Source organism: Gobio gobio, assembly GCF_949357685.1.
Source record: "Gobio gobio genome assembly, chromosome: 2".
Taxonomy (NCBI): Eukaryota; Metazoa; Chordata; class Actinopteri; order Cypriniformes; family Gobionidae; genus Gobio; species Gobio gobio.
Genome location: NC_137098.1, coordinates 61,475,101 through 61,619,279, shown reverse-complemented (window position 1 = coordinate 61,619,279; position 144,179 = coordinate 61,475,101). Strand labels below are relative to the sequence as shown.

Genomic DNA, 144,179 nt, shown 5'->3' with positions numbered 1-144,179 from the left:
CTGAACCTATCCCAAAACCTAACCTTAACCCATGTAGTTACCTTACATTACCCAGTACATATACGTGCACGTACTGTAAAATAAAGTGCAACCGTGTTTTTTTAACATTTGTATCATTAGATATTCAGGTAAAATGAAACCCAAAATTCATAATCTGGGATTTTTCACTGGCGTGGAATGAATCCTGGGGTAGGCTAGGCTGTGAAGGATCCACTCTTTCTATGGCCCAGGGAAAGAAGACGCATTTGTAGGCCACATTCGAAGGAGCCTTCAGCAACGCCCTCGGCCTTCGAAGGATGCCGCCTCTGAATTGGGACGCAACTAAAATGTGTGTTGTTCACAAAAGTGGGTTGCGGCTGATGAAACACTTTTATTTTGAAATATGTGTGTGAAAGCTTTTGACGTAGCACACTCTTCAATTGACGATCAACCATTGATCTAGATTAACCACTGATCTAGATTAACCATTGAACTAGATTAACCATTGATCTGATCTAGATTAACCAGTGATCTAGATTAACCATTGATCTGATCTAGATTAACCAGTGATCTAGATTAACCAGTGATCTAGATTAACCATTGAACTAGATTAACCACTGATCTAGATTAACCATTGAACTAGATTAACCATTGATCTGATCTAAATTAACCACTGATCTAGATTAACCATTGAACTAGATTAACCATTGATCTGATCTAGATTAACCACTGATCTAGATTAACCATTGAACTAGATTAACCATTGAACTAGATTAACCACTGATCTAGATTAACCACTGATCTAGATTAACCATTGAACTTGATTAACCACTGATCTAGATTAACCACTGATCTAGATTAACCATTGAACTAGATTAACCATTGATCTGATCTAGATGAACCAGTGATCTAGATTAACCAGTGATCTAGATTAACCATTGAACTAGATTAACCACTGATCTAGATTAACCATTGAACTAGATTAACCATTGATCTGATCTAGATTAACCACTGATCTAGATTAACCACTGATCTAGATTAACCATTGAACTAGATTAACCATTGATCTGATCTAGATCAACCACTGATCTAGATTAACCACTGATCTAGATTAACCATTGAACTAGATTAACCATTGATCTGATCTAGATTAGCCACTGATCTAGATTAACCACTGATCTAGATTAACCATTGATCTGATCTAGATTACCACTGATCTAGATTAACCATTGAACTAGATTAACCATTGATCTGATCTAGATTAACCACTGATCTAGATTAACCACTGATCTAGATTAACCATTGATCTGATCTAGATTACCACTGATCTAGATTAACAATTGAACTAGATTAACCATTGATCTGATCTAGATTAACTACTGATCTAGATTAACCATTGAACTAGATTAACCATTGATCTGATCTAGATAAACCACAGATCTAGATTAACCATTGATCTGATCTAGATTAACCACTGATCTAGATTAACCACTGATCTAGATTAACCATTGAACTAGATTAACCATTGATCTGATCTAGATTAACTACTGATCTAGATTAACAATTGAACTATATTAACCATTGATCTGATCTAGATTAACCACAGATCTAGATTAACCACTGATCTTGATTAACCACTAACCATTGAACTAGATTAACCATTGAACTAGATCAACCACTGATCTAGATTAACAACTAACCATTGATCTAGATTAACCGCTGATCTAGATTACCCACTAACCACTGAACTTGATTAACTACTGATCTAGATTACCCACTAACCAATGAACTTGATTAACTACTGATCTAGATTAACCACTAACCACTGATCTAGATTATTTGATGTGTTGATTATTTGAGGTGATACAAAACAAATATGACTTCTTTTTTTTCTCAGATTTCAAAAAGAATGTAAACAACTGCCAGTTCAATCGTCACTTTCTGCATCAGTTTGCAGTTTTTGTGCCATCATGCATGTCTGTCTAGGCGAGACGAATCACGTGAAATCAACCCTCAACATCAGCAGCACTCGTCTGACGCATTCTTTCCTTCTTCCCTTTTTTATTTCAACATTAAACACTGACAGGCTTTCATTATTTCTCACAACATCATAATTTCTCTCTCACTTTTTTCATAATTTCTCTCACTAGTAGGAGTGATGGTGTCAGTTGGTGATACCATAGAACTTTTGAGTGTCTTTTGAACTCAATATATTTCTCTTATGTTTAATGCCACTTCATTCACTCTTCCTGTCTGTGGAAAATGTAGCACTGTGTTTATGTTTGTGTAATGATAACCAACTACCCACTTCCTGCTGCCAATTCCTTCACTGTTCACACACTCTTTCAAGTGCTACCAACAAACATTCAGCGGATGCAAAAATGTGATAATATTTGAGAAACGGACTCAGTTGATTCAGAGTGGCAAAGCACATGACCTTCAAATGTTTAGGGTAAGTAAAAAATTAGACAATGCTTTTGCATTCTCTCGCAAATGTTTTGCGACGTCGCCCGCAAAGAGCTCAAAGAAGATTTTGCGAGGGAACACAAAGTTTCCCGGGGGAACGCAAAAGTTTTGAGAACAAACATAACATTTCTCGGGGGACTGCAAAGGTTTTGAGAATGAATGCAGTTTCTCTGAGGAATGCAAAGATTTTGAGAACGAACATAAAATTTCTCACAGGGCCACAAACGTTTTGAGAATGAACATAGTTTCTCGGGGGAACGCAAAGGTTTTGAGACGAACACAAAGTTTCTATGGGAACGCAAAAGTTTTGAGAACGAACATAACATTTCTTGGGGAATGCAAAGATTTTGAGAATGAATGCAGTTTCTCGGAGGAATGCAAAGAATTTGAGAACAAATGATGTTTCATTAACAAAGTTCGGGAGGAGCATGTTCAAATGATCTATCCAATCATGATGTCATTCAAACCAGCTGTCAGCAATCAGTAATCAACATGTCTACCCAATCAGCACAAGTGGAGGATCATATAAATACCCAGTCAACTCAACAAAGTTCCTTGACAGGTTTTCAGCATCCCTCCACCACCCCGTCTTCCTCACACTCACCTGGTTACTTCCTAAACCAGGCATACGGGGGGAGTACTCTGGGTTCGGGCCAAATACCGAGCTCGGAGCCCTCTCCTCGGACAGCACGCCAAATACGCATACCATTTATTCTATCTGACTTATTTGTAAGTGTGAACTCGTGAAATGCAAAGTTTCTTGGGAGAACACAAAGATTTTGAGAATGAATGTAAAATTTATCGGGGGAACGCAAAGGTTTTGAGAACGAATGTAAAATTTATCGGGGGAACACAAAGGTTTTGAGAACGAATGTAAAATTTATCGGTGTAACACAGGTTTTGAGAAGTTTCTCTGAGAAGCGCAAAGGTTTTAAGACTAACGCTAAGTTTCTTGGGGGAACAAAGATTTTTGAGAACGAACGCAAAGATTCTCGGGGGAACAAAGATTTTGAGAACGAACGCAAAGTTTCTTGGGGGAACAAATATTTTTAAGACTAACGCAAAGTTTCTTGGGGGAACAAAGATTTTGAGAACGAACGCAAAGTTTCTTGGGGGAACAAAGATTTTTGAGAACGAACGCAAAGTTTCTCGGGGGAACAAAGATTTTGAGAACGAACGCAAATTTTCTTGGGGGAACAAAGATTTTTTAAAACGAACGCAAAGTTTCTCGGGGGAACACAAAGATTTTGAGAACGAACGCAAAGTTTCCTGGGGGAACAAAGATTTTTTAAAACGAACGCAAAGTTTCTCGGGGGAACACAAAGATTTTGAGAACGAACGCAAAGTTTCTCGGGGGAACACAAAGATTTTGAGAACGAACACAAAGTTTCTCTGAGAAGTGCTAAGGGTTTGAGACGAACACAAAGTTTCTCTGTGAACGCAAAAGTTTTGAGAACGAACACAAAGTTTCTTGGGGGAACAAAGATTTTGAGAACGAACGCAAAGTTTCTTGGGGGAACAAAGATTTTTTAAAACGAACGCAAAGTTTCTCGGGGGAACACAAAGATTTTGAGAACGAACGCAGAGTCTCTTGGGGGAACAAAGATTTTGAGAACGAACGCAAAGTTTCTCTGAGAAGCGCTAAGGTTTTGAGACGAATCACAAAGTTTCTCTGTGAACGCAAAAGTTTTGAGAACGAACGCAAAGTTTCTTGGGGGAACACAAAGGTTTTGAGAACGAATGCAAAGTTTCTCTGAGAAGCGCTAAGGTTTTGAGACGAACACAAAGTTTCTCTGTGAACGCAAAAGTTTTGAGAACGAACGCAAAGTTTCTTGGGGGAACAAAGATTTTGAGAACGAACGTGAAGTTTCTTGGGGGAACAAAGATTTTTTAAAACGAACGCAAAGTTTCTCGGGGGAACACAAAGATTTTGAGAACGAATGCAAAGTTTCTTGGGGGAACAAAGATTTTGAGAACGAACGCAAAGTTTCTCTGAGAAGTGCTAAGGTTTTGAGACGAACACAAAGTTTCTCTGTGAACGCAAAAGTTTTGAGAACGAACGCAAAGTTTCTCTGAGAAGCGCTAAGGTTTTGAGACGAACACAAAGTTTCTCTGTGAACGCAAAAGTTTTGAGAACGAACGCAAAGTTTCTTGGGGGAACAAAGATTTTTGAGAACGAACGCAAAGTTTCTTGGGGGAACGCAAAGATTTTGAGAACGAACGCAAAGTTTCTTGGGGGAACAAAGGTTTTGAGAACGAACGCAAAGTTTCTTGGGGGAACACAAAGATTTTGAGAATGAATTTAAAATTTATCTGGGGAACACAAAGATTTTGAGAATGAATGTAAAATTTATCTGGGGAACACAAATATTTTGAGAACGAATTCAAAATTTCTCGGGGGAACAAAGGTTTTGAGAATGAACACAGTTTCTCGGGGGAACGCAAAGGTTTTGAGAACGAACGCAAAGTTTCTCTGAGAAGCGCTAAGGTTTTGAGACAAACACAAAGTTTCTCTGTGAACGCAAAAGTTTTGAGAACGAACGCAAAGTTTCTTGGGGGAACAAAGATTTTGAGAACGAACGTAAAGTTTCTCGGGGGAACACAAAGATTTTTAGAACGAACGCAGAGTTTCTTGGGGGAACAAAGATTTTTTAAAACGAACGCAAAGTTTCTCGGGGAAACACAAAGATTTTTAGAACGAACGCAGAGTTTCTTGGGGGAACAAAGATTTTGAGACGAACACAAAGTTTCTCTGTGAACGCAAAAGTTTTGAGAACGAACGCAAAGTTTCTCTGAGAAGCGCTAAGGTTTTGAGATGAACACAAAGTTTCTCTGTGAACGCAAAAGTTTTGAGAACGAACGCAAAGTTTCTTGGGGGAACACAACGGTTTTGAGAACGAACGCAAAGTTTCTTGGGGGAACAAAGATTTTTGAGAACGAACGCAAAGTTTCTTGGGGGAACACAAAGATTTTGAGAACGAACGCAAAGTTTCTTGGGAGAACAAAGATTTTGAGAACGAATGTAAAATTTCTCAGGGGAACACAAAGGTTTTGAGAATGAATGTAAAATTTATCGGGGGAACACAAAAGTTTTGAGAACGAACGTGAAGTTTCTTGGGGGAACAAAGATTTTTGAGAACGAACGCAAATTTTCTCGGGGGAACACAAAGATTTTGAGAACGAATGCAAAGTTTCTTGGGGGAACAAAGATTTTGAGAACGAACGCAAAGTTTCTCTGAGAAGCGCTAAGGTTTTGAGACGAACACAAAGTTTCTCTGTGAACGCAAAAGTTTTGAGAACGAACGCAAAGTTTCTTGGGGGAACAAAGATTTTTGAGAACGAACGCAAAGTTTCTTGGGGGAACACAAAGATTTTGAGAACGAACGCAAAGTTTCTTGGGAGAACAAAGATTTTGAGAACGAATGTAAAATTTCTCGGGGGAACACAAAAGTTTTGAGAACGAACGCAAAGTTTCTTGGGAGAACAAAGATTTTGAGAACGAATGTAAAATTTCTCGGGGGAACACAAAAGTTTTGAGAACGAACGCAAAGTTTCTTGGGGGAACACAAAGATTTTGAGAATGAATGTAAAATTTATCTGGGGAACACAAATATTTTGAGAACGAATGCAAAATTTCTCGGGGGAACACAAATATTTTGAGAACGAATGCAAAATTTCTCGGGGGAACAAAGGTTTTGAGAATGAACACAGTTTCTCGGGGGAACGCAAAGGTTTTGAGACGAACACAAAGTTTCTCTGTGAACGCAAACGTTTTGAGAACGAACGCAAAGTTTCTTGGGGGAACACAAAGATTTTGAGAACGAACGCAAATTTTCTTGGGGGAACACAAAGATTTTGAGAACGAACGCAAAGTTTCTCGGGGGAACACAAAGGTTTTGAGAACGAACGCAAAGTTTCTCGGGGGAACGCAACATTTTTTCGAGTTAATGCAAAATTTAGCAGGAAAACAAAATATTTGCAAGAGAACGCAAAAGCATTGACTTATTATATTATTTTTCCTCCCATCTCATATTTTTTCCCCCACTCCAATGTCCCTTTAGGGGCTCCTTAGAAAACAGTATCTTAATATTTTAGTGGAAACCATGATACATTTTTTCAGGATTCTTTTATGAATAGAAAGTCCAAAACAACAGCGTTTATGATCAATTTAAAGGATTAGTTCACTTTTAAATAAACTTTTGCTGATATTTTACTCACCCCCATGTCTTTCTTTCTCAAGTCAAGAAGAAATTAAGGTTTTGGATGAAAAGATTCCAGGGGTTTCCTCCATATAATGGACTTCAATTAGCTCCAAACGGTTCAAGGTCCAAATGACAGTTTCAGTGCAGCTTCAAAGGGCTTTAAACGATACCAAACGATGAATAAGGGTCTTATCTAGCGAAACGATCAGTTTCTGTGAGAAACCGAGCAGTATTTATGCTATTATTTGACCTCTTTTCAGACAAGCGTGATAATCTCTGAGCTCAGCCATAACTTCCGTCAAGTGAGGTCAAATACGATCGTGGTCATAGATATATCGATCGTAGATCCTTCATTCTACTGATCAGTGCAGGCGCTAATGAGGCATCTATGTATACATCTATGACCACAATCGTATTTGACTTCACTTAGCGGAAGTTATGGCTGAGCTCAGAGATGATCACGTTCGTCTGATAAGAGGTAAAATAATAGCATAAATACTGCTCGGTTTCTCGCAGAAACTGATCGTTTCGCTTGATAAGACCCTTATTCATCATCTGGTATCGTTTACAGCCCTTTGAAGCTGCACTGAAACTGTCATTTGGACCTTGAACCGTTTGGAGCCCATTGAAGTCCATTATATGGAGAAAAATCCTGGAATGTTTTCATCCAAAACCTTAATTTCTTTTCGACTGCAGAAAGAAAGACATGGACATCTTGGATGACATGGGGGTGAGTAAATTATCAGCAAAGGTTTATTTAAAAGTGAACTAATCCTTTAATGCATCGCATCCTTGCTGATTATTTTCTTTAAAAAAAAAAAAAATCTTACTGACCCCAAACTTTTGAACTGTAGTGTCAAATGGTCAAATGGTTTTGAAATGGTGGATAAATGATTCTGGGTGAACTATTTCTTTTAACTCTCATATCTCAAATGATGATGACTTGAAGAACAAAAGCACCTCCCAAATACATCCACACACACACACACACACCAACTCACAGATGCAGGCTGCGGCCAGCAGACGATTGGCCACGTAGGGCGCTATACACGTTGGGAAGACGGGCTGCACCATGTAGTTGGAGAAAGTGATGGCAATCACGGCCTGACTGGTGGGCTCGATGATCAGAAGGGAAGTCCATAGACGGATGAAAGCCAAAAAGCCTCCAAAGGCCTCCAGGATGTAGGCGTAGCTGGCGCCCGACTTGGTGATGGTGGTTCCGAGCTCGGCATAGCAGAGCGCACCGAACACCGAGAAGATCCCACCAACTGTCCACACTACCAGGGATAACCCGTAGGAGCCGCTATACATCAGCACGCCTTTGGGTGAGACGAAGATCCCGGAGCCGATCATGTTTCCCACGATGAGACACACGCCATTGAGCAAAGATATTTCTTTTTTCAGTTTCATGCACTCCTGCGAGCCGCTTGCCTTCAGGTCTCCGTTCGAGACCTCTGTGGACGGCTCTTCTGTGGGTGCAGGACTGTAAGACGCCATTGTTTTAAAGCGCTGGTAGATATACAAATAAGACTGTCTAAATCAGTTCTACAGTCAGTTTAAGGAAGATCTCAGAAATTCCCAGCTAGTTCTTGAGATCTCGAGGTGACATCTGGGGAAGATAGAAGGAGAGTGTTCAGTATTTAAACAAACACTCACACACACACACACACACACACACATGCATGCACATATAATAATCTCCAAAGAAACAGGGCAATCATAAAGAGCTCACATACACACTCTTGCTTCTCAAACGTACATAAGGCTATTACTGATCCATTAGACGTCATGGCAAATGGCTTTTTTAAAGGTGTGTAAACACAGACCCGGAGAAAGAGGTCTACATGTAAGAAAAACATCGGCTTGCTCATATTCCTTACTGCGTGAGACAGGATTGTGTGTCTTGGTGAACAGCTTACTCAATCACCATCCCTGACGTGGACATTGATCCACCTGATCGCTAGTCAACCAAGACCAAGTGGAGGGATTTTTAATACGTCAAGTCCAATTCAACTTTCTCTCTCTCACTTTTAGTATGGGGACTTCTTGGTGTGTCAGCAAGCATGCTGATCTGTCACATGCTCCTCAAGGTTCAATGGACTCAAAAGAGCCACGCTCAAAAGCACAAGATGTGAAGCGTCTTCACATGAGGATGTGAAAAATGCACATACAGGGACATGTCTAGTTAATTGACAGCTTGTATATTTGAAGCTCAAAGTTGAGAGCCATTGATGCTGACTATGGCAAACTATGCACTGACGAGGCATGATTTTTGTCATAGGTTATCTTCTCTAATAATACTTAATTACATCCTGAAATCTGAAAGGCGGTAAATGGGAATTTCACACATTAGAGCTGCAGAATTCTGGGTTCCATGACTGTTTAAATTCTAAATAAAGAAAAAAAGATACTTTGATATTTTGATTTTTAAATCGTTGCACGACCTCTCAGACCTTCGAATCGTTCCCACCTTTCACACACTAGCTCAGCAGCCATATAGATCTGATTAATTGCCTTGTGTAATGGTTGGGGAGGTCTTATCACAAAAGAAGAATGTTACATTCAGGAAAGACAAAAGAGATACAGAGAGAGAGAGTATGATTAAAGAGCTGAGCTGAGTGGGTGGACATTGGCAATTACTGCACGTGATAATTAAAAAGCCACACCAATGCGAGATCATTGTACCGAAGAGCAAGGTTCAGGACGTACTGATAAGCACTCTGATAAAAAAAACAACTATAAAACAAAAGCACTCAAGGTTACAGCCTAAGCCACCATAGCCTTGCATGCAAAGGAGAATGTTAAAGGGATAGTTCACCCAAAAAATGAATATTTTGGGTTACACTTTATTTTAGGGTGTGTAATTATATATTTAAGTACTGAGTAATATTAATTAACAACATCTACTTACTATAGGTTAGGGTTTGGTTGAGGGTTAGTTGCATGTAATCATGCATCATTTACTGTTATTACTATAGTATATGTAACAAGAACACTGCTAAATAAAGTGTTACCAAATTTTGTCCTCACAAAACACAAAAGAAGATATTTTGAACACAAAAGAAGATATTTTGAAGAAAATGGGAACCAGACAGTTGACGGCACTTCCATAGTATTTTTTTCCTACTATAGAAATCAATGGGTGCCCTGCCTGGTTACTAACATCCTTTAAATTATCTTCTTTTATTTTCAGCATAAGAAAAAATACCAATTCAGGTTTGTAACAACATGAGGGCAAGTAATGACAGAATTGTAATTTTAGGGTGAACTGTCCCTTTAAGTGATTAGAAGCTAACTGTATAGAACCTGCTTGCAATGTTTTATAGTTAACAGAAAAAAATTGTAAGAGACAGGGTTTATACTGATAATGCGTTCATGTAAGTTGAAATCTAGCTCATATAAAACAATATGCATCTTTATAATGGGGTCTAAGTTCATCAAAGCGTGATGAAATAATTCTGATGGCAATGAGTAAGAGCCGAGTTGAATGGATTCGCATTACCTTTTCCTCCAGGTGCTGAAATGGCATCAGGATGCAGCTTGTACTGGTGCTTTATCTGCCGTTCATTTTCGTAGACACGATCTAAGTCAAAGTGCAGTTCATGTTATTTGGCCCTGTGAGATGTCTGTCATATGGTCTCTGTCACGGCTCGCGCTTCCGTTCAGCTCGTGCGTTCGAGACGTTTGGAGCAGACTGATGAACTTCTGCTCTCGGTTACTCACTGACACACAAACACAGCGCGAGTAAGGGGAGGAGAAAAGGGACGGAACACAGCGCTCTAAACCACTGGACCATTATAATCAATGTCTGGGGGACATTTGATAAATACCGTCTAAAACAGGCCTCGAAATGAAACATATGTTGTAGTCGAGACATTAAGGTAAGCTATTTGTTGTCGTTAACTAAAACTAGTTGGTTTTTATTTTGGTAATTGAAATTGAAAGTTATAAAAAAAATTCAATGTAATACATAATTCTTAAAAAAATATTTAACAAAATGTGCACATTGTCTATATATATATATATATATATATATATATTTTTTTTTTTTTTTTGCAATATTGTATTTGTGTTACTTGTGAAAAAAAAATCTAAAAGAGAAGAAATATTTTATAATAAAAAAGTCTCAACCCCGTCATGCCGACCATTCTCCGCCCATGATAATTTAGACTCCACCCATATGTGGCATCATTTACCAGAATGAGCAAATGACATCATTCAGGTCTCTTTAATAGTGGTGCTGAAGATGGTAAGTGGTTTCATGGTTTTATTCATATTTTTTAGGCGTATTATTATAGTCAGGGAGGGTAACTCAACCCCATCACATAAAATTAAGATGGAAAATTATTATTTTTTTTATTTTAATCCGTAAGTATATACAATGTACTTATTTCATTGATAACCATACTCTCCTACACTACACGAGAAGCAGTGGCCAATTTGAGCAAAAAAACTCAACCTTAACATTATGACCACCTTCCTAATATTGTGTTGGTCCCCCTTTTGCTGCCAAACCAGCCCTGACCCGTCGAGGCATGGACTCCACTAGACCTTGGAAACCTTGGGTGTGCTGTTGGTGTGCTGTGGTATCTGGCACCAAGATGTTAGCAGCAGATCCTTTAACTCCTGTAAGTTGCGAGGTGGGGCCTCCATGAATCGGACTTGTTTGTTCAGCACATCCCACAGATGCTCGATTGGATTGAGATCTAGGGAATTTGGAGGACAAGTCAACACCTCAAACTTCTTCCTCAAATCATTCCTTAACCATTTTTGCTTTGTGGCAGGGCGCATTATCTGCTGAAAGAGCCACAGACACCAGGGAATACCGTTTCCATGAAAGGGTGTACATGGTCTGCAACAATGCTTAGGTAGGTGGTACGTGTCAAAGTAACATCCACATGGATGCAGGACCCAAGGTTTCCCAGCAGAACATTGCCCAAAGCATCACTGCCTCCACCGGCTTGCCCACTAACAGGTGATGAAGAGATGATCAGTGTTATTCACTTCACCTGTCAGTGATCATAATGTTATGCCTGATCAGTGTATATATATTTCAGTAAATATATACTTACCAAAATTATAACAACTCATCTTGTTATAAATAGAATATTTGATGTAATGTGTCCACTTAAACGTTGACACGCGTCCAATGTCAGAAATGGCATCCACATCAACAGCAGAAAGTTGTTGAGAGATGATAGACAATATGAGAGAGAGAAAAAAAATTAAAATATAAAATTGAAGGCAATGTCTCCCTTCTAACCTGTCACAGTCTTCAACCCCATAGCACTATTCCCAACCTTGTCACATTAATGTTTTTTTAATATAAAAAAATATGGGGGGGCAATTTACAAATTATAGTGAACTTAATACAGGGACAGGAGTAAAGTGACACACTGGTGGTTGCGACTGCTGGGATTGAACAAGCAACCCTCTGCGTATCAGTTCAGCTTTAACCCACTAAACCACCATTTTAAGGACTAACACAATATAATTATGGTTTTAGTTAAACATCTATTTTTTTACATAAATAAAGAGACCACTGATACACAATTGGTCTATTTTAAACTTCAATCCCATGAAAATGTGAAAATTATCATAAATGTTAGTTTTTAAATTGTTATGAGGGACACATGAGGAGTAGGTAAATGTTTGTTTTATAGCAAGTTTTGTGTAAATCCTTTTCAAACCAATTCCATTTTGTCCGTTACAGGGTTGAGAATAATAGGTGTTTAAATCTGAGAAAATTTAAAATCAGACACACCGGCAGCTGCCCACTGAAGCTAAGCAGGCTTGAGCCTGGGGGTCAGTACCTGGAAACCAGACCTGTTGGGCAAACTAGGCTGTTAGAAGAGGTGTTAGTGAGGCCAGCAGGGGGTGCTCACCCTGTGGTCTGTGTGGGTCCTAACAACCCAGTAAAGTGATGGGGACACTATACTGTAACAAGCACCGTCCTTCGGATGAGACATTAAACCGAGGTCCTGATTCTCTGTGGTCATTAAAAATCCCAGGATGTCCTTCAATAAAAGAATAGGGTTCGGCATCCGGCTTCATCACTGTCTCCTCTCGACCAATAAACAGGTGTGTGGTCGGCGTTCAGGCACAATATGGCTGCCGTCGCATCATCCAGGTGGATCATGCTGCACATTGGTGGTGGTTGAGATAATAATACTATAATAGTAGCCAATACAAAAAACAACACATAGCATATTTACAGAAACTGACTTAAAAATAAAAAATAAACACCCTGAGAAATATTCAATGGAGTAAAACGAGTCACAACTACACAGAAAAAGGAGGTCAAAATTGTACCTTTAGAGGTACAACAGCTTGTCACTGGGCTTGTACCTCGTTTTTTTTACTCCTAAAAGGTGCATATTAGTACAAATATACGTACCTTAAGGTATACTACTATGAACCTTAGTGCGGTAAAAGAAAAAAAAAGGTACAAATATGTCCTTTTAAGGGTACTGCCCCAGTGACAAGCTGTTGTACCACTAAAGGTACAATTTTGACACCCTTTTTCTCTGTGATAGCATGGTGTCACCTACAAGAATGAATTAATTAATTAATTAATTAATTAATTAATTAATTAATTAATTAATTAATTAATTAATTAATTAATTAATGAAAAAACATAAAATGATCTATAGCCTTTGCTTTGGAGAAGTTCTGAAATGAAGATAATAATCCATTGCAAACGTTTTAGGATTGGTTTTAATTTTAAGCATGTTGCCTTCTGAATGCTCTATTTCCTCATATATCATACAGCCTACCTAACATAAACTATTACAGTATGTAACTCAAAATGAGAGCGGTTGTTTGGATTATTCACGCCGCACACCTGTGCATGTGTCGCCATCGTTTGGTCAATGTAGGATGTTACACCACATCTGCTTTTCTTGATTTGCAAATGAAACACTTTACCATTGTTGCTGTAGCCTACTCCCACTACTTCAGTACTTTTATAACACATTGAAATGATCTCTGTTATGATTGCGACCATATTTTTAATTACATTTTAGCTAGTATTTAGCTATTTTTGGAACTTGTTTACAACAAGATATTGTCTAAATTGCACAATTTTTTTTATTAGTATGTAAATCAACATATTAAAAGTTTATATATATATATATATATATATATATATACATATATATATATATATATATATATATATATATATATATATATATATATATATATATATATATATATATATATATATATATATATATATATATATATATATAAACAGCATTTACAAATATGGGAATAACTGGTTCATGAACCACCTGCACTGTTGAGTCTAAATGAAAAGATGCTTTACTTTTCATCCATTGATTCAATAAATTAGAAATCTTTTAAATATATTTGACAGTTGCTCATTGAAGAACTATCACTTCTGCTGCTTTTTTGCTATATATTATTGCATATTTGGCATTTTCTCTGGAAGATTTCCTTATTTTTGATTGAGACATGTCTTTATCCCTCCCTGAATGCATGTGGACAAACTTCTACCACATGCCTTGTTTCTGGCTCATTGTTCGTCTCCCTCTCAACCTCAAAATTTCTTTCCTTGGTTACAGGTTGTCATGGTTTCGAGGGCCTGGCAGAGGCAGGATTAGGAGCCATTTTAGGGACAGCTGGCCGGGTCGGTCTCCACCTCCCCTTCATCCCGCGCAGAGACGCTCACGGGGGGATGAGGGGGGACATTGTGCGAGGATTAGAGCTTCCTGTGTGTCAGCCGCATTACACAGGGAGGGGGGGGGGGTAGAAAGAGAGTGAAAGAGGCAAAGAATGAAAGAGAAAATGAAAGAGCGAGCATATGAAAGAGAGCATGACACAGAGAGCGAGAGGGTGTTTGAGGGGAGGGAGTGAAGTCTGTACAGCTGCACACTCAATCACATTACACAAGTATATGTGTGTGTGAACAAACACACACACACACACACACAACATACACACATACAGCCATCAACATGCACACCACCAAACTGGGGGACTAAACATTAAAGGAAGCAGACTTTTCAAAAAAGGGGGGTGAATGAAGACAATTGCTCCGGAACAGAGAACCTTATGGAGCGAAAACAAAAAGATGCCTCATACATTTAAGATTTACACATTTCAATTAATGGTAAAATTCTATTCAATTCGATTGAATAATACTTACACATTTTAATTGAACTATCCTTAATCAATTATTCGATTAAAATGTGTAAGGATTATTCAATTTGATGGAATTTTATTATTTATTGAAATGCATAAATCTTTTTTTAAAGGCTTAAAAATTGTGTATATGCTGTAAACAACTTTACAAGTGGTAGTTTTGTGTTCAATGCAATTCTAATAACAATAATAACAATATTTTTTTTGGGGGGGGGGGGGGGGATTGTTAAGTAAAAACAATCTGGAAACATTCATTCTGACTTTATTCTCTCTTTGACAAGTTAGGACCACATTACATCCAAGAAATTTACACAACAAAGCTGGATAGAGTTCAACAGGGCCAATAAAGTCTCAACATTCAAGATAACAGAAAGTAATGCATTCATCTTTAGCAAATTCGAGCCACTTATGCTCATCATTGTGAAAACTGATCTGATTTGCTGTTTTTCATAATAAAAAATAAAAAAACTAAATCAAGAAGGATGAAGCACAGGCATCGATTGGGCAGAAAGTAAATCTGACTCTCAGCATTTCAATTCCATCCATTGTTATTATAAACCTCCCTTGTCAAGAAGAGTTTCAGCAGATATAGTGCAGCTATAGAGAAACACCTACAGAGTACAGCAGCATGAAAGAAGATACAAATTAAACAAAACAAAAAAAGGATATTTACATTCAGCTGCACATCAGATGATCAGTTTTGGTATGATCTCACATCCCCTCTCATCTCACACATAAGGTCCGTCCCTTTTTTCCCCTCAAGTTTGCTCTTTTTTATGTAGTAAAGTATTTTTATGTATATCCTGGAATTTCAAATTGATTTCTGAAATTGCACTTAGACACATAATTAATTTGCTTGTCATTTGTTATACACAAATACTGCTTTCAAGATCCAATTTCAGTGCATCCTGATATTTGAAGTCGAAAGTCCTTATCAATATGATTTAATTGTGTTCATGAAAAGGCACTACTATTACATATGGACTGATTCACTAGCATTCTACAATATCAAACAATTAAAAACTACTCCTAAACACAAAATTGAAAAAAAAAAGTTGTCATAGAAATCAGTAAACAAGAATAGTGCTAATACCTAACTAATCACATTCTTTTAAGCGGTGTCTTCAGTTCTGTCGTCTCTGTCAGTAGTAGACACTGGATGCTCAGTCTGTTTATCTTTACTCTCCTCTGACAAGTTTTTAGCATCATCTCCTCTCAGTTTCCGATGGGTCGGCTCCTCTGCGTGCTCCACAACTTTTCCCTCAGAGGACTGTGAGGATGCAGTACTGGCCAATTGATTTGTACTCCCGCTGTGGATTTTCATATGCCCCTGTTGAAACACAATAATTAGAAGTCTTGTTTCTCACATAAACAATATCAGTTCATGGATAAAATGTCACCTTTTAAAAATGCACATGAATCTCTGTACCTTCAATCCACTGCGGCTAGCATACTCTTTTCCACACTCCGTGCAGCTGTAAGGTTTCTCAGGACGCTGCGGTTGCGGAAGAGCCACGGGAGTCTCTGATGGTGTAATTTCAGTCTTTTCTCTATCTTTCCTTTGATCCTCTTCTGCAGACTCCTCCATTTTGGGTTCTTGTGCATCCTCAGCTTTCAGCTTCTGCTCTACAGCGCTGTCGGGAATTGTAGGGTGCAAAGAAGGTTTCTCTGTTGCTGGGCGAGAGTCACCATCATTTGGCTCAAGAACATGGTCTATTCCATTCACATGAAGTGCTGTCTGCTCGCTGCTTTGGTCGGATTTTGACTCGGTGGACAACCCTGGGCTGAAGGGTGGAGTTAGGGCAGGAGACAGATCGAGAGCTTCAGAGCTTAAACTAGGTTTTGGTCCATTGATCACCATGTTATGTGAAGCTCCAATGTGCCTTTTTTTATCAAACAAGGTGTCTTGGGAGTTAGTCCTGGTACAGAGGGATAAAGGTGTGTCTTCATCCTCTTCTGCAGAGCCATTGACAACTTGAGACTTGTCAGGTGGGCTGTTTTCTCTGGAGGGGTCCTGTTTCTCCAGGGTGAGGGTTGGACTAGTCTCAGGTGTGTTGTCATAGGGATCTTGATTTGACTCCATGATCTGGTCTGCATCACCTGCTGTAGCATCTCTTAAGCTTGCACTAGACTCCAGTAAGCTGGCAGAGGAAGACATGCTCATATTGAGAGGAAGAGACTGAAGGGTTGTGGGTAAGGAAACTCCATCCATTTGACCAGAGTGGTCCTCTGACTGAAGTTCTCCGTTACCTTCTGGAGGTAACTGGCCCCCCAGATGCATGCGAATGTGATGCTGCAGTACCACGGCATTGGTAAACTTGCGCTGACAGAGTGGGCATGAGTTCTGGCCCCGTGCATTGGCAGGACGTGCTCTGTGAGTGGCTAGATGAGCCCTAAGGCTTCCTTTTGTGGAGAAGGAGCGGCCACAGAGTTTGCAGGGGAATGGACGTTCGCCCAAGTGAGTGGCCTGGTGGAGACGTAACGCCCTTGGGCAGCTGAGGACACGGAGGCACACTCCACACTGATTAGGGACCAAAGAGGAGGCAGTAGACCCTTGGAGCTCTTGGCCAGTCAGCTCACTGCTGGGATTTGGGTTCAGCCCTAAGGCCGCCATCATCTCCCTCCTGTAAGCCGAGATAGCATTCGTGTTGGAGGTTGTGGATATGTCATTAGCCTGAGTATTGCAGTTCACCTGGCCTTCATTTGTGCTTTTTGGGAAAGGCTGCTTCTCTAACTTCTGTGCCAGTCTCTGTAGCTTGGAGGTGTCAGAGGTGGCAGAGGATGGGGATGGAGAGGAGGAAGGAGAAGAGGAATTTTGAGGTTTGGGGTAAGAGGAGAAAGGGAAGGTAAGTGGGAGGTGAGGGGAGGGAAGGTGAGGGCGAAGAAGGGCAAGACTAGGATGGTGGGCAGAGGGACCTGATGGGAAGAGGATCTTCGGAAGATGTGCCAGCTGAGAATATGGAGAACCAGGATGTAAGGTGGGGTGTGGTGGTGTATTCTCATCAAACCTCTGCTGCTTCGCACCTTTGAATTGACCGTTCATGGCAGAGGAGGTGATGGATGAAGACGACTGCACACTCGTGGAAACGGAGGCTGCGGCTGCAGCCGAGGCACGGTTAAGCTGTAGCAAAGAGTGGGCGGTTGAAAGCAGGGCTAGATCAACACTGGGTGGCAATGGTAGGGAGGAGGGAGATGGATGAGATGACCCAGATAGGAAACCCAGGGTTAAACTGTCTGGCACACCTACACTACCCTTAACCCCAAAAGGCTCCTCGTCCTCAGCTCGACGTTTTCTGCGCCTCTGTGATGGCCCTGAACTAGATCCTGATTGGCTTTGCTCGGACAGAGCAGGTGGCAGGAGCGAAAGTGACAGCTCGGGATTTTGCTCACGGTGACGAAGGAAGTGGGCTTTGAGGTTGCCGCGGGTAGTGAAGCGACTGAGGCAGACTGGACACTGGTACGGGCGCTCACCGGTGTGGGATCTCAGATGGATCTGTAGGGAGGAGTCACTGCTTAGAACTTTTCCGCAGAAACGGCAGACGTGCTGTTGGCGACCCGAAGAGGAGCTTGAAGATCCATTTGACGTACTAACAGTGGAACTGAGAGAAAGCTGGTCCTGGGAGAGGCTGACCGTGGGCAAGGGAGGAGTTGGGAAATTCACATTGCCATGGCTGATTGAGGTGTTGGGAGACTTTTCATTGAGGTAACGAGGTGGAAGTCCAAGCGTTAGAGAGAGGGGGTGCATAGAGGCTGAAGATGTGACTAAGGATGAGGAAGATGTTGAAGATGAAGATGTGGAATAAGGAGCTCTGGTTCCATTGGTGTGAGATAGGTTGGGCTTGGATGCAGGAGCTTGGGGAATTAAAGAGGCACCAGAGACAGTATTAGGTGGGGAGTTAGAGCCTGCATCTCTCTGTCGACCCTCCACAGATCCCTGAGGTGCATCTTGGGCACTGACCATACCACCTAGACGCAGCACCTGCCTGCAGATCTCTTCTGTAATCTGCATTTGGTGAATCTGTCTTTGCTGCAGGACCCTAAGCTCCTCCAATAGTACAGCGAGGGTCGGGGGCACCTGGAGTTGCTCTGAAGGTGACGAAGGAGTTTGGTGGATGGGACTAGGGCTTCCTTGATGTGGTGGGGCACCCAGCGATGATGAAGAGGATAAAGAGGAGGAAGAGGAGGTAGTGGTGGTTGCAGAAATACCCATTGGTGGGGACGTCACAGTAGACAGGGGCTGATGAGATGACATATGAATGGATTTCTGCTGGCCAGGAGGAGGCGAGTGGGTCTGGGAGGACAGAGAAGGGTGCGGGAAGTCCGGAGACAGAGATGAATGTGCATTAGGCAGTGATGTGGTATATGAGGAAATGTGATTTGGCCAGTGGGGAGGAGATGAGCTCTCGTTGGGGAGCGAGGGAGCGTGAAGGCCACCAGGAGACGGTCTTGGGGCCAAAGGAGGCTGACAGTCCTGAAGGGATGTAGGAGAGGAGGAGGATGACGACGAGGTAGCTTCAGAGGCAAGAGAGGTGGATGGAGATTTTACTGGAAGCTGGTCTTCTGGAAAATAGAGAAAATTAAGAATAAGTTTTATCCTCAGACAATTGCCATTATTTAAAAACATATAGCATTTTGCATTATTTTATCATTTAGTTTGTATATTAATTGTTGACAATTGAGTTATATAACAGGAGAATGCCTTCATTTTATAGGACAACTCCTTTGGTCAACAGTTTTTCTTTCACAAAATGCTGAATACCACTCCGCGTTCTTGATGATCTTTCACCCTTAAATCGCAACCTTCATATACCGCACTCACATCTTCTGTCCTCACTATTGCCACAACTCACTAACCACCTTGCAGCTATTGCAACGCTTTTTAAAGGACAATAGGTATCACCACAACAACCCACAACCCCTCTTAACCCAACCCTCTGTCCATCAACTACATCTTTCATCTCTCTATTCACCCTTCCCCCTGACCCTACACAGGGTCAGAGGTTATGGCATAGAAAAGGTTTTGCCCACTGTCCATGCGCTCTGATTGGCTAGATGACCTAACCTCATGAGCTCTAAGGTCAAATTCTTTGAGAATCTTGAGCGGAGAAAAAGACCTAGAAGAAGGGGGTTGGGAAAATAGTGGGTTGACTGACAGACAAACTATTTTCACTCCCTGTGACATGCCGATACCAAACGACTGTACACGGACCTGTGGAATCAAATCTGAATCTGAACTGCCCAGAAACGCTCAACCCTGAGAAATCCCCTCACAACATACTACCTGTTCTTGTCAAAAGCTATAGAAATCAAATCACAAAGGTGCTGTATCTTTCAGATTCCTTAGCTAACTTTTTTTTCCCCTTCCATGCATGCACGCAACAGTGCATTCTTTCTCCTCTCTGTATTCTAACAGTGGAACCCCCAACTGAGCAGAGGTACAAAGTGAATAGAGGCAAGGGAGTGGGAAGGGGGGGAACACGGTGGAAGCAGAAAAGAGGAGCACATGGAAACATGAGAGAGAGAATAAGGGAGAAGAGGACAGAATAGAGTGAGAAGAGATTAATCTTTACCCAAACACCCCCTTCGTCCCCTCCCCCTTGCCTGCACCTTATTCACACTGAATAGGAGACTCCTCTAAATGCATAAAAGACCCCCAGCAATCAAACTGACTATGCTGCAAGTCTCTTGGTGGATTGACATTACTGAAAAGCTAACGCAGTTATGGCCCCCTGAGTGATTTGTGTCAACATAATGACCGGCCATACGGCCGAACACCTTTAGTCCAACCCCCTGGCTATGTCTGTAAAAGAGCCTTCTTTCAATTCAACACATCTAGCAGACATTTTTAGCGGGAAATGTCAGTAAACTACTTATTTTTTGAAAAGTTCAGTCATGGTGGAAATGTGAGCTGTGTGCTCTTAAACAATGAGCTCACTGAGTAGAGGACCAAACACACAGTGCATTTTAACCTGTAACTCTTCAGGTGATAATAGTGCCCATTTTAAGCAATAAAGAAAAACTTAGCCTACATGTAAAATATTATTTGGGTAACAGGTGTTCCATGCAAACTTGTTCAGCAAAAAAAATAGTTTTTAAACATTAAAGCATAACTATCAATTAGTCCAGGGTAACAAATAATTAACAAAGGAATGGTTTCCTCACCTTGCAGCATCAAGCGCGTGCCCCCGGGGTCTGCGTTAACAAGCTGTTGGGGCCGTTTCTGTTTCCGGCGTGACATGATTCACGAGCAGACGGTGAGAGTTACGTTACGGGCATCAAACAACTTTGCAAGTTATGGGAAAACCGCTTGTGAATAAATAAATAACGAACTCCCTCGTTCGCCAATAATCCACCTCGCGGGGCGCGTTAAGACAGCATCGACATCTGTTAAAAATAGTAAGTTAAAAAAATAAAAATAAAAACTTAAAATTCGCGTCGTCCGCTGTTGCTGTGTGAACGGGCGAGTGCGTGTGTGGCTGTTTTTCCTCAACAAGTCCTCTCTTTCTCAAACTTGTCCACTCTGCGGACCCCCCTCCCCTCCTCTCCAAAGACACACACACACACACACACACACACACACACACACACACACACACACACACACACACACACACACACACACACACACACACACACACACACACACAAAAATACAATCTCTCCTTGTTCTGACATTTGCATTTCAATGGTGCGGAACACCGTCTCTTTTTCTTTCTTTCTCCCTCGTTTGCGTTTCTCTTAATGCTAATAGCGGCTCTCTCTAGTAATTTAGACAACTGAGTTTTATCAATATGCGTCAACACGAAATTTCCTGACGGCTTATATCTACATATTAGGCTACACTTGTAATTTATGCACCAAAAAACAAACAAAAACAAGTTCATACCCTTCAAGATTCTGACATCTGTCTGTTTTAAACAACTTAATGACTGCAGCTCGTTTATAGCGCGCGCCCACAGAATGAGACCCCTTTTGTATTGGTAGGTCCACTAAGATTTATGGGATATTTAAATGACATTTGACATTTTTCTGATTTATAAGAAAGTAAAAAAAAAAACTTATCAGGTTAGCCTACCTAGAAAGGACATATAAAATAGCTTATTGAGAAAGTAATGCTACTGTTGGTTAAATGTAAAAAATGTCAGATGAGAAAGTTATGTTAAAAAAGTATTTTTTATATATTTTAATTTATAATAATAATGACTTGAGGGAGATGATGAGGAAGGTGATGGGATGAGATACTTATAGGCTTACAGACTATAACTGCACGCGCTGCTGCGGTAAAGACCCCCTGCGGCTCGCTCACTTTGTCGGTGCGTCCGAATATTCGGAGCTCTATTTAAAATGCATTGAATGGGAAGGGAATTTCCAACAATGGCGACCTGGACACAGTTGAGTGGGCATCTCTTTCTCTCTCCTCACCCCCAGGATCCATTGCCGCTCCGCACAATGCCCCCCTTTCACCCCCGCCTCTGTTCCCATACACCACGTGGAGGAGGGATGAAGTGAAAAGCCATTTTTAATTAGATGTATCAAAAACAAGCGCCCGACCTGCACCGTATCTCATATAAGGCCAGGCTGTCCACTATAAAGCAGGTTCTCTTTTCTGTGAGCGCATTTTGGCCTATAGGCTAGCCCACTTGATTTTTTTTAAATGATCACTATAATATTATACGTCTACTGTAGTTTTACATGTATACTGTACACTTGTCTGAATTGTGCAGGGAAAATGTGCTTGGTTGGGTGGACAAAATTGACAAGACTGATTTGGAACGATCTAGAATTTTTTGTTTTTAATAAAAAAATCAATGATTTGCTTTACAGTGCAACTAAAAATGTCACTCCTCATTTAATCATTAAGGTTATTTAAATCAGCCAAAACACTGATTGACATAAATATTTATCCAATCCTGTTCAGAGGAGGCACAACGTTGTCACACACAAACCAACACATTTTTCAAACACCAAAAAAATGTGTTTGCTCATGGAGTTTGGTAATTGGGTAATATATTTATGATAGGAGAACAGTAAGGCCTGTAGTTAGGGAGAACATATTAGGCTAAGGAAAATATAAATATATTTTCAGAATGATAGGCCTATTTTGTTTTTTCAAACCTGTGGGGTAAAACTTCCGCTCCATCACAATTACTGTAGGCTAGTTACCATTTTCTGAACATCCTTTGTTTTTCCATCATATGTAATTGAATAGGTAGTAAAATATTTGGACTTTAGGCTATTAAAATTTCAAGTTAGCAATAGCTATCTAGTTAGCAAGTTAGCATCAGCTAACAATATTTTTCAAATTGGTTGATTTTCAGCATGGTTCATGAATACATATTCATATGTATCTGCTGTTGTTTTAGCTTGTCTTTTTAATTTTAAGCTAAAACTGCATGGACACTGATTTTGGTGTAAATGTAAAAAGCAAACTGCTTTGTCAGAGTGGGGGCATTTTACCCCACCTGTGGTACAAATTACACACAGGTGGGGTAAAATGTACCCCCAGTGTACATTCTGTATGTACATTGCATATTGTATTTAAAAAACATAGTCCCTTATCATGAAACATGTTTCCTGTTTCTTTTAGAGCAAACCACCGCATTTTTTTGGTAAGTGCAACACACTTGACCAATGAACATCAATTCTTCTGCTTCCTCTGATTTACGTACACATTATTTATGACTGTTTTAGATCTGTTTGTCCAGAGGGGGGGGAATGCATATCCTTCTGGGACCTATAGATATTACGGTGGATTTCTCTGACACCATACATGTAACAGTTTTAGTCCGGATGTCCTGTAAAGAGCACATGCAGGGCTTTTCAGAGATACCAAATTTTTGGAGGTTTCACCAGGACAGCTTAAAAATAGCTGACATTAATTTATTGATCAAATTTAGCAATCTATGGAAATATGATCATATTTATAATATTTTGTAATTATCATTTAAATCTGACTAATTTTCAAATTGTTTGTCATAAATCAACATCATGGCATTGATTTCATACATGTCCACTATAGAGGACACCAGGGGCCTGTTTCAGAAAGGAGGTTCAACCAACTCTGAGTTTAAACCTGAACTCTGAGCTGACTTACTCTGAGATGGGAAACTCTGAGTTTTGGGTTTCAGAACAGCTGAATTGAGGTAGTTCAATCAACTCTGAGTAGACTGACTCTGAGTTAAGCTCATGCACTCCAACTATGAAAAGCCACGATCAATGGAGCTCCGAAATTACGATTCACCATGGCAACAGCACCCAACAAAAAGACGTTTGCAGCCGGGTCAATACACAAGTTTAATTCTTAATTATGTTAATTAAGTTTAATTTTCATGGTATCCAAAAGGCAAACAAAGAATGTGGCAGCAGCAAAAAAACAACAACAAAAAACCATAATTCAATCAGGAAAAGCTTTAAGCATAAAATGTTCATGGGTGTAGGTTTAATGATTTTACAAACATTTGACATATTAAATAAATATCATTCAGTGTCCAATGTGCAGCAGCTTTTCCCACATAGACCCTTTTCACAGACTGTGATGACGTGTTTTAATGGTCATCAATGTCGTAAATCCTGCAACGTTTTTTTTATTATTTTTTTTATGTATGTACATTTATAACACTAATACTTTTGTATTATATTACTTGTGCATCAAATTACAAAAATCAAGTTTCCGCTGCTGTGAGAGTGTTTCTAATACAGCGTCTATGGGAGTGATGGTGAAAATTAACATCTTTCTCTTTTCACTGCAGTTATCAATCTCACTTTAATTTTTCCATCTTTTTGAAAGTTGTGAAATCACTATTGTGGAGTTTTTCTTTTGCTATTTGAGCAAATGGAGACACAAAAAATATATATTTAATGTATTCTCTCATTCAACGCTATAAGAGTTAACCCAACTAAAACGACTTCAGCTTCGGAAACCCAGAAATGTGAAAAGGGTCTATGCTCTTTTCACATAATGAAATGTTCTCTAATCCCACCTGTTACATTTATTAATCAGGGGAATGACATTAACATTTGACTTCTACTCAGGCCAGCCAAACTCCAGCACCACTGAAAGATGAAGAGGAGATGGAGGAAGAATATTAACATCCAACAGGAAAAAGAATAAAGTATTTGTAGGAAATAAAGATGACTATAAAAAATGTAAATAAATGTATTTAACAGCTGTGGTGGTGGTTATGCCATATATCTCGTACTACCATCTGGCAGCATCCTTCCATTCCATACAATAATCCGTTTTCAGAAAGTGTGATGATGGGTATATGAGTGTTATAAATGCGTCCAACCACTGGAAATCCTAAAGGAAATTCTAATTATTAGGTTACTTCTAGAGGATTATCAAGTGAACGTCAAGATCCTGTATAAAAGGACATGCCATTTTTGTTAGTTTGACAGTGTCCTCATGATGAAATATGAGCAATGAATGTTCCTGCAAAGAATGCTTTTCTTACTTTGTATTTTTGTCAAGTAGCAGAAAATTTTATTTGTTTTAAGTAAACTTTGCTTACTTTAGATTTAGATTAAATTTATACTTTTTTTATATTTATACTTGAAATACGACCAAAATACTCCGTAATAAAAGCATTTGTGGCGTTTGAATGAATGAATAAAGTATTTAAACACTGCTGGTGCTTTAAAAAGGGGGAGGAGAACGAAAGAAACTCTGGGTTTACCAAAAAAAACCTGCTCCAGACCAGGTTAGGTTCACAGAGTAAGTTACCCTGGTAACTGACTCTGAGTATAAGTTACCTCTCTTTCAGAAACGGGCTTGGCTTACCCTGCTTTCTCGGGTTTGAAATATCTCCCATTCTGAAACAGAAAACCCAGAGTTTCCCTTATTTCAGGGTTAACATACTCAGAGTTTTCACTTAACCTCCTTTCTGAAACGGGCCCCAGGACTTAAATCATGTTTATCAGGCATTTTTGGGAGACAAGTGAATAGGGAAAAAATATATATTCCTATGAAATATTATATATTATTATTAAAATATTGCCAATTACACTTCTGTTTTCATTACATTTTGCCTGAAGAACTCATTAATATGCTAATTAGATACAGTGTATTGAATGAGAATAGCATGGCCATTTTACCCCCCATATATATTACATAAAGGAAAATGGTATATCATAGTGTTGTTGTCCTTGAGACCAGTCTTATGACCATTTTTGAAGGTCTTGGTCTTGTCATAACCACATTTGTACTCTGTCTTGTCTCAGTCTCAGACTTCGAGGACATCCCATTAAAACAGTATGGTAGCATAATTCGCCACCAGTATCATATTCATGTGATTTGAGGCTTTATTAACATCCATACCTACCCCTACCCTAAACCTACTCTTAAAACTATGTAAATATTTTAAAAATAAATATTAAATATTGAGCCCTGGTAGGACAATCTTAGGTGGGATGAAATGTCAGGACACCTGTGCATTGTCTGATTTATTTATTAACATCATTAATGTGAAAACTCACTGCTTCAGATGCAATCAGTAACTTATTTCTAAATTGATTTATTTATCGTCCCGGTTCAGTAATTAATGAGGGTTTGTGTTAAAAATGTCACCAAAATGAATACAAATGCTCGCAAAATTCAAGATATTGTTGCAAAAAAGTACTTGTATGAGATCTGGATTTTTATATTATAACGTGATATAATTAAGCAATATCACAAGAGCAAGAGACCTGTTTTCACAAATTTGAGCATAACTGCAAACAAGATATTGCTTTTAAACATTCAACACATTATTTATGCATTTGTAATTTACCAGATCAGACGCATCTTCTGTACCACCTACAGTGCAAAGATGAATTTTGTTGTTAATGATTTTATTTGATTGGCTTTATAGTTCTTATTTATAGCTCTATAGTGTCTTATTCTAATTATATTTATTGATTAAAAATAAGTAAATTCTCAGGTGGTAATGTGGATCGTTATGAATTTAAGGAGTGGTGGTCTGGTCTTGGTCTTGTCTTAATCTCACACACGTTAGTCTTGGTCCCGGATTAGGTCTTGACTATATCAATTCATTCAGATTTCTTTCATAACATAGCTGTGAATCATCTTCAAACAAAAGTTTTTTAAAAAATCCTGAAACCTAAAAATTGATTGGTGAATTAAAAACAAACCATGCCTATAAATGTCGTTTCATGTCTTATATACATCCTATACACTCTAAAAAAAAATGCTGGGTTAAAAACAACCCAAGTTGGGTTGAAAACGTTTAAACCCACAGCGATTGGGTTGTTTTAACCCAGTGGTTGGGTTAATTTTTGCCCAACATGCTGGGCAGTTTTATTTAACCCTACTTGTTTAAAAATTACTATATGGCTGGCTTAAAATGAACCAAAAAATAGGTTGAAAAAAAAAAAGGTAATTACTAGAGGCAACAATAATAATCAAAAGTGAACTTTTATTAATAAGCAATTTAATAAAGGTTTATTGTTTAATTATTAATCATTAAACTTATTAGTTAATTTATTAAACATATTAATAGATGTACATTTCCAACATACTTTGGGTTCATTTTAAGCAAGCAATACAGTCCTTTTTAAACAATAGTTGAGTTAAATAAAACTACCTAGTAGGTTGGTCAAACGTTTAACCCAACCACTGGGTTAAAACAACCCAATTGCTGGGTGTGTCCATTTTCAATCCAACTTGTTTTTAACAACTTATTTTTTTTACAGTCTATGGTTTTTAACCCAGATTTTGTGTGCATAGTGCATAGCATAAAATATTTTAAATACAAAAAATATTTTCCCATTTGTTTCTTATTGTTCTCTAAATAATGGAATGACATGAAAAAAAAATACTACATTCATTAAATAAATAAATAATTGGGGAAATATTTGCGTTTGCTGAGTCAGCAGCCAATCAGACGAGGCCAAACACGCCCGCCCCGCGCGACGATCTACCTGAGACTGACTGTAAACAATGAACACAGTAGCAAAACCTCGGTAACTATCATGAGCTACATATTTGTGAAGAGCGAAATACATTTCATAACAGCATTAGTTTGATTTAACGTTTTAGTTTCCGAATAGAGATGTGACAGGGGAATACTTTTCCCGCTCTTTGCCATTATCTAGTAATAGGTGTAATTGTTCGTTAGCTTAACCATCTCAAACATATACGTTACAACCGTTAGGCTAAGTTACATTTAACCGCTGCTGTCTGTTTTCTTCCACAAGAGCCGCCATGTCTTCATCTAAATACACCTTGCTGTGTAATATTCAAAAATGCCGGGCGAAGCTGAGCGGGTTCGCGTGGGTCACGGCCTGCTCTCATGTGTTCTGCGATCAACACGGGTCGGAAGTGTTCAGCCGCACACCGTCCGTCTGCCCCACATGCTCCACCATGCTTTCAGGCAAACTGGACGTGCTGCGGACAGAGCTGGAGCCATCAGAGCCATACAAGGCCATGGTTTTGGTCGGACAACAGCCTGAAACGATTTTGGAAATCAGCCATAATGCACTAGTCTTCTGGACCTACCAGGTTTGACGTCTGCGTGGTTGCAGTCCCACATACAGACTAACAGAGAAGAGGCTGGGGTTGCCGAAACACCCATCCTGCTCACTAGTGTTTGTGGTTGTTTTCAGGTAAACCAGGAGAGGTTGCTAATGGAGTACAACATGTCCAGGGCTGGGGGACAAGTGCTCCAGATGGAGAAGTTTATGACCCAGCAGAACCAGAGCAGAGAGCTGGAGCTAAATGCATTAAGAGGGGAGATCGTATCACTGAAAAAGGTCTCAAACATGAGCATCCCATCAAACCAATGCTGACACTCGCACACTGTTTATTTAGTACAGTACCAGTGAAAAGAACAATAGAAATGTTATCAAAACTATGAAATGATGAGAAGAAATTGCAGCCAAAAATGTTAACCATTATATATATATTTTTTTAAAGTGCAACTCGGTTTCATTAAATGAATGCATTAAATTGGTGAAAAGTGACAGTAAAGAGTTTAACATTGTTAAATTATTATATTTTAAATGAATGCTGTTCTTCAGATTTTTTTAATGAACAAAAAATGTCTGTTTCCACAAAAATATTAAGCAAATATAAATCATTGTTGATAATAAAATAACGTTTCTTAAGCAGCAAATCATCATATCTGAATGATTTCTGAAGGATCATGTGACACTGAAGACTGGAGGAATGATGCTGAAAATGCAGCTTTGCATCACATAAATTATATTTTAAAAAAGAAAAATGTTTTAATAGCTTCTTACAATATCACTTTATCAATATCACAATTTCCCAAAAAATTGCTTTGTGATTTTAGGCATTGAAGCAAGTACCTTTAGCTACGGTGGCCCAGAGCTGGCAAATTCAGAAAACATTTTCAACAGCGTCGATAAAACACATGCAGCAAATACTCGCAACGCAACCAAATACAGAAACATGCTGCAAAATCTCACACACTCGGTTTCAAAACCAGTACTGATTACCAGGGCCCCAAGGGGAGAGAGGGCTCTTGAAAAGTCTGGAATATATTTGAACATATAACATAGAGGCCCAGGTCTATGCATAGGGCCCAGGATCTTGTGCGATGCCCCTGTACACACACACACACACACACACACACACACACACACATATGATCAGGGTGTTAAAATAAACAAAAACCCTCACCTTTCAGGTCATCAACAACACCAGTGACGAGTAGACATTGAACAATAAGCGGTCCCAGCCAGGTTCGTCACTTGTTATGGCCTCCTCGAAACATTTCCATGCTATTTGCAGTGCGTTTCTGTATTTGGTTGCGTTGTGAACATTTGCATCCTGTGCGTTGTCGAACTGATTGAACTTGTTTTTTCTATTTGCATGCGTTTTCCTGCAGCTTTGAGCTCTCTCAGCCACCGTATTTAGCTCAAAGGGTAAAGGTTTAGGATCACAAGCAACATTCAGTGTCCAAAGTTACTGTATGACTGGTGTAGTGTTGTCACGATACTGGAATTTCCAACTTCGATACAATACCTAAAAAAGTATCGATTTTCGATACCACGGGGGAAAGAACGCTTATATACTGTCAAATAGATATTTTTAATATAATTTAGTTTTTTGTCCGTCTATTGAAAGTCTAGGCAATTAAAAATTTCTTCAGAAGAGATCACGTTATATGATAAAGCTTTTAAGCTTTTTCTCATGTATAATCGTTGATCAATTACCCTTACAATTATCTCACAAATATTTGCTAACTAATTGTGTAATTGCAATAGCTTACATACAGCACAAGGAAGCTTGATTTCAAATTGAATTTAAAAAGACGAGTAAACAGTAATAAAATAAGAACAAATAAACAAATTACAAACAATAGCACAAATAAATTAGACTGTAGGTCTAACAGTATTCAGGTAAGAAACTGAATTTAAAAACAAAAAGTAATCAAATTTAAAATAACATTGGATAATCTTCATTATAAAAAAATGAAATACAGATGAATCCATTAGAGTTACACAAGTTAATCAGTCAAGAGCAGCAAGTGATCATTTGTCTTCTTGAAGTTTGAATAATAAATAACTGCTTTCCCTTTAAGACCTGACGCACGCATGGATCCCAAACACTCCTGTTACACATTCTTCTGAAGTGGTTATGACTGTGTTTACGTTAATACTCACCAAGATGGGCATTGACCATTAATAAGCTGGAAAAAGGGGCTCATTTTTTTTTGTCAGAGGCGGCTTTATTACGGGATGTGTGTGTGCGCTTCAGATGCGAGCGCGAAATCTGCGGGAATGAGTATTAACGTCGAATCTAGCGCGAAATTCAGACCAGTCACACCAACACTAAGACGCTGTCCGTGTTCAGAGGGTTAACCGGACTGAATGAGAGGAGAGCGCGGCTGGTATCAATACTGTTGAAAATGAGTATCGTATCGTTTCAGATATTTCAGTATCGATACATATCGGAATATCTATATTTTTGACAACACTAGACTGGTACTGTATACAACGATGAGCCAAAACATGTCATGATGACCACCTGCCTAATTTGCTGTTGGTCTTTCGCGTGCTGCCAAAGCATTGACTCTACACGACCCCTTAGGTGTGCTGTGGTATCTGACACCAAGACGTTAGCAGCAGATCCTTCAAGAGCTGTAGGTTGCGAGGTGGAGCCGCCGTGGATTGAACTTGTTGGTCCAGCACATCCCACAGATGCTCGATTGGATTGAGATTTGGGGAATTTGGAGGCCGAGCAACACCATTAACTCTCCATGCTCCTCAAACTATTCCTGAACGAAATTTCAGATGCCATATTTATTTTTCTAGCTCAACTGTCTCAGAATTCAACGCACAGGGATATCGAAGGCAGCGAAGGTTACATCTATGCTGCCTTCATAAATCGATCAGATGAAGGTGTCTCTGGAGACAGGAAGTGAACATTGGATTCGAACGTGCTTTGATACCTTCCTACCTTAAAATGTGTCCTCCGAATTCAGTTTTCGGACGCAGATTTATTACAAGAACTGATTGTTTGCTTACCATCTAAATCTACTCAGACCTTAATTTGTGGCCTTGTTAAGACATGATCAACAATATCTGGTTCACCTGTGATGTTTTGGCTGTTTAGTGTATGGCCCTGTCCCAAATGGCACCCTAAACCCTTACGGTCTTCCTCTGAGTCCGGACTTTCATGACGTAATGCTGCTTTGACTGTTGGGATGAAGTCCGCTGCGTAACCCGCACCAGTGTGGGCTCAGCAGAAGTGCACATCAAGGGTGCATATCAACCTCAAAGGGGGCGCTCGCGGGCACCCCTCAGAGATCTTAAATGACAAATGGGACACCCTGCGGTCTCGTGGACTTAACGGACATGCGCACGCGGCAGCCATTGTAAGTTCACAAGACCGAAAGTGCACATGAAGTGTGCCATTTGGGACAGGGCTTATGTAGAACAGTGGTTTTCAAACCTGTCCTGGAGGCACCCCAACCCTGCACATTTTGTATGTCTCACTTATCAGACACACCAAATTTAGTTCTGGCAGTCTCTACTAATGAGATGATGAGTTGAAACAGGTGTGATAGATGAGGGAGACACACAAAATGTGCAGGTTTGCAAACCACTGCTGTAGAAGCATGAGAGGAATAGGTTGTGTTTACATCAATGTCATCTCCAACTTTTACACTCTCCAGGTGCTGGAGGAATACAAGCAGAAGTACAGTGAGGTTTTGGAGCGGCTGAATGAACGGAACAGGCAATATCAGAAGCTGCAGGGACTTCTCGACTCGCTCCGCATGCACACTCTGGGAATAGCAGAGAATGATCCCACGCCCAACACTTTCACTACAGGTTAGAGGGGGAGAAGTGACAGATAGCAACAAGTATATTAGCAATTGTCAACTTAAAAAAAAAAAAAAAAGTCTATTGCATTCACATCATGTAAAGAGTTCTTTATCGCACTGAGAGTTAAATTGTTCACATGTGATCAACTGGTGTAAAGCACCGTATACAAAACGTGTTTGCAATTGTTGTCATCAGGGTTGGTCAAACAACGCTCTCCTAGCAGTCCTTCATTCCTGGGACCACCAGGTGACAGGTTTTTCTCATTTGGACCAGACAATGGTAATACGTTCTTCCAGTTCAGCACACCCACCCGAGACAGAACCCACTCTTTCATCAAGAAAAACTGAGTTTGACATTTTTTTCCCCCATTTATGAATTCTGATTCCAGTTCTGACTGCCAAGTATGGCCGTTTCTGTTTAGTTTTTCATGTTCTTTCAAATATATTATTTATTGATAAAGCTGTTGCTCAGAGTTTGGAGAAGGTGTAAATACTCCAAACATGTTTCCACTAATGTAAATGACTTTAGCATCCAAGAATAACTCGATTAAAATATATGTGAAAACCCGCTATGTAAATTAGCTTTATTATCTGAAGGCTCTGCCACACTGATCAGAGTAAGACATAAGAACACTTCTGGGATTTTTCTTTTATTTTCACAACCCAAATATGAAACAGACCACGTCACAATCTTAACAATGATACCCATCAACAAACAAGAGGAAAATTAAAAAGGGAAATGATTTGAAAAATATGTACAAAGGGTTTTCCTGTCCTCGCAAACAGGAACAGAACAAAATATATACAAAAGGAAAAACACTACCCTCATTGCTCTCAAATGTCCTCACTGTACGTCCTTTCTCTGGGTTTTCATTCACTCTGTGGTTTGTAAGTAACAAAGGCTGCACTTTGGCTTTTCGTCACCTGTTTTTTCCCATTGACTATGAGGAGCAAGGGAGAGTCCACACGTATACTTCGGAAGTCATATGACTGTATAGGGAGAAGCAAACAAGAAACATATTACAAAGACATCAGTATTTATTACACCTATCATAATGCACAACCTAAGCACTTTACATTTACTATTATTGGGTTATCATCACATCTGAGGCCACCGATAATGGCTGCAAACTTGTATAACCCTCTGGTGTGCTTTTACGTTCTGGCATTTTAGAGTGTTTTACTTCATCAGAATGTTATGAAACTCTCATTGTGGTTACGATTTGAAAAGAAATGGTCCAAAAAAAAAGTCACACTTGTACTCATCATCAGAGTCAAAAATGACTGCACTGGAAATGAATGGGGAACTAATTTCATCTAGTGGAAACATTTGGTACTGCACCCAAACAAAATCTTCATAGATATCACACAACTTGTTTAGATGTATGACTTTTTTTTGCTGTTTTAGAGTAAAACAGGTTTTGGAAAGTATATATTTAATATAAAAAATTAAAAATGGTATTTTTGTGTATTTAACAGGAAACAAATGGATTATAACTACTGCATAAATATAATTTAGTACCATAAAATACCCTAAAAATATGAAATAATAAACATTATTGAACTAAAATATATAGTTCATACATTTAATTGAAAAAATGCCATTTTTGACCACCAGAGGGTTACATTAGCTAAATTTGATTTTTGATATTTTTTTATATTTGATATATATATATAAAAATACACTACCGTTCAAAAGTTTGGGGTTAGGACTTTTTTTTTTTTTTAAAGAAATTAATACTTTTATTTAGCAAGTACACATTAAATTGAGAAAAAAGTGACATTTAAGACATGTATAATGTGACCAAAGATTTCTATTTCAAATAAACTAACTTTGGAGTGATGTCCATCAGCACAGAATTGTGACGAATGTTGATCTAGAGTTTAGGTAGAACTCTCACTAATTCTGATATGACTGTAAAGACTCAGAGGTCACATTGCAAAACATCCGACCTGTGTCCGATTTAAGACCACATGGAAGTGGCCCAAATCAGAATCGAAAAGATCAGATTTCATGTGGTTTGTGCTGTTCACGTCTATTTGGGCCACTCTTGCCTGCAGAAGTCCCAAGAGCGATAACTATATAAGCATCCAAACCAACGCATATCGCTCTGTTTATTTCAAGTAGTGATCTGTCGTTCATTTTGAACGAATCTTTTAATATGACTCAAGAACAACGGGTTGTCTCTGAGAGCGATTCGTTCATTTTGTGTTGACTGTGCATGCGCAACATCCCATATGTTCTGTACAGGAAACAGAATTGATTAGTTCATCTCTCGAGTCTTCGTTCGTGTTGTTCGTTCAAGTCCCCATAGGCTGAATGCAGAAACAGAAAGGATTAGTTCATCTCTCGAGTCTTCGGTTCTTTTGTCACGTGACGTGACAGCCGTGTTGGATACAGAAATTGGTTAATTCACAACCTTCCTTCGTGTGTAGTTTTCTGTATGTTTGATTAGTTCAGTTTTTTAGCTTGTATAATAATTGATTTTCCTATGAAGCCTGGACACATTGGGTTGGTCAGAACGGATAGGCATAACAAATGTTTATTGCACATATCTTATGATGATTTTATAACAATAAATATATTACAACATGCAGTCAATAATACGACTGTAATGTTGTATGTGTTGCGAGACACAGAACCGGGAAGCGGTCACGTGACAAAGGAGCGAGACTCGGACCCGAAGACTCGAGAGATGAACTAATCTTTCCAGGGAACAGACGTGATTAAATGTGAAGTGACAAAAGAAAGAACGATTTGGATCGGGAGGTGAGGTGAACTAACAGACTGCATACATAGATATACTGCATACATTCTTTCTCAAAGTCATGGCTGCATTAGCTTATAGTTTATTTTTTATTCCAAAAGTATTAAATGTGTTGAAAAATGTAACATTGTAATTCGATTTTAAATGAACGAAATGACTCAAAAAAAGATTTGTTCATTTTGCTGAACGAGATTCAAAGATCCGAGTCAGTAAAATGATCCAAACTTCCCACTACTAATTCTAAGCGCAAGTTTTGTAGTCTGCCACTTTAAATACTCAAGCTCTTTAAAGCATGGTGGATTCTGATTGGCTGTCAATGTTTTAAACAATCATCAGCGGGGAAAAAACATTCTAAAAGTGATTTCAACGATAAGGAGAATGATATTGTTGGATAGTTATGGTGTGAACTCTGCTATTCTTTTCTATTTAGGACTATCTTTATCTCTTTAATTATCATCCTTGGTGTGAACAGGCCAATAGAATGATTTGTGAAGGATCATGTGACGGTGAAGACTGGAGTAATGACGCTGAAAATAATCAAATTATAAAGGAATTTAATTTTTTTTCACAGTATGATCGTTTTAATGATCATAAATTAATGCAGGCATGGCAATGTTTAACATTTTACAGACCTCAAACTTTGATCGGTAGTGTAAGTGGAAATAAAACTTTAAAGTTTGGTACACAAACCTTATCTTTATGTGTTACGCTGTGCCGTTTGACCTGTGGTTCAGGAATGACTACAGTATCTCCTATTAAAACACCCCAGCTGTCGGCTGTATTGTACACCATGACTAGGCAACAGGTCTCATCACTGTCCACCATGCCAAATGTGCTGCAAGACAACAACAGAAAACCATTTAAAAGTTAAACAATGTTGCTAAAAGCAAACATTTAAAGGTGCAGTAAACGATTTCTGAGAAGCGCTGTTTAAAGTGGATCGGACTGAGCAGCGCAACACACTTGTCAGCAGTAGGGGGCGTGTCCACTCATGATGGGGGAGGAAAGAGCGAGCCAATCAGCAGTAGGGGGTGTGTCCACTCATGATGGGGGAGGAGAGAGCGAGCCAATCAGCAGTAGGGGGCGTGTTCCCTCATGATGGGGGAGGAGAGAGCGAGCCAATCAGCAGTAGGGGGCGTGTCCACTCATGATGGGGGAGGAGAGAGTGAGCCAATCAGCAGTAGGGGGTGTGTCCACTCATGATGGGCGGAGGAGAGAGCGAGCCAATCAGCAGTAGGGGGCGTGTTCCCTCATGATGGGGGAGGAGAGAGCGAGCCAATCAGCAGTAGGGGGCGTGTCCACTCATGATGGGGGAGGAGAGAGTGAGCCAATCAGCAGTAGGGGGCGTGTCCACTCATGATGGGGGAGGAGAGAGCGAGCCAATCAGCAGTAGGGGGCGTGTCCACTCATGATGGGGGAGGAGAGAGCGAGCCAATCAGCAGTAGGGGGCGTGTCCACTCATGATGGGGGAGGAGAGAGCGAGCCAATCAGCAGTAGGGGGCGTGTCCACTCATGATGGGGGAGGAGAGAGCGAGCCAATCAGCAGTAGGGGGCGTGTCCACTCATGATGGGGGAGGAGAGAGTGAGTCAATCAGCAGTAGGGGGTGTGTCCACTCATGATGGGGGAGGAGAGAGCGAGCCAATCAGCAGTAGGGGGCGTGTCCACTCATGATGGGGGAGGAGAGAGTGAGCCAATCAGCAGTAGGGGGCGTGTCCACTCATGATGGGGGAGAAGAGAGCGAGTCAATCAGCAGTAGGGGGTGTGTCCACTCATGATGGGGGAGGAGAGTGAGCCAATCAGCAGTAGGGGGCGTGTCCACTCATGATGGGGGAGAAGAGAGCGAGTCAATCAGCAGTAGGGGGTGTGTCCACTCATGATGGGGGAGGAGAGAGTGAGCCAATCAGCAGTAGGGGGTGTGTCCACTCATGATGGGGGAGGAGAGAGCGAGCCAATCAGCAGTAGGGGGTGTGTCCACTCATGATGGGGGAGGAGAGAGCGAGCCAATCAGCAGTAGGGGGCGTGTCCACTCATGATGGGGGAGGAGAGAGCGAGTCAATCAGCAGTAGGGGGTGTGTCCACTCATGATGGGGGAGGAGAGAGTGAGCCAATCAGCAGTAGGGGGTGTGTCCACTCATGATGGGGGAGGAGAGAGCGAGCCAATCAGCAGTAGGGGGTGTGTCCACTCATGATGGGGGAGGAGAGCGAGCCAATCAGCAGTAGGGGGCGTGTCCACTCATGATGGGGGAGGAGAGAGCCAATCAGCAGTAGGGGGCGTGTCCACTCATGATGGGGGAGGAGAGTGAGCCAATCAGCAGTAGGGGGCGTGTCCACTCATGATGGAGGAGGACAGAGAGTGAGCCAATCAGCAGTAGGGGGCGTGTCCACTCATGATGGGGGAGGAGAGTGAGCCAATCAGCAGTAGGGGGCGTGTCCACTCATGATGGAGGAGGACAGAGAGTGAGCAAGTGGGAGATTTGAAGAAAGACTAGAAAGAGAGATGGCTGAGAGACATTACAAAAGAGAAAAGCTCAGAGGAATATCACTGGGAAAAGAAGAGCTATGATCAGGCAAGAGCTTTAGGACCCGCGTTAATATTAGAAAAGCTTTCCAGTTCTGGAGAGACTGAAGCGGGAAGGGCTTTTTTGAAAAAACAAAACAAAAGAGTAACAGGACAGATCTGAGTGTCATTTTGTCTGGAGCTGCTGGCAACTAAGAACCAACTCTTGCTTGTATTTAGTGTAGTGTATGTTCAAGGTTTGTTTTTCTTGTCATTCATTCGTCATCTTTATTATTTTGCTTCAGCTATGATAAAGAGACATCCACTCCTGCATTTCGGGGGCGGAGCAATGAAGGAAGGAGTGTGTTTGGGTTGATTTCAAATATCAACAGTGTTTCTCAGAAATTGCTTACTGCACCTTTAACTCTCATCGATGTATTGCATACATATTGAGAAAAGTATATTAAATATTCAGCAGAGGCATTTAAACTCACAAGGCCATACGGCCCTCTGAGGCCAGGCTGAAGACAACTTTTCCCAGTGCTGCCACCCCACCGTTGTGGCCGTGAGTGAGGGCGGATAAGCTGCGGGGTTCGAGGCTTCCCACACGGCCTGAGGGAGACCGGAACTGAGGGGAAGAGCACGGGCCCAAGGCCGAGGTACTGAGGGACGAGAGCATGTTACGAAGACGCCGCGCTTTTACTTTTCCCTGAAACACAGAGAGAGTGTGGCATTATAGTGATGCCTTGTGGAAGTCCGTTTGACTGTACTCCACTGCCATCTGCTGGAAACAACCCAAAATAACAACCTTTTTGATTAGTTATGGCATCATTTTTTTTTTCTTTTTTACAGTTGGAAAGATTTGATGCTCAAAGTAAAGATACAGTGTCAATTTAATGAACTTTTGTAAACCCAGCAATTTAATTCACAAAGCATCCAAACTGCAACTCATGTAAATAATATGATTTACACACTAAATTCAACAGTTACTCCAGTACAACACACAGATTTTGAAGCGCTCATGACAGACATCACTACCTGTACCTGAACGCTATTGGCTGCCACCTGCCGTTTTTCACTTGACATTTGCATCAAGTTGAGCCTTTCTGAACTTTCCGAAGTTCTTGGACGCTCTCAACACTTTCTCTGATCCGTCATCAATAGCTCAGCTCCCATAGGAATGAATTGAAAATACCCGCTCTACGTCAGTGTAAATGAACCATAAATGCTGCAATGTCGCAGCCAGTTTCTCTCACCTTATTCTCTAATAACATTGTAATCTGGTCTAGGTACTTCAGCAGCTGTTTTTCCCTCTCCTGAGTTTCGTCCCAGCCAGGGTCCAGAGCTGCAGCACGGCTGTATCCATCCAGAGCCGAACTGTACATCTCCTCATACTGGAACAACTGGTGACAGAAAGGATATGTTGGTTTCTTAGGCTTGACTGGTACCTAAAATCAGGGTTTTGTCTGGTACCCATCCGTCAAGAGGTTGAATGAGAAAGCGGTTACCGTAGCTCTGTTGAAGTGGAGGTCAGGATTCATAGAGGATGCTTTGTCGATTTTCTCCTGTAAATATGGACGGATAAAATCAAAAAGGCAAGATGATGTCAACCACCATATTAATGATTAGGTGATACATGAGAGATACTCACAGCCTGTGCATAGGCACCGAGGGCCTGTTGAGAGAGCTGTGGGTTCTGTCCACTGGTGAAAAACATGGAGATGTATGCGTTCCCTAAAATATCTGTTGGGTCAAAGCAAAACAATAAAAGATTAACATTTTTCTCATTATACCAACATTATTATCAGTCAATGCACAGACAATACAACATTAGCCTACATCCCAAAATGGCAAGAGAAATGAATTATGAAATGTTTATTCGTGGTGGGTGCCAATAAAAGCAAGTATGGGGCGGCACGCCATTTTGCAGCCAGGCCCTTTTCCTATTCCTTTATTTTATTCTGATTTTTTAAGTGCTGGAATCTCAATTAAGATAGCAGAATATCCTGTGAAATCATTTTTTTTTTTCAGGAGAGCCACACTGATAGATCAAAATCAATAGGAGAGCCACTTTTACCGCAAAGTCTTTTAAAGTTACATCTTATCAGTCTGTCATCCCTGAACATACAATATGCAAAGCAATAAATACAAAAGGTAGATAGATAGTGGGTAGGCATAATATATTTTTAATGTAAACTTTCTTTTAGTGCTGTTTTAAAATAGATTATTCACACATTTTTCTGTTTAAAACACATTTTTTATATATTTCATAATGTAATAATTTCACAGTAAATCACCAAATTAGACAGTATATTTAAAATATTTGTTCAATGGCATCTTTGAATCTATGAATGAAGGCCAGTATCACTGATACTAATACTGAAATAGACCCTCCCCCATTTTAAACATTAATTATAGCCATTCAACATTACAGTGTAATCGAAGGCTTTTTAACATTTATTAGGCTGCAAACTTCATTAGTAGTTAGTGCTGCTGTGACTTAAGGATCTGCCGCAGCCGAACATAACGCGGATCTGGCGTCCTGTCACACGCGTCCCATTTCCTCACAACTCTAAGTTCATTTAAGACGTTATTTAGCTCATTTAAAACTGTTCTTCTGAGGATACTCGACAAAACGAACATTTAGGCATAATTCTGTGTGTTATAGTTTGTTCAAGACGAAAGAGAACTGGATTCTGGCGCGCTGTCAAATTGTGATGAATACAAATTGTGTTATAGATATGCATTTCATGAGAACGTGTTGATCTATAATTCGCCGTTAAAAGCTGGAAAAACTGACAACTCCGTAGTGAGTCATGGGCGTAAGGGCAGAGCAAGTTTAAATATCCCTTCTAGTCTGTATTTCCATCTTGTAAAGCCACTGTTTTGGGGTATTTTTTAATATAAATTATTTGTAATACAGCAGACTATTTGAGTTTTTAATGGGTTATGTTATAGCCCTGCTTGTTTCTGTGAAATATATGTATTGACTGCATGATAATTTCTCGTATTATGTACTGCCATGCGAGCTGCAGATTAAGCTGGTGCAATGAGTAACACTGCTCTACATGATCAGAGTAATTCACTCACACCACGAAGTCCCATCAGTGACGTCGAGTTGCACAGCCTGCTTGGCCAGCTCCACACTCTCCACAATGCGCTTGCTCTGCTCCTGTGCGCCCCCTTCTGGTGGCAGCTGTCGCAGCACCATAGACAGGCTTCTCAGAGACACTTTGTTCTTACTCTAAATGAAGAAACACAGGGTTAATCTGTGCGCTTCATGAGCAGCACCATATCAAAAGAGGCAGATATCATAAAAGACATTGGGGCTCATTCACTAATAATTGCATGGATTACTTCATATTTATACGCACAGGTGACCTTGACGCGGAAAATTAACCCTAATTCACAACACGTGCGTTCTTAAAGGTCCCGTTTTTCCTGATTTTTTGAAGCTTTGATTGTGTTTACAGTGTGCAATATAACATGTCTTTATGTTTCGCGTGTAAAAAAACTGTATTTTTCACACAATGTACTTATCTGTATACCGCTGTTTTCACTGTCCTAAAAAACGGCTCAAAGATTTCCTTATGCTATGAAGTCCCTCCTTCAGAAATACGTAACGAGTTCTGATTGTGCCAGCGGTTCCCGTGTTGTGATTCGACAGCAGCTTAGCGCACGTTGCCCGGGAAGGTCACGCCTCTTACCATAACGGGGAGATGAACGCGCTCAAAGTACAGCGTCCCTGAAGGCCAAACAAAGGTGATTTGACTCCGGGATGAAAATAACAGCGTCTCGACGACATGGCGACAAACGCAACCGAACGCAACACTTCCTCTTCTCCACGTGGGAGAGCAACAAGACCACGCCCCCTTTTTTGCGTATTCTTGTGGGCGGAGGTTAGTCGACAAACTGTTCTACTGACGTCATTAAAGCAGGAAATACCAGGATGTAGTCCAAACCGGCCGTTCGCTGTAGGCTTTGAAAGGGAACTTCTGTTAAATAAAATATTTCGCTTGGCATTGAACTTTGAGCTTTATAATTTTACAGGTATTATTTATGCTCTAACAGCAACATTACACACTAACTAAAGTTTGAAAAATGGGATCACGAAGAACAGGACCTTTAACATTGCGATGGTCTTTTCTTCCCTATTGTGATGTAAATCCTAGTGAAATGGCTTCTCGAACAAGACCAACAAAAACGTAGGAAGGGACTTGATTGTGTATATCGGGATTTGATTGGACAGTTGTGGTTTGCTATTGGTCGATCTCATGTGAGTGAAAGGTGGTCCCGCCCTCACGCCACGTAAACATCATCAGAAAAGAGATGTCGATGCAAGAGGGAGGGGAAGGTATTTTGATTAAAGATTACAAGAGCATGTGAATTAAATAAAATACAGTAATAAATTGGAGTATTCTAAATGAGCAACCGCATACCCAAGGTTAGTCATTTGCATAAAATACGCCTAAACCATCTCCATATTAAAGGCTTTTGGAATATTTTTTACACCCTTTCGTCTCTCTCAGCAAAGTAAGCAAACAAAAAAATGATGCTCTCTAAAGATGCCTGAGAGCAATGCCAAGTGTGCCATCCTCAAAACCAGTTTAAACACAATAAACACCTTTTGTACTCACATTAGCCAGCTGTATATATGCAGACCAGTGCTGTTATATCCACTTTTGCACCGCAGAAGTAAACTATTTTATGTGAATGTGCAAGGCTTACGTTTCATTAGCCGTTATAGGTAAATAGCTAGAAGTATAACAATATGCGATAAATGGTAAAGCTATTTGCGCAACAAAACTGTGTGTTTATGATTACAATAATAGGTTGACAGGGTATTTAAGTACAGCGTAATGAACAACATACATACTTTAGGGTTAGGTTAGGATGTAATAATTTACTGTTATTACTATGGTAAGTACATGTAACAAGGACACTAAAATAAAGTGTTACCCAATAATATGATAACAAATACCAGCTTGCACAGCTTAAAAAAACTGGAAGCAGATGACACTGAAACCTTGCACAGTCAAGTTACAAATGGCAGCACCAGCTTGCAGCTCAAGCTATAATGCAGCTTTTCTTCCTTTTTCACTATGTATATATATATATAAATATATATATATATATATATATATATATTTAAAAAGTAATTTATGTATAAAATTTTATCTAACACAATTTTAAGGCCATCCTGAGTATGTGATATATGCATACATGTGGCTTCAGTTGTTCCTTCATTTTAGTAAAGAAGTTTTTAGTGAGTGATTTCTTTAGTGAAAATGTGTTGACATAATTCTAAAGTTTAAATAAAATCTTATTTAAATAAACTTCACAAGTTTATAGAGTGTTTATAATAAACTTGCATAAGTGAGCATAAAAATCTAGTCAAGTATCTTCCTCTTACCTTACCTCACACTAATATTAAAATTGGTTATATTTATTAACTTAATACATTTTTTTTGTTCGCCGGATACCATCCGTATTGAAATTAGATGAAAGTATGCGAAGATTGGTGTGCAAACGGTAGCTCGGTAGGTCAATAAAACACACGAGGAGAAGCGTTAGGATAATACATCAGCAATCACAGACATTTGCATCCGGAAAAACAGTAGGTCAATTTCCCTGTGGTTGTGTGAGAAAAACACAGACGGGATTAAAATCACAAAGTACGCCTGCGAAACACAAATTTCTCGAACGTCCTCCGGGGAAACTAATCCTGTCCGAACAGGGCTTTACTGAAAGAGACCCATTGTTTTTCGCTATAGTAAGACTCACCTGCTGCAGTGCACCTGTGAAGCAGGTCTTGGCCGCCGTCAGGTCTCTTTTTTTCCAGTACTGCTCTCCCAGTGTGTTCCAACCCTCAACCAAACCCGGCTCCAGTTTAACAGCCCGGGACAGACACTCCTCTGCAGCCTGACTGAATCCCGAAGAGACATTCAGACACCGACCCCGCAGCAGCAGGAACTGAGCGCTGTGTTTGTACACGTCTGTTGAAAGAGAGGGCAGGGCATAATAATGATAAATATATAATAAAAATAAAAAAATACATTTTTGCTTACCCCAGTGACAATACGAGTTAATAATGAAGGATTTTGCAATATTTTTTAGCAACATTTTTTGTTGCTAAACTGTCAGAATATATTCAATTAACCCCTAACCCTTCATTACAAGAAGAAATTGTAGGAAAAAGAAAAAAAATGGGATGGTAATTGTTTCTCATGTGGACGTCTGTAAGAATGGCATGACCCCTCAGTGATAAAACCAGAATCCAGTTCTCTTTCGCTCTTGAACAAACTATAACATACTGAATTATGACAAAATGTTCGTTATGTCAAGTATATCTCAGAAGAACAGTTTTAAATGAGCTTAATAACATCTTAAGTAATAAATGCATTCAGATGGTGATTTATTCACAGTGGAGGAGCGAGTTCTGTGATCCTACAAACCCGGGAATGTGCAGCACACGTGGTCAGTCACATGATTGTCTGCTGTAAATAAAATCATGTCATATGCTTGGAATAAAAAGAATAAATTCATATTTCATTTAGTAATAGGAAGATAGACACGCTATATTTGAAAGTATTTTCCGTCTTGGAAACTCATCTCAAAACGATGGATGCCATTTTTAAATATGGAAATTTGTGGAAATAAGTTAAAGGCACAATATGTAAGATTTCTAGATTAAAATACCACCAAAAACCACTTGAACAATGTTAAATATTTTGTTGACTTGAGTACTTGCATTATCCCAAAGGTTTCCAAGAATGTTTAAATCAGGACACGAACTGTGCCCATGTGTCCCCTATCAGTGACATCATACCCACGTTACCCTTGATTTCCGGTTTTATTTTGTAACAACCCTGGAAACACCAAAGACTCTTTAATATATTATGTGTTTTATTAGACCGGTGATCAACTGTTTGGATACATTCATCGACAGAAAACGAATCATTGTTATATCACTCAACACAGTTGTTTAAATGTTGTTTTCTTGATTTACAGCGAGTACCATGTTTTATCATGCCTAATATCGATCTAACTCACTGCAGTGTGAACAAGTGTCTCATGGCAGCTGAGCGAACGCACAGAGATTATAACATAACTTTCAACACACTCAAATGTATCTAATATGATAAACAGTAGGGCTGCACGATTTGGGGAAAATATCTAATTGCGATTATTCTGGTTAAAATTGCGATTATTATTATTTTTACAAATGAAAAGTGTGTGTATATAACATTTTGTGTTTATATATTAATATGGCTAATAATAATTATGATTTATTATTGCTTAATAAAAATAAGAAATATTACTATTACAATAACATTTTAATTTTTTAAATTTTTAAATAGCATTTAAGAATAAATATAACAGTATAATAATAATTATATTTTACTAAAAAACTTATTTTACAAAAAAATTATGGCTTACCTGTTAATATGCAGACTATGACTAAAAATAATTTGAAAGGTCTAAGGATTTATTGTGAAAAAATATATTATAAAAATCTATGCTTTATATCTGTGATATCAATTTCTTAAAGTCTATGTCTTTAATATGAAATATGAGCCTCTAATGCATCCACTGTGGGGATTAAAACTCCTGTACATTGAAGAAAAACGTATGGATTGTCAAACTTTTGGGTAGAAAATAAGAAGAAATACTTCTAAATAAATGTATAATTCATACTGGAAGCCAGAGGGCGCCCTCGAGCAGAATCTCCACATTTGCTTCAGAGGAAGTAATGGTTCCTTTTCAGGAAATCCCTTCCCTATGGAAAATCCCTAATGTGAAGCTCCTGCTGTAGGCTGAATAAAACGAAGATAGAAACGCTTTACGCTTTTTTAAAACATGAAGATAATACTTCTGCCACAAGATATGGTTAAACTTAAACTTTATTTATTAAAAAAAAAAAAAAAGACAGATTGTTTCGCTAGATAAGACCCTTATTGATCGTCTGGTACCGTTTGATGTGGTTTAAAGCCCTTTTGAAGCTGTACTGAAGCTCTCATTTGGACCTTGAACCGTTTGGGGTCTATTGATTTCTATTATATGGAGAAATATCCTGAAATGTTTTCATCAAAAATCTTAATTTCTTTTTGACTGAAGACAGAAAGACATGGATATCTTGGATGACAAGGGGGTGAGTAAATTATAAGCAAAAGTTTATTTGAAAGTGAAGTAATCCTTTAATGTATGGTGCTTGGCAGGGGTCAAAACAGGAGATTTAAACAGTGAATTTTTAATTGATCTCTTCTTGTTAACTCAGAGATGTGGATTCGGACAGCAATTCAATTACTGCACGGCCTTGGTGTTTGGCCAAGGTTATTCAGCCAGGGATTTTTACACGAGTGGTGGGAGAAAAACACTGACATTCTGGATTCCAGCGGCAATAAAATCACTGACTAGCCTCTGTAAATGTTGAAGATACCTTACAACCACATGAGAAACAATTACCGTCTGAATAGGACTAAAGACGTGATGCCCACCTTCCTTTTCCTCCAGCCTCTCAAGTGTCTTTGCCATCTCTTGAGCAACATCATTCTGTTTCCTACCAGCATCTTCAACACTGTGCGTCTCAAAGTAACGGTCCCTAAAGGAGTACAGATCATCCACCAGCTCCTGTGAGAAAGAGAAACGTGCTATTATTAAACAACTGCACATTCCTCAAGAACACATTTCATGCATTAAAGGAAAAGTTCAGCCCAAAATAAATTCTGTCATCGTTTAGTGTCCCTGTGAAAGACTAAAGCAGATCTCTGTGACAGAATGACAGCCCCGGTCACCACAGTTTTTGCATTGCATCCGTTTTCAATTAAATGAAAGCTATTGTCAGAAAATCTCCTTTTGCATTCACAGAAAAAAGATTGTAATTATTTGCTACTTCCCATTATAAAAATTAATACTGAACATACAGCTTCTATCAACATACATTAACTGCAGTTATGAGACACTCGTTTGTATGTTTGCCATACAGTATTTTTCATTTAAAAATCTTAATAAAAGAGAAATGTTATAAATACAATGACAAAACGATTAGGAAAATGAGCTTAAAATGAGCTCAAATGAATTTATTGAGGTTTTACAGTATTACAATAAGTGTCTCCTTGCAGAGAGAGGTGGTGAATGATGGGTAAAACAAGCATTACACGGCATGATGGATAACACGTCCGTCTACAGTCTACACTACAGAGTTTAATCGTAAAGACGCAGATGCTGCTCGTTCTCTGTTGTTTTAATGCAGTGTATCAGTTGTTATAGTGACAGGCGGTTCAGCAGCAGCCATGTGTACATTATACATAATCATCTAAACGCGGTGATGCCCATTTATTTGAGCTCACGAAATGAGAAAAGGAGATGAAATTGTCCATTCAAACCTTTAACACTTGCAAATCATCTTTGTCTGATGTTTTCTCCCCATCATTGTCAACCTCGGCCATCTTTACTTAGCATGTAAAGCAGGGCGCGAGCAAGAGTGATAAACACAGACGGGCGAGTACGGGCGCCCCCTACGGGTCAGGAGACGGCATATTATTCAGAGTTTGACCAAAAAGAAAGTGTAATAATCTATATTTACAAATATTTTATCAATTTCGAGCATTATTTATACACTAAAGTATTTTAGGTTTGTATTAAATACTTTATAAATAAGATTAATACATTATTTACAAACAAACGAACACAAAAAAATAAATAAATGTACATATTTTTACATAACTACAGATGAACAAATAAATACTTTTTTTGTGGAATGACTGGTGAAGCTCCAATCCAAGCACCGCGAATGTAATGGGAAGTAAAAGTGCGCATGCGCATGTGATAACAGGCAGTCATGAGACTCTCTGGAAACACAGGTTATGATGTTCCGATGATCCTGTAGTGGCGTTGATCATGTTTTTGTCTTTCTTTCTCGGTTTACTGCTCATGACAGTCTCTGAAAACGATGCGGTTGAGAAGATTCAGGCTTTCGTCGTTCCTCACAGTCACATGGATGTTGGCTGGGTGTACACCGTCCAGGTAAAACGCAGGTTTTGGATGAATGCTCTGCTCTCTCTGTGTATAAGTGGAGCGATATCCGTGTTATCAAACTCTTCTGTGGCAGGAGAGCATGCACGCGTATGCCAGCAGTGTGTACAGCGGTGTAGTGGAAGAGCTGGCGAGGGTCAAAAGCCGAAAATTCATCGCAGTTGAGCAGGAGTTTTTCAGACTCTGGTGGGGGAATGTGGCATCAGATTGGCACAAGAAACAGGTAAGGACTAATAAAAATAATAATAATAATAATTGTATTACATAATGTAGGTAAATCAGTTTACCTTAAAGGATCTGTATGTAAGAAATGTATTTTAATTAATCATAAAATGGCCCTGATATGTCACTAGACATTAAGAAATCATGTTAATTTCAAATACTTATATCACTGACAACAGTTGTCCGGCCAGGATATTGTCATTTAAAAAGTGAAGTTGCAGCCCTCAACTGATGTTGATGTTGACATGTTGTGTTTTGGCCTGAAGCGCCACCCTCCACCTGTCTACCAATCACAAACTCAGTAGTGTTTCGGCATCCGGGTTGCCAGCTCTGCTCTAGTTACCACAGTTGCAGCTACAAACTTTTTGGATAAAAAATGTCTAAGGAGGGGGAGAGGGGATACACCGCTCTACAGTAATTTGAAAGTGATTGCAGTACCAGTTTTGGCCACATTCCTACATACAGTTCCTTTAAAACTCAAGGCAGAAGTTTTGAAACTGGGGTCCAGGGACCCTCAGGGGGCACAAGGGAGCAATCCATAGTTTTCAGTCACGTGACTGTCGCGGACAGTGTTGGGGAAAGTTACTTTGAAAAGTAATGCATTACAATATTGCGTTACTCCCTTAAAAAGTAACTAATTGAGTTACTAAGTTACTTTTTAAGAAAAGTAATGCGTTACGTTATTTTTGCATTACTTTTTCTCACCTGGGCTGGCCTTGTTTGTGTTTTTATTTGTTTTTTATAACAATAAAGTTTTATTTTGTGCAACGGTAAAGACCTCTTCATACCAAAATTGAAATAATAAGCCTCAGGCTGAGGTAAAAATGCTATTTCACACATGAACAGTAGATGGCGCAGATAACGGTAGAATAGGATTCAGGAGAAAAGTTTTACCAAATAAAAAACAAAAATCTAGTAATTTTCATCATCAAAGGTCAGCAGCAAGACATTGGTAAATTAAATATAAAGGTAGATTATGCATAGTTGTTTTATTTAACATTTAATTATTGGAGGTTTGCATATTTTGCTTTTGACTGATGAGTACAGAATCTTTATTGTGCAAGTGAGATAAATAAATGCTCACATTTAGTCTAGAACTACAATAACCATCATGTTCACACACAACGCCTCTGCACTATAGGGTGAGCTGCACCAATAAGGATTAAATTAAGCAAAGTTTAAAGGATTTGTTGATATGGGTTTTATTTTAAATTGAGTCGTTACATCACTTCATTTTAAACACAGATAAATTACGCAATAAAACGTTATAGAGCTGATCAAGCAGCAGACGGAGGTGAACTGAAGACAGGCTAAAGAATCCTTAGTGCAACCCACCCTTAAAGTGCTGTAATGAACTAAAACAGTGATATTAAAAGATCAAATTCAGTTTACACCTTTTTAATGATGCATACTATATACAGGCGAGTAGATGAGGCAAGAAAATGAACGCAACGTGTTTTCTTTATAATGGGTTTCGATGGGGAAAACACCTAACGAGAAACCTCATGTTGCACTAATATTCTGTGTTCGTCTGCTTTCCTGTACAAAGTATGCAGCATCATTAAGGTGTATATTGAATTTGGTATTTTAATATCACTGTCTTACCGCGTTAATACTGACTACAGACCAGGTAAAAATGACTAGCGGGCAATGGAGGAGAGCCTTGTTTTGCCCTCCAGGTGGGCATTTCTATATGTGTGAGACGACACGTGAAAACTATGGATAGGGGCTCCGTGGAAAAGTTTAGAGACAAAAAATATATAAATAGCAAAAATAAAATTACACTAAATAAACAAATTGATTAAAATAAAAAATAAAATAAAAACATTTATCAATAATTCAGGGGCCGTTTACACAACACAATTTTCAACTAAAAATGGACAACGTTTTAATGTGTTTTGTTTGTTTATTTACATGACAACAGCATTTTGGGGGCCTGAAAATGCAAACCTTTGAAAACAGATTTCGCTCAGAGAAGCTGTCAGTGACAGCTGTCAATCATGACGTCACACTCCCGTTATAATAGCATCAAATAACTTACTAAAACCAAATTTATTTATTTAAAAAAAACGAACACTTGAACTTAGAACAGCGTGATAAAAACTGCCTAAAATGACAGAGACCATCTTTGGAAAATATGCATTTGAAGTGTAATTTGATTGTTTAGTTTGTCTATGTCCCATTACATTACATGGAGAGGGCGGGGTTTATGACCTATACTGCATCCAGTCAAGCCAAAGTGTCGGCTTCACTTTTCAGGACTCATGTGGCACACTTGGTGTGAACGGGGATCTTTTGACAACGTTGTCGCCTGTGCATGAAAAACAGACTTTTCCATTGTTAGTACATTGTCATGTAAATGCACCCTAAATATTTTTCATATAACATTTCATATATTTATAATAATATAAATGAGTGCTGGGCAAATTAACACGTGTAGCGGGGAAAATTTAATCATCGCAAAGAATTAAACATTGTGCATGAAATGTTAGTGATTTTTTATTGATTTTGAATACAGTCATACAGAATCTAGATACTAGGTGAGAGGTCAAACAGAGAGCAGGGTATTTTGAGACATTCACAATTTTGGGAAAAACATGTTTTGTGCAAGGTAAGGAAGACACGGAGAGGGGGATTTGATCGGGGAGGGGATCCCATCTTAGGCATCAGAGTGAAAATGAACAGCACACTTGGGATTTGTGCGAGGGCTCCTGAATTGAACCAGATGCAGAAGCTTACAGGAGGAGCTGTAAATTTGTTTTGAGAACATGGAGAAAATGAACATGGAGCTGAAGATGTTTTGACTTGGTCAGACACACTCTTCTGGCATTCTGTTTGTCTGTTGACTGCGGCTCTTTCTTATAAGAAATAAACCTTTATAAAGACAATTGGGAAAGATTTGTCTCTTATTCAGAATCGACTGGTTTAATTGAATATTGTCGTAACACGCGTTAACGTGGGCGATTCATTTTTTCAGTCGATTTTATATACATTTTTGCCCAGCGTTACATGATATGATCACCCTCTTATTCATGTAAAAGCTTTTAAACCATTTAAGCGCGACAAGACAGAAGAGAACGCGCTGTATCTCAGTGTCCGTCTGTGTGTGTGCGTCTCAATCCACTCCCTAGTTGCACCAGTCTCATGCTCACATCGAGTTCTCTTTCGCTCTTGAACAAACAATAACAACAACACAGAGAATGTTGCCAAAATGCCAGTTTTGTCGAGTATCCTCATAATAGGAGTCTTAAATGAGTTATATAATGTCTTAAATGAACGTGACAGATCCGCGTCATGTTCGGCAGCGGCCGATCTTAAAGAGACAGCAGCACTGATGATGTCTGGCATTAATGTTCATCAAAGAACAGGTTACAGAGAAAAGAGGATTAAACTTATTTATGCAGTTAAGAAAGGTGTTTGATAACTTGCATTTCTGTATATGTCTAACAGGGAAGGCCATGGGTAAATATAACATTTATTATAATAGATTTATGTAAAGATTGTTTTAAGCTTAATTAAATTAAAAGTAGTTTTTTTAAAGCCTAATAAATGTTGAAATTGGCAGCTTTCAGTAATACTGTAATGTAACGTCATAAATGTTTCATAGAGACATTAGTATCAGTGATACTGGCCTTCATTCATAAAAAGATGCCATTACAACACATATTTAAAATATGCTGTCTTTAAATTGTAGCTACATTAATTTGGAGAGTAACTGAAATTATTACAATATCAAAATATAAAAAAACTCCAAAAATATTAAAAACTTGCGATTAATTACAGAAAACAAGGCGATTAATTAGTTACTTTTTTAAAAATTGATTCCCAGCACTAATATAAATACATTTTTCACTTTATACATGAACTTAACACAACCTTTTATCATAATACAAAATAATCCCTCAATTTTTTTTCCCTCTATTTCCTCCCTCTTCTAGCTCATGCCGCTCTAAGCAATGTCCAAAACTTAATATTTCAGGCTCTTTTTGTGATTTTCCGCCTCTTCATGACGGACCACTTCCTGTATTCCTCAGTTGTATGTCACTTTGGATAAAAGTGTTGTTTTCACATGTCAGGTGAGACAGCTGCTGCACGAAGGTCGTCTGGAGTTTATAATCGGTGGTCAGGTGATGCATGATGAAGCAGTGACTGATGTAGATGATGCCATTCTTCAACTCACAGGTGTGTGAACCCAACACGTTCTTTATGAACTGAAATGAAACTGCAGAGCATGTGATTTTGCCATGTACAGATGGTCTTACCATAGTACTGAATGATTACCATATTTATGTAACATGGTATTTACACAGTACCCAAAAATGAAAATTATGTCATTAATTACTCACCCTCATGTCGTTCGACACCCGTAAGACCTCCGTTCATCTTCGGAACACAAATGAAGATATTTTTGTTGAAAGCTGATGGCTGAGAAAGGCTTCAGATAGGCCTCCATTGGCATTCAGTACATTTACACTCACAAGACCCATAAAAGGCACTAAAAATGTCGTTTCAAAGTCCATCTCACTACAGTGGTTCTACAGTAATTTTACGATGCGACGACTAGTTTTTGTACGCAAAAAAAATCAAAATAACACCTTTATCCAACTTGTTCTTGTCTTCTTGTCTTGTTCTTGAGAATATGACGCAGATCCTGCGTTCGGACACATGACCCAGAGGCGATTTTGTTTACATGCAGAGGAAGACGCGCGTGTCTAAGCTGTTGAATTCTACATTGATCGTGCTTTAGGTCTCGGCGTAGTTCTCAAAATCGGGCTAAAGTGCGCATTTCATGGATTCCCGAACCCCGGCGCTACGTCATATTCTTGCGCATGCGTCGTGGAGGCACACACGGAAGACAAGAAGAGGTTGAATAAAGTCGTTATTTTGATTTTTTTTTCGCACAAAAACTATTGTCGTCGCTTCGTAAAATTATTGTAGAGCCACTGTGGTGAGATGGACTTTGTAACAACGTTTTAAGTGCCGTTTATGGGTCTTGTGAGTGTAAATGTACTGAATGCCAATGGAGGCCTTTCTCAGCCATCAGCTTTCAACAAAAATATCTTAATTTGTGTTCCGAAGATGAACGGAGGTCTTACGGGTGTCGAACGACATAATTTTCATTTTTGGGTGAACTAACCCTTTAAATACTGTTAGTGTTGGTAACCGTCTTGCATATAGTTATAGCTCTTCTTACCACCCGCCTCTGTCTGGCTTGTAGAGGGTCATGGCTTCTTGTATGAGACGTTTGGTGTCCGGCCACGTTTTGCATGGCATGTTGATCCGTTTGGTGCATCGGCCACCACCCCCATCCTCTTTGCCCTCGCGGGGTTTGACGCTCACCTCATCTCTCGTATCGACTACGACCTTAAAGATGACATGCAGAAAAACAAGGTTGTACTTTTGTATCAATGGTTTGTACTGTATTTATAGTGGAAAAAGTGTTTATACACAGATGAGCCAACACATTATGACCACCTGCCTAATATTCTGTTGGTCCTCTGCGTGCGGCTAAAACAGCGCCGACCCGCTGAGGCATTGGCTCTACACGACCCCTTAAGGTGTCCTGTGATATCTGACACCAAGACATCAGTAGCAGATCCTTCCAGAGCTGTAGATTGCGAGGTGGAGCCGCCGTGGATAGAACTTATTGGTCAAGTACATCCCGCAGATGCTCGACTGGATTGAGATCTAGAGAGTTTGGAGGCCAAGCAACAACTTGAACTCTTTATCATGTTCCTCAAACCGTTCCTGAACATTGTGTGCAGTGTGGCAGGCGCATTATCCTTCTGAAAGAGGCCACCAGGGAACATCATTGTCATGAAGGGATGTGCCTGGTCTGCAACATTGTTTAGGTAGGTGGCACGTGTCAAATTTACCCAGGGTTTCCCAGCAGAACATTGCCCAGAGCATCGCACCGCCTCCACCGGCTTCCCACTGTGCATCCTGGTGCCATCACAAGCCTTGCCGTTTCAAAGATACTCTGACCCAGTCGCCTTGCCATAACAATTTGTCAAAGTCACTCAGATCGTTATTACTGCCCATTTCTCGAGCATCCGGCATGTTGATTACGAGAACTAATTGTTACCATCTATTCTACCCAGAACTTAATATGTGGCCTTGTTAGGAGATGATCCATGATATTCGCTTCACCTGTGACTGGTCATAATGTTTTGGCTCATCAGTGTTCATGAATGCAGCTCTGCATATTTAGTTTTCAGACTGCCGCTTAAATTAAGATACATTGATACATGTGATAGTACTGCAACTCTATTTGTAGAAATTGCAGTTTGTGTGGAGAGGTTCTCCCTCCTTAAAGGAAAAACAAGAGATATTCACCCACACCATGGACCAGTTCAGCTACTGCACACCCTCATACCTCCCCTTCTCTAACAGGTGACGTCCAAAAGTCTTTATTTTGTAACACCTTTATTGTGATTTCTGTGTTGTTGTTTTTTGCCATTCGGGGTGAGTTACATTTTTTTTTTTTTTATAATTTAGGATGAATTAAATAGATCAAAAGTGACCATAAAAACATCTATAATATTACAAATATATATATATTTCAAATAAATACTGTTCTTTTAAACTTACTCTTCATTAAATAATCATGAAAAGAAAGAAAATATTAAGCTACACTACTGTTTTCAACATTAATAATAATAAATGTTTCTTGAGCATCAAATCAGCATATCAGAATGATTTCTGAAGGATCATGTGACACTGAAGACTGGAGGAATGATGCTGAAAATACAGCTTTGCATCACAGGAATAAATTACATATTAAAATATATTCAAATAGAAAACATTTATTTTAAATTGTAATAATATTTCACAATATTGCTGTTTTTTACTTCAATTTTGATCAAATAAATGCAGCCTTGATGAGCATAAGAGAGACTTCTTTCAAAAACATAAAAAAAAATCTTACCAACCCAAAACTTTTGCATGATAGTATATAAAATGTTTTAAACTTGTGTTAACAAAAAGCATTCCAAAAACCGAGTGTAGCGTGTATATAGCATGCCTTGTTGGCAAGTGCTATTATTAAAAAAACACATATGTTTTTCAATGTCTTCAGTGGTGTTGTCAGTGGAGCGTAAGGCTCGTGAAACAAGCTTTTGACGCGATCGACCCGGGTTCGAATCCGCCTTTTGCCGAGCTCGCTCTTCCCCCTATTCCCATCACATATCACATTGGAAAGGCATTTACTTTCAATAAAAATTAAGAAAATGTTCTAAAAGCGGAATAAAGTGCCTAACGAAATGTTTAATAATAATAAAAGCATTTATTGGGTAGGGTTATGGGTAGGTGTAGGGAGGGCTTCTATTGTCCCATTATGGCGGCATCCATTTAATAATTTTAATAAATATAATCATTTACACTCTGTTATTATTGCATCCTGTTAATGTACAACAACACTGAGGTGCAAATAGTATGTATCTGCTATATGTGTAGATAGTAATTAGATGCTATTTATACTTTATTTTGACAAAGAACTGCTTCTTTTACATGGTGTAAATAGAATATAGGCCTATCACTATTTTCACTTAGAAAATAGCATCTACAGCTATTTACAATTAGTGTTAATATCATCTATCGCTAAGAAAATATGCTATTTTCACGTAGTGTAAATAGAATCAAATTGTAATTTATGCTTGGTGTAAATAACATCTATCACTATTTGCACTTAGGCCATGTGTCCACCAAAAATTTTTTAGCCGGCTGAAAACACCTCGCTGTGGGTGCTTGAGAGCGTTTTGGTATTAAGAATTTCCTCTGGCTCTTGTTTTAAATGATACAAAATTACAAAATTAAATTTTGTTCCGTTATTATACTGCTTGTTTTCATCTGTTGACGTTGTACAAGCAGAATGTGGCGGTTGGTCGGTGTTGTATTTGTCCCGCCGCTCCTCCACTCTGATTGGACGGCTGGGTGAAAAGTGACAGCGATGAGCGCTGCGTTTTACTGAAAGATGAACATTCTTCAACTCTCGGCGACCATTAAAAAATGCTGAAATATGAAATACTCGCTCAGCGCCTCGTTACGCTCATGGCGTTCCAAAAATGCGGCGCTCCCATTGAAAACAATTGAATACGCCAGCCAGCCGCGTGGAAAAAAACTTTGGTGGACACATGGCCTTAGTGTAAATAACAATCATCACTAAGAAAATATGCTATTTTCACTTTTCTAGTTGCTATTTACATTTGCTGTAAATAGCCGCTGCCTAAAAAAATGTTTGAGGATGCTTTAAAAATTGATGGTGGTTGATTCCAGGTCTGGGTTTTACTGGAATGGTGTTGCCTTGTTTCCGGACCCTCCTAAAGATGGCATATACCCTAACATGAGTCTGCCAGTGACCAAGGAAACCGTGGAGCTTTATGCACAGACCATGGTGGACAACATCAGAATGAGGGCCCAGTGGTTCAGAACCAGCCATGTTCTCTGGCCTTGGGTCGGTTTAGCTTCATCATCCGACTAACTTACGCATTGTTTCTTTTATATATTCAATCCATTTAAAAGGATTTATTGTATTTACAGGGTTGCGACAAGCAGTTCTACAATGCATCAGTGCAATTCATGAACATGGATGTTTTAATGAGCTACATTAACGCGCACAGTGACAAGTATGGAGTTGCAGTTCAGTACGCCACGCTAAAGGACTATTTCCAGGTGGTGCACCAAACAAATCTGTCCTGGGATGTGAGGGAAAACCAAGACTTCCTCCCTTACTCAACAGGTTTTCTCAACAGCTACTATAATTGTGATTACTGCATTTCTGAATGACAAAATGGTCCTGAATGGTCTTTTATCCTGGTTTCCTAGAACCGTTTCAGGCCTGGACTGGGTTCTACGCTTCCAGAAATGTTTTGAAAGGAGTAGCCAGACGAGCGAGTTCCCTCCTGTATGCAGCAGAGTCTCTCTTCACTAGATACCGCATCAGCTACCCAGAAGGCCCAGTTCAGAGAGAGTGGGCTCTAGATAAACTCAAGGCCCTGCGATGGGCTGTCTCTGAGGTGCCTGGTTTTAAACTTATCTTGTTGTGCCACAATCTTTTCCTTGTGGGCAACTTTAGGTAGAATGGCATCCCACAAATGACTTTTAATAAGTTGCAGTGACTTTTTAATAATAAATGTATTTCATTAAATGTCCGTTAAAGGTAAGAGATTTCTGAGAAACACAGTTGATATTTGAAATCAGCCCAAACAAACACACCCCTCCCTTATTGCTCCGCCCCCAACATGCACAAACACGCAATGCAAACATGGATGTAAACCCGATTAATTAAAAATCAGTTACATCAAAATTTTTAAGTTAAGAAATAGAAATCCCTGCCCAGTTTCAGTTAAATTTAAGTTTGTCTAAATTAAAAGAAACAAGTTAATAAAACTCAAAACAATGCAGCAGTTCAGGTTACTTAAAATGTGGCAGTTTTGTGAACTCAACCGAAAAAGAAAGTTGTGTACTCAAAAGTTAATTTGATTGAGCTAATTTGTTTAATTTAAGTTTACCCTACTCAAACCAATTAATTATTTTAAGCATTAGGGTTTACAGTGTGGCTGAAGTCAAGCAAAATAATGTTTTGCTAAAAATAAAATGAAGATGACGAACAAACGACAAGGATGAGCAAAGTCAAGTCAACTTTATTTATATAGCGCTTTTTACAATGTAGATTGTTTCAAAGCAGCTTCACAGTGTTAAACAGGAAAATAATGCAACATAATTTTATTCAGCCGTACAGCCGCTTCGGAGAAAATGGTGATGTCATCAGTTCATTTCAATTATCATACAGTGACAATGTGGGCTTTAGATCAGTAATTAGATCAGTAATTTAGTTTATATGGTTAATTTAGTTTAATAATTAGATTTATTTGGATATTTAGTTGAAAAATGTAGTGTCCCCAACTGAGCACGCCAAGTCAGAGGCAACAGTGGCAAGGAACCCAAAATCCCATCAGGTGACCTAATGGAGAAAAATAAACCTTGGGAGAAACCAGGCTCAGTCGGGGTGCCAGTTCTCCTCTGGCCAATTAACAGCGTATGATTATTATTCTGGCAACTTTACAGGTCAGAGGTCATAATAGAATGGAATATTTGAAAGATCGGAGGCAACACGCCGGAGACGGGTTATTGAGGATGATGTGTCGATTAAATAATTATTAAATAGGAATAATCGAAATATCGGAGTCATCACGCCGGAGACGGGTTTATTGAGGATGCCGTGTCGATGAGGCAATTTCATGGGGAGTCTAATTGACACGGTCTCTGCAGACACTTCAGGGCCATGCGTTGGTCTTCTCTGGGTGCAGGTCCACCATCTGAACTGGTTACGGCCTGGATCCGGCTGACTGCAGTAAACCTCGGGATAAAACAGAGAGACTATCATTAGTGTAGATGCCATTCTTCTGATAACGAGTACATCAGGTGTTATGGGAAGTGTTCCCGGTTCCAGCTGACCTAGTTAATGCAGCCTAACAATCATTTAATTGAGAAAATGTTTTATGTGTATGCAAACAATGAACACAAAAACATATACATGCGAGAGTTGGTTGGCTTGAGCCACTTTCAACAGCGCTTCTCAGAAATCGCTTGCTGCACCTTTAGGATCCTCTTTTGGTGTTAAAATCTACTGTCAGGATTTACTACAGACACACAGTGAAAATTTAGCACTGAAAAGGCGAGGACAGGGTTATTTTTGCGGCTGACCTTATTGAATATACATTTGTTGGAGTTTCCCTTTCAGACACAGTATTTATGGAAGGAGAGTATTTAATTTAACTCACGCGAGGTGATTTACTAAGGTTTGCGCTCGTCAATTTACTGGTGTTTGCGCCATTATTTATGTCTTAAATGGTTAGTTCACCCAAAAATGAAAATTAGCCCATAATTTTCCTCACCCTCAAGTCATCCTAGGTGTATATGACATTCTTCTTTCAGACGGATACAATCGGAGTTATATTAAAAGATCCTGTCTAATCCAAGCTTTTTAATGGCAGTGAATTGTTGCCTCATTTTTAAAGTCCATAAAAGTGCATCTATCCATCATAAAACTGCTCCACATGGCTCTGGGGGGTTAATAAAAGCCTTCTGAAGTGAAGTGGTGTGTTTGTGTAAGGAAAATATCCATATTTAAAACTTTATAGACTAAAATAACTAACTTCCAGCGGACTGCCAAACGCATCGATATACGGCGAAAGTAAATTGACCCTTGACCCATGCATATTGACGAACGCAGAAGTGCAGAGGATAGAGCAAAACAAAACAACAGTCATGAATTAGAGTCCAAAACGAGATTTTTTTTAAAGAGAAATGGCGGAGGGGCTTGAGTTTGTTGTCCAGCACTATCCGCAAGAGGCTTGTGATGCTTCTATACATCGCCTCAGGGCAGGGGTTACTCTTTCGCCGTAAGTCGAATTGTGCATGGATTTCCACCAGAAGTTAGTTATTTTAGTCTATAAAGTTTTAAATATGGATATTTTTCTCACACATATGCACCACTTTGCTTCAGAAGGACTTTATTAACCCCCGGAGCCATGTGGAGCAGTTTTATGACGGACATATGCACTTTTATGGACATCATAAACAAGGCAACAATTCACTGCCATTATAAAGCCTGGACGAGCCAGGAGCCAGGACTTTTATAACTCCGATTTTATTCGTCTGAAAGAAGAATGTCATAAACACCTAGGATGACTTGAGGGTGAGAAAACCATGGGCTAATTTTCATTTTTGGTAGATTGTCTTGGTCATTATGGAAAGGATCCGGCTGCGTCTGTTCTTTAATTTGTGCATTGTCAGTAGATCACACGCAGAACTTTCCACTCCTATCAGCGCCTTTTTGGATTTGCGCTCTCTCGTTAATTTGCCCTGTTTAGTAAATCTGGCCCATAATGTCTACCTAGTACTAAAATCCTTTCTCTCATGAATTAAGAGCAAATCAAAAATTATACCTCTAAGATATTAAAGGGGCTATATGCAACTTTTTCCCCAAAATAAACGTAACAATAGCCTTTTTATTTTACCATTTATGACTCAAACATCTCCTGATGAGCATACTGACACCTTGTCCGCTCACAGTGGGTGCACCTATAGGCCTGTATCCTATTTTTCCTATTTTCTGGCGGGTAGGTTTTTCCCGCGCTGTCTGCGGATGTGACGTCACGACCGCTGCGAGAGCGAGCAGAAAATAAGAGCAGTTCTATTTTTTTGGCCACAGGTGTCAGTCGCGAGTTTAAATTTCAGAAAAACGCATATAGCCCCTTTAATAATGGTTTGCGTATGACAAAACATGATTGACTAGCCATTATTTGATCCGATATGCCAGGTTCAGCATCATGATGGGATCACAGGGACTGAATCCCCCAAAGTGGCCGATATGTACATGGAGCATCTCATGCAAGGCATGATGGGAGCTGAGGAACTCTTGGCAGCCATTTTCTTGCTTCCACAGACCATCAAACCTTCCAATGACATCCGTCACCCGCCCCAAACCAGACCCACCACAGTGAAGACGGGTATATTTCTTTATTTAGATTCTTTGAATCTTTCTTCTCAGCACATGGATCTATATTCTCTGTCCAAATGCATATTTATATTTGCCTGTTGATATGTGAAATGCATTGGATTTATTTTTTATTTTAAAAATGTAAAAAAATATTTTTCATTAAATATATTAATAAATGTAAATTAAATATACATTTTAAAATATACGTTGATTAAATATAATATAACCACAAGATATGATTAAACGCTATAAAGATGACTATACTAGCAATAATATAGTTATATTTCTCTTCCCCTGTTTATACAGTAAGCACATAGTGCTGTCTGTCTCTTTAAATGCTCTTTAAAGCAGGATGGATTCTGATAATGTCTACTATTATAGCCGTGGTGTGGACTTCCTTATTCGTGTAGAATTAGAACGATTATTAATTAACACTTTATAGTTATCGTCCTTGGTGTGAATAATCTTAATACTGAATAATCTTGTCCTAATATTCTTCTTCACTGATAGACAATATGTGACTGTAGTTTTTAGCCTCTTTTCTATTTTTTGATACCTGTTCACAATCAATTAATAAGACATTTTTTGCATTTTTAATTATATTATCATGGTCTATTTGCCAACACTAGTATCAATATTAATAGTCATCAGTATTAAAATGTGAAGAGTTTGGTTGATCATGGGTTACACTAATAGAGTTTTTGTTGTGGTTTCAGACTCAGGAAAGGTTCTTGAACAGCATATCATCGTGTACAACCCCCTAGCCTGGAACATTTCAACATATATTAATATTTCTGTGCCATATGCAATGGCAGTTGTGCTTGACGATGATGGAAAGGCAGTACCTGCTCAGGTACCAACACACAATTAATTTGTAGACATTTTTGCATATTACATTGTCAATATGTATACACTGATATTTTAGTTCAGTATTTTCAGAGTTTTTCTTGTTAATATTCAGATTTCATATTCTTTCTCTACATCCCAATCATTGCTTCTCTCATGACATGTGTCGTGGAAATAATTCTATTCGAAGAATGAGGAGGAAGGAACACAAATTCAAACCTTTGAAAAGTCAAAGTATCAAACATGATTTTATTTCTTGCAAGAAATAGGCAGTTCACATACAGAGAATGTCTGTCATGAGAAGGGCAAAGTTTGCTCTCCGGGGTTACATTATATACCCTTCATACATCCTGAGTAGGTTGCATCCAATCTTGTTTGCCTTAAAAGGAAACATCTTTATTCAAAACCCCTGTTCAGCATAAATTCTAACTAGACAGTACAATACCCATGTCTGCAGAAGTTCCTGTTCTTAAGCTACGTTATTTTCACGTATCCTGTCTATTCCTAGTCTAATTGCAGCCGCGCACATATTTGTCACACTTAAAGTACGACATGTCATCTTGACCTCTTGCACTACCCAGCTTCCTTGCAACTGAGCACTCTATCACTCAGAACAATATGTTCCCGCCAGCTAGTTCCCATTTATCACCCAGAACAATGAGCTCCTGCACTTAACATATGCATTTCTAAAAGCTTGGTTACATTTCTTTAATAATGATTAGTACAAATACATGTTCAATGTTAATAGTTCAATGTTAACAAGTGATACACATCTAGGAATAAAAGGTTAAGGTTCACATATAAGTAAGAACACCTCTAAGTAAAATGAACACTTCTAAGAGTTAAAACCACATCTAAATGAAATAAAAACACATCTAATAGTAAAACACATCTAAATGAAAAATTTCCTTCACACATGTTGTTTCAACCGATAACAAACTCAGTAATTCCCTGCAGATCCAGCAGTCGATGGAGTCTTCCACTGACTACGATCTGTTCTTCATTGTTGAGCTGGGTGGACTGCAGTACAGAAAGTACACTGTGCAGTTCCCACAATCCCACTGTGGCGCTGCGTGTGGGTCGACTCATGTGGCCAGAGTAGTGAAATTTAAGAAGAAGAATGTGAGCCACTGGAAGAGGACAGGAAGGAAGTTGTTACCAGTGCTGAATGAGTGCTACAAACTGATGTTTGACCAAGAGACAAACCTTCTGCACAGCATCACAGACCGGCAAGTTCTTCTTAAGTGTGTTTCATGTGTCCAAATCGTCACAGTTTTGTTCAGTGGAACATTTAAAATTTTGCCTGTCTATTACAGGTGCAAAAAGATAAGAGTTAGAGTACGGCAGGACTTCTGGGAGTATGAGGCCAACGGGGACATCAACTCTGGGCCGATCTCAGACAACTACATCTTTACTGCCAACGGGTCTGCTATTCCTGCATACAAATCTGTGGCCATGGAGATTGTGCCGGGGAAGATCGTTTCAGAGATACGTCAGTATTTCTACAGGTGAAAGAAAAGATGTTCTTTGATATTCTTAATCTATTATACCCATCTGTTTTTAAGGATCTGGGGCCGTATTCACAAAACATTTTATCTTAGCACTAAGAGTTCTCCTAAACAGTAAAAGTTCTTAGTTAAGAGTTTCCTCTTAAAACATATTCACAAAGCTGCTGAGAGAGACCAACTTTTACTAAGGAATAGATTAGAAGTCTTAAGCTAAGAGTAAGGGCGGGGTTGACCTCGTTGCTCTGGATGATGCTTACTAACTATGACCACAGTGATTGGCTGATAGGTGAGGAGTCTCTGTCAGTGATAGAAATATTGTTGAACTTATCATGTTGCCATAATCGAATAATGATTATAAAATAAAAATGTTGCCATATTCAAATAAAGATAGCCTAAGTGTCACTAATTAAACAAGCATATTTTCAGCTAATTCTCAGCCTCTCGAGAGAGAGATTGTAGAATTCAAGCGACAAATTATGTTTTATAAACACGTTTGGGAGGAGCATGATCTAATCAGCTCTAGAGGAGACACATATATATACAGTATAGACAGCCGACTCACCTAGTTACCTTGATAGTTTTCTGCATCCCTTCGCCACCTGGACTCCAGCCGGGGATTCAGGGGAGTAGGCTACTCTGGGTTTGGGCTAAATTCCCAGCCCGGAGCTCCCGATTTTCTCGGACAACGCGGCAAATACACATATTTTACTCTTATCCGATCATTTGTAAGTGTGAACTCGTGAAACAACTGCCATAGGTAATCAGACATTATTTTCTCTTTTTTTTTTCTTTATTAAATAAATAATATTTATTATCTTTGCCTTTTTGTTATGATAGGACAGTGAGTAGACAAGAAGTGAAGTGGAAGAGAGAAAGGGGAGAAAGGTCTGCAACAGTCATTAGGATTGTTTAGTTTTGGTCTTAGTGACTTAGAAGTCCTCTTGACTACTCCTAACGTTTCACAGATTTAGGAGCTAGTTTTAGCGCTAAAATGCTTTGTGGAATACTCTTAGAGCAAAAATTTAGGAGTCCTAAAATTAGGACTATTTTTAAGAGTTTCTCCTAAATCAGCATGTTAGGAGCTACTTTTAGCCTTAAAATGTTTTGTGAATACAGCCCCTGGTTCTCCCTAAAAGAATTAGCAATTTACCTTTATTTAAAGTAGTGTTGTGACATTAAAATTCTAGTAAGTTATTTTCATGTTATGGCTGAAAACCAATATTAAAATTCAATACTATTTGATCTAAATAAATGAAAATATCTTGTTTTAAATGCTACAAAGTGAATTTAGGCATCATAACATTGTAATGTACAGTATGAAAAATTTATATTTATTTTGCTAAATAAATTATGTTTTAAAGATTAAATTTAAAGGCGCACTGTATACATTTTAGCGGTGAGGTTGTGAATTGCAACCGCTCACCCCTCCCTTTCGAAGCACATAGAGAAGCTATGGGGACCGACACAGAGCAAAGGCCCTGTCCAAAATGGCACACTTCATATCCACTTTCGGTCTTGTGTACTTACAACGGCTGCTGAGTGCCCATGTCTGTTACGAGGCCGCAGGGTGTCCCATTTGTCATTTTAGGTCTCAGAAGGGGGCTCGCGAGCGCACCCTTTGTGGTCGATATGCGCCCTCGATGCAAATTTTTTTGCAGAGCCCGCACTGAAGATACAGTCAAAGCGGCGTTACCGCAAGGGTTTAGGGTGCCATTTGTGACAGGGCCAAAGATGTTGCCATCTGAGACAGCAGGGAGTAGCTAGCGCTCTGTAGAGCAATTTGTCCCATTAGGGCTACTGTAGAAACATGGTGGCGACCTGCGGCGTATGAAGATAGAAATGGCTCATTCTAAGGTAATAAAAACATAACGGTTCATTATGTAAGGTCTTTATACACCACTGAAAACATAGTTCTGTGTATTATATTGCATTTCTGTCAATAGATCCTCATAAATATTACACACTGCACCTTTAAATGAGTGTTAGATGATGACAATCTAAGGTAATCTAAATGTAAAAATATGAAAAATATTCATTCACAATTAAAAATCCAAAATCAACAGATACCAATAAATAGAAAAATCTCTAATACCCATAACCAAAATATTACAAGTCAAAGAACTTTCATAAATGAATACCTTAAAGTCAGCATGAAATTATTATTTTTTTTCGAAATACATGTTGATCTTATTGTGAGTGAATCATCCACGCATGTTTTTTTTTCATGTTTCATGTTCATAATTTTGAATCAATTTCATAACTCAAAATGACAGGATATTTTCTGGTGAAGTGATGTACTGCAGACTTTACCAATCATTCCTTTTCAATAATCCATTACATTTGGATGTATGCACGTCACAATACAAATCAAAAGATGTGGCGTTACTTCCGTTTCATTGCAACTTTAAAGGGGTCATAAAATCAAGTAAAGTCACCTTTTTTTAAGTAGCACTTTTTACAATACAGCTAGTTTCAAAGCAGCTTTAAAGTGATAACAGGAAAATAACAAAGTTTGCAAAAAAATAACAAAGCAACAAAGTTTGTTTTGGATGTACAGCCGCTCTAGAAGAAATTAGTGTCATTGTCCAGCTTAAGTAGAGTAAAGACAATTGAACTTTCATGTTAAAAAAATGCCTCCTCCACCTAGTTAGGGTACAACAGCTTAGGACCCAAGACCAGTTGTGAAGAATGAAGACCAAGAGTCAGGAGTGCAATTAATCATAGAAAAATTTACTGAAGAATAGTTTGCAGTTTCATCAGCAGAAGCCAGCCAGGCCGTGCTCCCCCTCTACTTGTTTTTCGTACATACAATTTGTCAACAGTTATACACTTTTCAAGGTCTAGCTACGTCATTACTGCAGGTTGAATGATTCTGATTGGCTGAGAGAAAATAGACAGTCATAGTACATTTCCACACATTGTCCAGTTAATCAGATGCACGTCTCCATAGATCACTTGTTGATGTTTTCACCCTGGAATTAGGCACATAGTGACCTTCCAGGTCTGGAGCAGGCGCCAGCTTGCCCAGAAAACAAGTCCACCCATCTCTTAGGATGCCCTTAAACACAGAATACTGCGCACATACACAGATACACAGTCTCTTCAAGGTTGGAGTTGGTTGAGCTCCAGTTCTGACCAGAAAGTTTCCCAAAACATACTGATAACGTGCTTTCTCTCAGTAAGAGGTACAGACAATATTCACCATCATTCGTTAGTGTTTCAGTAACAGGAAATAATATAAAATGAATAAAATATCATATAAAATGAAAGACTAATCCATATTTCATATCTGGAAGCTGGGCTAAGTGAGCAAGCACTGTTACTGCACTCCTGGCATGGGCCAGACCCTCAGTCACTCCTCAGAGACCAAATACAAACTTTATAAAACATATGAAGAAACAAACAATCAGTGGTTCTATTGATTAAGTAATATCATAACTGTAAATAATCATTACAAATCATTATAATAATATAGGAGGATAAATATTGATTAAGGCTTTAATTATAAATGTAATTAGGATATGAGATGAGATTCAAGTTTATTGTCATTACACATGTACATGTACAAGTACAATGCAACGCAATGAGTTTGGAGCAAGCCTCCGAGCCACAGCTATTTAAAGCGCCGTCACACGCTCTCCAAAGTGTATATATGTGTGTGTGTGTGTGTGTGTGTGTGTGTGTATTGAATGTGGCAGTTGATTTCACATAGATGCAAACTCCTCATTTGTTTGGGGGAGGGGGGTGTCCGTTCAGGCTGATCTTTTAGTTTCTTCTCGTTTTGTGAAGTGACATTACAAGGTAATAAAAAAAATTAAAAAAATTTAAATAAATGTGTCAAAGAAAAACAGGCAAGGCTGACACATGCAGCAAAACAAAGGAAGTGGGCCCTCGAAATTCTGGTGGCTTAATGTCAGAATAAATAGGGTTTAACTTTAAAACTTTAAACTTTAAATAGGGTTTAAGGAGGTGGTGTAAAAAGTATCCCATATTGATGCATTTGTAGCCAGTGGGATCTTCAGATTTGAGTGTTACATTTTTATCTGGTTGTTGTCGTCGTCTTGTTTTGTTTGTGTATTCAGCTCCCACATCTATTGAATCCTTTTTTTGTGTTTTATAAAGGGTTGTTTTGCCCTACATCAAACACAAAAACGTTTTTACCTCTGTGACGGCAAAATTCAAATTCAATCTATTAATTCTGAATAAGAGACAAAACTTCTCCAAATTGCCTTTATAAAGATTTTATTCCCTTGCAAGGAAAGAGTCACAGTCAACAGACATACAGAATGTCAGCCGAGCGTGTCTGAATTAGAGACACAACACGGTCCTGCTTATATCCACATTTCCCAAACAATTTACGACTCCTCCCGTAATCCTTCATCTATGGCCGTGGCAAGAACCACTTAGCTCGAATCCCATCAATTCTCTATATCTAAACCATCTTCACCTTTACGGGTTAACTTCCAAGATTCATGTCTTTAGCTCTCACGAACACACATGTTTATGACATGGGTACCATATATGTTCATCTCCAAAAAGTTGCCTGTAACCTTTCCCCTAGTTAATGTTACCTTTTACCCAGATACACTGTTTCTGTATGGATGTATGCATTTTAATGAACATTTAATGTAAAATTGAATCTCATGGTCATGATTTAAATTTTCCCACAACACCTCTTACCTATTAGAATTAGTTTTCAGACAGATGCAAAGATACTTAATAGTGTCTAGAAATGAGCATGAAAAGTAAATATATAAAAAAAAAGAAAGAAAAAAAGTGTCCTGACCTCGGAGAATATCTTCTCTATCCACGCAATGTTCTCACCTTTTTTACCCCCCACCCGTTTGCATCCCTGATTTCACAATCCACCCCTTCAGCCTCACTTGTCCAATCTATCTTGTCACATGACTTCAACCCCTTCCCTAATGTCAGGGCTCTCAGAGGTGGTTCAAGAATTGCATAATTGGGAATAAATGTTCGACAGTAAGAGCAAATTCCCAAAAATGACAACATTTGTTTCTTTGTGATTTGGTTTTGGTATGTCTTTTATAGCCTACACCCTTTTTTCAGACAGACTTACTGCTGGGTGTTATTACATGACCCAGGAAAGTAATTGCTGTTTGACAAACTGCAGTTTAGACAAGCTGACCTGGTTGCCCTCCTGCGCAGTTCCAGCTGTCCAGGTCAAAACAGGACTCCTGCAATAGCAAAGGCCCTGTTGTCTGAAATAGTCCCAAGATGGGAAGTTCCACGAAAAAGTCAGTTCTGACACATTTTGTCAATGAAGCAATACAACAAGTGGGTCAGTTTTCCAATTTCCTGCCTGCATTCAGACATAAATGCCCCTAGTTTCTCACTATACTTCACCTCAGCACTTATCTCAGCACTTATAGCAAAGGCCCTGTTGTCTGAAATAGTCCCAAGATGGGAAGTTCCACGAAAAAGTCAGTTCTGACACATTTTGTCAATGAAGCAATAAAACAAGTGGGTCAGTTTTCCAATTTCCTGCCTGCATCCAGACATAAATGCCCCTAGTTTCTCACTATACTTCACCTCAGCACTTATCTCACGCCAGTCTGTTGTTTCAACACAGTTTTTCACAAACAACCCGGATTCGCTCCACGCTTCTGGCCTTGGAATCTGATACGTGAGGTACAGATTCTCCTGCTACCAGACAAAAAGGAAGTTGTTTTTCTGTCAGGCAGACTGATATTGGACACCCATTTCCTGTCCAAAACATTTGATCAAATCTCAAAGTCTCCTCTTTTTCTCCCCTAAACCAGACATCTTCATATTGTTGATCCCCTACGACATGTGACGTGCAATGTAAATTGTCAGGCAACATAATATCTGTGTCAAACAACTTTTTTTTTTTTTATTCCCAGCTCTTACATCATTTGAGACCAACCGTTATTTGTTATGCTCCGTTATATGCTCAGTTTGCAGACAGCACATCTGTTCTTAATCTCTTACAGTAATGCCAGAGGAGTCTGCAACTTGTGTCAAATTTAATTTGCACATTAAATCTCAACCCAGAAGGGGTTAATGAATGTTAATGAATAATAATAAATCCATGTCTCAGCATTCACTTTCTAAGGGCATTCACATTTCTGTAGTTTGATGCCCTGATACAGACATAGAATCATGTGTGATATTTGTCAATGACGGTGGACATGGCAAGTCACATGGTTGTATAGCGGACCTGGTGGCCCCAGAATCAACTAAAAAGTAAACCATTTTTACCTCCATGGGGTACCTAGGCATGGTTAAAAATCCCTTACTACCGTACATTGTCACACATTTATCAAAAAACATCATTGTTCAATTCAGAAACACAGAAAGGAAAGGGGTGCTAGCTTTTTCTTCATTGCGGAGAGCAGTGTGTAAATCAGTGTGTGTGTGTGTGTGCGGTTAAAAAATGTCACTTTCCTGTGCTGTAGCTGTTGGTGTTCACCCAGGACCCCTTCTCTCTGCTCTCCATCCTCCTCTCTTCAGTCGGCTCTTTGTTTTTTTGTGCAGTCCACGGCCCAATGTCCATCTTTCTTGCACTTTTTACACTTAGTACACTCTCGGGCTCTATGATCCTCAGCTCCACACACCCAACAGCCTCGCTTGTCTGAATGTCCTCCAGCTGGATTCCAGTATCCGTTGCCTCGTCCCCTTCCTTTTCCATCTCCTGTCTGCTGATGTGGGGGTGCAGACGAACCACCAGGCCTTGATAGTGTTTGCACTAAGGCCAGCCGAAATGCTTTTTCACTCTTGGTCTTTGCCTTTTCCTTCTCCATCCATAGCTGATTCTCCGCACGCAAAGCATGCATCAAGAGGGTGCTCATCCGCCCCATCGTCCATTCAATATAGTTGTGTTTTACTGCTTGCTCAATTTCGGGTCTCAGTCCATTCAGAAAATAGATCTGCAGATAATATTCCCATGTGCTTACTTGTTCTCCTCTGCTCGCGGGCTCTTGCAAACCGCTGTACTTGTTGAATATTTCATAGAGTCGATTGTAGTATTTCTGAACAGACTCTTCACTCTCCTGCCAGCAGTGGCTAATCCTGGATGTGTCCACACGTGGCGGGAATGCTGTTCTTATGGCTGCAGACAGGTTGATGACAGCCGCTCGATACAGCATGTTAGAGGCATGTTCCCAATCATTATGTACTCTCCGATAGTCCTTTGTTGGCAGCTGTCCACTTACTTTGTGCCAGTTTGTGGCCCCCAATTTCACTCCTAAGAGCCTCCTTAGTTCGTTCACAGTCGGGCTGAATTCCTGACAGAATATGAACAGTTCAGTAGAAAATTGATTACCCGCGTCATCAATGTTCGGAAAATGGGCCATCGCTTCTTTCATGTCATCCACAGTCCATGGTCTATGGACCATTGTTGGCTCATCCATCGAAACTTCTATCCTTATGCTCTTGTTTTCTTGCTTAATTTGCGATCTTGTCTTTATTTTCCCTGGGGGAATCCAGTGTGCCCCCTCGAGCTCTGCTGTGGGGGTCGGAGGAACAACACCAGAGTCTCCTTCTTCCTCTCGTTCAGGGGTTCGGGAAGCTTGTTGTTGGTCTTGGTCCCGTCGCCTTGCGTCTGCCCGAGGCGCAATTGATCTTCTCGGTGGAGAGCAGTCGAGATCAGGGTCCACTTTCAGGGCTGGCAGCTTGGGATAGTGAAGGTAGGGCGGTGGTGCATTTGAAGAGACAGAAATATCAGGTGGGTTAGTCGGTTTGTACGGTGCAGTTGCTCTTTCCTCACTTTTCTCATTTTTCTTTCCCTTCCCTTCCCTACAGGCCAATTTTTTCTTCACTGCCCTTCTCTCTCTCTTATATGCCTCCTCCAGCCAACAGTTCACTGTTGGGTCACACTTCCCACACACATGTTTTACATAACATCCTTTCTGTTTATTGCCCCCTTCGTCAACTGACTCTTTTACCACTTTCAGTCTTGTGACACTCAGTGTTCCCTCTTTTGGAAAATCATGGTATTTGACTAATTTCTCTATATCGTGCATGCATTTTTGGCCATATGATTTTCTCATTTGACAAAATACTGGTGTATCATACTTGGCAAGCTTGCTCTGGGACTTCCCCATACTGGCTGTCTCTTTCTCTGTGGATTTCTTTGGCGTGCCTAATTAATCTGTCGGACGTCTTCCACAGATCCAATCTTTTACTTAAAACCGGACAGGCAGATTAATCCCCCACACAGTCTCGATTTCTCTTTTTCAGAAACTTCTTAACCAATGCTATATTTGCCCACGTGATCTCAATTTCTATTTCAGAAACTTAATCAAAATGCATTTACCACACAGCCAGGCCAACCACCATGGTTTATCCCTTCTTTTTTTCACACAATTACCATTAAAATTCTTCCCCAATTATAAATTTGTCTCTTACCAGGGAAATGCCACCTTGAGTTTGTTTGCTGATTCCAGTGGTGTTCCCCCCGGGCCCCGGCGGGCGGTCCCTCAATCTATTCGGGTTAGGGCTGCGACTCTAGGTCCGCTCTCAGGTCACCGTCCGCTCTCGGGTCCGAAAGGCACATCCAAGGAATCGCACTTCTTGACACCAAATTGTTGTGGCAAATTAAACTCTATTACTGAATAAGAGACAAACTTCTCAAATCGTCTTTTATAAATGATTTATTTTCTTGCAAGAAAAGAGTCGACAGTCATACAGTCATTCAGAGAGTGGCTGCAGAGTGTGTCCTGCCCCTGAAAGATTTTCTCTCTTTTTATGCCTTTTGCTGGCCTCAAGGTTAAAGCTCCGCCCTTCTGGTATTTTCCACACATGGTAACCTCCTGGGTCATGGATTGACGGCCAGTTGTCCATTGTCTCCCAGTTGTCTCCTGATTCTCATGTTGTGGCAAAATCAACTTAATGACATCACTGAATAAGAGACAAACCTTCACCAATTGTCTTTATAAAGATTTATTTTCTTGCAAGAAAAGAGTCCCACAGTCATACAGGATGCCAGCAGAGTGTGCACTAACTAGACACAATCCCACCCCAGTCCCACCAGCTCTTGTTTTTCCCCTGCTGATTTATGTTTGAGTTCACACAGAAGTCAACATCTGTTTCAGCCATGCAAAACACCTTTCTAAGCTCAACAGACACAGTGTCTGTGGAAACCCAGGGGGGTAACAGAGGGACATCTAAATCGAGAGCTTTCCCGAACCAAAGGTGTCGGATAATTTAAATTAGTTCTAATTTAAATTAGAAGACAGAAAGGGGACCATTTGCGTATTGTTTCAGAGTAAAACTACTGAGGGGTTGTTTAATCATTGGCGGGTATAAGAGTTTGTGTGTTCTTTTGTTTTAGCAGTTCACACTCAAGGCAGCCTCGGATGGCTGTAATTTAATAAAGCCGTAATTTACAGACAAAGCATTAGGGAATAATTTACTTATGGCAGGGGTTGGGGACCTTTTTTGAACAAAGAGTAATTTTTTAAATTTTGGTTAATGCATTTTTCCAAAAGAGCCACAGTTAAAAATAATATAATATTATTAATAAAATATCACCAGTAGTAATTATTAGGTCCATAGACAACTAAAAACAAACATATACAGCAAACAATAAAAAGTTGCAATATGGAATTAATTGTGCAGGGCTTCAGGTTGAGTTACCAACTTATGAGCATAAATCGTGTGTGTGTGTGTGTGTGTGTGTGTGTGTGTGTGTGTGTGTGTGTGTGTGTGTGTGTGTGTGTGTGTGTGTGTGTGTGTGTGTGTGTGTGTGTGTGTGTGTGTGTGTGTGTGTGTGTGTGTGTGTGTGTGTGTGTGTGTGTGTGTGTGTGTGTGTGTGTGTGTGTGTGTGTGTGTGTGTGTGTGTGTGTGTGTGTGTGTGTGTGTGTGTGTGTAAGTAACTATTTGCGTTTCCACCGCGGTCTAAAGTACCGGGAAGATTAGGCAAATTAGTCCGGTGACGTGGGAATGCGCGCGACTGCTCCTCCCAGTCACCGATAATCACTTTTGAACGATACTGTCTGCAACAATAACACGTGGAGGACATTCAAGCAGCGCTGCTTTTGCTGATTATGTATACACATTACCAACACTGCTTATTTAAACGTGCACTTTCACCTGGTTTGACCATTTTAATGCAAAATGGGATGATGGGCAATCCAAAATCTGAATGTGCTCAATTCCAAAACAAGATTTTCTATAAAAGGATAATGAGGTTTCAGTCATTCATGACAGATGTGTGAAAAGTTAATTGAATGAAAACAATAGACTGAATTAAGCGGTTGAAAGATTAGGTACTAGACTGCAAGTATTTATTTTTTATTACAATAACATCTCTTAGCATTCACAAAAAAATCACATGACTAGTATTACAATATGCTTCATTAAATGCATAAATTTAGAGATTTCTTCCTCAAATTTGAAGTGAAGCAGGACCACACTTATGGCTTCACTTAAGTTGTGGTTATAAGTTATTATACTACATTCACATAGTTATACATTTAAAAATATAATATTTGGGTTTTCTAGATATGTTTATGTGCATATTCAGAAAGGCTTGCGAGCAGCAGCCCTTTTATTTGCTTCCAACACTATATGAATACAATTAGAAAGTGGTTATATAGTTAGAATGTGGAAATTAAAAAGACAGCGACATTTTACACATTTGACTTCATTTTAGACAGATTAGTTCTTACAAAATTAAAATAAAAGTGTGCAAAGACAAATAAATTACTAGAACAATAAAATGAAAATATAAAATGTGAAAGCAACAATATAAAAAAAAGTGTATTTTTCAGTAACCTGTCCAAGAGCTGTGCCAACACGTACAATATATAAAGTACAAGTGTGGTAGTGCAAATGCTTCATTCAAGCGGCTGGTCATTGTGGCTACTTCTTGAACGACTGGACAAACTGTCCAAGAACAGACAGAAACCCGGTCTGAAAGTCCCTCTGCTGCCGTCAGCTTTCTTCAGCTTCCGACTGCAGTAATGCCAACTCTTGCCTCCTCATCTCTCCTCAGCCTGCAGCTGCATATATTGGTCTCGCTGTTCTTGTCCATGCTGCAGGACGGCCCGGTTAGCATCCTCCATGTCCCTCAGTGCATCAAGAAAAGTCACAGTCCCTTTTCCTTTTCTCAAAGTAGAAAAATTGCACAGAAACACATGGAAATTAATACACAAGGCAACCATGAAACAATAGATACCATCAATTAACTATTTAGTGTTTTCACTACAAATAATGAACAATTGTTTGCCCAGCTTGAACAATGCCCAGTGTGCAATTTTTATCATGGGCAATATAAGTTTACAATTAAAAACAACAAAACTACTCAAAATCATTTAGGATTACACATCAGTTTTTAAATATATACACATTTTTGTCAGCTTTATACCTCGGCATGTGTGTGTTTCGGCAGGAGACACGGGGCTAACGTACTGGTGACCGCGGGGGGAAACACGCTGGTCTCCGTTGCCTGCAATTCATTGGGGCCACTCGTTACGTCTGGAAAAGCACGTTGAAAAAAGTTACTGCAACGTGTTTAAACACTGCAACGAGTTTAATAGATGATACCAAGATGAGATATTTACCTTCAACCCACTCGGATTCCTGGATGGTTTCCAACAACGCACTAGCCGAGTCTTTCGTTACCGCTGCACCAGAAAAGGACGGTCTGTGTCCCAACAACGCGTCCAGGCGGTCATACCACTTGTTGATACGCCGGTCGGAACCGCTCCGGTTGTTATCCTTTAATTTCTTGTAATCTTGTCTTAATTTCTTTAACTTCTCTCTGCACTGTTTTCCAGTGTGACTGGAACCGAGTCAATATCTTCAGGTAACGTTATACCTTTTCATTGCGGGTCGCCGTTTCCGGTTCCCGCTGGGTGTCCACCTCCTCATATATGCTCAATAAAGCCTGAACCTCGTCGTCGGTCCATCGGTTGAATTTTTTGTTGAACTCCATTGTTGCAAAGAAAATATTTACTGAACGCAGAACCCACGAAACCCACCTCGCAAAAGACTTGTAAAAATGGCGGTGGAAAAAAAAAATGCTGCGAGAGCTCAAACAATCAGCATGTTCAGCGCCCAAGTCCCACCCCCGAAAGTTCGCGAACTTTTGAAAAGTACCACCTCGCAAGCAGGACCGAAATATTTACCCGGAACTTCATTTAGACCCTGGTTCCTGCGGTCGAAACACACCGAGTTCCCCCCCAAAGTTCCTGGTTCCGGGGGAAAGTTCCTGCGGTGGAAACGCGGCTCCAATGACCATACCCCCCCCCCTCTCTTTTTTCTCCCACTCCCTGTTTTTCCACACTTGTTCAATACTTCTACTTTATTTTCATGCTCATATAAATGCTTTGGCAATACAATGTATAATTTGTCATGCCAGTAAAGCTTTTTCGAATTGAATTGAATTGAGAGGGAGAGGGAGAGAGAACGCACGCATTGCTTACATCTACTGTGTTAACGTGAATACTCGACTTGGCATTTTGATATATTTCTGTTTATTTAGCCGTTTAGGCGCGCAACTGAAGACAAAGGCTACTATGCTTGTCCGTGTTGCACTTGGATCTTGTGCACTGACATCCTGTCGGTAGAATTCAGTTCTCTTTCACGACTTATCGCGCTTTTAATATTTCTTTTCAATATAAAACACATCCCGCTCTTTTCTTTTTCATTCATTCATATTTCATTATTAATAACTTCAAACAGTATCATCAACTGAAATCTGTGCGGATTATCATAAATACGACACATTTATAGGACATAAAGTGTCTCTGCGTCAAAAGCGTAAGTTCCAGCGGGTGAAATGTCTCTTTGCACAGCAAAGCACCCGTTTTCGCCATTACCTTAAAGGGTTAGTTCACCCAAAAATGAAAACAATGTAATGTATTCCTCACCCTAATGCCGTTCCACACCCGTAAGACCTCCGTTCATCTTCAGAACACAAATGAAGATATTTTTGTTGAAATCCGAAGGCTCAGTGAGGCCTGCATAGCCAGCAATGACATTTCCTCTCTCAAGATCCATTAAAGGTCCCATTTTTCCTGTTTTTTTTTAAGCTTTGATTGTGTTTACAGTGTGCAATATAACATGTGTTCATGTTTCGTGTGTAAAAAAAACACCATATTTTTCCCACAATGTACTTATCTTTATACCGCTGTTTTCACTGTCCTAAAAACGGCTTGCGGATTTCCCTGTTATATGAAGTCCCTTGTTGGGGAAAAATTTAAATCACAGAATAAGATTTATGTTTGAGTTCACACAGAAATCAGCATCTGTTTCAACCTTTGACACAGTGTCTGTGGAAACCCAGGGGGATAGCAGCGGGACATCTAGATTGAGAGCCTTCCTGAACCAAAGGTGTCGCATAATTTAAATTAGTTCTAAGACAAAGAGGGACCATTTGTGTATTGTGTTTCTTGCCTTTACCTTGTGTGGAAATGGAAAACTACTGAGAAGGGGTGTTTAGACATTGGGGGTATAAGAAGTTTGTGGTTTCTTTGTGTCTCCAGTTCACACTCAAGGCAGCCTCGAATGGCTGCACTGACCGTGGCTCTTTCTTGCAAGAAAAATAAATCTTTATAAAGACATTTGGATTAAGGTTTGTCTCTTATTATTGATGTCAATTAATTAATTTTTGCCATAACCTCCTTCAGAAATACGTAACGAGTTCTGATTGTGCCAGCGGTTCCCGTGTTGTGATTCGACAGCAGCTTAGCGCACGTTGCCCGGGAAGGTCACGCCTCTCACCATAACGGGGAGATGAACGCGCTCAAACTACAGCCCCTGAAGGCCAAACAAAGGTGATTTGACTCCGGGATGAAAATAACAGCGTCTCGACGACATGGCGACAAACGCAACCGAACGCAACACTTCCTCTTCTCCACGTGGGAGAGCAACAAGACCACGCCCCCTTTTTTTGCGTACTCTTGTGGGCGGAGGTTAGTCGACAAACTGTTCTACTGACGTCATTAAAGCAGGGAGTACAGAGATGTAGTCCAAACCGGCCGTTCACTGTAGGCTTTGAAAGGGAACTTCTGTTAAATAAAATATCTCGCTTGGCATTGAACTTTGAGCTTTATAATTTTACAGGTATTATTTATGCTCTAACAGCAACATTACACACTAACTAAAGTTTGAAAAATGGGATCACGAAGAACAGGACCTTTAATGTACTAAAAACATATTTAAATCAGTCCATGTGAGTACAGTGGTTCAATATTAATATTATAAAGCAGGGGTTTTCAAATTGGGTGAATGTGAGCCTCCCCTTAGAGTAGGTAAGGACAGCCGAGCCCCCCCTTCCCCAAAATCCTGTCCGCCTGCTCTAACCCACACACGCCTCGGCAGTAAATGCCATCTTCTGTGTGTTCCTGGCAATGATGAGTTTCAATAACAACTAATAAAATGTAAATATTTTTTCATATTGTATTTTATTTCCTTTTTTTTTTTTTAAGAAGTGCATTCATAAATCTTTGCAACAGCAAATAACTTCCAACTTTATGCAGGCCTATTTGAGGCTACTTTTAAAAATCACAGAACATCAGTAGGCCTAACCATAAGTCAACAAAACATGCTGAATGTTACAAGTGTGAAACTTGTGTCTGGGTCTTAAAGGGATAGTTCACTTTAAAGGGGCTATATGCAACTTTTTCCCCAAAATAAACGTAACAATAGCCTTTTTATTTTACCATTTATGACTCAAACATCTCCTGATGAGCATACTGACACCTTGTCCGCTCACAGTGGGTGCACCTATAAGCCTGTATCCTATTTTTCCTATTTTCTGGCGGGTCGTTTTTTCCCGCACTGTCTGCGGATGTGACGTCACCACCGCTGCGAGAGCGAGCAGAAAATAAGAGCAGTTCTGTTTTTTGGCCACAGGTGTCAGTCGCGAGTTTAAATTTCAGAAAAACGCATATAGCCCCTTTAAAATGAAAATTCTGTCATCATATAGGCCTACTCACCCTCAATTTGTTTCAAGCCTGTATGAATTTCTTTCTTCTGCTAAACACAAAGCAAGATATTTTGAAGAATGTCAGTAACCAAACAGTTAACTGGTCCCATTGACTTCCATAGTAAGAAAAAATATATATACTATGGAGGTCAATGGGACCAGTTAACTGTTTGGTTACTGACATTCTTCAAAATATCTTGCTTTGTGTTTAGCAGAAGAAAGAAATTCATACAGGCTTGAAACAAATTGAGGGTGAGTATATGATGACAGAATTTTCATTTTAAAGTGAACTATCTCTTTAAGCGCACATTTTAATGCACATCGTCTCGAACAAAATCAGCACAATGGACAGCTCTCTGATCAATGAACGACAATGCTTTTTGTTCACAGAGCGCATAACACATAACAGTCAACTGCATTGAAGGCATGTTATCAGATCAAAAAGATTTGCATTACAATTTTTTTTCAGCCACATACAAGATTTGTATGTAGCTAAAATTATTTAAACAATAAACAAAATGCACAATTCACGTAATTTGCACGTGTCATTCACGTCATTTGCACGTGTCATTCACGTCATTTGAATTTGAATTTTGAACTTTGAATAACCGCCCATATCAGTGGGAACAATGAGGACGCGCTTTTGACGCGCAGAGGTGTTCGATGCGGGGCTGCACTGCAGAGAGAAATAAACGCAAGTCGTCCTTCACCTGCAGCCTTGATCTGTATTTATTTTTAATCATGGTCAGTGCGGAAAACCCACACTCACACAAGTAAGTGGAGGTGAAGGGGATTAGGACTTGCATAGCCTTAGTGGAGATCTGAGTCTCGCTCTCCACAGACAACCAGAAACGCGTGATCGGCATTTCTGCCAGTCTCTGCTTCAAGTCCACATTCGAGCTGAGATCGACCAGTTTTTGTTAAAGCTTAATAAAAATTTAAAATAAAAAAGTTCGATTTCGTGCATTGATTTGTATTAGGCCTACACTAGTCTTTTCTGTCTGTGTCAGCTGCAAAAATTAAGTTGAAGATCGCCATCTCCGTATTGAACACGCCTACAGAGAGAAATGCACATCATGGCCATTCGGATTACATTGATGGATTACATAACGTTAGCTAGCCTATTTCTTTTCGTTTTGAATAGTTTCGTTTAAAGAAATGTAAAGCTTTCTTAAATATTTTTCATGTCTATGAGGCATAAACTGAGTTTCGATTAATTTATAATAAAAAATAGAGATATGAGATATGAATTTATGATGCGCTCAAGTTCACGCGTGCAATGCAATTGATCGCGGCTATATTTGCTTCTTATTTATTAAATCCAGGCAATTTGTTGAATAAACATTTATTAAAATTAAGATACAATTTATACAAAACGAAATTCACTTTAAACTAAAGAAAGTCTTTCTACAAAACGAAACTTAATGAAGTGGTCAATCATGTCTGACCCACTCCATGTCCCCGATGCATCCTATCTTACTCATGGTGTTCACTTTTCATAATCAACATATAGATGGAAAAAAATAACATATAATATTTTAACATATGAAACTAAATGCGTTTATTTAATGGCTACAACACATAGGCTATTAGGCACATTCAAGTTAATTCTCCAATTAATTTTAAAATGATTGAAAAAAATAAACATAGCCTACCCCTTAAAAAAATAATTGTATTGCAGTTTTTTCTAAGTACAACAAACACTCTTTCTGCGTAAAGTGTTTGTGTTGAAAACAGGTGCCATTCATAAAATCCTTCAGTTTTCGAGTAGGCCTGTGCCTTGAGCACCTGTGCACACGTTGAGCCAGAAGGAGCCATTGCTTAATCTGTCAGCATTACTACTTGTCACTAATCAGTCAACTCGTTTGTACCACGACGCGAGTATCCCGCGTAGCTTTTACCCAGTATACCGCGACGCGAGTATATGGTTTATTTTTTCTTCACGTCGCGCCTCCCCTGTGGCTCTTGGGCGCCCCCCAGGGGAGGCGCGCCTCACCTATTGAAAACCGCTGTTATAAAGCGATGAGAATATTTTTGATGCGCCAAAAAAACTAAATAATGACTTGTATAGTGATGGCCGATTTCAAAACACTGCTTCATGAAGCTTCGGAGCGTATCGAATCAGTGATTCGGAGCGCCAAAGTCACGTGATTTCAGCAGTTTGACACCCGATCCGAATCATGATTCAACTCACTGATTCATAACGCTCCGAAGCTTCATGAAGCAGTGTTTTGAAATCACTTTATAAGTAGTTTTTTTTTTTTTTTTTGGGCGCACCAAAAATATTCTTGTCGCTTTATAATATTAATATTGAACCACTGTACTCACATGAACTGATTTAAATATGTTTTTAGTACATTAATGGATCTTGAGAGTGTAAATTACATTGCTGCCTATGCAGGCCTCACTGAGCCTTCGGATTTCAACAAAATGTCTTAATTTGTGTTCTGAAGATGAACGGAGGTCTTACGGGTGTGGAACGAGGCATGAGGGTGAGGAATAAATTACATTGTTTTCATTTTTGGGTGAACTAACCCTTTAAAGATGCTGCTTGAATCCCAGTGCAGGAGCTGTAGGTTACACATACAGAAACGTAAGTGGTTAGTTGATTACAGTCGCGACTCGTGACACTCGCAAACAGCACTGAACACGCACTTTGGCCGATACAACATAAATATTATTATTATAAACCTTTCATTAACTTCGGTAGGCTGTACAACAAGGAAATATAATTGCCTGCTTTTTTTTCTACAGAGAGCCGATCTCTGTTGATGTGTTGAATTTTTTTTATTGATAATTTGTTGTTAAAGGGTGAGAGACCTGGCGAGGTTGCCAGGTGTGGCTCGCAAGCCATAGGTTCCCGACCACTGACTTATGGTTTTTTGATGCAGCTGCTGTCAGATTACAGTCGACTGCTTCATCTTTCAACAAAGGTTTCTCTGCGAACTCTCCATTACACTGTGCCTCGTTTACCAAACAAAATGCTCCGAACAAACATATAATCCTCAGACGTGATCCGGGATGCCATTAAAACACCATCCATTTGCTTCCCACGCTGGGATCCTTCTGAAGTCTGTACAGAGACGCAAAGGAGCTGTTTACTCAAAATGAACATTCTTTCACTCTTCCATTTGTCCTGTTGTCGACAGACTCAAGGTGTGGAGTGCGTCAGAAACTGAACACATCTGTATACTGTATCCAGTGTAGACGGCGTCAGTGATTATAATGGGTTCTACTTGCTTTTGACGGGACAGTCCCATTCAGTGTAGGCAAATGTCAGCTGTGAAGCAACTGAACACCAGTGGGCACGGCCTATGATGAGATGATGTTAAACTATTTGTCGATGTCATATGCAAATTAATTTGCCAGTGTGACGTCACAGATTCCCTTTTTTTGTGCTTCATTAAATAAATACTGTTTATTATGAAGAGGAAGTTTTTAAGCTATGAAACCTGCAGGATGTTTTAATGGTACAAAGACCTCTAGTAGTAGTTCTCCGAGTTAAAGTGTGGCTGTTCTCTCTGCAGGAAGGAGGAAGACAAGAACCACACGTACTCCGTGGTCACCAGAGTGCCGGTAGGGTTTCCGGGTCGGCTGGCGTGCTTCAGACTGGAGCAGAGCTATAAAGTGGGACCGCTTGAGGTGAACCGAGAGACTGTGTTCAAGACCCGCACCAGTATGCAGAATAACAGGACACTGTTTACTGACAACAACGGCTATCAGATGATGAAAAGGACATTCAAGAGCTTCATCAACAACACCGTCTCCCGTGTAAGGATGCTTATCAGATGGGAAGAGATGCACTTTTGATGCACATCTTTTTTTTTTACACGTGTATATCTGTTTATGTGCACAGAATTACTACCCAATGGTACGAGCGGCCTACATAGAAGATGATTCCAGCCGACTTGTGTTCCTCGGGGAAAGAGCTCATGGAGTGGCCAGTCTGAGTCAGGGTCAACTAGAAGTGAGGACTTCACACATACTTGGCATTGTTGTGTCAGTCTCTTAGGCCTTTCCCAGCCATTTACCATTTGTATTCTGTGCGTTCTATGTCTGTGTGTCAGGTGATGCTTCATAGACGGCTTTGGAACAACCAGGAGTGGAATCTGGGTTATAACCTGACTCTTAATGACTCCTCTGTGGTGCGGCCCATTCTTTGGATGATGCTGGGCTCCCCTGCTGCAATATCATCCATTTACCAAAAGGAGGCGCTAGAGCTGCAGCACAGACCAGTGGTTATGCCTATTGACCAACCGCGTGAGTGTGCAGACATGCAGGCATTTCCATCACAGCCCCTGTAGCTAAGGCTACTTCAGTCTGAATGTAAAGTTCATTAAATTCAGTATCACCCCTTTAATGAGAATTTTCCCTTAAAGTTCAAGTTATAATTTTTGCATGATTGTAAACACAACGAGGCTGTGAGAGCGGACTAGTGAGTAGATGAGTTTACCTGTTCGGCTGATGACGTTTAATGTCCCCGACAACCTCTGTAGTCCCATTTAGCCACTTGTTAGCAGTAGCAAGTGCCTTTTACCTGACAAAACAAAATCACAAGAGTGTTTTACTGATGTGATTTATATCATAGAATAAAACGTGAACATATTTTGAGCTCGTGTTTACCACAGACCTTATTTCAAGTATTTAACCTAAACCTCATTGACTTCAGGCCGATGGAGAAAAACACAAGCTTATTTCCAGGTTTTGGCCTACAAAAATATGTCATCCCTGCACCACTCTCTAGTGTGCCCTCCACTTACCTTTCATCTAAACTCTCCATTCCAATGAAATCACAAAACGACATGCATTCAAATACTCACTATTACCTATGTATGACTAATAACAAACTATGGAATAAAAATAGAATAGAAAAGGTAATTGTGAATTTTTACCTAACAATTCTGACTTTTTTCTTGCAATTGCGAGTTCATATCTTGCAATTCGGACTTTGACATGTGAGATTTAAACTTGGAATTTTAAGTCACAAAGTCCGAGTTGCAAGATATGAACTCGCAATTGCAAGAAAAAAGTCAGAATTGTGCAATTTTGGCTTATTTTTCAAAATCGTGTGATTATAAACTTGCAATTCTGACTTTTTTCTCTCAAATGTAAGTTTAGATCTTTCAATTCGAACTTTCTAACTTGCAATCATTGTGAATTAAAACATAAAAACTGCTACTTGAAATAATAATATTAATTTTAACTAAAATAAAATATTTAAAAACACTTTTTATTTCAACTAGTTGCCAAGGCAACATTTCTTGTGTATACAGTTGTAAGGAAAAGTATGTGAACCACTTGCAGAATCTGTGAAAATGTAAATAATTTTAACAAAATAAGAGGGATCATACAAAATGCATGTTATATTTAGTACTGTCCTGAATAAGATATTTTACATAAACATGTTTACATATAGTCCACAAGACAAAAAAAAAGAAAAGCTGAATTTATTAAAATAACCCCTTTCAAAAATGAATGAACCATTGATTCTCAATACTCTGTGTTGTTCCCTGGATGATCCACGGCTGTTTTTATTTTTTGTGATGGTTGTTCTTGAGTCTCTTGTTTGTCCTGAGCAGTTAAACTGCCCAATGTTCTTCAGAAAAATCCTCCAGTTCCTACAAATTCTTCAGTTTTCCAGCATCTTTTGCATATTTGAACCCTCTCCAGCAGCGACTGTATGATTTTTTTAGATCCTCACACTGAGGACAATTGATGGACTATGTCATAATGTTATGCCTGATCGGTGATGCTTTATATTTTTTATATAAAAAAAATGTGTTCGTTGAATAAAATGTTTAACTTTAAAGTGTACTGAACAACAATAACAAAACATTTCCCATATAATTTTAGTGTGTTTCGTACATTTTGGTAAACAGAGAGAAAAGAGTGTAAAATGTTCCCTTTTGCAGAAAAGCCATGGAGCCAGAGGGAGAAGTGCAGCGGGCCGTCCGTTCAGCCGGTTGTGCTGCCCCAGAGCCTCCACATGCAGACCCTCAGCATCCCTGGCTGGAACTACAGTCCTGATCACACACAGCACCTCCACAATCTCAGCGCAGGTGGGCCACAATATACAGTAGAGTACGGTACACAATACACCGCAAATCTGCCAGCATAACCGATAGTTTTTCTGCTGTGTGTGGAGTGGTTTTTCACTTACTTAAATCCAGAAGCTAGCTATATTCAAAATGTACATGTTGTTTTCCAAGGTGGAGAGAGAAAGATAGACTTTGACCGTATTCTGTTGAGGATCTCACACCTGTATGAAGTAGGAGAAGACCCAGTCCTGTCACAACCCATCACGATTAACCTAAAGGTACATGACATCTGTCCATCTCTGGGGTTTAGGGTGAAGAATATTGGCATATTAACATTTTACTTGTTATGTTTTATGTTTAAATACAATATGTTTTGCCTATTTTATATGACAGCATGATATTGCTGTATAAGCACTGCTATTAACAGTGTTTCCTTTTTGTCTTAAAACAACAGGAAGTTATGCAGGGCATAGGGACAGTGACAAAAGTTCAAGAACGTTCTCTGACTGGAACATGGAATATATCCGACCTCCAGAGGTGGAGCTGGAAAACCAATGAAAGTGTACGAAATACAGGTGAAATTCCTAAAATCACACTTTTTATAACAACAAATTTTGATTGATAATGTTAGATCTGCTATGGACTTTAAAATGAAATTGAACAGATGTGATGATAAACGTCATTGTGTTTGTTTTTGGTCTTCTCTCAGGGAAAGCAGGCTTTAGTGGCGTAACCCAGGACTTCAATGTGACCATTTCCCCGAAAGAAATCAGAACCTTCTTCATTTACTTTCAGTAGTCTTGCAGCAGCCAATGGTTATCTTCTATGAAGATTCATTCCTGAATTGTCAAATCAACTGAATTTCAGAAATGTGCCCGGCTCGAATTTTTGATTTTGTTCATATTTTTGACTTATTTTGACTTTTGACTATAAAAGACTTCTTTCCAAAAACTGTCCAGCTCCCGGATGTGCACACGCTCCTCCGGGAGAAATTCCCATACAAGGAATTCCGCCATTTATGATGTCATACAGGGCCATACTCGAGGAAAAAACTGTCTGAACCCTGAAGGAGTGCATTTGGCATACGTCATGCGTCCAATTAGATTTTTAAAAAACTTTGGCCATGTTTAGCATGAGAATTAGGGATGCACCGAATATTCGGCCACCGAAAATTTTCGGCCAAAAATGGCCCAAAAGGGCATTTTCGGTTTTCGGCCGAAAGACTTTTATCACCGAAACAACACGGCCGAAATGTTGTGATGACGCAAACAGAAACCGCGACCTGCACGTGCTTGTCTGAAGCAACATGTCCGCGGTGTGGAGTCTGTGGACGTATTTCAGTATATCTGAGAAACACCCACGTCTGCTCCATACACACGCACTGACAGCGAGAGCTCATGTTCTCGATGAGAAGAGGACCAGACTTCACTGTGAAACCGAACGCAATCTTTAACAGTGGGCATGTTTTAAGCGCGGAACACACTTCAATCTGGCGGCAGCGTGCGCGCGTGAACGCGATCATCTGTGAGCGCGATCGATCATCTCTTCCTTAAGAATAAACATGAATGAACATCTAAGGTGTGTTGAGGATACATTACAACTTACTGTCACGTATCATATGTGGTGTAATCGCTAAATCAGTGCCTCAACGGCGGAAAGACCTCAATATAACTGCTGTAAACTAAACAGTCATGTAGCATCATTTACCTCAGGCAGTCATTCAGTGTCCACATCTGTTAGTTCACTAGAGAAATCAACTCTTTCACTAAATATATGACCTATATTAGCCGTTATATTCGTTATATTCTACTTAACCTGTTAATGATATATTGATGTATGTTTAAATAAAATGACAGACACTGTGTATAAATGATTATATTTCAACAACGAATTGGATAAAAAAACTATTTTATAATTAGATTTAGAAGTTATTGCAAAAACTGCCTTATGTGAAGTTTACATGTTTGTGTACTATGTTATTTGAGTGTTGATTATTAGACCTAAAAATACATAGCAACTGAATCTAGGCTAATAGTTTGGGCTCTGTTGTTAACCTTTAATATTAATGTGCAAGTAAGGGCTCCCTATATAGTTTAGAGCAATATATTCAATAAACTTTTAGTTATAATTTAATTCATTTAAGGACAGATACTTTTTTTTTGTAAACCAATAAAAATAAATAAAAAGCCATTTTGTAAAACTGCTGTACCGAACTGTCAGTTTTTTGTATTACACCCCTATTCTACAGTTAACATATGGGCTATGGCAGTCTTTGCTTTGATACACTATTATGTTGAAGGCCTACAGAGAAAATAGTTGTATCTTTAAGCAGTTGCACTTGTTCTGAATGCACTTTCTTGCAGTAGTCCTACAGAGAATTTTTTTAAATGCACTAGACCTAAATGCACTTTGTTTTTATGAGAGAACATTTAATTTTATAACCTTTCTGTAGGCCTGTACATTATTATTTAAAGTACAAATGAGTGGGGTCAAGTTAAACATTTTAGTTTGAATTTTATTTTATACTGTGCATTGTTGCAATGTGCTAAATAAATATTGGCATAATTTGTAATTTATTTATTCCTTGAAACTTTAATATTAATTTATGCAATTGCAATGCCTTGATTTTAGTAAAGTTAGTACACAGTCATAGCCATAAATGCAATGGTACTAATAATTGGCATAATTTCTTTTGGTGTTTCGGTTTTCGGCTTTCGGCCTTGATTTCCTCTTTTTCGGTTTTCGGTTTCGGCCAGGAATTTTCATTTCGGTGCATCCCTAATGAGAATCAAACTCTTTAACATTGTAAATAAGTCCGAATGCATGAAATGGCAGTAGACCCCCGCCTTTAATGTTTTTTAAGTAGCTTCTGCTCACCAAGGCTGCATTCATTAGATACAAAATACAGTAAAAACAGCAATATTGTGAAATAATATTATAATTTAAAATAACTGTTTTCTATTGTAATATATTGTAAAATGTAATTTATTCCTGTGATCAAAGCTGAATTTTCAGCATCATTACTCCAGTCTTCAGTGTCACATGATCCTTCAGAAATCATTGAGATATGATGATTTGCTGCTCCAGAAACATTTACTATCAATGTGGAAAAAAAAATGTTTTTCTTCAGAATTCCTTAATGAAAAGAACAGCATTTATCTGAAATAGAAAGCTTGTAACATTATACATTTCTTTACTGTCACTTTTAATCAATTTAATGCATTCGTTTTTTTTTAGTCGAAGACCTCTGGTTGAGTTGACACAGAATTGTTTTAAAATCTATGCAATTCTTAACATTTTACATATCTCTACTGTTAAATATAAAAATAAAAATTCTACATTGATAACACCTCTGTGGTCTTATTCTGTTTGATCCTGAAGAAAATAATATGTTCAGTTGAATTGTTATAACTGTAATATGTTCAAACCACACCCTGTGTCATGTGATCTCCTTAAAGTGAGATGAAAGTGAAAGTAACGGACACCCTGTCTGTAACGGCTGTAAACGGAATTTGCTTTTAAGAATGTCTCGGGAGTATGTTTAGTGAAATTACAATAGATTACGATTGAGTTTTTCGAGGATGAAGGTTGTCAGTGTCATTCTGCTGATTCTTCGCAGCATCACAGAGTCCAAATTAGGTATTTGTGTGGGTTCAAGTGTGTGAGGAAGAGTGTTTGCATATATATGTTTGGTGTCTTGCCCTGTCATTTTTGCTGAGGAATTAGCTTCGGATTAATTGTGCATATTTTTTCGTTAGTTTCGTTTAAAAATTAACAGTTAAAAGTGTCTATAGAAATCGTTTGTTTGGGAAGGTCAGTGGAGTGCTTTGAATGGGCAGAAGTGAAAAATGTCGTGTGTGCCGAATTAAAGGGATAGTTCACCCAAAAATGAAAATCACCCCATGATTTACTCACCCTCAAGTCATCCTAGGTGTATATGACTTTCTTCTTTCAGACGAACACAATCAGAGTTATATTTAAACATGTCCTGGCTAATCCAAGCTAGGTCGTCTGTCGGAAGCTACAGGTATTATAGTTTATAAAGTTTTAAATATGGATATTTTTCTCACCCAAACGCTTCGCTTCAGAAGGCCTTTCCACTGAGCTGTGTGGATATCTTTTATGATGGATGGATGCACTTTTTGGGGTTCAAACTCCAATCCTCCATGTACTGCCATTATAATGCTTGGATTAGCCAGGATATTTTTTAATATAACTCCCAAGTGTATTCGTCTGAAATAGGAAAGTCATATACACCTAGGATGGCTTGAGGGTGAGTAAATCATGGGTTAATTTTCATTTTAAAGTGAACTTACCCTTTAACCATATTTTGGGGACAAAGTGAGCTAAACCTGCAAAAAAAAATCTTCTAAAACCTCCTTTTGAGGACAAAAATGTGTAAAAACTGTATAAAAAAAGTAAATAAAAGTTTTTTTTGTTTTTTTTTAACAATAGGTTACAGTATTTATAAGCTGTATAAAACACTAGCCCCCGGTTTCACAGACAAGGCTTAAGCTAGTCCTAGACTAAAATGTATGTTTGAGCTGTTTTAACTGAAAGCAACTGTCACTGGGATATCTTAAAATATGTCACTGCCATTGTTTTGTCTCAAGATGTTTTTTTTCTGGGGTACGTTTATAAAAGCTACTTAAATGGCCTAAACCTGGCTTAATCTAAGCCCTGTCTGTGAAACCGGGCCTAGAAGTCTATGCAATGTCCCCATTTAGATAGATTTTTGTTTTGTGTGGGATCACCGTATGATCGATTTTCAGTGTTAAAAGCAGGCAGTCACATTTAACGGTTATCCTTAATTATAAATGTAGCTTTTTATAATGTAGTGGTTTACCAATAAATACATCCGCAAGCAAACAAAGGTTGTTATTTAAAAAACCCTACCATTTTCTCTCGTAGAGCTGAAGGTGTTTGGCCCAGTGGCGCCTCTCTTTGTTGCTGCTGGTGAAGACCTGATCCTGCCCTGCTATATCAAACCCAACATCAGTGCTGTGGACATGAGAGTGGAGTGGTTTCGACTGGATCTGGACAATTCACTCGTGCATCTCTACAAAGATCGTGAAGACAGAAACACAAAGCAGATTCAGTCCTATAGAGGGAGGACAGCGCTGTTTGAACAAGAACTAGAGAAAGGAAATGCTTCTCTGAAACTCTCAAAAGTCAGAGTCTCTGATGAGGGATTTTACAAGTGTTTCATTGAGTCCAAATCCTGGTATGATGACATTACAGTCCATGTCAAAGTTGAAGGTAAGCGAACTGAAAAGCTGGTTTGTAAATGGATGTATTCCCAGAAATGTAATCACATTTGTCACTTTTTCACATTTTCTTTTTTCCCCAGCTTTGGGAACTCCTCCTGTGATTGTAATGGAGGACTATAATGCAGCAGGCCTTAATCTAGTATGCGAATGTAAAGGTTGGTATCCCGAACCTGAGGTTTTGTGGTTGGACAGTGATGGGGTCAGTTTGAGTTCCGATGATCCAGAAACACAAAGATCCGCAGAAGGCTTCGATGTGAAACGCAGAGCCACCATAAAGAACAGCGACATCAAGTATCATTGCCGTCTCATTCAAAGACATCATGTGCTGGAAACAGAAATTATTGTTTCAAGTAAGATCGCACACGTTTTCTCATGTTCAGTTATTTTACTGTGGTTATATTGTGATACTATTTTAAAAGTAATTTAAAATTATTTATGAAAGTAGGCCTATTACGTTTTTTCATATTTTGTCAGCTTCAAATTTTGTCATATACATGATGATTGGGACAAATAACGTGTTTAGTCACACAAGCATGTCTATACACATATTTGGTTTGATGTATAATTTTAATGTTTTTATATTAGGTAAGGTACTTCATGCTCAGCAGACTGTTTTCATCTGGATATCAGTTCTATTCGTGTTGTTGATTATTTTGGGAGTTGCACTTGCCATTTTATCTTATAAATTGACAGGTAATATGATTTATGTTTACATTAAAATGTCTATTAATTTCTTATATTATAGCTTTAACTGGCTTAAAAATTATTCATATTCATAAATATAAATAAACTGCACAGCATACAATACAAGCAAATGAACTGGGGCCGTATTCACGAAACATCTTAAAGCTAAAAGTAGCTACTAACTTGCAGATATAGGAGAAACTTGTAAAAAATAATGGGCGTGTCAGCCCTAATTTTAGGACTCTAGATGTTTGTGAAGAGTATTTCACAAAGCAGCTCCTAAATCTGAAACGTTAGGGGTAGTCAAGAGGACTCCTTAGTCACTAAGACCAAATCACAATGGCTGTTGCTGGCAATCCGCCCAAAGACACTGTACACAAGAGGATAGAGCCTTGGTTGCTGATCCTTCTCCCCAGGCACGTGCAGAGGGGGGGGCTTTGGGTGCTCGAGCCCCTGCCCTTTTTCAAAATGAATCAAAAGTGCCCCTCTCAGACACATCAATGATAATATCGTGGTCAATAAAACTAAATAAATGTGATTATTATAACATGACATTGATGACAATGTATACAATAGTAACGAACGGCTCAAAAGTCGGACAATTTCTGTTGAGGCGTTGCCTTAACGCGTTGCTATGGGTTGCGTGCGTTTTGACTGATTGCTGATTTTCCTCTGTTCGGAAGCGGCTCTCGAGCCAAATATGGTCCTTTCAGAGTGTGTGTGGCCTTACGGGAAAAAAAGTAAACCAATATTTTTTTTCATCCATAATCAGAGCTAATGTGTTGAATTACAAATCTATATATTATATATTTTAAAGTATTACACAATTCACCAATGCCCGTTTGTCATCATGTCATCGGCACCAACCAATCGTGATCTGGCAAAGCAAGTTCAAATTCCATTGGGCATGTGAAGTGGAGCGGTAATTTTCTGTTCTTATTCATAAATCGGTTGAAAATTACATGGACAGACGAACTAACGTTTCGGGCTTTCGGTACGGTGCGCGCGTGCACCGAACGGTTATGAAAACAATCTATAACAGTTCACAGTCGGCTTGTTTAAAGCGCGGAACACACTTCAATCCGAGTTCCCACACGAACATATTAAGTATTCAGTCCATTTTATCACGAAATTCAAACGATAAATGCCGTTTTAACGCTCTATTATGTGACGTGACAGATTGACGCGTATCAGTTCAACTTCAAGCGGCGGCGCGCGAGTGAACGCGATCATCTCTTCCTAAAGAAATTAAAGGTATGTTGAGGATACATTACAACTTACTGAAACGTATCATATGTTGTGTAATCGCTCCATCTGTGTTTCAACCGCGAAAAGACAATAAAACAGCTTGTAAACAATGTCATGTAGAATCACATTTACCTCAGAAGTCATTCATTGTCCACAGCTGTGAGTTCACTAGAGAGATTAACGTTAACTCTTTCACTGAATACATGCACTATATTAGCCTATTCGTTATATTAGCCTATATGTATTCATTACCACTTAGCCTGTAGTGATGTCTTGTTTATTTAATGTATGTTTAAATAAACCTGTCATGAAAATTACAGCCACTAAATTATTATATTTCAACAACGAATTGGAGAAAAAAATTATAATAATTAGATTTAGATATTAATGCAAAAACTGCCTTATGTGAAGCTTATGAGTGTTGATTATTATATCTAAAAATAAATAGCAAATGAATTTAGGCTAATAGTTTGGGCTCTATTGTTAATCTTTAATAGCAATATGTAAGGGCTCCCTATATAGTTTACAGCATTATCTTTAAGAAACTTTTAGTTATAACTGAATTCATTTAAGGACAGACACAATTTTTTTTCATTAAACCACTGTTGAATAAAAAGCAATTTTGTAAAACTGCTGTACCGAATCCGTACCGAACCGTGACTTCAAAACCGAGGTAGGCTACGTATCGAACCGTCAGTTTTGTGTACCGTTACACCCCTAAAATATATATATTTACATATTGCCCCTTTTTTACATTTGAGCCCCTGCCTCTGAAGAACTCTCTGCACGGCCCTGCTTCTCCCCTTATAAATGCAATAAATATTTTGATTTATACATTTTAATCTGCAATGACATAACATAAAGGTTCATTTATGTACAGGCAATATGCATTGAATGATGATGGGTGAGCCGAGTTCGAGTTCTGGCTTGTGGACCTTTCCCTATCCCATCCCCCCTTTCTCTCTCACTTGGCTTCATGTCTACTCACACTGTTCTATCATAAGAAAAAGGATAGATCATTTGAACATACTCTTCCCGAACTTTGTTTATAAAACATAATTTGTCACTTGAATTCTGCAATCTCTTAATATGCAGAGGGTCTAACAATTAGCTGAACATTTACAGTCAAACCAAAAATTATTCAGACACAGAATTTTTTACTAGTGGGTGCAGGACACTATAGTTAATTTATGTAAGTGAGGATAGCAAAATAAAGTCAACTGTGACATGTTATAACAAAAAATTATTCATACAGTGACTACCAGTAAAATTTATAAACATTTGGGACCAAAATTATTCAGACACCGTTTTGCTGAAGTGTTTTTCTTTAATTGCTAATGTGACCTTTTACACCACAGACTGAACACAATGAAGCTTTGCTTTGTCATTGCTTGACCTAAATTTGTATGATCTAATTTTGTACTTAAATTGAACGGCTGATTGGTTGATGTAATCCATTACATACCTTTCTATCAAAGTTATCTGACATTATCAAGATGAATTTGTTCTGTTGCAGTTTAACTCTGAGTTCTTGTCATATGCTGCGTCCCAATTCGCCTACTTATACCACAACCTAAAAGTGTGTACTTTTTTGTGAAGAAAAAGTACATACTTTAGAGTGTGTAGCAGAAGAGTATGCAAGCTTTGGGAAATACTACTTAGTCATCTTTAGCAGACTCTGTTGCTTAGTTACGTGCGTTCTGTCACCGTTTAAACTGCCCTGTCAATCATCGTCACAGTTCAAATCGAGAAATGTAGTAGCAAGTTGATCTGCCTTTCGTGGGTCTTTAATGCAGAGACTCTCCTCATGTGTTTGCAAAGTTAATGGCCAAACGTATCATTACCGGAGTTCTCAATGCTGCTGCAGGTGAAATATAATGTGGATAACACTGAATAAATATATTTTCGTCAGGTTAAATACTGATAATTGCTCACTCAAACCCCTTTATCCAACCCTCTCTGTCGGACTCGCTTAACCGTCATGTTTGTCGTTTTTTTACACTTTTTAGTACGTTTGTAGTTCTAATCGAATCCTCGTCCATCTCGCAATTGTGGGCAATATCAGCCGTTAGAGTGCGCATCCAGGGCCGGATTAACATAAGGGCTAGGTGGGGCTGAAGCCCCAGGGCCCGAGCACGGAGGGGGCCATAGTTGCCAAGTCCGCGTATAACACGCGACTTTGGGCTTCTTTTTTTGGCAAGTCGCGTTCAAAAATCACGAGTCGCGGGTTGCGGTTTTTTGGGCTTATTTTAAAAAATGTGGTTGCTTGTTAGGAAAATATAAGCAACTTCGTTTCTTTACATTTATGGTCACTGTTTTGTCCAAAACATTGCCTGACACTGTCTTCTCACAGCTAATAGCCATTCAGTGCAACGATACAAGTGCTGTAGTAATCCGTCCTCATACATCCCGCCTCCTTCTCCCCCTCATTGAAGAGAAATCGCGTTCAACGGGCAGGCATGTGACGTTATAAATGCACGTAATGATAGTTAGTAGACTTAAATAGACGTATACATTTTTACAAACCATGCCACCAGCAGAGATGTACAGAGATGGAGAGGAAACAGGGAGGAGAGGCACCTAATTTAATAAAAACATATATTTTTGTAATGTATTTAAAATTACAGGCTATTATTAAAAAAACAAGTATACTAATAATAACAGTAGGTAGCCTATGGTTCGAATTTATTTTATTATAAATATGTGGCTATATTGCAGTGCTCCCTTAGTGCTTGTCTGTGTCTCAGTGTGCATACTATCAATCGTATAGTAATAAATAGTATGTGACATTAGTCATTTTCAATATTTAGGGCAGATAGTATATGCACATTGATATGTAGGGCTTATCTTTTACAAGGTTTTGCAGTGTGTGTTCACTACTTACTGCCCATAATATGTGTGCATTAACTCCGACTATGGGTTACCATAATTGGCCTTCTTGTCACTTTTTCTCTTTTTTCATCTCCAAACCTCTTCTGTTCACAGCTGATCGGAGGATATTGAGTGTCCTTATTGCAATTTGATAATTTTTGTAAAATAACATCTGTTTTTGCTTTACAAACTCCGAAAGGTTTCAGTGTAATATGTTGCAGGCCCATTTATTGATAAAAAAAAGATTTATTATAAATAATATTGATGATAATAAATAATTTAATAATATTGGGCTTGTTTTGGGCTTGTTTTTGAAGCTGCGGTTGCTTATTTGTCTCGCGAGAGTTGGCAACACTGGAGGGGGCCCGTGATTGGCCGAGAAAATGATTGACAATCGATCGGGAGCACCTAAAGTTTTCCTGTTGGGCCGCTCGCAAAATTAAGCGCTGTTATTTAGGCTACTGGAGTGCTGCGAGTGCATGGGAAAATCAAAAGCCAGGTGAAGAAACGGCGCTACCTGAATAAACCGCACGCGCATCCAGCAGTGGCAGCGCGAGAGCAGCTGGGTCGTCGCTGACAAACTCGTTCGGCGCTTTCGCCGCTCCATTGAAGTCATAACGAGCGCCAGGCAGTCGTTTTATCCATTTGAATTTGATACAAGCTCAACATCATGTGTACAGTAAAGGCTCTGTGGCGAAATTGGCTGAACCAGACTGAAAAGCTCCGACCATGTCTGAAGTGTTGAGGTAAATATAGACTACACGATGGCCGTAGCCAGCTATGAGGTCTCCGAGGTCCGGACCGCTGTATTTTTCCGAGGTGTAGGCTACATAGCTAATAAATGTTGTGAAATAATTGACCACCAATAGAGTGCTTTATGTAACCTACACATAAGCTGCTGCGCGAGTCACGCGACGCTTCAGTAAACGGTGTGAGATGTAAGTAGCCTATACATTATAGCCAAACTAAACATTTCATATTTCAAACAACGTTCAATGTTAAACAACGAACAGACTATCAGCCAGAGCTCAGCTTTAGGAGGGGAAGAGACAGGGCAAGAGAAGGAAACTGAGAGAAAAAGAATGAGAGAGTGATGAAATGAGGAGAGAGCAGGTATGACCAGTGTTGCCAACTCTGGCAAGACAAATAAGCAACCACAGCTTCAAAAACAAGCCCAATATCAGGGACGTCGTTAGGCCTATTTTAGGGGGGCTGAAGCCAGAGCTGTCAACTCTCACGCATTGGCCGTGAGACACACGCATTTGATTGGTTTCACACGCTCACACGCCACACTCCCGATTTCTCACGCTGAAGTGCCAACCCGGTCTGTCAAATGCCTGAAAGATGAGTTTATCTATATCTATATCTACATGTTGAGCCGATCATGCTTTCGGTGAGGGGGTTCAAGATAAATGGGCAAATAAATACGGTGTTGCGCGACCTAAAGCTACATTCCGTTTTGGGTTATGACGAGAACGAGCCTGTAAAGAGCGAAGTGGAGCGCTGTGACGCTCAGGTGTGCGTTTCCCGAAAGTGTCGTTCGCTAACTATGGTCACAAGCTCCGTCATAATAAACATAGTTAAACGAGTCGTGTTTCCCGAAACCATAGTTCCAACGAACGTTCGCAAACAGCATCGCAAAGTTGATTTGCATACATTTTGTTCTTGCACTGATGTTAAATTTGTAGCCATTTTGCACTTGGGCAGCCAGTTTGAGATATAGCCTAGGCTATATTTGAGTATTGTGTGTAATGATTCTGACAGTTTTTTTCCATTGAAATGACTGGGGAAAAGTGTCCCAATAACCCTGAATGCCTATACTCTTTGAAATCATAATTACATTGCATTATGAAGCTTGAAACCCCAAATATTATAACATTCTTCATGAACAATTATTCAGTTATTTGTAACAATCTCATTGTAAAAAAGAAGAAGAAAAAGAAACATGGTTTCAATGTAGCCAGCTACTTTTTGATAGTAACTTCTAGTGTAGCTATTTTCAAAAGGGTAGCTTGAATATAACTTAACTACTCAAAGTAGTTTTTACTACAACACTGTTTTTTTAGATCAGCCACAGCAAAAAAGAATCACACAACAGACAGAAGAGCAACAGACAGGACAGACAGTTATTTTCCTTTTTCTTCCCTGTAAAAGTATGCTGTAGGTTGATGTATAATCAATTTGTTCTATTTAGACAAAACCATGCCTCTACATAGTGCTTTAAAATTGTGTGTGTGTGTGTGTGTGTGTGTGTGTGTGTGTGTCTCTGTGTGTGTGTGTGTGTGTGTGTGTGTGTGTGTGTGTGTGTGTGTGTGTGTGTGTGTGTGTGTGTGTGTGTGTGTGTGTGTGTGTGTGTGTGTGTGTGTGTCTATAGGATATACTGTATACAAAGCGTCATATAGAAGCATTTTGTCTTAATAGAAATAATTAATTATCAACCTTATCTATCAAAGGCAAAAAAGAAATCAACAACAAAAACCAATACTACCCCATTCAAATGCTGATGCAGAGTGTTTTCTGTGATGTGTGTGTATATAGCTATTATATATATATATATATATATATATATATATATATATATATATATATATATATATAGTAAACTGTTAATTTCAATCAGTTTGGGGTTGCCAGTTGGGGACTAGTTCACCACTGATGTCCGGTTAGAGACATGAAGAAGCAATAGGGGTTCAATTTCTTTGCTCTTTATTTCCAGCACATTGCTGGTTCCATATGTTTGTCTATGTGTGTGGTTTCATACTATATACGCACACATCAAAGGTGAAGCAAGCACAGAGTCTGTTTGAAACACTCATGCCATGCTGAGCTATTCACTAACATTAATCAATGCCACCTGCTGGAGATGGGCGGAGCAAAGTGTCTGCTGCTCAGACAGTGCGCTCTGACATTGGCTGATTGCCAGAGCAAGTCTCTCAGACACAACTTTCAAAATACAAGTCCCAATGGGCCTTTTAACAGCCGCCCCCAGATTTCTAAAGACTGAGGAAATCTGCCCATTATAAAAAGGTCAAAGTCCAATTTTAGTCTGGAATCTCAGGTAGCTGTATCACCTTAGCCACAGGTCGCACATAAAACTTGTCCTTAATTCTCACTTCAACAGTCCTGATTCTGTTATCCACCCCAGGGAATACTTGAGAGATCTGCCCAATGGGCCACAGGGCCCTGGTGAATTGAGGGTCCACAATCATAACTGTAGTTCCCACCTTTATATCGGGTGACTCTACCTGCCACTTGCTACGAGTCTGAAGACCAGGCAAATAAAACTTGATAAACCGCTTCCAAAAGTGATCTGCTAGGACTTGGCTATGACGCCACCTACGTCGACTCAATAGTTCACTTTGAGGGTATATCACTTGAGGAAGGGACGAATCAGGCCGCCCCATAAGGAGCGAATTAGGAGTGATAGGATCTGGATCAGAGGCATTAGAGGAGATATACCCTAGGGGTTTAGAATTTAAGATCCCTTCAATCTCAATGAGTGTAGTGAGAAGAGTTTCCTCTGGTATCGGCTGAGTTCCCAGAGTGACCTGTAGAGCTTGTTTCAGGGACCGGATCTCCCTTTCCCAGCACCCACCAAAATGTGGGGCATGAGGTGGGTTGAAGCGGAAGATAATCTGCTAGCTGGCAAGCTGTTCCCGAAGCTCTGGAACTAGTTCAGCAAATGTCTGTTGCAGCTCCCTTTCCCCTCCTTTAAAATTGGTACCCTGATCAGATAAAATTTCCATAGGTCTCCCACGTCGGGCTATAAAACGCCTGAGGGCCATAAGGAAGGAGTCTGTATCAAGTCTAGGCAGGAGGTCAATGTACACTGCACGTGTAGTCATGCACTTGAACAGAATACCCCATCGCTTTTCACTTCTGCGCCCAATCTTTACCAAGTATGGCCCAAAACAGTCAATGCCAGTAGAATAAAAGGCCGGTTTGAATAGACGTAGCCTGGCTGGAGGCAGATCGGCCATTCTGGGTATCTGTGGATTTTTACGAAATTTCTGACATTCTGGACAATCTTTGCGTTGATAACGTCGGATTGCTTCCCTACCCCGAAGGATCCAGTATTTTCTACGCATTTCCGCTAGTACTCTCTCAGGTCCTGGGTGAAGCAGCTTTGCATCATAGTCCTTAATGAGAAGCGAAGTGACAGGATGATGGGGGTCAAGCACAATAGGATGCATAAACTCAGGCTCAATCTCTTCACAACGACGAAGGCGCCCTCCTATCTTAAGGAGTTGATTTGCAGAGTCAAGTTCAGGAGCGAGGCTAAGGAGTCGACTGTGGTTATGCAGTTGTTTTCCCGCTGTCAGCTGTGTCACATCGGAGGGAAAGCTTTCCCATTGAGCTTGCTGAAAGATAGCTATTTCAGCCCGTCGAAAGTCTTCAGCTGAGAGATTGGCCCCATTTTCCTTGAGAGATTCTGCAGTGGCTGTCAGTAACTCTTGAAAGGTCAGAAACTTGCTTGGATCTGGTATGGACAAGCGACGTGCAGTATTCATCAGACCACAGAATGTAGAGTTTCTTAGTTCATCACTGTCAATAAGAGAGGATGTGGGTGTAACCGGCCACTGGTCAGGTGAGAGATGAATGAATGGTGGCCCTGTATTCCATCGACTTTGTGGCCCTAGTTCTGCCAGCCTCTTACCTCTGGTGATATCATCTGCCGGGTTACTATCGGAGTCCACATAGCGCCATTCACAGTGGCTGGTAAGCTCCTGAATCTCAGTAACTCGTGTACCAACGAAAACCTTGAAACGACAGGATTCTGATTTAATCCAAGTTAAAACTGTGGTGGAATCAGTCCAAAGGAAAACTTGTCGAATGGGCAAAGTCAGTTCATTCTGCAGGATCCTGGCCAACTGGGCACCTGTTAGGGCTGCGGATAGTTCTAGACGAGGGATTGACAGACGTTTTTTGGGAGCCACTCTTGATCTGGCCACAATGAATGTGACTTCCACTTCTCCCTGCTGGTCTTCTGTTCGAAGATAAGCGACCGACCCATAAGCTGACTCTGACGCGTCACAGAAGATATGGATATCTCGTTGGCTGGATACATCATCCTTTGGTGCACTGCAATAGCATCTGGATAAAACTATCGTTTGTAGATTACCGAGCTCCTCTGCCCATCTGTTCCAAGCATTCACTAAATCCTCAGGTAACATGGGATCATCCCAATCTCTCTTTTTGTCCCATAGTCGCTGCACTATTACCTTGGCACGTGTGATGTATGGGATGATGTACCCAAGAGGATCATATTGGCTGGCGATCACTTTATAGATGTTACGCATCGTAACTTTATGGCACTCTATAGCACGGAGCTTATATGACAAGGTATCATTTTGACAGTTCCACTGGAGTCCAAGCACTGATTCATGATTTGAAACATTACCCATGGCGATCCATTGCTCAGCACTGTCAGACCTGGATGCCACTGGTAAGTGACTGATGGTGGAAGGTGCATTACTGGCCCATTGCCTAAGTTCGAATCCTCCTTTTGCCAAGACACTCTGCAACTGGTCTACCATGTGCCTTGCTTCATCTACAGAGGGCAGACTTTGCAGGTAATTGTCGACATAAAATGCCTTGTGTACAGCATCATGTACCTTTTCACCAGGCTGACTGTTGTCCAGGACATTCTTTTGCAAAGCAAAGACAGCGCAACATGGACTACTAGTGGTCCCAAAGGGAAGGACTTGCCATTCATAGACTCTGGGCTGCACTTCTCTTTCTTGATCTCTCCATAAGAAACGGAGAAGGGGTCGATCTTCGGGAAGGAGTCTTATCTGGTGGAACATTCCTTTAATGTCGCTGCTGATGGCGATTGAATGTTCTCTGAATCTTAGTAGCACAGCCAGTAACGAGGAAGTCAGAGTAGGTCCTGGAAGTAGCAGTTCATTAAGATTGTTTCCTTGGAACTGGAATGAACAATTGAAAACCACCCTATGTTTCCCGTTATGTTCAACCATATGGTGTGGGATATACCAACTCACTGGAGTGTCTTCTGCTCCTGACTGTAGTTCAGCAATGTAACCCGCCTGCTCCAGTCGTTTAATTTCAGCCTGGTAGATAGCTGCTTGATCAACAGACTTACTGAGGCGACGCTCTAGGCTTCTAAGATGAGGCATTACTGCTGCTTTAGGTGCATGAAGAGGGGGCATATTTTTAACTCTGAGCAGTGGGGTAGCATATCGCTGAATCCCATCGACTTCAACTCTGATCGTTTTTTGTTCCAGCAATTTTAGTGACTGCTGGTCTTGTACTGATCGAGTACTCGTCTTCGCATCCCTCCATGGAAGGACATCCATTTGCCAGAGTCTTTCGACTTGTTCATGCAAAGTAGCAGAAGGTGACAAACTTGTGAACAGACATTGCTGCTCTGTGAAGCGATGTTGCAAAGCTTGAACTGGTCCTTGTAAAGTCCATCCAAGGAGAGTTCTAATTGCAGCAGGACCACCTGGTGGTCCCAAGCGAACCGGTTCAACTGGGGTAATTAAATGAGGGCAGTCTGATCCAATGAGCAAAACTGGATGAGCTGCTTCAATGTTTTGGAGGGGAAGTCCTTTAAGGTGACGGTACCTTTCCCGTAGAGCCTTAACAGGATGACAATGTACTCCAAGCCCCAGCTCTGATGCAGTGAAAGCTCCACTGATTGGATATACCTTGTTTGGTTGACAGGCTGGTGAAAGGTTGAAGGAAACAGCCGCCCCATGCAGGACCTTTAACTCTTGCCTGACTGTGCGCAGGGGCAGGTCCTCTGGCTTCCCTTTCAATTTCAGCTGGTTAGCTGCAGCGTGCAACAAGATGCTCCTTTCTGAGCCATCATCAAGAATGGCATAAGCATTTATGGATCGATCTCCATTTCTCAGAATGACTTTACACATTTTCAACAGTACCTTCTGACTTCCTAGGGGCTTGTCAATGAATAATACATCGTTGGCGGCCTCCCCCATGATAGGGTTTGCAGATGAATCCTCTCCTTCCACTACTTTGTCCTTGTTCCTTACATTAACCTCATGAAGAACAAGCAAGTGGCGGCCATTACATGATTTGCAGCGCATCTTGAGGTTACACTCTGATGATCTATGGCCCCGTCCACAGCGCCAGCATCTGTTGTGCCCCTTTATCCAATTTTGCCTCTGAGATTTGGAGAGTTGAGAGAAATTGGCGCAGTTATTCAAAGAGTGTTTGTTGTTATCACAGTAAGGACAGTAAGGATTTGCCATTGTGGTCTTAACTGTGACAGGTGATGGAGGTGCAGAAGGGTATTTCTCAGTGCTGAGTAGGACTTCGGTCCCTTTGTGGAATGGGTTTACCTTCCTTGGTGGGTCCCAAGATGATCTGGTTGAGTACCCTCTACCGGAGCGGCTTGTATATCTTGTGGAATCTTCTTGCACTTGGATTTCATATTCTAACCAGTCTGAGAAGTCAAGGAGGTTAGGAATCTTCACATTCAAGGGATAGATGAATCTTCTGAAACTGCTTCGCAGATCATGTGGCAATTTACTCAGTAGTCTGGACACATGAGATCCACATCTTAATTCCACTTTGCCAGGTTTACCTAATTGTCGCAACATTCCCACCAAGGATCTCACCCTCAGAGCAAACATCCGGAAAGTTTTGATGTCTCCAGTGTTGATGCTCGTTCCCTCCATCAATTCCACTATGCGCTGTAACGCCAATTGATGTGGCTGGCCATACTGCTTATTGAGGGCATCCATGGTGTGGGTATAAGGATGACGTGAACTGCTGTATGATTCAGCAATTAGCTGTGCTTCCTCAAGCTTCAGATGTTCTAGCAGAATATGGAATTTGAAGCGCTCTGTGGTATCAGCTGGCAGAATGTTTTCCAAAGCAATCTTAAGCCTTGCAAACTCTCTGGGGTTTGGGTGAATCAGGTCGGGAATCGTAGGAGTAGGTCCACGATATACTCTTTCTTGGTCAACCAATGAACTTGGAGAGTGGTGGTGCCTTCTCCTACTCTTAGATGATAGCTTATGCTGTTTTCTGGAGGAAGATTGTTGAGGCGGAGATCGGACATGACTTCTCGGAACCATGTTGGCTTCATGTCCCCCATCCTGCCTCCTACTAATCGTTCTTCCAGTTGGTGGACCGGGGTTAACCTTTTGTTGCCTGGTTGAGCTCAGGTGCAGGTTTCTCATGCCATCATCGACAGAAGAGAAAATACTTTCTTGACTGCTTGAATCCTCAGAGCTTCCCCAACTTTCCACTGAGCTACTACATTGTGATGTATCATGAGAGGCTTGTGCATCGCTTGGATTCGACCCCGGGCCCGTTACTTTTGGCCTCCGTGGGGCTGGTACTGGTTTAGGGCGGTCTAGGGTCTTTGATGGACCGGGTACAGGAAGTGAAGTTAATCTTTGAGGGAGTTGTGGCTGCTGAGTTTGCCAACTTAACAACTGTTTTACCTCTGCTTGTAGTTGAGACATCTGTGACGTGAACTTACTGTTGACCTGCTTGAAATCATCTCTTTCCTCCTTCAGCTGCTGAACTGTGGTAATCAGGTCACTATGGAGTTTCCTTAAATCAGCATTTTCCTCACGTAGTGCTTCCACATGCTGGTCCCACCGATCTGTGGTAAACCATCGTTGTGGACTGTGATAATCACCATGATATGCTGCTGCCTGTGGGGTCTCCATGCTGGCATCCTCTTCGGCTGATGGAGCACAAGGTGAATTTCGGGAATAGCTGGGTGGTGTTAAGGGTTTAGGTAGGTTATAACCAGTCAAGTCATAATCCTGCAAGTGTGCTGGAAGAGATGATTGTCTCCTGGGCCGCTCAAGGACTTCAGCTGATGGTTGCTTCTCCATAACTGTGGAAAACTCTGGCTCCGGCTCGAAGGACCATATAGTAAACTGTTAATTTCAATCAGTTTGGGGTTGCCAGTTGGGGACTAGTTCACCACTGATGTCCGGTTAGAGACATGAAGAAGCAATAGGGGTTCAATTTCTTTGCTCTTTATTTCCAGCACATTGCTGGTTCCATATGTTTGTCTATGTGTGTGGTTTCATACTATATACGCACACATCAAAGGTGAAGCAAGCACAGAGTCTGTTTGAAACACTCATGCCATGCTGAGCTATTCACTAACATTAATCAATGCCACCTGCTGGAGATGGGCGGAGCAAAGTGTCTGCTGCTCAGACAGTGCGCTCTGACATTGGCTGATTGCCAGAGCAAGTCTCTCAGACACAACTTTCAAAATACAAGTCCCAATGGGCCTTTTAACAATATATATATATATATATATATATATATATATATATATATATATATATATATATATATATATATATATATATATTTATTATTTATTTTATTTTTTGTTGCAATTTTTGCTTTGTTCGCGGCAAAATTTTGGTTGGCCCCACTAAATCTCACTCTAAGTTTTTTGGAAAAGTTGGCAGCTCTGCTGAAGCTACCCCAAAATGTTCCTAAGCCCCCCTAAATGATAATAAGAACAACAATAACAATTTGATTTATCAATAACCGTATCCTCCTCATTCATATTTAGATGCAACAAATTATATATATCCAGCTACAAAAAAATAGCCGAAAAGTCGGTATTTGGACAGAAGTACAAAGAGTCCTTGTGCTATTAAGATGATCGCGTCTCGTTGGTGAACTGTGGCAGCTTTCAGAGCGTTGCAGACCGGAGCGCTCCTGCAAGAAACTGCCAGGAGGATTCATCTCCGTTACCAAGGTTATAATCGTTAACGAAAATGAACGAAAAAACGAAAACTAGGTGGGTTGTCGTTAACTGAAATAAAAATAAAAACGAGGCATTACAAAAAAACGATAACTAACCAAATCTATAATGTGTTTGGCAAAACTAGCTAAAATAAAATGATGGATTAAATGTCCTAAGTTTTTGTCTTTATCAATGTCTTTCATAGAGCAAATAACGTTCCGCTGCATCTCCTTTCCCTGAGTCTCTCATTCACGCGCGCCCCACACCCACACACACACACACACACGCAGGCACGCAGGCACGCACGCACGCACACGCACACACACACAGCCCGTGCTCACCGCCGTCTTCTTGAGAACGAGTGTTCGACGTTGAAAGCAAGTTCGCGAAAGGTTGGCATCTCGTGAACACCTTTACACAATCACACATTAAAAAGTGGTATAAAATATTTTTAATTCAGAATATAATTTTGTCAGTGAGTTAATGTCGACCCGAGAAGCGATTGCTATTTTAGAAAGTTAACTAGTCGCAAGTTTGAGGTAAAATGCACTTGGGTTGTCGTCTTGTCGATGTCAAAACACTATAGCCTAAGCTGTGATTCAAATATTAAACAATGTTATCGCATTAGGCTATTGTATAAGGTAAATTTAGTATAGGGTGTGAAAACTGCACAGCTGTGTTATTTGTATAGGTTTAGCTCAATTTTAGGTTTAGCGGTATATTTGTATTTTAGGGTTGAAAAAAAATGGGTTGAATACATGCGGTTCTGTGTAATTAAATAGCATTCTGTGGACAACTTATCTTATATAGAGAGGAATTAGATATAGTATGCTATTACCTTTTCATACATTTACATGAGCAGACAGACAATATAAGTCATTGCTTATAGTAACTCATCAGGAGCAAAATCTGACCTAAGTAAATTCCCCAATCAGCTTTGATGTGTCTAAAAGCTAACATTACAGTAACTTTTCTTTAACAGAGTAGAAATGGAAGAAGAGGATATGTCTGTCACGTTTTACTTCTTAAAATCTTGGTTTCTTGACTGGTTGTTGACGTCAGTGTAGCTCTAGATATGAGTGCAAAGATTTAGCAAACGCAAGTTACAAATACCCTGGGGGCTAAGCCCCCCCTGTATTCCAATCCTAGTGACGTCCCTGCCCAATATTATTATATTATTTATTATCATCAATATAATTTATTATCAGTTATTTTGTTATCAATAAATGAGCCTGCAACATTTTAAACTGAAACCTCTCTGAGTTTGAAAAGCAAAAACAGATGTGATTTTACAAAAAATCATCAAATTGCAATAAAGGGCATGAAATATCCTCCAATCAGCAGTGAACAGAAGAGGTTTGGAGATGGAAAAAGTGACGTGAAGGCCAATTTAGTCGGAGTTAGTGCACACATATTAGGTGCAGAGTAGTTAACACGCACTACAAACTGTGAAAAAGACAAGCCCTGCATCTCAATCTGATACTATCTGCCCTAAATAGTATTGAAAATTACTAATGTCACATGCTATTTAGGATGGATAGTATGCACATTGGGATGTATGCAAGCACTAAGGGAGTGCTGCAATATAGCCACATATTTATTATAAATTAATTGGGAACCATACCTACTGTTAGTATACTAGTTTTTATTTTTTATTATAGCCTGTAATGATAAATATGTTATACAAATATTTTTTTAAATTAAATGAGGTGCCTGTCCTCCCTGTTTCCTCTCCATCTCTGTTCATCTCTGCTGGTGGCATTGTTTGTGGAAATGTATACGTCTATTTACGTCTACTAACTATCATTACGTGCATTTATAATGTCACATTGAATGCAATTTTTCTTCAATGAGGGGGAGAAGGAGGCGGGATGTGAGAACTAATTACTACAGCATTTGTATCATAGCACTGATTGGCTATTAGCTTTGAGAAGACAGTGTCAGTCAATGTATTGGACAAAACAGCGACCATAAATGTAAAGAAATGAAGTTGCTTGTCATATTTCCCTAACAAGCAAACACATTTTTTAAAATAAGCCCAAAAAACTGCAACACGTGTTTTTTTTTACACGACCTGCCATAAAAAGAAGCCCAAAGTCGCGTGTTATACTATGGGTATGACAATCTACTGCCCACCTGCATGGTTTTGAAAGCTTATTATTAAAAAAAATGTAGCCTTCAAACATCTTAAAATGCACATATATAGATCAGAGAAATCAAAATTTTCTTGGGGGACCATGCCCCCAAACCCCCCAAAATACCTCAAATTTGGGACCTCACAGGTTTTAAAACTCCTTAAGGCAGTTGTATATACTCAAAAGCTGTTGCTTTTTCTGGAAACCGGTTTGCTTTGACCTCATATCTGGAGTTAATGCATTTATGCATTTAAGGCCTACCGAATATTAAAATGGAAAATTCAGACAGTATATACTCATTGTATCTCTGTGCTTTGAAGATTTAGTTTTTAAAAAATACTAATTATTTCTGTGGTAGAAAACGTTGTGGCACTAAGATCGGCTACTATGGGGGCCCTTGGGTTTGTCATAGCCCCAGGGCCCTACATGTTCTTAATCCGGGCCTGTGCGCATCGATCTGCACTTCGAATTCTGACAGGAAATAGTAAACCATCCGGGAATTTTTGGAATACTCTTTTCAACATACTACAATTTGGGACATACTAATTATTTTTTCAAATACTATTTAGTACGGATAGTATGCAAATTGGGATACAGTAATATTTTATTACCATTTTCTAATCCAGGGGTTTTCATACTTTATGATGCCAAGGACCCCCAAATACACTCTAAAAAAAAAAGGTTCTATATGGCACCAAAAATGGTTCTTGGATCGTAATCATAGGGGAACCTTTTTTAGTGCTATATAGCACCAATTTTGGTGCTTCAGTGGTTCTTCAGAGGTGCTATATAGTCTAAGAACCTCTGAAGAACCACTGAAGCACCAAAATTGCTATATAGCACTAAAAAAGGTTCCCCTATGATTATGATCCAAGAACCATTTTTGGTGCCATATAGAACCTTTTTTTTTTAGAGTATGATGAACCTTTTATGGGGGACCGCCTTCCTAAAATCCATCTATATATTTTTATGAACATGTTTTTTTTCTAAACTTAAATCGGCTATGCTTAATGTTGGATGCATGATAAACCCGAAGAAGACATTTTTCAATTAAAAATTATTAGTATGAGCTATTTGCATTTGTATTCTCTGAACTTTTCTGAGGACCCCATAAAACCTTCTGGAGGACCCCTGGGGGTCCCCGGACCCCAGTTTGAAAACCCCTGTTCTAAACTATAGCGAATAAACTTATAGGCGTAATTTACGGGTGGGACGGGTGGGACATGTCCCCACCACTTTTTGCCAGGCTCGATATTGTCCCCACCACTTAGTAATTGAATTTAAAAGTAATTTAAAAGTAACTGAAAAATGTATTGCGGAAGGTGTGTATTAAAGCAAAAGCACAATCTACAAATCGTCATTCTTCATAATCTAATTCATTCATTTAACACATTTTTCCACCGGTCAGAAGCTTTTTTTTTTTCATTACAGATTTGCTCAAAAACTTTTGCGATTATTTCCTAATGGTCGATAAAAAAAATATAGCGAAATGACGGCGTTTCCATTAACTGATGTTATGCGACTAAAACATTTTTTTTCCTCTCGCGATAAGTCATTCCAAAAATTATGCCACGTATGTTGTTAGGTTTATGTATATCCCAGCCACCGCATGCCATTATTTTGAATGGAAAGAAACGTGCGTGTTATCCAAGCACTGATGGCAAGGAAAGCACCTTACACTCTAAAAAATGCTGGGTTAAAAATAACCAAAGTTAGGTTGAAAATGGACTAACCCAGCAATTGGGTTGTTTTAACCCAGCGATTAGGTTGTTTTAACCCAGCAATTGGGTTGTTTTAAGCAAACATTTAACCCAACCGCTGGGTTAAAACAACCCAATTGCTGATTGATTGTTTTCTAGAAAGTCTTTCTTTAAAACTAATTTTGTTTTGCATAAATTGTATTTCAATTTTGATCAATATTTAATCACCTATTTGGCTGTATATTTAATAAATAAGAAGCAAACCAAGATCGTCGGGAATGGGTTGACGTGCATAACTGGGCTGTTTCCGCGGCCATTGAGTAAGGCTGAAACTAGCGTCTTTCTGTTTTAATACATTTCTTGAATATATGTCTATAGGCCTATAGATTTGTGGCTGCACCGGGGTCTGTCATTACTAGGTTAAAGTTACGTCACTGTCCGGTGAAAATATATGTCGTTTAACGACATAAGATCTTGTTATTACGACATACTTGAGTGGGAAAAAATTAAATGTAGGCCCTATGTGGGAGCAATGCGTGACCGTACCAGGTGACCTGGTAATGCGAAAAAACTGTTTCCATTGCAGTTTTGCGAAAAATTTCCTTTTTCGAATTGCCTGAAAAACCACCTCATGCGAGCGTAAAAACTTTTTTGCGATATATGGGAGTTTTTGCGAAATTGCCGCGTTTCCATTGGCCGTATTTTTAATTCGCAATTTCAATTTGCGCAATTATAAGGGTAATGGAAACGCGGCTACTCACGCACAAGAATTGTGCAATTAATGAGTAGGCTACGCTGCAGTCTGCAGCTGAGTTGACTATAAAATGGTAAGTTCGCAATATTTATCTTGTGTATTTTGTTTGATATTAGGCTAACGTTACCCTAGATGTGTTGAGAATGTTACGTTTTGCTTATTGGATGTTTATAGAACAATTTGTGATTGTAATGCATGTGTACATCAACGTGAAAATTAAGTGCATTTCCAACTCTGAACTCAGTCCCCAAGTAAAGTCGGTTATTAAACTAACACAGCAAAACGAGTTGTGCGGTGTCCCCACCACTTTTCAAAGCAAAGTTACGCCACTGAATAAACTAATGTGATAAAATGTTGAAGGTGTCTGAATACATTTTGGTTTGACTGTACTTAGTGACACAGCCAACATTTTAAAATCTTTATTTAAAAATGGCAACATGATACCTGTTCTACAATATTTCTATGATTAAGTAACTGACAGAGACTCCTCCCCATCAGCCAATCACTGTGGGCATAGTTAGTAAGCGTGTTGACATCATCCATAGCAACGAGGTCAACCCCGCCCTTTCTCTTAGCTTAAGACTTCTCTCTATTCCTTAGTAAACGGTGATCTCTGCTGTTTTGTGAATAGTTTTAAGAGGAAACTCCTTCCTAAGAACTTCTACTGCGATTTAGTGCTAAGATCAAATGTTTTGTGAACACGGCCCCTGCTGTACATCATATTGGCTCAGTATTTGACTACATGAATAAAAATGAATATACACAATAATACGATTCCAATGCTTTTGTCTTGTCCATATTCAAACTATTTTGCAGGTCAGTATGTTTTTTCTCAGCAGCAAAGAAAGAGACTAGAACAAGGTACATTTGTGTTAATTCAATTTGTTAATTCATAATTCAGAACTAATGTATATTACACATTTTAAAGCATATAGAATAACCCTAAAACACTTTGGCAAAGTTATATCTAGTATTATAATTATTAGTAATATCTAAGAGTAGGAATGTTCCATATGATATAATGACTTTATATAATGACACATTTTTATACAATGTGAACTATATTAAGGAAATGTTTATGCTCCGTGTAACTTTGCATTCATGTCTGTTTTAGAGATAAAAGAAAGAAGAAAACATGCAGGTATGTATTTAGTATTCCAAAGTACCCATTATACACATAATGATCTGACAAAGAATACATTAATCACAATGTTACCTTAAATAGAAGTCATCCAGAGATGAAAATGCAAGATCATATATGAAGTGGAAATATAATCTGTATTTTCCATTTTAACAGCAACAACTCTCATTCTTTTCGACAGTGGATGTGATTCTGGATCCTGATACAGCACATCCATATCTTATCCTGTCTGATGATGGAAAACGAGTTAGTTGTGGTGACATATGCCAGAGTCTCCCAGATAAAGAAGAGAGGTTTAGTATTCATTATCGTGTACTGGGAAAAGAGGGCTTTTCTTCAGGGAGATTTTATTATGAGGTGCAGGTCAAAGGAAAGCGTGATTGGTATATAGGAGTGGCCAGAGAGTCAACTGAGAGAAAGGGTACAGTAACATTGTGCCCTGGAAATGGATGCTGGACTATCCGTAGCTATTCAGGGATTGATTTTAAGGCTCAAAACAGTCCTCCTATTTCCCTCTCTTTAAGAGAAAAACCCTGCAAGATTGGAGTGTTTGTAGATTATGAGGAATGTCTGATATCATTCTATGATGTGGAGGCCATGTTTCATATTCACTCTTTCACAGGCCAGTCTTTCAGTGGAAAACTTTATCCATTAGTTAGCCCCTGCTACAATTATGGGGGTAAAAACTCACTCCCATTGATCATCACTCCTCTTAAACATCCAAGAAATGGACATCTCTTATCTGATTATACCTCAGATAACATGGAAGCCTCTTTATAAAGAGCAAGCACCTTAATGCAGTTCATTCTCAGATCATTTTTAAATAATGTTTATTATCTTTTCCCTCATATCCATCACTGGAATGTCTCAAGTCCTTCATTTACAACCAAAATTGATCAAACATCTACTATGATACAATGGAATATTTACTATTTATATTTTGATCTAAAAATATAAACGACCATAGTACACAATTACCTAATTACCAGCAGGGTTTAATTTTCTTTTAGAATAGATATTTAGGCATAATTGGCCGAATTATGTGTGATATGTCCTTATTACATTATATTGCATCGAGAAACACTAAATTCATTTAAAGATGAAAATCTCCAAATAACATTAGTCAGTAGGCATATAGAGACTTATAGTGTTATTTTTTTTCCAGTTGGGATGACTTGCTTTCAAGAGGGACATCACTGAGAGTAGTGCAGAAAGCACTAATAGTTTTACAGTTTCCCACTCCCACAGCAATTCAGTCACTGACGCTTTGGGGAAAAGCACTCCATGCGGCTCCAGGGGCCTTCCGAAGCAAAGCAATGCGTTTTTGTGAGAAAAATATTCATATTTATAACTTTATAAACTATAATCACTGGCTTCCGGTAACGTCTAGATCAAAATCCTCCGCTATTCCTCTAAAATTCTCGTTTTAGACTTCTAGTTCAAGAACGGTGTTTCATTTGCTCTATCCTCTGTGCTTCCGCATTCGTCAATACATCATGTTTAGGGTCAGAGGTCACTCTTCCACCGAAACTAGACTAGTGTTACAGCCGTTACCAGAAGCCAGTGATTACAGTTTATGAAGTTATAATTATGGATATTTTTCTTATACAAACATATTGCTTCACTTCAGAGGCCTTTATTTAACCTCTGGAGCCGTATTGGATTACTTTAGCCGCGTTTCCACCCCAGGAACTTTACCCAGGATCTAGGAACTTTGGGGTGGTACTCGGTGTGTTTCGACCGCAGGAACCGGGGTCTAAATAAAGTTTCTGGGTAAATATTTGCCCCTCCAAACGGCCCTGTTCGAGAGGTATACTTTTCCAAAGTTCCAGAACTTTTGGGGGTGGGACTTGGGCGCTGAACATGCTGATTGGTTGAGACAGTGGAAGTGGAAGCGCAGACAGTAGCAGGTCTGGGGGGAAAAAAGTTCCTGTTAAAAAAGTCCCTGGTACAAATTGTTCCGGGTAATTTCGGTGGAACCTGGGCTTTTTATGATGGGTGGATGCGCTTTTGGGCTTCAAAAACACAGGCTCTACTAACTCCCATTATAGAAGAGACAGGATATTTTTTTTATATAACTCTGGTTGTGTTTGGCTTGAAGAAGAAAGGCATATACACCGTAAATTATGGGATAATTTTCACTTTTGGGTGAATTAACCCTTTAAGCCCTACTTGAAACCCTAATAAGTAGTTGGGGAGGGCAGAAATAAAGACTGAGTGCCACTAAAGCCGGAATAAGAGGGATGCCATTTTTCAGGCCATCTACCTCTACTGTCATTCCTACTATTCATGGATCGTACTAGAAGAGGCTTCTAGGGGGAAGCGTTTAACCCTACTTAAAACTCCAATCTGAAAAATTGGAGAGAGCAGTAAACAGGAGCATGGGATGCAAAGCATTCTGTCTAACGCAACCCTCAATCACTGAGCTTCATGTAGATTATAACAACCATCCACAACTATCCTACTGTTTGCATAATATAGACAGGACTGCTCCTCAGTGCCTCTGACTGATCACCTCCCTGAGGTCTTGCTTCCTCTTCTTCGCAGTGCACCGCTTCTTCCTCTTCCCTCGAGAAAAGGGCCAAGTGACCGTTCCGACGTGATTACGTCATCCTTAGCACCTCACAGAGCTGCACAAGATGAACAATTTAGGTTAAAAAGTATATTCATATTCATTTTTTTTTTTTTTTTTTAAATGACCGATTGTTTTGCTAGATAAGGCCCCATGGGATCACGCAGAGCCTCTGAAGCCCATCGAAGCGCTTTGAAACTGCATTGATTTGGACCTTGATTTGGACCAATTGAAAAGCATTATATGATGAAAAATCCTGGTACGTTTTCTTCAAAATATTTAATTTCTTTTCGACTGAAGAAAGAAAGACATGAACATCTTGGATGGCATTGGGGTGAGTAAAATATCAGGAAATTCTCATTTTAGGATGAACTATTCCTTTAATGGCGATCAAGCTCAACTGTTCTACTTTACCCATATTCACGTTATATTTTACTCACTTTTTCTTGACACTTTGACAGGAATGCAAGGGTTATGCGATCTGTACGCGTTTTATGTATAATGTAACTCCCATGCTTGTATTTATTAGGTTGAGTGTATAAAAAAAATAAAGAACTTCATGTCATAAAAAATTGGGACATTGATTCAAAGACATTCCTTTAATTTTGATTATAATTTGAATGCTTGCCACATGTGGGCTTTATTTTTTTGTTTTTGTGCCTATGCCTGTGTCATGTGATCTCTTTATTTGAAATGAAAGTGAAAGTAACAGACACGTGGCTGTTAAAGAAATGTACTTTTAAGAATGTCTCAGGAATATGTTTTGTGAAATTACAATAGATTACGATTGAGTTTTTCGAGGATGAAGTTTGTCAGTGTCATTCTGCTGATTTTTCGCAGCATCACAGAGTCCAAATCAGGTATTTGTGTGGGTGTGCGTAAATGTGTGTGTGAGAGAGCATTTCACAATGTAGGAAATGTTTTGTTCTGTGTCTTCTGAGGATTTAGCTTTGGATAAGTTAAAGTTGAAATGTCTCTAGAAAGCCTTTGTAGTTTGGGACATGAAATGGCCAGTGCTTGGAGTGGAAAAGTGTGTGTGTGTTCATGTTTTTCTATCCCAGTTTAGACTTTATCCTGAATGCATGCAGACTCGTGGTGATTTGTGTCACCGTGGGGACCTAAATTAGGTTTAGGGGCAGGGTTAGTGTAAGGGGATTGAATATACAGTTTGTACAGTATAAAAACCATTACGCCTATGGAGAGTTCCCATAAAGGTAGTAAACCAGACGTGTGTGTGTGTGTGTGTGTGTGTGTGTGTGTGTGTGTGTGTGTGTGTGTGTGTGTGTGTGTGTGTGTGTGTGTGTGTGTGTGTGTGTGTGTGTGTGTGTGTGTGTGGTCACGTTATGGGGACAAAATGTCCCCACAAAGATAGCAATATCCGAAATCCTCATCCTTGTGGGGACATTTTTAGGTCCCCATGAGGAAAACATCTTATAAATCAGACTATGTGATGTTTTTTGAAAATGTAAAATTGCAGAATGTCTCCTGTGAGGGTTAGGTTTAGGGGCAGTGTAGGGGGATAGAATATACGGTATGTACGGTATAAAAACCATTACGCCTATGGAAAGTCCCCATAAAAGATGAAAACACTACATGTGTGTGTGTGTGTGTGTGTGTGTGTGTGTGTGTGTGTGTGTGTGTGTGTGTGTGTGTGTGTGTAATGTAAAAATGCTAAATGTTTTCTGTGAACAGTAGAGGTATGTTTAGAAAATTCCATTACCTCAGTATAAAAACCATTATGGCCATCGAATGTCCTCATAATGATAGGTGTGCCAACATGTGTGTGTGTGTGATCAGTGTATGAGAGAGTTTCAGTGTTATAAGCAGGCATTCACATTTAACTGTTCTCAATTATAAATGTAGCTTTTTATAATGTTATGGTTTACCAACAAATACACTATATTGCCAAAGGTTTTGAGACACCCCTCCTAATCATTGAATTCAGGTTTTCCATTCACTTCCATCCATGGCCACAGGTGTATATAATAAAGCACTAGGCATGCATCAAATCCATACAAACATTTGTGAAAGAATGGGTCGCTCTCAGGAGCTCAGTGAACTCAAGCGTTGTACAAGTCCATTTGTGAAATTTCCTAATTACTAAATATTCTATGTCAACTGTTAGTGGTATTATACCAAAGTGGAAGCAATTGGGAACAACAGCAACTCAGCCACAAAGTGGTAGGCCACATAAAATCACAGAGCGGGGTCAGCGCATGCTGAGGTCCACGGTGCACAGAAGTCGCCTACTCGCTGCAAAATGTCAAAAGCTACTGACCTCCAAACTTCGTGTGGCCTTCAGATGAGCTCAAGAACAGTGTGTAGAGCTTCATGGAATGGGTTTCCAAGGCCGAGCAGCTCATCCAAGCCTTACATCACCAAGTGCAATGCAAAGCGTGGGATGCAGTGGGGTAAAGCGCGCCGCCACTGAACTCTAGAGCAGTGGAGACTGTTCTCTGGAGTGACCAATCACGCTTCTCTGTCCGATGGCAATCCGATGGACGAGTCTGGGTTTGGCGGATGTCAGAAGAACAGGACTTGCCTGACTGCATTGTGCCAAGTGTAAAGTTTGGTGGAGGGGGGATTATGGTGTGGGGGGGTTGTTTTTCAGGGCTTGGGCTTGGCCCCTTAGTTCCAGTGAAAGGAACTCTCAATGCTTCAGCATACCAAGACATTTTGGACAATTTCATGCTCCATGCATTTCATGCTGAACTTTGTGGGAACAGTTTGGGGATGACCCCTTCCTGTTCCATCATGACTGCGCTCCAGTGCACAAAGCAAGGTCCATAAAGACATGGATGAGCGAGTTTGGTGTGGAGGAACTGGACTGGCCTGCACAGAGTCCTGACCTCAACCCGATTGAACACCTTTGGGATGAATTAGAGCGGAGACTGTGAGCCAGGCCTTCTCGTCCAACATCAGTGCCTGACCTCACAAATGCACTTCTAGAAGAATGGTCAAAAATTCCCATAAACACACTCCTAAACCTTGTGGAAAGCCTTCACAGAAGAGTTGAAGCTGATATAGCTGCAAAGGATGGGCAAACTCCATATTAAACCCTACAGATTAAGAATGGGATGTCATTAAAGTTCATGTGCATCTGCAAGCAAACAAAGGTTGTTATTTAAAAAACCCTTCCATTTTCTCTCGTAGAGCTGAAGGTGTTTGGCCCAGTGGCGCCTCTCTTTGTTGCTGCTGGTGAAGACCTGATCCTGCCCTGCTATATCAAACCCAACATCAGTGCTGTGGACATGAGAGTGGAGTGGTTTCGACTGGATCTGGACAATTCACTCGTGCATCTCTACAAAGATCGTGAAGACAGAAACACAAAGCAGATTCAGTCCTATAGAGGGAGGACAGCGCTGTTTGAACAAGAACTAGAGAAAGGAAATGCTTCTCTGAAACTCTCAAAAGTCAGAGTCTCTGATGAGGGATTTTACAAGTGTTTCATTGAGTCCAAATCCTGGTATGATGACATTACAGTCCATGTCAAAGTTGAAGGTAAGCGGACTGAAAAGCTGGTTTGTAAATGGATGTTTTCCCAGAAATGTAATCACATTTGTCACTTTTTCACATTTTCTTTTTTCCCCAGCTTTGGGAACTCCTCCTGTGATTGTAATGGAGGACTATAATGCAGCAGGCCTTAATCTAGTATGCGAATGTAAAGGTTGGTATCCCGAACCTGAGGTTTTGTGGTTGGACAGTGATGGGGTCAGTTTGAGTTCCGATGATCCAGAAACACAAAGATCCGCAGAAGGCTTCGATGTGAAACGCAGAGCCACCATAAAGAACAGCGACATCAAGTATCATTGCCGTCTCATTCAGAGACATCATGTGCTGGAAACAGAAATTATTGTTTCAAGTAAGATCAAACACGTTTTTTTCTTTCTTTTAGAAGAATAGATGACTAACAGGTATACAGTATTTAATGTGCTACATAAATGCAATTTGGCCTTGGTAATGTTAATGATGATAAAATTGCATTTTATAATATTTCAATTCGTATTCTAAATCCATACAGATACAATACAACTGACTAAGCAATTGGGTTTGTCTAATTTCTCCTTTTCTTTTTGCCAGGTAATGTTCTTAATTCTCAAAAGACTGCTGTCCTCCGGATCTCAGTTTTGATTGTGTTAAGTTGTACTTCAGGAGTTGTGATTATTATTCTTCTATCTAGAATTACAGGTAATTATCTCTGTATTTTACAGGTATAGTTTAAAATGTGCAGTGTGTTTGTAAATACTGACAGGTTTTCAGGTCGTTTATGAAAATGTCGTTCATTACCCATAACCTTTTTCATGCTGTGCTGTAACATGAAGTCAAACACAAAGTGCCTTAGATGCATTTCTTAACCAGTTTTTATGGTAAATTAAATGAAGGTACAAAATAGTCTGCATGTTGCATTATGGGTTCCACTGTGTCTTATTTCACTTGATGACATCTGCAAATATATGGAGATACATCTGAATGTTTTACAACTCGTATGTTTTAAAAATGTTGCAGGTCAGTATTTGTTCTCAAAGGATCACAGGAAACAGATACAAGAAGGTGACTTTGGAATATCTTTATTACACACACACACACATATATACATATATATATATATATATATATATATATATATATATATATATATATATATATATATATATATATATATATATATATATATATATATATATATATATATATATATATATATACAGTGAGGAAAATAAGTATTTGAACACCCTGCTCTTTTGCAAGTTCTCCCACTTAGAAATCATGGAGGGGTCTGAAATTGTCATCGTAGGTGCATGTCCACTGTGAGAGACATAATCAAAAAAAAATAATCCAGAAATCACAATATATGGTTTGTATGATACAGCTGCAAATAAGTATTTGAACACCTGTCTATCAGCTAGAATTCTGACCCTCAAAGACCTGTTAGTCTGCCTTTAAAATGTCCACCTCCACTCCATTTATTATCCTAAATTAGATGCACCTGTTTGAGGTCATTAGCTGCATAAAAGACACCTGTCCACCCCATACAATCAGTAAGAATCCAACTACTAACATGGCCAAGACCAAAGAGCTGTCCAAAGACACTAGAGACAAAATTGTACACCTCCACAAGGCTGGAAAGGGCTACGGGGAAATTGCCAAGCAGCTTGGTGAAAAAAGGTCCACTGTTGGAGCAATCATTAGAAAATGGAAGAAGCTAAACATGACTGTCAATCTCCCTCGGACTGGGGCTCCATGCAAGATCTCACCTCGTGGGGTCTCAATGATCCTAAGAAAGGTGAGAAATCAGCCCAGAACTACACAGGAGGAGCTGGTCAATGACCTGAAAAGAGCTGGGACCACCGTTTCCAAGGTTACTGTTGGTAATACACTAAGACGTCATGGTTTGAAATCATGCATGGCACGGAAGGTTCCCCTGCTTACACCAGCACATGTCCAGACCCGTCTTAAGTTTGCCAATGACCGTTTGGATGATCCAGAGGAGTCATGGGAGAAAATCATGTGGTCAGATGAGACCAAAATAGAACTTTTTGGTCATAATTCCACTTAACGTGTTTGGAGGAAGAAGAATGATGAGTACCATCCCAAGAACACCATCCCTACTGTGAAGCATGGGGGTGGTAGCATCATGCTTTGGGGGTGTTTTTCTGCACATGGGACAGGGCGAGAGGATGACCGGGGCCATGTATTGCGAGATTTTGGGGAACAACCTCCTTCCCTCAGTTAGAGCATTGAAGATGGGTTGAGGCTGGGTCTTCCAACATGACAATGACCCGGAGCACACAGTCAGGATAACCAAGGAGTGGCTCTGTAAGAAGCATATCAAGGTTCTGGCGTGGCCTAGCCAGTCTCCAGACCTAAACCCAATAGAGAATCTTTGGAGGGAGCTCTAACTCTGTTTCTCAGTGACAGGCCAGAAACTTGACTGATCTAGAGAAGATCTGTGTGGAGGAGTGGGCCAAAATCCCTCCTGCAGTGTGTGCAAACCTGGTGAAAAACTACAGGAAACGTTTGACCTCTGTAATTGCAAACAAAGGCTACTGTACCAAATATTAAAGAGCACCTATTATGGCATTTAAAATGTTCCAAATATTGTTTTAGAAGTCCCCAACAACAGTTTTGCATGCATGCAATGACAAAAAAGACTTTCGTTTTCTTATAATATGCATTTATTTTTACCTGTTTTGACAGCGATTCTCAAATGATTCCTTTAGTGATTCACTTTTCAAAACCCCGCCTTTACGTGACGCTAATCTGCGGTGATTGGTCCGATGACCCAGTCAGTTGTGATTGGTATAGTCTGTGCAGATATTTTCGGAAACGGAACGCCCATCACCATAAATGGTTTTCGGTTTAACCTCTTAACTGGATTGAGGGCGCATTCGTCCTCAAGCTTTATTTGTTTAAATTAGCTCAAATGACTGTCAGATGTAAGTAATTACCATGTCAATCTATACATCATTTAAAAGATCTAAGAGTCAAGCTTCCATTTTTTACCTCTGTTTTATTCTCAAAGTCTTATAGTGACAGTAATTTGTTAATATGTGTCAGGAGTTATGAATATGAAAACCGCGTCGGTACCGTTTGATTGTAATATGAGCCTCAGCTGATCTCTGTAAAAAAAACTCCTCTATTCTCCTCATGAAGACTCGCGACAAATCAACATCCCTCAGGGCTTTTAGTTCAAAAGTGTGCAGATGAGGAGAAATATTGATAGATTCTCATATGTCTGTGTCAAATTTCTAAACAGAGGAGTATTTTTTATTCAATACTTCCTCAAAATTCGCAGATGTAGCCTAATCATGTGCGATTGAGTCTCTTATGTGTTGTTTTCAATTCATACTGGCAGCCGGAGGGCGCTCTGTGCACATGTAGTCCATATATGGTACAGACAGACGAAGAAGATACCATGTGCCATAATAGAAGTCCACAATAAAAGCTTCCTGAGATCGCGAAAAATGCAAATAGAGACATTTTGAAGACTAATAAACACACAATCGCGACGATGTATGGTTTGTCTTCAAGCCATTTAGTCTTCAAATGCTCATCCTTGGGCAGATGAAAAAAGTTTGCTTTTGAGTCGCACTTCAGAACACAGCATCTCGTCGCCATGATGTTTTCTAGTTTTCACTGGCGTCTTGGAGCACAATAAGTGGGCGTATCGTATTCAAATAACTTGACAAGTTGACGTCATCTAGTCAGAGAAAAATCGTTGGTCTTCTAATGATTCTTAAAAATGACTCAGAGTCGACTCTTACTTTTGAAAGAAAATAACTATATATACGGTGCACTATCATATTTCAAACTTTGCAGGATGTTTTTGTTCACTTAGATCCAGGGCCGGCCCTGATTAGATCTATGTTACACACTACATGAAAGGTAAATGTCAAAATTCCATGATAGGTGCTCTTTAACATTGATTTTCTCAGGTGTTCAAATACTTATTTGCAGCTGTATCATACAAATAAATAGTTAAAAATTCATACATTGTGATTTCTGGATTTTGCACATGCACCCGCACATGCACCTACGATGACAATTTCAGACCCCTCCATGATTTCGAAGTGGGAGAACTTGCAAAACAGCAGGGTGTTCAAATACTTATTTTCCTCACTGTATATGAAATTAATAAACTGAAAATACAGAAAGGTTCCATTTATTGTGATTACAGATACATTTTCATTTAAGTATTTACTGTTTATCATCATCTTCACTAGAAAATGTGGGATGTTACCATAAGATGCACGCCGCAGTGGGTATTATAGGTAATCAATTTAATGACGCATGCATCTGATGCTGATTTTCTTTTTTTCAGTGATCAAAGAGAACAAAAAACATGCAGGTGAGTTAGACAACTAAATGTTGAATAAGTACTGAGCAATTAATCCAGTTCTTTATATTGATTATATTTAATATTATATTGATTTATGATGCTCAAAGCAAGGTCATTCCTATAAGATCAGTTAGTGTACAATTAATGATTATTTAGACATGAGACTAATCTTTATACATGAATAGACATAAATAGTGCTGGGTAATTACTTACAAATTATTTTATGTTAATGATTACAAGTTACATGATGAAAATTGAAGTCAGTAACAGTCTATTAGTATTTGATTACTCATTTTAGGTAAAGTATTCTGATTACTTTTAAATGACTAATTAATAATATAGATTTGAATAGGATCATTGTGCACACTATTAATATAAGCTAAATAATAAAGAGAAAGCAAATATAGCTTACATCAATGCATTACATTTTGGTTTCCCACATGGGTATTACTGCAGGGGATTTGTGATGAAAAGCGAATTATTTAAATAATAAAAATGTAAAATTTAAATGAATAAATTATTTAAAAAAATAAACGTTTGCAAATTAACATTAATTTTTCAGTCCAGGTAACACGAAACACGAGTAAACATTGTTCAGTTACATATACTACCGACATTGTAACAATACAAAGCGAGTAGGCATAGTTATAGGGGAGAGCAGGGACGAAAGTACCATTTTTCAGAAAATCATAATTTTAAAAGATAATGTTTTAGACCGAGATATATTTTTGCTGTGGCCAATAACTCACAAGTGTGGTCTATCAATAGCAGGTGGTATTTTGTACAAATGTAGAACGACTACAGTATAATTTCACTTTGAACATAAGCTGCACATTGTTACTTTTGACCCCATCAGGTGGGACGAAAGTAACACACAGGTGGGTCAAAAGTAACACAACAATACAAGCTAGATTTTTTGGTGCTACTCTTGTTTTTATTAAACATACCTGACTATGACCTTGTTAATATGTAACTGCAAACATATTTTGTCCTTTATCTTTGCAAAGAAAATTATTAAATAACATTTTCATTTTATATGTTAAAGTTCATCAAATGTTTCAAATGTAATAGGACAGTACAAACTTGAATTGTTTAGAATATTTTTTATTTGCAATGTCAATCTATTTGATACGTTTTTTCTTCAACAGTATGAACAATATAAAAATGTAATTAAATTAAATTAGCATAATAGCATTATATATATATATATATATATATATATATATATATATATATATATATAATAGCAGGACAAAAGTGACAAGTGTTACTTTCGTCCCGACAGGAAGTCCTGACATTTAAACATGATTTACTTTTATACTGAAAAACTCTGAAAAGACAAACCTTCAGGGTGTGTAACAGCACTAAATAACCCGTAGATTGATCATTACTGTGACACATGAAACAAGAAACACAACTTGTAATTAGAAAAAAAGTACAGCTTCATTAATTTACTTGCCGTACTTGAAAACTGCATTTCGGACATAACCGCGGAAAACGATGGTGGAATCACATGATATTTGGCAGATCCGTCAAGGGTTGTGTGCTGAACGTGCTGTCATAGCTTGAAATGCAAATGTATTCAGGGCTCGGAGAAAATTGCGTTGTTACTTTCGTCCCGTGTTACTTTCGCCCCGGTTCTCCCCTACTTCGTATATTTAGTTATACTTAGATCGTTTTGACATTGTCTACATTCTTGACCCTTAGGGTACAATTGTTTTCCTCTACTTGGAGCAGGGGTAGGCAAGTTCAGTCCTAGAGAGTGCTGTCCTGCAGAGTTTGGCTCCAACCCTGAAAGAAACCCTCACCTGCTTGTAGCCTTAGCACACTAAATTCCCCCGGTGTTATTAATTAACACCGCTCTGTGTTCATATGTGACCCACCAGCAGGGTGTTAAAGTAACACTGAAGCGGTGTTAGAGTTAATTAAATAATTAAGTGATTAATTGAGTGATGATTGTTTAATTATTGAAGACACCTGATGATAACGAGCAGAATCACTGAAGGAAAGAGAAACACAACTGAAATCAACTGAAAAGACAAACCAGACTGACTTTATTTCTGTCATTTGTCTACAGTTCTTTTAGAGAATTAACAGAGGTTTTTATGATGTTTTATTGAAAATGTTCAATGATGGTCACCATTATGGTGATCAGTGTTTCGTTTAGTTGGGCAGTTTGACTCTTGTCTTCTTATGCGAGTTTGCAAAGTAAACCAAAAACAAAGATGGTCATGTGAGAGATCTTTCACCGTCAAGAAAAATGATTGATTAATGTCATTTAACAACTCAAATGATCACTTAAAGTCCCAGTGAACCGGAAGTTGCAACTGACTTTATTTCAGTGCTGTGACGTATTTCCAAGTGAAACGGGATATTGAATAGAGGGCAGGGTTTTACTTCAGAGCTCCTCCTCTCCATCTCGCGCTCATAGCAGACTAACGGATGGAGGGGAGTGGTTAAGGGTATTCAAACCCAAGCCGTCACATAGTCGTCATCGGAAAGGGAACGCCATTCAAGACCGGAAGTTACTTTTCAGATTTTGATTAAAGATTACCGCGGCAAACAATTTTTTTCTGTGTATTAACTTGCACGGATTAGTTGTTCACCCTAAGACCTGTTATGTGGGCTAACAAATTAAATAAGATCGATTTTGATTTCATGAGGACTTTAAGTATCTAATTAACTCTAACACTGCTTCAGTGTTACTTTTAACACACTGCTGGTGGTTCCCATATGAACAGCGGGAAATATACTGCGAGTAATCCTGAAGACCTTGATGAGCTTGTTCAGGTGTGTTTGAGTAGGGTTGGAGCTAAACTTTGCAGAACAACAGCTCTCTGGGACCGAACTTGCCTACCCCTGACTTAGAGGTAATTGACTGGCAATTTTTTTAGGGAGTATATACATACATAACTGTGCAAAAGTTTTAGGCACATTAGTATTTTCAACAGAAAATTATTTTATTTTTATTTATATATTTTGCTATTTATATCTTTTCCATTTTTGAGACGTTGTCGCAATTCTTCTGGATTTAATCCGTCTCAGGTTTTTCCTGTTTCTTTATGTCATCCCAGACAGATTCGATGATGGTAAAATCAGATCTCTGTGTGGATCACACTGTCTGTTATCAGACTCCTTGTGCATACAAAATATCACTGGATTATTGCAATTAATGGGAAAAGGAATGTTTGGAAATGATATTTCCTACTGACACTATACAGAATAAAATATAAAGTACATCCAGAAAGTATTCACAGCGCTTCACTTTTTCCACATTTTGTTATTTTACAGCCTTAAAGGGTTAGTTCACCCAAAAATGAAAATTCTGTCATTAATTACTCACCCTCACGTCGTTCGAGACCCGTAAGACCTCCGTTCATATTCGGAACACAAATGAAGATATTTTTGTTGAAAGCTGATGGCTGAGAAAGGCCTCCATTGGCATTCAGTACACTTATACTCCCAAGACGGATAAAAGGCACTCAAAACATCGTTACAAAGTCCATCTCACCACAGTGACTCTACAATAATCTTACGATGCGACGACAATAGTTTTTGTGCGCAAAAAAAATCAAAATAACACCTTTTTCCAACTTGTTACTGCCTTCCGTGTGTGCCTCCACGACGCATGCGCGAGAATATGACGCAGATCCGGCGTTTGGACAGATGACCCAGAAGTGATTTGTTTACAATCAGAGGAAGACGCGCGTATCTCAGCTGTTGGATTCTACATTGATCGATTCGTGCTTTAGGTCTCGGCGTAGTGCTCAAAATGGGGTTAGAGTGGGCATTTCATGGAATCCCGAGCCCCGGCGCTACGTCATATTCTCGCGCATGCGTCGTGGAGGCACACGCGGAAGGCAATAACAAGCTGGATAAAGGTGTTATTTTGATTTTTTTTTTGCGCACAAAAACTATTGTCGTCGCATCGTAAGATTATTGTAGAGTCACTGTGGTGAGATGGACTTTGTAATGACATTTTAAGTGCCTTTTATCGGTCTTGGGAGTATAAGTGTACTGAATGCCAATGGAGGCCTATCTGAAGCCTTTCTCAGCCATCAGCTTTCAACAAAAATATCTTCATTTGTGTTCCGAAAATGAACGGAGGTCTTACGGGTCTCGAACGACATAAGGGTGAGTAATTAATGACAGAATTTTCATTTTTGGGTGAACTAACCCTTTAATCCAAAATGTATCAAATTAATTATTTTCCTCAAGATTCTACAAACAATATCCCATAATGACAACGTGAAATAAGTTTGTTTGAAATCTTTGCAAACGTTTTTTTTTTTTTTTTTAATTGCAAAGAAATCTGCCTTTCCAAAAAAAAAAGTGCCTTTCCAAATCCTGTCCAGTCAACTGAATTTACCACAGGTGGACTCCAATCAAAGTGTAGAAACATCTCAAGGATGATCAGCGGGAACAGGAGCACCTCAGCTCAATTTTGAGTGTCATGGCAAAGGCTGTGAATACTTATGCACATGTGATTTATTTTTCGTTTTTTATTTTATTTTTTATAAATTTGCAAAGATTTCAAACAAACTTCTTTCAAGTTGTCATTATGCAGGGTACTGTTTGTAGAATTTTAAGAAAAATAATACATTTTAATCCATTTTGGAATATTTGGGATGCACTGTATGCATTTTGGATGCACTGTAACTGGCTTAAAAGTTTCGGGGTGGGTGAAAATATTAACGTGCCTAAGATAAACTTCCAAGATGTATTTGTGACTTACATAATTATAAACCATGATTCTTATTTTTTCCAACAGTGGATGTGACTCTGGATCCCAGTACAGCATATCCATATCTCATCCTGTCCGACAACTGTAAAAAAGTGAGGGTTGGAAACAAATGGCAAATGAACCATTACTTTGTACTAGGAGAGGAAGGGTTCTTCTCTGGAAAGTTTTACTACGAGGTCCAGGTCACAGCAAAGAGTTGCTGGTATTTGGGAGTGGTCAGGGAATCAATTTCCAGAAGAGATTCTTTCATACTCAGCCCTGAGAATGGATCCTGGACTTTGTGCTGTTGGTGGGGGACAAAGTATGTGAGTCTGGACATTCCCCGTGTCTCTCTCTCTCTGACAGATAGGCTCCAGAAGGTTGGGGTATTTGTGAATTATGAGGAAGGTCTGGTCTCATTTAATAATGTGATAACAAAGACTCATATCTATTCCTTCACTGGTCAGTCTTTTGAAAGTAAAATCTTCCCATTCTTCAGTCCATTTTATAAGGATAATTCTAAAAGAGGCTCAGGCTTTACTTTAATCATCACTCCTATTGATAATTCTTTATGAACAATTTAGTTTGACAAGGTAAACATACAATTTGAGAATCAAATAAGTGGACATCCCATTTTCTTATTCACTGTCTAAATGATGACGAGGCTGCATTCAGGCAACTCCTTATTTAACTGACTTGAAAAGTGAGCAGTGCTGTAAAAAACATTATAAGGACAATATCTAAGAGTTGTTGCCTATGGACGCATACAGTGGGGAGAACAAGTATTTGATACACTGCCGATTTTGCAGGTTTTCCTACTTTCAAAGCATGTAGAGGTCTGTAATTTTTTTTTATCATAGGTACACTTCAACTGTGAGAGACGGAATCTAAAACAAAAATCCAGAAAATCACATTGTATGATTTTTAAATAATTAATTATTAAGTATTTGATCACCTACCAACCAGTAAGAATTCTGACTCTCACAGACCTTTTAGTTTTTCTTTAAGAAGCTCTCCTGTTCTCCACCCATTACCTGTTTGAACTCGTTACCTGTATAAAAGACACCTGTCCACACACTCAATCAAACAGACTCCAACCTCTCCACAATGGCCAAGACCAGAGAGCTGTGTAAGGACATCAGGGATAAAATTGCAGACCTGCACAAGACTGGGATGGGCTACAGGACAATAGGCAAGCAGCTTGGTGAGAAGGCAACAACTGTTGGCGCAATTATTAGAAAATGAAAGAAGTTCAAGATGACGGTCAATCTCCCTCGGTCTGGGGCACATGCAAGATCTCACTTTGTGGGGCATCAATGATCATGAGGAAGGTGAGGGATCAGCCCAGAACTACATGGCAGGACCTGGTCAATGACCTGAAGAGAGCTGGGACCACAGTCTCAAAGAAAACTATTAGTAACACACTACGCCGTCATGGATTCAAATCCTGCAGCGCACACAAGGTCCCCCTGCTCAAGCCAGCACATGTCCAGGCCCGTCCAAGGTTTGCCAATAACCATCTGGATGATCCAGAGGAAGAATGGGAGGTCATGTGGTCTGTTGAGACAAAAAATAGAGCTTTTTGGTCTAAACTCCACTCGCCGTGTTTGGAGGAAGAAGAAGGACGAGTACAACCCCAAGAACACCATCCCGACCGTGAAGCATAAGAGGTGGAAACATAATTCTTTGGGGATGCTTTTCTGCAAAGGGGACAGGACGACTGCACCGTATTGAGGGGAGGATGGATGGGGCCAGGTATTACAAGATCTTGGCCAACAACCTCCTTCCCTCAGTAAGAGCATTGAAGATGGGTTGTGGCTGGGTCTTCCAGCATGACAATGACCCGAAACACACAGCCAGGGCAACTAAGGAGTGGCTCCGTGAGAAGCATCTCAAGGTCCTGGAGTGGCCTAGCCAGTCTCCAGCCCTGAACCCAATAGTAAATCTTTGGAGGAGCTGAAAGTCCGTATTGCCCAGCGACAGCCCCGAAACCTGAAGGATCTGGAGAAGGTCTGTATGGAGGAGTGGGACAAAATCCCTGCTGCAGTGTGTGCAAACCTGGTCAAGAACTACAGGAAACGTATGATCTCAATATTTGGTACAGAAACCTTTGTTTGCAATTACAAAGTTCTGCTTTCTGATGTATCAAATACTTATGTCATGCAATAAAATGCAAATTAATTACTTAAAAATCATACAATGTGATTTTCTGGATTTTAGATTCCGTCACTCACAGTTGAAGAGTACCTATGATAAAAATTACAGACTTCTACATGCTTTGTAAGTGGGCAAACCTGCAAAATCGGCAGTGTATCAAATACTTGTTCTCCCCACTGTATCAAACTACCGAAGTCACAAGATTTCACTAAATGAGGCATAACTATTTAGAAATGTTTTGAAATTTGCCGGATCTCTGTGAACCCATGTTGTAATAGTAAAGTGTTTACACTTTTTCATAACCATAACCTGCAATTCGCTCTGGCATGCTAGATATCACCTTCTGGGACAAATCCTGACTGATGGCAATCCATTTTTGCCTTATTAGTGCTCGGAGTTGATCAAAATTAGTGGGCTTCTGCTGGTCCACTCGCCTTTTGAGGATTTACCACAGGTTCTCTATAGGGATTCAGATCTGGGGAGTTGCCTGGCACCTTCAATGTACTGATCTCTGAGCTGAACCAAATGCACGGATTTGCACAAATTGCTCCTGGATCGTTGGGAGAAGTTGCTCTTGCAGGATGTTTTGATACCAATCTTTATTCCAGTGATTTTGGGCAGAATTGTGAGAGAGCCCACTCCCTTGGATGAAAAGAAACCCCACATGGATTTTCTCGGGATGCTTTACAGTAGGCAAGACACAGGACCCATGGTAGCATTCACCTTTGGTTCTCTGGACAATTAATTTTCCAGATGTCCCAGATAGTCGGACAGCTTCCTCGGAGATCAAAATGCAAAATGCAGGTGGAAATTCGCTACTTATTAGTACTGATCAGAGTCGGATGTGACGACACACAGGCTGTGATAAAGGCCAATTGTTCCCTTCACCAAGTGTGTTCCAAATGGCTTCATTATGACACACAAGTGCCCTGTTCCCTCCAAAGTCCCCACTTGAAGGGCTCTGTTCTTTGGAGGGAGTAGGATGAGGATGAGTACATTTTGACAGAATTTTCATTTATGGATGAATATCCTTTAAAATGGGGTAGATTTGTTGTTTGGAGTCATGTTATTTTTTATTATTTTTCCATTGCCCCAAGTCCTCAGTTTTGTATGGACATTTTCTGTTTGGATATGACTTTGTTATTTGTCCCTGTGTGTTGCTTTGGTGTTGGAAGAAATAAACCCTCCTCTTTTAGTGCCACCAGTACATGCTCTGCCCGTTTCTTGGTCATGACCATCACACGAAGCCAACATAACATAGACACAGATTTTATTTATGATTTTTATGCTTAATTAATAAAACATTTTAGTGGCAATACAACCAAAAGACCTTTTAACTAAAAAAAATATTTTAATTGCTTTAAAACAATCAAAATCAAATGTTCATGAAGTATTGCAGAACCAGGTGTGAAAGCAGGGGCGTGTCCAGAGGGGTGGCACGGTTACAGAGCTCTACAATTGTATTCTTTCTAGTAAAAACTTGTATTCATTAGATGCAAAACAGCCAGGGGTCCGTTCTTCGTACATAGCTTAATACATCTGAGATGATTTGACAGATCCCAGATCTTTTAATCGTGATAACTGATGTCTGGCTAATTTGGTTCTTCAAACGAATTTGCGGATTTGATTAAAATATCTGGATTAAATTATCTAAGATTACTGCGCATTTTTGTGTTCCCTGAAGAGGGCAGATGCATCGATACTCGAAACCACGATCAGCAATGCAGCGATTGGCTGGCGGCAAGACAGCAACGTAATGACATCATATAATTAAAAAAGCCACCTGGCAAAAAACTTGAAAAATTACACAAAAAATTACACGAATATCTGGACCTTTATAAAGAAACAGCCAAACGACCAACCAACATAAAAGTTATTATAGATAAATGATATTTTTTTTTTTTTAAACATGATTACCAATTATTTATATTCACAATTTTATACAGTATTTGTACACCCTTTACATTTTTATTTCAATGTTGTAATTTATTTTTTAATTCAATTTGAAGCAGATGTAACGTGTAATTTGTAACGTGACAGTATTACAGTTTCTTAAGGGTCAAGATCAAATTATCTGCGTCTCCTGCGCTGCATCAAGCCATCCCATAATATCTGTCATCACTTAAATTAATGCACGGCTCAGAGTAACTTTACACCATGTGTGTAAACCTCCAATAAAATTATAAAGTAATTATTCCATCACAAATAAATCGCTCAATCAAGTGGCTGTGTCTATAGTATTATACACAACATTATAATTTGATATACATTCTCATATACATATACAATATGCATTTTTTATATTATTATTATTTAAAATTATCATTATTGCCCCTGGTTCAGTAATGAACTCTTGTAATAAAGTAGCAGTGGCTGGGACAGATTTTAAGTATCACCTCAAGATGCAATCTAATCCTGTTTACATGAAATAAGCTGCTCGTGAGCAGGGGCCTGTACCATGATGGTATAGTTTAACAAACTCAGGGTTACAGGATTAGTTTCGAGTTGACAAAACCAAACCAATCTATTCAGGCTTTGTTGGTCCCATGATGCGGATCATCAGCTTTCTCTGTCAACTCAGGCTTTGATCCTGAGTTTAGGAGTTTTGCTGTGACATCAGCAGTGAACAGCCAATCACACGCTGTGGATCAGTAAAACTGAGATTCACTTCTCGTGAGAGAAACAGCGAGAATAATTTCTCTCTCCTGCAGAATATACATGATTGAAAAATATTAAGAATTTAAACAAATTTACACAGCAAGAAGAAAAGAGCTGTCGAGGACAACTTTAAGAAAAATCTTATACGTCAATGCAAGTAAAAGTTATGAAGTTAGTTTAGTTGATATATAGAGAGAACTGAACATTTATGCTCATGTAATTTTTTATAGATTAAGTTATTGAATTTAAAGCTTATTTGTATGACCTTTATATAGGCTATTTATTTTAATATTAACAAAATGCATATTAATGATTGATTTACTAAAATTATACATGTGTAATTGATTAAGGGTATAATAATCACATACATTATTTTTAAATAATTCAAAATTATTATTATTATAAATAAGCATTGTTAAAAGCCAGAAGCTTAAGTCTTTAATAGCCATTAGCTATGTAGTGACCTTTAATTTGGAGTAGAAACTGGGGGAGTGACTTTATTGCATCAGAGGCGTGTCACTTTGCTCACAGCTGATTGGTCCAATTTCAGTTTGAGATCTCTTATCCAGAACATAACCTGCCCTGGAGCAGGTTAGCTGTGGAGCGTAAGTTACTATGGAGATGAACACTGCTAAAAGCCAAACCACTTTAATGGTACCTAAAACCCAGGATTGGCACAAACTAAGCTTAAACATATCTGGCTAGCCAGCTAAACCGGCTTCATGGTATAGGCCCCAGGTTTAAGTTTACGGACCTGTTGCTATGACAGCAAGTCCAGGATGAGCGTCGAAGAACCAAACAATCCAAGATCATGACAAATCGTCAACAATCAAATCCGGCTAACTGAGTTCGCGACGTACGAAGAACAGACCCCAGATTTGTGATTACACACATTTCCCTCAGCAAATCCTACACTTCAAAATAAAAGCCCCATTAGACAACTTGGATAGCTATATAGCAATATTTTGAAAGATAATATTTAAAGAGCGCTACAATTAAATTCTTACTAGTAACTATTTCAATTATAGAGTGCTCTGTTATTGCATTTTTACTAGTAACAATTGAATTTCAGAGCTCTATAATTAAAAATGAATGGAAGTCAATGGAGACATATGACTAGTAAAACTGCAGAGCTCTCTAATTGGAATTGTTACTAGTAAAAATGCAATTACGACGAGTAACGCTGGGAACAATTTAAGCTAAAGAGACTTGCCATATATACAAGGAATGTCACTTGTTTATGAATAAGCATTTTTTAAACCCAAATATCAAAGAGCAACATTCTACATTCCAAGAATGTCATTCTATGACATCACAGTGTGCTTGACACGATCTTCGAGTGAACATCAGTTGCTATTGCTTCAGTGTGAACAAGCTCATGAGAGAACTGCCAGCGAGAACGAAGGATTTCATAGAGAACAGCAATATTTGTCTAGAGAAAATGTCTCCAGCTACTTTAGAGTCATGCTTTATCATGTGCCCGGTACCGCCATCAACTACCAGGCCATCAACCATCAGGCAGCTTCGCCGTTTGAAGTCAAAGCCTCAAGAGTCCGTGAAGCCCACTGGCCAGACATCCAGGCTCCCACCAATCATGGTGTTTGGAAATGAGTGTGAAATCGGTCTGACCCGACCTAACCAGAGTCAGACAACCATCAGGCAGCATCACCGTATGCAGATGCCGTCAATTCAGTCTGTGAGTGTGAAGCTCGCTGTGCAGACGCCCACACGCACACCACTCATGGTAATCGAAAACGAGCAAAAGAACGGTCTGACCCGGCTTAACCAGACAACGTGGGCGAGAGTTGAAAGGCCACACTGGGAGGTCAACAAATCTCCAGTCCCGACTCTGCCTCCGCTGGTCAAGCCGGACAACCCCCGAGTGACAGCGAGATCTCCGCTACGACAACCTGCTGCTGATCTGCCACAGCCTGCGACTCGTCGGATAGCACCTGTGGCCCGTGTGGACAAACCAGCCAGAGGAACGTTAGTCCAGCAGAGCCCTGTTCGTCCAAAACAGAAGAACAGGAGCTGTAAAAAGGAGAAGCCATGCAAAGACGAACCGCGAAAGCCAGTGAGAATCCTGGCTGTGTCTGATTTTCCTCCAGTGAGTGAGTCAGTGAGGGCACTGATGTGCAGAATGGCCACTCAGCAGCAGAAGCAGCGCCAGCAGCAGAAGCAGCGACATCTGTCCCGTGAAGATCCAGCAGCAGCGACATCTGTCCCGTGGAGAGCCTGAGCAACAGTGTGTGGGTGTGTCCAACATTGAAAAGTGGAGCGCACATGTTTCTGGTTGCAAGCTTGAATGGTCTGGTGGAGTGGCGTTCACAGACCATATAGACGACCACAGGACCCAGACAAGACCCTATGAACAGCTTTATCTCCCTCCCACCAAAGGCTGGAGTAATGTATCCCGATCAGGAACTGGACGACATATTCTGAATAACTCATTCCATAATGGATGAATTTTACACAGTTATTGAACAAGAAAATCTATCACTGAATAAATTTTGTAGTCTTAAATAAGTCTCAGTGTTTATTTAAATCATACAGTGTGAAAAAGTCTTACATTTGATTATTAAGTTCTGTACCTGAAAATTTTAAAGCAGTTTATTTCTTATATTGTATTTGTCCTAATGTTTTTTCTATGAATAAACATGAATTAAACTAAATCAATATTAATTAATAAATTGTTACATTTTTATTTCAATGTTTTAATTTAATTTTAAATTCAATTTGAAGAAGATTTGTAACGTGACAGTATTAAAGTTTCTTAAGGGTCAAGATCAAATTATCTGCGTCTCCTGCGCTGCATCACGCCATCCCATAATATCCGTCATCACTTAAATGAATGCACGGCTCAGATTAACTGTACACCATGTGTGTAAACCTCCAATAAAATTATAAAGTAATTATTCCATCACAAATAAATCGCTCAATCAAGTGGCTGTGTCTATAGTATTATACACAACATTATAATATTATATACATTCTCATATACATATACAATATAAATTTTTTATATTATTATCATTTAAAATTATTAGGGGTTCAAGCATGAAATGCTGAAACCCTATTGTAATTGTAAGGATTCGTAAAACGCATCGTGCAGGCCAAACCGTAAGGCCTAGAGACATGAAACCTGGCCAGATGGTAGGCCTCAGTTTGGGGACAACCTATCAGAGTATGACCCCGATTGGCCCATAGGTGGCGCTACAGCAACCAAAAGTTCAAAATTGCTCATAACTCTTAGACCGATTGTCCCAGGACCAGGATCCCAGGACCCTTCAGGCGCCAATTTCGAGTAAATTGCATTTTTTTGAAAAACCAATTTTTGCTGAATTCTCCTAGGTTTTTGGCCCGATTGGAACCAAACCACTGCAAGAATATTCTCTGGAGTCTGACAATCAATAATCATCCAAAAAATTCAAAATTTAAATTAACGTTCGATAAGGGGAACCAAAATCTTTGATGGCACTAGGGCCATTTTTACTAAAATGGTTATAAATTGTGAACGGAAAGAGATTTTTTTTGCTAAACCTGGAATACATCTTCGTGAGCTCAATCTGAGATCATTTGAAAAAAATCGCAACAATTGGCCACTAGGTGGCACTATACAATGGTTATAACTTGTGAACGGAAAGAGATATTTTTGCTAAACTTGGGACACATGTTCATAAGCTCAATCTGAGTTGACATGAAAAAAAATCGTGACAATTGGCCACTTGGTGGCGCTATAACAGTGAAAAAAATCATGAAAATAGCTATAAGCGCACCCAACCGTTAGTCTACTGAAAATTGGCATGCGGTGTCTTTGTCCAGGGTGCCATGATAGTCTATGAGAATATTGGTGTATCTCAAAAAACTCAGTATACGTCATTGGCTTTGCCTTGAAGGAGCCTTAGAAGTTTCAAGCCCGTGTTTTTTTCACAGGAGTGACCTCCTAAGAATCCTTGCCGAGTCCAACAATACCAAACATGCCAGGTTTCGCTTTATGGATTTTGTAAGTGTCATTTAGAGCTTTAAAAAATTGTGGTTATCTTCAAAGCCGTTAGTCTGATCGAGACAACAACAAAAAAACAAAGGAAATTTGAAAACATAGGTAAATAGCTAAACAATAATGCCAAAATGTTAAAATTATGATAGAAACTGACAAAAAAAATTATTAAATCCAATCAATTTCACCCATGGATCATTTTGATGCTCTCACATGTTTGAAACGAACAATGATGGATTGTGATGAAATTTGTTTTGAATTGAGACTGGCGAATCCCCGTCCATACTGTCAATGACCGTTCGCAAAGACCCGCGCACTTTAGTTACTGTTGCTATGTCCGACAAGCGATGCCACTCTCACACCACACCAAGTTCTCACGCAGTGAAAAATACATTGCGGATCAGAGAAAAGACTGCGTGCTGACAGACGAGTACTTTTGATATAAAACAAAGTCTCACCTTTCAAATGTAGTAATTTTTTAGAGACATTTAAACAATAAATACCATTTTGTGACTCTTTAATGTGTCTGATAGATCGCTGTAGACTCGAGGCTCAGTTAAAGCTGCTTGTGAACCGATCATCTCTTCCTTCTAGTTAATTTATATCATTAAAATAAACATGAATGAACATAAAAGGAATGTTGTTTTAAAGTGCTAAGATGTCAGTACACTTTGTTTTTCAAATTTAAATCCTCCTATGTTAATCTACTAACTTTCCTGACTGCTTTGTTGGACAAAATGGCGGATTATGATTAGTCAGATCGCCTGTCAATAAAACTCCCTGCAAAGGGTCAATTGAGAATAGGCTTGTTTGAGATGAGCAAAATCTTCGCAGAACTGATCACCGGTGATCAGCACGAGATGCATGCCGGTTACAAATGTGTCAGAGTGTGGTCTGCCTTGCTCTGATGTCATGCTGATGTATGTCAAAAATATCTCGCGAGCGCAAGGCGCACGTGTCGGATTCTGCAGTCGCACGCAGTTGCTCTCCACCGACTGCGCTGATCAAAAGCATGATGGGAAACGACTTGCTGAAGACACAGCTTAATGCTCATTGGTTTAAACAACTGTGATGTATTGTTCTCTTTTAAAATGTTTGATTTTAAAACTCTAATATCATGTTTTATGTGTATATGTTGTTTGTGAATATTCCCAAACTATCGGACAGTGCGATCTCTTTGGGTTATGCAATTTATTTTTTATAAAAAAATAAAATAAATAAAAACACATGTCTGTATTAAAGAAAGAAATATTGATAAACATGTATTTGGAATGGAAATAAATAACAAGTACTTTGGGTGTCTTGTTCATTTGATTTATTTTCAAATAAAAGCAACATAACTTGAATAACATCCAGTTTATTAGCAAAACTGTGCACGAGCGTGAATCGCGTGCATCCCGCGATATCCATCTTTGATCTCGCAGGTGTCAGATCCACTGTGAGTAGAGAGAACTGTCTGGCTTGCCTGTGCTTTTTTCACTCCTCCTCTCACTGCAGCCACCTACTCTAGCATACATTTCAGACGAGGCAAGGCGCATCTCAAACAAGCCTATTGCCTGTGCGCACAATCCTGATCTAATCGACAACTTTGCAGTTGCACATAGGAAAGCCCGGAAAATCCCACTATAATGTAAGAGAGCATCTTTTTTATGTATTTGGACCTAGGCCTAACAATGTTTTATAGTGCGCTGTCCCCATTGTTTTTTTGTTGTTTTTTTGTTTTGTTTTTGGTGAGCGTAGGCTACTCATGATTTTGTTAGTAATCTCATCTCTTATATGCTGTGTATGATCATATCCTGCCCTATTCATGGTAGCCTACTCGCGGACATTGCGTCATCAATTGCCTCATCAAGGGGCCTGCCTTGATAATCCTACTTAAGGGCCCGGTGCTGGCTCGTTCGTTACGCCACTGAATATAATTGTCTAAACTCCTTACATATTTACAACAAATCTGACACACATATATACAGTATGGGCACACTTTGAGTACTACTAATAAAAGTGGTGGAAATCAGGCAAGACTATAAGAAGACTCTAACTATAACTGTAAAAACGCTTTAAAACCATATATTTCCTATGGTAAACTGCCTGTATAGGCTGTAAATTGACCTTTTTCATCTTTTATGGCAGTTGTTAAATGCTTGCTAAATAAAACTTAATGTCTTTTGATGCTTGTGTGCTTAAAGGCCTTAACTGCTTGAACCCCGATAAATGCTGCTTGCAGCTTTAATTATTATTGCCCCTGGTTCAGTAATGAACTCTTGTAATAAAGTAGCAGTGGCTGGGACAGATTTTAAGTATCACCTCAAGATGCAATCTAATCCTGTTTACATGAAATAAGCTGCTCGCGAGCAGGTTTAAGTTTATGGACCTGTTGCTATGACAGCAAGTCCAGGATGAGCGTCGAAGAACCAAACAATCCAAGATCATGCCAAATCGTCAACAATCAAATCCGGCTAACTGAGTTCGCGACGTACGAAGAACAGACCCCAGATTTGTGATTACACACATTTCCCTCAGCAAATCCTACACTTCAAAATAAAAGCCCCATTAGACAACTTGGATAGCTATATAGCAATATTTGAAAGATAATATTTAAAGAGCGCTACAATTAAATTCTTACTAGTAACTATTTCAATTAGAGAGTGCTCTGTTATTGCATTTTTACTAGTAACAATTGAATTTCAGAGCTCTATAATTAAAAATGAATGGAAGTCAATGGAGACATATGACTAGTAAAACTGCAGAGCTCTCTAATTGGAATTGTTACTAGTAAAAATGCAATTACGACGAGTAACGCTGGGAACAATTTAAGCTAAAGAGACTTGCCATATATACAAGGAATGTCACTTGTTTATGAATAAGCATTTTTTAAACCCAAATATCAAAGAGCAACATTCTACATTCCAAGAATGTCATTCTATGACATCACAGTGTGCTTGACACGATCTTCGAGTGAACATCAGTTGCTATTGCTTCAGTGTGAACAAGCTCATGAGAGAACTGCCAGCGAGAACGAAGGATTTCATAGAGAACAGCAATATTTGTCTAGAGAAAATGTCTCCAGCTACTTTAGAGTCATGCTTTATCATGTGCCCGGTACCGCCATCAACTACCAGGCCATCAACCATCAGGCAGCTTCGCCGTTTGAAGTCAAAGCCTCAAGAGTCCGTGAAGCCCACTGGCCAGACATCCAGGCTCCCACCAATCATGGTGTTTGGAAATGAGTGTGAAATCGGTCTGACCCGACCTAACCAGAGTCAGACAACCATCAGGCAGCATCACCGTATGCAGATGCCGTCAATTCAGTCTGTGAGTGTGAAGCTCGCTGTGCAGACGCCCACACGCACACCACTCATGGTGATTGAAAACGAGCAAAAGAACGGTCTGACCCGGCTTAACCAGACAACGTGGGCGAGAGTTGAAAGGCCACACTGGGAGGTCAACAAATCTCCAGTCCCGACTCTGCCTCCGCTGGTCAAGCCGGACAACCCCCGAGTGACAGCGAGATCTCCGCTACGACAACCTGCTGCTGATCTGCCACAGCCTGCGACTCGTCGGATAGCACCTGTGGCCCGTGTGGACAAACCAGCCAGAGGAACGTTAGTCCAGCAGAGCCCTGTTCGTCCAAAACAGAAGAACAGGAGCTGTAAAAAGGAGAAGCCATGCAAAGACGAACCGCGAAAGCCAGTGAGAATCCTGGCTGTGTCTGATTTTCCTCCAGTGAGTGAGTCAGTGAGGGCACTGATGTGCAGAATGGCCGCTCAGCAGCAGAAGCAGCGCCAGCAGCAGAAGCAGCGACATCTGTCCCGTGAAGATCCAGCAGCAGCGACATCTGTCCCGTGGAGAGCCTGAGCAACAGTGTGTGGGTATGTCCAACATTGAAAAGTGGAGCGCACATGTTTCTGGTTGCAAGCTTGAATGGTCTGGTGGAGTGGCGTTCACAGACCATATAGACGACCACAAGACCCAGACAAGACCCTATGAACAGCTTTATCTCCCTCCCACCAAAGGCTGGAGTAATGTATCCCGATCAGGAACTGGACGACATATTCTGAAGGATATCCACAATCTGACTTGTGATGCTGCTTGACCACGTTCATTCGTCTAAGCCTGGTTTCTCCCAAGGTTTTCTCCCCTCCATTCTGCCACAGATGGAGTTCGGGTTCCTTGCCACAGTCAACTTTTGGTCGGAGATGCTTCATATTCAGCAAATATTACTGATATGACTGCACTGACGCCTTTGGATGAGAGCTGAACTGAGCTGGATAAAAAAAAAAAGCTTTTTAGATGAATTGAACTCATTCCATAATGGATTAATTTTACACCGTTATTGAACAAGAAAATCTATCACTGAATAAATGTTGTAGTCTTTAATAATGTTTATTTCATTCATACAGTGTGAAGAAAACTTACATTTGATTATTCAGTTCTGTACCTGAACATTTTAAAGCAGTTTATTTCTTATATTGTATTTGTACTAGTGTTTTTTCTATGAATAAACATGAATTAAAATAAATCAATATTAATTCATAAATTGTCACTAAATGTTACAAGGCAAACCTTCCTTGGTGTCGTTTTGACCCGAAAATCTTTTTATTTTATAAATTTTTTAATTCAGTGTTCATATGAGTGGTACAAGACCCGTACAATTTGACCCGTCATAGGAATGAATGAGTGGCGCACACATGGGACGTTGATGTGGAGAACAACTTGTCCTGGATGGTGTCGCCACAGAGCCCGTCCAAAGAAAAGGAACCAACGGCTTGCCCAGTGGAGTCTGGTGTATCGCACTTAAAGGTGCACTATGCTAAAAAAAATTCAGTAAAATATCTAAAAACCACTAGGCCAGTGTTATATATTTTGTTCAGTTGAGTACTTACAATATCCCAGATGTTTCCAACTATTTGTAAATCGTAAGAAAATTGCTATTTTAACCAAGGAACCGGGACGTGTGAGGGAGTCGCCTGTCGATTGGGTCATATCTGTGTTACCCTCGGTTTCTGCTTATTTTGCAGAAGCGCTTTACTCTCGCCATGTGTAACAAGTGTCATAGCAGCCTCTGAGCGAACGCACAGAGTAACGTCATGACATAATTTTCAACACACTCAGATGTATCTAATATGATAAACAGAGATTAGATTAGATTAGATTAGATTCAACTTTATTGTCATTACACAAGTACAAGTACAAGGCAACGAAATGCAGTTTAGGTCTAACCAGAAGTGCAATAGCAGCAAGTGCAGGATATACAACGTTTGCATAAGTGCAGGACATGGATATGTACTGAGTATATATAAATATATCTATAAATAGAGAGATGGTTATTACTATAAACAGAATTTACAGGTGAATATGTACAGTGAATTATTACTATGTTCTTTAGTCTGCTGGTCCTGGTCCGGTGGATCTGAGCTGCGTTACCTCATACTGGAAGTGGCGCCGGCGACTGTGTCATAATAAAAGTCCCGCTGCTCGCGAGGCGTGTGTTGCGTTCATCTTATTAACAATCGCTCCAGCGGCCTTGCTCAGCTCCACAACACTCAGTCCTGCTCTGCTTCATACTACAGTAACGTTAATAATCACATCCATTCTGTCCGATTTCTGTCCGAGTCCTATCCCGATTCTTTCCCACCGGCTGTGAGGAGGAAACCACATGTCCCAAGATTCTGCGCTCAAACGTGGGGTCATCAAACTACGCCTTTGTTTTGAATAGGCGACCTCTAGTGGAGGGAAAAGTTACATAGTGCAGCTTTAAAGGTGAAATTCTTAGTGTCACAGATCCTCTGGAGTCGCACGTCCACTTACTCGGATTTGAGAAACCCACAGTAGTGAGGGTGAGTGCAGGACGGCTGTCACAGATCTTCTGGAGTCGCACGTCCACTTGGATTTGAGAAACCCACAGTAGTGAGGGCAGGAGGACGGCTGTCATTCTCAGATCTTCTATGCGAGACTGTCTATCACACCTTCACACACAATTTCACTGAGATGGTCTTTCCATTCTTCTGTACAGACGCCCAATACCCTCTCACTATTGTGCCTGCGGTCAAACGTGAAGAGACATGAAGAGAAGGATGTTGGCTGAGTGTCAGATAAAGTGTTCTTGATTTCCTTTTTTTAATTGTTGCTTGTTACTGTTATTGATATGGTCTCTTAAGTTTGTAATTACTTTGAGGAGTGTTCAAGGTTAATGTGGATTGAGTCGAGCTGGAGTCGAAGTCGACCCCAACTCTGAGGCTATTCAGAGGATTCAGAGTCGAGGAATCGACTCTTTTGGAGTCGACTCCCCATCACTAGCTGCGCGTTTTTCCAACAGGAGAGAGACACCGCGACACGTCCGTGTTTACGGTATGTGCACTCTCAATTATATATTTTGAAATATCACATCGTATGTTAGTATTTAGTCTGATACTTCCGTGTGTGACTAACCAAGCTATTGCAAGTTAGATTAGCTAACTAACGCACACTGAATAGAGATGACTTTGTCATTGTTATTCAGCTGCAATGCACACCACCACACAAATATAAAAAAGATAAATATTACTTTATCTTTTGTTTTAAAGACTAAAGGCACAATAATCTTTTTCGGACCCACTTTATATTAGGTGGCCTTAACTACTATGTACTAAAATTGTATTAATAATTTGATATAATCCACTTATTGTGTACATACATGTTTTTACATTGTACTTGCATTTAAAAAAAAAAAAAAACCTGCATGTAATTACGTCTGTAATTAATTTCTGTAGTTACATTTGTAATTACACTGTTGACACTTCCCTTACACCTAACCTTGCCCTTAAACTTACCCTTACCAACACACCTGTATCCCACCTCAATATCAGCAAAGGTGTTTTGCAATACAATTTGAACACAGTAAGTACATTGTACTTATTTTTTGATGTAAGTACATAGTACTTAAGGCCACCTAATATAAAGCGGGGCCTCTTTTTAAAAAAAAATCAGCTGATGGACCCCATTGACTGCCATAGTAGGAAAAAAATAAGTCAATGGGGTCCATCAACTTTCTGGTTACTGACATTATTCAAAATGTCATCTTTTGTGTTCAGCAGAAGAAAGAAACTCATACAGGTTTGAAACAACTTTAGGATGAGTAAATTATGACAGAATTTTTATTTTTAAGTGAACTATTCATTCAATGTTTTTTTTAGGCATAATTTAGTCAAACAAAGTTAAGAAAGAAAAGAGGACAGAGTCAGACACAGCAGCAGGACATCCAATGGTTCTTTAAGAAGAAACCATGTCAGAGACAGTCAGATGCAGGTCAGAGCCAAAATTCCACCAGGCAGGGCCGACAAATGAGCCAGCACAGGATATAGCCAGCCTGAGAGGACCGCTGAGGGCTACATCAGTGGCAGTGAAAGTCAGAACATGAGCATTTTATGTCTTATTTTTCATCTTTGCAGCCAGTTCACATGATGCCACCTCATAGATAAATCAAATACCATATTAATATTTATGTTTTAGATATACATTGTGATGAAAGCTCCCAAACCTCTGAGGGAGAGAAGCAGACCAGTCCCTTATGTGGTTCAGATTCCAAAGGATACAGTGACAGAGAGCACCACCCAGTCCTATCTGGATCAGAATGTGCTGTTCCTCTTGGACCTCAAGGTATATTGACAAATGTCATCTTCCAGTGTTTTAGGCCATTTAACCAGTATTTATTTGGTAGCCAGCACAAAAAAACGTAGAATACAGCATCATAATCTCAAAACCCCGCCCAAAGCTCTCCATTGACTTTGTATTGCGTGAAGCGGCCTCCTTGTCATTTATGACTTATAACAAAAAACAGAACAATGTCTAAAAGCTGATATGTGACAAAGTAGCAAACAAGCTAAACAAAACCCAGAACCAAAACCCCAGAAGTTTTTATAAGCTGTTGACCCAAAAAACGAGCGTTTAAGGACACAAAAGTGGATACAGGCAATTGAGACAGAGCGCGACATGCTATATTACACTGAGAACTACACCCACTAGAGGGGAATGAAATCAGCGACAGGAAATATGATATATAAAACTGACATTTGGATTTTTGACTTAACAGTGACTTAATGTTTGCTGTACACATAGGCATACTGAGTGTCAGGATCCCCAAACTGACCCATTCTTCCTGCTGATGCGTCATGTCTTATTGCCTGTATCCATTTTTGTCTCCTTAAACGCTCGTTTTTTTGGGTCGACAGCTTATAAAAACATAGTTCTCTTACGAGAGGTTCTCTCGTATTGTCGTATTGTAAGTTCCTTACGCTACGGGAAAGTATTCTTTCTTCGAGATTTCTGAAAAACCCAAAATTATCCTTAATTTTGTAACATTGTCAACGCAGTGCGGCAGCCTGGCAGACCATAGCAGGCTAATCCAGCGTGCTATTGGCTGCTCTGCTGGCAACTGCAGCAGCCTATCGGTGAGCCCGCGTGACGTGGCGACCAATGAGGGCGCTTTGTGCCAACCTGGCCTCATTTGCCTACAGGTGTGGCGTGGCCACGTGTATATAAGCAGGGCTCACGGGCTGCATATTCGATTTTCTTTTCTTCAGCGAAGCCCTTCGCATCGCTGGATCTGGAACCCGCCGCCGTGATCGTGCAGACGAGCAAGCAGAGGACAGCGCCTGAAGAAGCCGGCAGCATCGCGCCCCTTCAGCCATCCGTGCCTGCTCTGCTATCCGGCAGCATTACATCCTTTCATTGCACGTGTTCTCGCCGTTGCGTCACACGTTTCATAAAAGAGCACGAGCGTTTTTATCAAAACGCCTCGTTCCACCTGCGGCTCGTGCCACGTGCAGCTCAGCACCAGAGACCGCCATGTGTCTGCGCTCTCTGTCTGGGCCGTGACCACGCCGCCGCCGCACTTCTCGCGGGCGAATGCCCCGAGTGCGAGGAACTCTCTATGTCGACCCTGCAGGCTCGACTCGAGCAGTTTTATGACGACATCACTCCGCTGTTCCCCCCTCTGTTCAAGCCGCGCAAAACCGCGCCACTTACGAGGGATGGTTGAAATGAACGGTCTCGGAGCGAGCCTCCTCCCCCTCTGTTCAAGCCGCGCCGCTTACAAGGGATGGTAGGAATGAACGGTCTCGGAGCGAGCCTCCTCCCCCTCTATTCAAGCCGCGCCACCGCGCCGCTTACAAGGGATGGTAGGAATGAACGGTCTCGGAGCGAGCCACCTCCCCCTCTGTTCAAGCCGTGCCACCGCGCCGCTTGCAAGGGATGGTAGAAATGAACGGTCTCGGAGCGAGCCTCCTCCCCCTCTGTTCAAGCCGCGCCACCGCTCCGCTTACAAGGGATGGTAGGAATGAACGGTCTCGAAGCGAGCCTCCTCCCCCCTCTGTTCATGCTTACATACAAGGGATGGCAGAAACGGACGGTCCTGCAGCTCTCTTTACGTTACAAGAGAGCTGTTCCACCCTCGCGCACATTTCTCAGTCCCCTCATGAGTTCAGGCGACTGGAATTGTTCATATTGCTGTACACGAGCCTGTTAAGACACGCACGCCAGCAAACAAACGCCGTCATGAGACATGACGCTGACATATGCTCTCCAACGAACCTGCACTTCCCCCTGTTGGACCGCGCAGATTGCGCCGTTCACAAGGACTGAGAGTGCGCACGGTCACGAGCACGTTCGGCACGCGCGCGCGCGCGCCGCACTCACCAGGAAATTAACAGAGGGTGTTTTCGTCCCGCTGTGGCCGGATGAACCGCCATTTTCTAGCATTTCTCAGCCCCCTCTCCAGTTCAGGCGGCTGGAAATATTACTATTGCAGTAACGAGCCTGTCTTTTATGCACGCACGACTGCCAACAAGCACGAGGACGTACTGCCGTATGCTCGCGCTAACTGAACACTAATGTGTCCCTCCCGGTAGCACAGTGTCAAAATCAGCGGCTGAAACGCCGGAGACCCGAGTTCGAGCCCAGCTCTCGCGGCAGATAAAAATGTTTTACTGTCCGCTTCCCCGGGCTCGCGGCCAGTTTTTCTTACATACAGAAAGCTAACTCGCACCACGTGGTGCTCGAGTATTTTTGGGCGTCTATACACAAGGAGAGAAAAGACGGTTAAGTCCCGCTGCGGCCGGACCACCGTTAAAACTCTGTTTTCCTGTCAGTCCCCACTCCTGTGGCTACTGCAGATGTTTTCCACGCAGCCTACGAGCTGGCGAACTCGCCCTCTCGCCTGTTTCCAACTGAAGCCCCTCCAAAGTCCTCCTAGCAGAGGGGGGAAGCGACGGTTAAGTCCCGCCGTGGCCGGACCACCGTCAAAACTCTGTTTTCCTGTCAGCCCCCACTCCTGTGGCTGCTGCAGATGGCTCTCACGCAGCCAACGAGCCGGCAAAACTGCCCTCTCGCCTGTCTACAACCGCCGTTTTTACGACGAACCAGAGAAATCACGAAGTTGCTTTATTTCTGGTTGCACGGCTCACGCCGTATGTGTTTTCAAATGCAGTAAACGTGCCCACTTTTGTGTTCACCCCTGCACCCAAGCACCACAAATCCCGTGTCTCTCACTCACATAAAGCGGCCACCGGCCGCTCGAGTGCTAGAGTTAGGTCACGTGTCCGCTTGTTTGCGTCCACGCCTAACCACCACACGCGCTGTCACACAGCCACTCTTAACCGGTCATGTTCCACGCGTAAGAGTTGTGCCCGCTCAAACGCGTTCACACATTTTCGCAAACATTATGCCTCAGGCGCTACGCACCGCGCCACACACCATTTGTTCTCCGCCCAGGGTGGCCGGAGCGATGAGTGTAGGGCCACACACAAGCCACTCCCCGCTCGAAGCGGCAGAGATACAGTGTGTAAGGCGGCCAGCCATCGCGAGCGATCGGCTGGCCCACAGCACAGAGAGCGCGCGCACTGCGCCCGCCCCTCCTATACAGGCCGTCAAACCCGCGAAGCGCGGCGTTTCGAGCCTGGAGGCCGTTCTATCCCGTGTGGCACACGCGAGAGCGTGGGAAGCCATTCCAGGTGTATCAGAATGGGTGCTGAAAACAGTGAAGCACGGCTACACTCTGCAGTTCGCTCGCCGCCCTCCGCGCTTCTGTGCGCGTACAGAGACAAGAGTGAGCGAGGAAGTAGCACATCTACTTCGAGCGGAGATAGCCACGCTGCTGTGCAAAGGGGCTATAGAACCGGTTCCCCATTCTATGAGCAAGTCAGGCTTTTACAGCCGGTATTTTCTCGTACCAAAAAGGGATGGGTCGCTCAGACCGATTCTGGATCTGAGGCGTCTGAACAAAGCTCTTA

General features: G+C 39.8%; 7 protein-coding genes across 8 annotated transcripts in view; 4 read left to right on the top strand and 3 right to left on the bottom strand.

Moving 5' to 3' along the window:
- slc7a7 (solute carrier family 7 member 7) overlaps positions 1–10,371 on the bottom strand; it is a 21,414-nt gene extending 11,043 nt beyond the window's left edge. Inside the window, exons 1-2 of the mRNA XM_079805246.1 lie at positions 10,150–10,371; positions 7,649–8,256 (exon numbers count right to left, since the gene is read on the bottom strand). Of these exons, the coding sequence (XP_079661372.1) occupies positions 7,649–8,144 (496 nt within the window). The 5' untranslated portion in view covers positions 8,145–8,256; positions 10,150–10,371. The remainder of the gene's footprint in view (positions 1–7,648; positions 8,257–10,149) is intronic.
- Positions 10,372–15,927: 5,556 nt separating this feature from the next.
- Positions 15,928–21,054, bottom strand: LOC307142329 (uncharacterized protein; the record flags this gene model as incomplete). Its single annotated transcript, XM_079843067.1, has 3 exons — positions 15,928–16,146; positions 16,246–19,376; positions 20,979–21,054. 3 exons carry the CDS (start codon positions 21,052–21,054, stop codon positions 15,928–15,930), a joined length of 3,426 nt encoding a protein of 1,141 aa, XP_079699193.1.
- A 6,637-nt stretch (positions 21,055–27,691) lies between these two features.
- Positions 27,692–32,899, top strand: ccnb1ip1 (cyclin B1 interacting protein 1). The gene is made up of 5 exons (XM_079842138.1): positions 27,692–27,776; positions 28,011–28,314; positions 28,419–28,565; positions 31,958–32,114; positions 32,304–32,899. The coding sequence occupies exons 1-5, from the start codon at positions 27,754–27,756 to the stop codon at positions 32,453–32,455; spliced, it is 783 nt and encodes a 260-aa protein (XP_079698264.1). The 5' UTR covers positions 27,692–27,753; the 3' UTR covers positions 32,456–32,899.
- ttc5 (tetratricopeptide repeat domain 5) lies at positions 32,666–46,861 on the bottom strand. The gene is made up of 10 exons (XM_079842137.1): positions 46,760–46,861; positions 45,872–46,004; positions 43,158–43,369; positions 40,464–40,617; positions 39,025–39,116; positions 38,882–38,938; positions 38,630–38,776; positions 37,868–38,082; positions 35,566–35,710; positions 32,666–33,097 (listed from the first exon to the last, which is right to left on the bottom strand). Exons 1-10 carry the CDS (start codon positions 46,820–46,822, stop codon positions 32,978–32,980), a joined length of 1,338 nt encoding a protein of 445 aa, XP_079698263.1. The 5' UTR covers positions 46,823–46,861; the 3' UTR covers positions 32,666–32,977.
- A 337-nt stretch (positions 46,862–47,198) lies between these two features.
- Positions 47,199–86,792, top strand: man2b2 (mannosidase, alpha, class 2B, member 2). 2 transcript variants are annotated; one of them, XM_079842103.1, is made up of 19 exons: positions 47,199–47,399; positions 47,485–47,631; positions 51,707–51,812; positions 52,849–53,021; positions 53,908–54,023; positions 55,905–56,082; positions 56,169–56,367; positions 56,454–56,644; positions 59,953–60,142; positions 60,849–60,985; positions 61,936–62,207; positions 62,295–62,486; positions 80,934–81,177; positions 81,263–81,373; positions 81,474–81,666; positions 83,319–83,465; positions 83,616–83,722; positions 83,899–84,019; positions 84,154–86,792. In XM_079842103.1, exons 1-19 carry the CDS (start codon positions 47,274–47,276, stop codon positions 84,240–84,242), a joined length of 3,039 nt encoding a protein of 1,012 aa, XP_079698229.1. In that variant the 5' UTR covers positions 47,199–47,273; the 3' UTR covers positions 84,243–86,792. The 2 variants fall into 2 exon arrangements, with proteins under 2 accessions (XP_079698229.1, XP_079698230.1); XM_079842104.1 differs by lacking the exon at positions 83,319–83,465.
- A 106-nt stretch (positions 86,793–86,898) lies between these two features.
- On the top strand, positions 86,899–127,468 carry LOC307122799 (butyrophilin-like protein 2). Its single transcript, XM_079811018.1, has 9 exons — positions 86,899–87,083; positions 88,356–88,703; positions 88,795–89,064; positions 114,694–115,041; positions 115,133–115,402; positions 115,621–115,728; positions 116,047–116,091; positions 119,363–119,389; positions 124,152–127,468. Exons 1-9 carry the CDS (start codon positions 87,026–87,028, stop codon positions 124,676–124,678), a joined length of 2,001 nt encoding a protein of 666 aa, XP_079667144.1. The 5' UTR covers positions 86,899–87,025; the 3' UTR covers positions 124,679–127,468.
- Positions 107,419–112,110, top strand: LOC307122800 (erythroid membrane-associated protein-like). The gene is made up of 3 exons (XM_079811019.1): positions 107,419–108,688; positions 108,942–108,968; positions 109,150–112,110. Exons 1-3 carry the CDS (start codon positions 108,580–108,582, stop codon positions 109,746–109,748), a joined length of 735 nt encoding a protein of 244 aa, XP_079667145.1. The 5' UTR covers positions 107,419–108,579; the 3' UTR covers positions 109,749–112,110.
- Positions 127,469–144,179: the final 16,711 nt, after the last annotated feature.

Bases quoted from the DNA above. Each gene is read 5' to 3' on its own strand.
- man2b2 (XM_079842103.1), top strand. From the start codon at position 47,274: ATGTTTTTGTCTTTCTTTCTCGGTTTACTGCTCATGACAGTCTCTGAA. The intron at 47,400-47,484 runs GTAAAACGCAGG...CTTCTGTGGCAG, and splicing joins GCTGGGTGTACACCGTCCAG to GAGAGCATGCACGCGTATGC. The intron at 83,723-83,898 runs GTACATGACATC...TTAAAACAACAG, and splicing joins CCATCACGATTAACCTAAAG to GAAGTTATGCAGGGCATAGG.
- LOC307122799 (XM_079811018.1), top strand. From the start codon at position 87,026: ATGAAGGTTGTCAGTGTCATTCTGCTGATTCTTCGCAGCATCACAGAG. The intron at 89,065-114,693 runs GTAAGATCGCAC...TTTCTCTCGTAG, and splicing joins AACAGAAATTATTGTTTCAA to AGCTGAAGGTGTTTGGCCCA. The intron at 119,390-124,151 runs GTGAGTTAGACA...TTTTTCCAACAG, and splicing joins AGAGAACAAAAAACATGCAG to TGGATGTGACTCTGGATCCC.
- LOC307122800 (XM_079811019.1), top strand. From the start codon at position 108,580: ATGAATATACACAATAATACGATTCCAATGCTTTTGTCTTGTCCATAT. The intron at 108,689-108,941 runs GTACATTTGTGT...TGTCTGTTTTAG, and splicing joins AAGAAAGAGACTAGAACAAG to AGATAAAAGAAAGAAGAAAA. The intron at 108,969-109,149 runs GTATGTATTTAG...TCTTTTCGACAG, and splicing joins AGAAAGAAGAAAACATGCAG to TGGATGTGATTCTGGATCCT.
- ttc5 (XM_079842137.1), bottom strand. From the start codon at position 46,822: ATGGCCGAGGTTGACAATGATGGGGAGAAAACATCAGACAAAGATGAT. The intron at 43,370-45,871 runs GTGGGCATCACG...CTCTTTCAACAG, and splicing joins GAGGCTGGAGGAAAAGGAAG to ACGTGTACAAACACAGCGCT. The intron at 35,711-37,867 runs GTGAGTTTAAAT...GTTGTCTTGCAG, and splicing joins TCAGAGGGCCGTATGGCCTT to CACATTTGGCATGGTGGACA.
- ccnb1ip1 (XM_079842138.1), top strand. From the start codon at position 27,754: ATGAACACAGTAGCAAAACCTCG. The intron at 28,315-28,418 runs GTTTGACGTCTG...GGTTGTTTTCAG, and splicing joins TAGTCTTCTGGACCTACCAG to GTAAACCAGGAGAGGTTGCT. The intron at 28,566-31,957 runs GTCTCAAACATG...TACACTCTCCAG, and splicing joins AGATCGTATCACTGAAAAAG to GTGCTGGAGGAATACAAGCA.